This window comes from Nannobrachium achirus (genome assembly GCF_963921795.1).
Source record: "Nannobrachium achirus genome assembly, chromosome: 6".
Lineage (NCBI taxonomy): Eukaryota > Metazoa > Chordata > Actinopteri > Myctophiformes > Myctophidae > Nannobrachium > Nannobrachium achirus.
This window is the reverse complement of record NC_137815.1, coordinates 49,816,392-49,941,322: the sequence shown is the minus strand read 5'-3', so window position 1 is coordinate 49,941,322 and position 124,931 is coordinate 49,816,392. Positions and strand designations below refer to the sequence as shown.

At 42.8% G+C, this 124,931-nt stretch overlaps 4 protein-coding genes across 4 annotated transcripts; 3 read left to right on the top strand and 1 right to left on the bottom strand.

Moving 5' to 3' along the window:
- Positions 1-9,505: 9,505 nt before the first annotated feature.
- Positions 9,506-26,426, bottom strand: LOC308287147 (protein unc-119 homolog B-like; the record flags this gene model as incomplete). Its single annotated transcript, XM_080728267.1, has 5 exons — positions 9,506-9,618; positions 10,727-10,899; positions 11,275-11,374; positions 12,192-12,305; positions 26,183-26,426. 5 exons carry the CDS (start codon positions 26,424-26,426, stop codon positions 9,506-9,508), a joined length of 744 nt encoding a protein of 247 aa, XP_080584393.1.
- A 2,318-nt stretch (positions 26,427-28,744) lies between these two features.
- On the top strand, positions 28,745-55,353 carry LOC308287854 (uncharacterized protein). Its single transcript, XM_080729160.1, has 10 exons — positions 28,745-28,895; positions 32,160-33,352; positions 33,526-35,677; positions 47,379-47,500; positions 48,543-48,639; positions 50,197-50,377; positions 51,453-51,589; positions 52,341-52,525; positions 53,805-53,904; positions 54,276-55,353. The coding sequence occupies exons 2-9, from the start codon at positions 32,175-32,177 to the stop codon at positions 53,878-53,880; spliced, it is 4,128 nt and encodes a 1,375-aa protein (XP_080585286.1). The 5' UTR covers positions 28,745-28,895; positions 32,160-32,174; the 3' UTR covers positions 53,881-53,904; positions 54,276-55,353.
- A 1,742-nt stretch (positions 55,354-57,095) lies between these two features.
- crybb3 (crystallin, beta B3) lies at positions 57,096-59,544 on the top strand (the record flags this gene model as incomplete). The annotated part of the gene is made up of 5 exons (XM_080729169.1): positions 57,096-57,170; positions 57,325-57,440; positions 57,567-57,699; positions 58,399-58,541; positions 59,244-59,544. The coding sequence occupies 5 exons, from the start codon at positions 57,096-57,098 to the stop codon at positions 59,542-59,544; spliced, it is 768 nt and encodes a 255-aa protein (XP_080585295.1).
- A 2,899-nt stretch (positions 59,545-62,443) lies between these two features.
- On the top strand, positions 62,444-122,195 carry cita (citron rho-interacting serine/threonine kinase a). Its single transcript, XM_080729158.1, has 50 exons — positions 62,444-62,559; positions 62,940-63,071; positions 64,283-64,424; positions 65,427-65,602; positions 67,444-67,545; positions 69,336-69,478; positions 69,701-69,794; positions 69,902-70,108; positions 70,648-70,801; positions 72,405-72,597; positions 76,436-76,541; positions 77,433-77,576; positions 78,882-79,001; positions 80,333-80,503; positions 80,814-80,867; positions 81,381-81,434; positions 83,682-83,822; positions 84,210-84,335; positions 85,015-85,110; positions 85,427-85,543; positions 88,889-88,998; positions 90,276-90,450; positions 91,050-91,247; positions 94,618-94,671; positions 96,282-96,479; positions 96,976-97,169; positions 98,605-98,740; positions 99,484-99,588; positions 99,834-99,974; positions 101,314-101,421; positions 101,646-101,841; positions 102,475-102,645; positions 102,989-103,012; positions 104,280-104,417; positions 105,083-105,263; positions 106,050-106,141; positions 106,896-106,997; positions 108,022-108,185; positions 108,618-108,662; positions 109,901-109,981; positions 111,394-111,529; positions 112,673-112,812; positions 113,184-113,276; positions 113,986-114,094; positions 114,858-114,986; positions 115,976-116,056; positions 116,190-116,268; positions 117,594-117,776; positions 120,984-121,374; positions 122,082-122,195. Exons 2-50 carry the CDS (start codon positions 62,961-62,963, stop codon positions 122,103-122,105), a joined length of 6,429 nt encoding a protein of 2,142 aa, XP_080585284.1. The 5' UTR covers positions 62,444-62,559; positions 62,940-62,960; the 3' UTR covers positions 122,106-122,195.
- Positions 122,196-124,931: the final 2,736 nt, after the last annotated feature.

Sequence of the window (124,931 nt, the reverse complement as noted above, 5' to 3'; positions counted from 1 at the left end):
CGTTGCGACCGCCTAGAGCTCAATCTCAAGGGGGGCGCCGCCGACAGTTAATGAGCCACGGTAGCCACCCAAACCGACCCAAAACCGACTAAAAACACCCCAATACCCGCAAAAATCGTGTGCACGGGAGTGGAGAGAGACGCATTCGAGAGAGCTCAGCTGGTAGAGAGCGCTGATTAGGCTGACATGCAGGTCTGCGTCCTGGCCTGTTCACTGTTCAGCGTGTAGGCCTACTTATGATTTTTTTTGTTTGTTTTTTTTACTTCCTCCTACGAAATGGATACAAGAAAAAAAGACGAAACATTTCTCCCTCTACTGCCCCCACGGTTGACACAAGTTCGCCACGGGTAGTTCATGTGTACGTACGTTTTTATCGGTTTTAGTCCGTCAGGTTGAGTGTTGTCCGTAAGGTTACGGAGAGAGACAATTATGTCCGGAGCTACGGAGAGACCGGATTAAATTACTCTCCCCCTCTGTTTCTTGTGTATTCCTGTGGTCCTTAAGTACTACTATGCATGGTACTTAAGTTGTGTCTCATGTATCGTTACGTTTTGATGTATTGTTAAGTTGTGTCTCTGTGTGTGTGTGTGTGTGTGTGTGTGTGTGTGTGTGTGTGTGTGTGTGTGTGTGTGTGTGTGTGTGTGTGTGTGTGTGTGTGTGTGTGTGTGTGTGTGTGTGTGTGTGTGTGCGCGCGCACACACGCTCACGCTTACAAGAGCCATACTGCTCTGGCGCTTACTTGTGAGGATCAGATGTCTCCTCAAGTATAGCAAAATCTGGGGTTGATTCCCGCCGGGGGACGCTGTGGGCGCTGATGCCATATTTCCTCCTCCGCGTCATCAGCGCCCACACCCTAGGTGGGGTTGGCGAAAGGGCCTTTCTGTGTGGAGTTTGCATGTTCTCCCCGTGTCTCCTAGGGTAGATACCCTCACAAAAAACATGCAGTAATCCTGGTCTCTATACTGCCTCCCCCTGGCCAGCCGGGGCTTCCCAGACATGGCAGAGGGAGAGCAGAGCCCAGGATTACAGCTGAGGCAATTGGTACTGGGTGAAAAATGGGTTATAAACTCGTGGGATAAAAATGATATAAAAAAAGTATAGCAAAAATCACAACCAGTGTGAAGTGAGCGGAGCTGTTTTGAATAAGTGTCCTGCGAAGCTTGGCCAATGTGACCCTGGAGTACTGCTCAAAAATGTGATAAACAGACTCTGTGAGGACTGTTGTGACACTCGTTCATGAGTGAACGAATCACAAGAAAGAACCATGAAAGATTTGTTCATTCCCTTCAAATATTACGTTCACGCTTTTGGTTCACCAGGGGCGGAAAATGGTACCAAAATGTTTTACTTAAGTAAAAGTATCAATACTGTAATGTAGAAATACTGTTACAAGTAAAAGTCTGGAATTCAAAATGTACATTGAGTAAAAGTACAAAGGCATTGGTATCAAAATGTACTTAAAAGTAGGCTACCAAAAGTGCAAAGTACTCGTTATGCAGAAGTCCTATTTGAAGTTTTCAAATAAATCATTTGAAAATAGCTGATCTACAAGCTCACAATGTGTCGCATCGCAACGCATTGTGAGCTTGTAGATCGTCTATTTTCAAATGGTCAAAATATAGGGCTGAAGTGCATGGTCATAGCGCAAGAACGGTGAACAAATCATTTGGACTGATCATTGCCGTGAGCGTGAACGAAATGATTCGTTCACTGAAATGAACGGTTTTGCCCACCACTAGAGGAATGGTTGGGTGGCTTACAATTAGGAAAAGATCCAGTTTAGGGTTAAGGTTAGGGTTTGGATTATGCATTTAGAGGTCAGGTTTAGAGGTTAGGTTTATAATTATACCTGATTTATTTTCAGCTCTAGGTACAAAAACTAAAATGTTGATGACTCTGCAAGTACAGTAATGCAAACGTGTGTGTGCGCATGTGCGTGCGCATGTGCGCGCGCGTGTGTGTGTGTGTGTGTGTGTGTGTGTGTGTGTGTGTGTGTGTGTGTGTGTGTGTGTGTATGTGTGTGTGTGTGTGTGTGTGTGTGTGTGCGCGCGTGTGCGTGCGTGCGTGCGTGCGTGCGTGCGTGCGTGCGTGCGTGCGTGCGTGCGTGTGTGTGTGTGTGTGTGTGTGTGTGCAAGTCCTTGTGGGCATTTTTATGGTTTATTTTGATGGTTTATCTTTTGATGTTCCCATGAAGATAGTAAGACTAATGTATTGTGTGTACATGCATGTGTGTACATGCATGCCATACCATGCTCACAAAAGTGTCATCACACTCCACAACCCTCATAAACACTCAGTCAATTACTAACAAACTTTTTTTTCTTCTTTTTTTTTCTCTCACTGTTCTGCTAATATTAGACTACATTATAATCTGTGTGTTTTTGTGCATTTTGTGCAAGACAGGCCACGGGGCATTTGTGTGCATGGCAGTGGGGATAGAGAGAGAGAGGGGGAGGGTGTGGTGTGAGTGTGTGTGTGTGTGTGTGTGTGTGTGTGTGTGTGTGTGTGTGTGTGTGTGTGTGTGTGTGTGTGCGTGTGTGTGTGCGCCTGTGGCCTGGCGAACCATAGCGAGAGAACAGTATGTAGGACAGGGCCCGGCACTAGCTACTAGCTAGCCTATCCTGGCTGGAGCCATGGTTGGGCGTGCTGAATTTCTGCATGCATGATCAATGGCACTGAATAAAAAGAGGGAGAACGAGCGAGGCTTGGGGGAGGGGAAGGAATGAGTTGTGAGACATGTGGAAGAAGAAAAAGGGCAAGGTGAAGTAGAGCAAAAAAAAAAAGGAGAAATAATAGGACAGTCATAGCACCCACAACCAGACCATCAATCAAATCACGATTGATACATGAGAGAAATGTCAACGCAAAATGAACCATAAAGGAGACAATATTCTTTGTAGAACTGGATAAACTTTGCCTGTGTGGAAAGGAAGAGTAACAACTCTCTCTCTGTATGTGTGTGTGTATGAGAGAGAGAAAGAGAGAAGGAGAGAGATGAGAGAGAGAGAGAGAGAGTAGTTTTCGCTATGCTCACAACCCCCTTCCCTGTCTTGTTGTCCAGAGTTTGTCCAATCCGGGTCTTCACTGCTTTTGTTTCCTTGACCACAGATGACCCAAAGTGGGGACGTATTGTCTATCAGTGACCTCTGGCCTCTCCAGGGCCTGGGACCTGATCTCTACCGCCCTCCAGGCTGTTTGAAAGAGGGTGAGAAGGGGACCGGGGGGAAAAAGACTTAGGAAAACTATCTGAAAAACAAGCAGCACTGGCTGTGTCTTCCAATGCGTCAGTAGTGCGCTCCCACAGCAGCCCATCATTTGCATGTAATACATATATGTAAACACCGAGCAAGCGAATCCGGAAATACCTCACTGAGTTAAAGGCAGCCAGACAGTGGTTAATGGAAAAGGATTAAAAATGGAATGTTTGCGAATGGATGAAAGAAAAAGGCAACAAGAGAAGAAAATCTTTTTAAGTGGGAGCCAGGCGGCCATGGTTGAACCCTGCGTTTGCGGTGGGTGTTTTTTCCACCTGGCAGGTGGCGAGCCAAAGAAATCATTACATGAGAGAGGCAACGGGAGGAAACGAGCACACCTGTGCTTGCGCCAGGAGCCCCACCTCCGTTCTCCAATCACAATCCTCCATCCCCCAGGGGAAGGTGTGGCAAAGACAGGGAGACAAAGGGAGGAGAGAAAGGTAGAGGAAGGAAGAGATTGTTGGGGGAGATTTCCAGGCCTTCAACAGTTGTCTGAGGCTGAGTTAAGCTTTTATTAATCTTTCAAGTAGCAACCACACACACACAAACTGGACTGATGATACTGATAGCTAGGCAATAAAAGACTGCCATGGGTGGCCGTAGGCTTACCGGGAACACATAAAGAGTGCAGCCTATTTACCCTGATGACACAAAAGCCTATTTCTGTCTACCAGTTGTATGAGAATTATGAAGCAGCAGATATATATATTATACATACAGGACAGTATACAGGCCCGGACAGATGGGTGGACAAGCTGTGGACAGAGCACACAGACAAAGCCTTCCGGAAACAAGCAGAGGACAACTAATACTTACAGACAGATTATCAATATTATAGTTGCCACCAAGGAAATTGCTGTGTGAAGCACAGTCCATTAAAGCTCTGTCTGTCTAATTATCTCACTTGTGCTGTGTTATAGACAGCAAGATTTGTCGTCTATTAAATAATCTTATGTCATATTTATGCATTATGCTGTATGAACCTTTCTTTAACATTCTGTATCTTTTAAGGATTACACTCTAAAACTATACATTAATTTTAATCAGTGGGTATCTCAATGATACATGTAGAAAATGATTGATGATACCGTAAATCAAATATCAAATAAGATGCTAATAGGTTCACCACCCCAGACTACATTATCACTCAAAGCCCACAGCTGGATATTGGATGAAAGATATGTGAGGACTAGTGCAAGACATCAGCACGGTATGATCTCCTTAGGGGCACGATGATGTCACCAAGCCATTGCTGGAGATGACATCATGATATAGAGTAGACCCAGTCACGACTCTGAGGTCATCATCACGCCTGCCCATGGAGATTTGTTGTACACAGTAGTTAGTTGACTCATCGTCATTTGTCCAGATTAGAAATGTGTTGTTGGGCTTAATATACTGTACCATGAACCATTCATCCAGAAGTGCGTTGTTTCGTTCAAATTATGGAACACTTTGATTCAAAACACTGGCTATGGTTACATGGACAATATTTATTCATTCAGAATGAACTCGTTCCAAACAGAGATTCATACCCCTTTGACATTAACTCAGGGGGAGCCCAGATTCTAAATGGGAACCCTTCTGGAACTCTAATGACGGTTTCTCTACCCCTGAGCTATGTCATCCCTGAATAAAAGTATATTCCCATTCAAACCACCCCTCCAAACCCGAATGAAAATTAATTCGGAATGGAATGGAATTCTTAGGTGTTTACATGAGCATTTTTATTCTGAATGAGCCGTCATTCAGACACTGAAGGTTTCACTGTGGAGGGTGGAACATCTGCTGTAGTTTCCGTTGTGTTTTCATACCAATACCATGGAGCCAGAGGGCGAGAGAAAGAAATAGAACAAGGGAGAGTGGCAAAGGAGGACGAGACTAGGTGACGGGTTATAGAGTGTGGTTTTGGTCAGTGGTAGAAATCCACACCGTTGCTCTCCAAAGCACTTCGGCCTGAGACACACACACACACACACTCACACACACACACATACGCAAGTCAAGTTGTAATACGTCCCTGTATCTCTTTTAATCCTTTTTCCACTCCCCCCCCCTCTACTTGTGTTCACAGAGCCTATCAACGCCATTCCCAGCTGCTATTTATAGGAGACCACTGTCCCCCGTCCCCCTGGTTGAGTGTGGATGTCTGTATACGAGTGTCTTGTGTGTGTGTGTGTGTGTGTGTGTGTGTGTGTGTGTGTGTGTGTGTGTGTGTGTGTGTGTGTGTTCAGAAAATCCCTCTTACTCCTCATCTGTGTTGCAGCTTAATTGTTTGAGTCAATGAAAATAATATCTGTCACAGTGGTATGCAAGTGTGTGCCCATATGTACATACATGTGTGTGTGTGTGTGTGTGTGTGTGTGTGTGTGTGTGTGTGTGTGTATGTGTGTGTGTTTCGGGGGAGGGGTGAATGGGCTTAATTTATCCCACCTGTCCAGTTGTTTCCGGTGTGTGTGTGTGTGTGTGTGTGTGTGTGTGTGTGTGTGTGTGTGTGTGTGTGTGTGTGTGTGTGTGTGTCAGTGTGTGCGTGCGTGTGCATGTGTGTGTGTGTGTGTGTGTGTGTGTGTGCAGTGACTTCTGAAATGTATTCCACGAAGGCTTGGGGACATACAGTGTATCTCTGGATAGTTGTAGAGTGTGTGTGCGTGTTTGGGTGTACTTTTACTTGTCATATTTGCATACAGTCAAATGTGATAAGCTATGTGTATTGTAGCCTCATGTGGCTGCTTTGCCAGCAAGCAGGAACAGAACAGCCATACAGCCCAGTGGAAGCCTATGGCTATTGATTTATGGCCTAACAGTTAGATTGTGCCCTGTTTTGCTGTCTGATTGATTAGCAATGGACACATTAGCCTTGCAGGGTAATTCTTTACCCATGTGTTTGAGTGAACATAGAGCAATAGACAAATTAGGTAATTACACACTTGGGTGACAAGTAAGCATAACTCAAGTCTTTTTTTAAATGTTTTAAAAATCTATTTACCTCTTTAGACAGCAGGAGACACACACATAAAATACCTTTTATTTTCTGCCAATAACATCTAAGCTGTTTGATAGTATACGAACAAAGATGTGAAGGTTTATGTTAATTTAACCTTGTATCTTTGTACTTAAATATGTATTAGAAATATTGTTAATGTGGTATTCATACCAAGGCAGCACAGAGTGGAGGCAGAGGGAGAAGTCTCAAGGCAAGGTCTCTCTATCTCTGTTACCTTGATTCTAACCCCATCGGTCATCCCAGCCCAGGTGCACTGTGATGTCACCAGTGAGGAAATGATGCAACAGAGGAAACCATGGGATGCATGTGACTAGCAGGGATACACAGTGGAATTTACATTGAAAATACCTTGCTGTTGTAGTTCTTGTGGGGTAAAGGTGTAGCATCTGAACAGCAGCAGGAGCGTGTGGTTTCAACTTGACTGATAATATTTGACTTTACTTTATACAAGTATTTAGTCAGCATAATACAGCACTGTAACCAAAGCAGAGGAATTTATCAGGAGAAAAGACATAAAAATAAAATAAACACAAAAGCATGAAAGTGAGAACTTTGCTAGGATGTTTCTGTGTGTACAAACTTCCATGAATGGTGTTGGTGGTGGCATATGTGCATTAACATCCTTAGTGTTAACTTCACTCTAAGATTGTAGACATTGACCTAAATGGACCCTTCCTAGTCCTTTCTTGGTCCATTTGTACTCTCTCAGAGTTAAATTAACACTGTGGGCTATACTGTGTATCATGTGAATGGCACCGACAGAGAGAAAAGGGGAGAGGCAGAGAGAGAGAAAGAGAGAGAGCAGAGGGGGTCCATTGTGACTCTTTGTGTGGCTCAGATTGTCCTGTTCTCTGGGAAAGTGGAAATTCAACACTCCTCTCCAGAGATCTGGTTACCAGGTGAGAGAGGAGGAAAAGAAAGGAAGAGAAAACAGAGTGAGAGAAGCAAGGGAGGGAGGGATGCATAGGTGCACCGGGAAAACACTCAGTGTTAATTTAACCCAGAGGGCTTAAAAAACGGACACTGCGGGTCCATCTGGGTCCACAGTTTTTTATTTATTTAAATGAACACTGAGGATTTTACTGTGTGTGTGGACAGAGCGGAACAGAAGGGGAGTCCATGGAGAGAGCATGAGATTTTGGGAACAAGAGTTGGAAACGGAGATGGAAATGGAGAGTGGCTGGTGGAGATGGAGAGAGTTGAACATGGAGATAAGAGAGCTGCTAGGACAGAGAGAGAGAGAGAGGGGAGGGAATTGGTTTAAAAGCCCACAGGACTCTATTTGGCTGCTATAGTGACAGAGGAAATGGATGAGTCTGAACACAGTCCGTCACAGGGTTTTTTTAAGCCACTGAAACCCAGTGTCCCTATTCTGGGGTGAATTGTCGACAAAAAAAAGAAAAACTGCAGATCTACATGCTCACAAAGCACCATAACAGTCATACAAGACTGTCGCACAAGACTAGTGAAAATAGCAGATCTACAAGCACACAACGCCTCGCACCGCAAAGCCTTTTTCCCCCCACAATTTCGATAAATACAAAACGAACGGTTTTGGACATACAGGGTTTCCACCCGACAATGACGATTATGTTATATGTTTTATGCAGTCAATGTGAAGGATTTTCTTTGATGTGTTTATGTTTTTTGAGCTTGTAGACTGACTGGCTATTTTCGGCAAAGAGATTTGTTATAGAGGGTATGCGCATGCATAAAATGGCAAATAAGTGGCAAAGTGAGTTGCAAAGTGAGTTTAACATTGTTTAACGTCATTTAATGCAATCAGATAGGACTTTTCTGTTTGGATGTATGGGCTGACAAGGCCAGAAAGTCAGTTTTTTTTTGCCACTCAGTAGGCGGTCCCGCATAACTTCCGGGGATGATGATGATGTCACGCGCATACCCTCTATAGAGGGGGAATGAGGGAGGGGCTGGTGTAGGACCCCTGGACGGCTCCAGTCACAGAAGTGTATCAGGGTTTAACCACTTAAACCCTCAAGGCCATTAGTAAACGTAGTAGTACCAAGCATAGAAACTTAATTAATCTATTTGCTTGTAGATCTATTTTTGACTAATGCCCCCCACCCCCCCCAAGAATATGGATGCTGGGGTTCAAGTTGGTACACATCAGATCCAAAACACATTACATGGTGGCTATCCTGTATGCAGCAATAGGCCATCCATTACAAATAAAAGGAAATAATTAAAATCTCAAATTGAATATAGGACTTCAGATGGACAATAGGAATATGCACTAGCCACATTTCTTTTGTAATACTGTAAACAATAAACAAGCACAAAGCCATTAAAAACAAGAAATGGAACTACCGGTATTTCTTCATGACCAAGTTATGATATAGCTCCCCCTACTGGCCACATACGACCAATCACACCCATGCAACCTCTTGACATTCTCACACCTTGGAATGATTTGATACAGTAAATGTGGTACATTTATTTGTTCTTTCACGTTTCTTTTTACAAAGATGTTTTATTATTATTTTTGTTTTGTTTTACCTCAACCTCAAACAGCATATTTTACCAAGTACATTATAGGGGTCAAGCTGCAGGGGTCAAGCTATAACAATGACAGACAGAAAGATGGATGGGAGAGAACATGTGTGTTTGGCAGCATGTTTTCTCCTCCCTTCATTTCAGCGTCAGAGTGGGTTGTGTAGAGACGGTAGCTCTAGGAAACAGCTGCTGATGACACACTGAGAAAACCACTCTCTCTGTTTGTGTGTGTGTGTGTGTGTGTGTGTGTGTGTGTGTGTGTGTGTGTGTGTGTGTGTGTGTGTGTGTGTGTGTTTAAAGTGCATACTGAGGACAGACTACTTTGGTTTGTTTGAAACATGTCCTGTTGGAAGTGGAATGGATGAATTGTCTTATGACTTTAAAAAAAATGTTCTTATTAAAACAAACAAAGAGTTTAATTCGGCTAAACAAGCTGTGCTTCTACCTGTTTGTGAGACCAGAGGCTGATATTGCAGTCTTATTGTCTCCTGCAGTATCGGAAATGGAAATGAACGCATGTTTATAAATATCAGATGTAACTCCTGTGAATGTGTCCGAGCCCTGTGCATGTATTATGTGTATATTATACAGTATGTGCATGTGTGCGTGTGCGTGTGTGTGTGTGTGTGTGTGTGTGTGTGTGTGTGTGTGTGTGTGTGTGTGTGTGTGTGCATGTGCACACCCGCGCGCGGGTGAGCCACTTCTTACACACTATCAAGCAAACCAACAGGCATCACTGTCCTCCATTATAAGCATATTCTGCTTTGTTGTGCATGACCAGTCTGTTCTCAACAAAATAAAAGCTGTCTGATCGGGTCTCGTAAGGACACTCCACCATCTGACGAACTGTAAAACACAAAAACAGAGATACTGTACATTAATGATTATCTGTGCACTCTGGGAAGAAATGTGACAGTATTACATTTACTGACCATCGTGTGCCTCTGCTTAGCTCAATGGGTAAAGCTTGACAATAACACTGCCTGGGTTTGAGGACTGATTCCCACTGGATTCACCTACAGAGTAATATCTGCAGTGTTAAGGTCTTTGCACACTGCGGGGCTTTTTCGGCCGAATATCGGGTTGAATTTCGGATCACATAAATAAAAAGTCATGAGCTGGCGGGCCAGAACATATAATGAAAGGCTAATTTAGGAAATTGATAGTTAAACATTAATGTTACTGGAACTCCAAGACAGACTGCCTTACAAGACATAGGCATCTGTGATTTAAAAAAAGAAAGATAAAAAGAATACAAGCGCATCACATACTGTATGTAATATTAACAGGCTTTTTTTCCTCCATTGATTGTGCGTTGTCATCTTGTCTTGTGAGCACTCAGTAGCTTGAGGTAGCACCCAATGCTACAAGAACAACCATCCTACCATATTGAAAATTCAACTTTGTAAAAAAGCAACAACAGTCTGTGACAACAGCACTGTGCTGCGTTTTCTTGTTTGGCTCATCGCTGTTCGCCTACTGCTGCGGGCTGCCCGGCTGAGCCATCAAGCCACACTACTGTAGCTGGTACGTTCCGTGTGCTGCTATATGATGGGCTGTGCCTACCCCTGTGGATGATCCGTTGATTCTGAATCTGTTCACTCACTATTCAGTTAGTGCTCTGTGTCCCGCGACTAAGAATCGGATCCCATCGTTCATTTAAAAGAGCCGTTCAAAAGAGCCGATTCGTTCGCGAACGTCCCATCTCTGCACTGCCTGACTCCCGCTCCCGAGTCCCCTTGAACACAAGTGTTTCGAACGAAATCAGGGGGGCCAGAAATTATTTCGGGGGGGGGCCAGTTTTGGCCTGCGGGCCGCCTATTGCCGACCCCTGCCCTATATACCGGTACTAGTGAAATAAAGACGACATGGGTTCATGCGGTTAATGATGTATTTTATCATTTCCAAAATGATTTCTGAATTTCATGGATCCAGAAAGAAACGGAGAACTCACCGAGATTCTCAGACAACTGAGGGAACTCATAGATATGCTCGCACGTATTCCGGCTGTTTGGAATACAGAAGCCGAAGTCGAAGTCAAAGCTCTTCAAAAGGTGATCTCGGAAATAGTGCCTCTCAATCATGCGGAAGTTGCTTAGAGGTCGGCTTCCGACCGTAAATTCCACCCTGCTCCAAGAGACAGCCATGGACCGAAGGATAGGAAAAAAGAAGTAGTCAAAAGCAGTACAGTTTGTGACATAACGTATAAATAATCATTAGTATCTGTTGGATTAGGACTGATTATGTCCATGGTAGACATTATCAAGAAAGGCAATTTACATTTAGAATTGCTGATTTCCATGACCAACCAGCCATTATCTATTACAGGTTGAGTTCAGACTAAGGTGTTGGTGAATGTGTTCAAATCAGCACACATAATGCTGGTCCTATTTATTTATTTATTTATTCGTATTATGCCTGGAACTATCACCTTCAGAGGTGAGTGTATCTTTTATTTTGTCAAGATATGTGAATTGAGTTGGTGATGTGTGAGGTACTCACGTGGCTCCCACAGTGCTTAGCCTTAGGAAGGCTGGAGTGAACTGGTAACGTACGAATCGCCCAGCACTGGTGTCACCCTCTCCATTCTCATCATCCTCCTCTGAGACACACAGCACAGAGATCACTTAGCACTTCCAGAACTTATGATTATTATTATTAGCCAAGCATGCACCAAAAGAAGCCTCTAGCTTACAACTTGAGCAAACTGTTGTCACCTAGTATGTCAAAGGGCCCCCCCAATCCAACTCTTGATGCTGAGTGCCAAGCAGAGAGGCATTGGGTACCATTATAGCCTTCTCTTTGGTATGACTCGGCCTGGGATTGATCTCCGACCTCTCAATCTCAGGACGGACACTCTAACTACAAGGCCACAGAGTAGAGCTTAATGCAACTATTTTTCTTTTTTGGGGAGTAAGATTTGTTTTGGGGCTTTTATGCCTTTATTTATAGGACAGTAGACTGACAGGAAATGGGGAGAGAGATGGGGAGTGACACGCAGCAATGGTTGTCGGCATCAGAGCCTATGTGGTATGGGCCTGGACCGGTGGGCCAGCGGGGCACCACGTCACGAGCTTAATGCAACTCTTGCTTACTGCCTGAACAGTCTGTTAACTGTAGAGTACAATATACTATGAAGTAGCTAATATGCATTGGTGTGTTGAAAAATTAACGTAATGTATCCAAACTCCAAAGTCATTGACGTGCATCTATGTGGTTGACTAAGAATTTACATAATTTACATGTGTAGTACATTACACATATCAACCACACACAGCACACGCACGCACACACACGCACACGCACTCTCTCTCTCTCTCTCTCTCTCTCTCTCTCCCCTTCTGTCAAATACTGCCTGGTATAACAGTGAGACACAGTACAACAACACTGCATAAGAGAGACAGCATAAGGCAGCGTACCAGTGTGCGGAGGTTTTGCAACCTCAAAAAGAACAGTGTTTGACTCCAGGTCTCTGATCTTAAAGCGGATGAAGTCGATGTTAAAGACGTTGTCCTCAGGTTTACAGAGGTACCCTGCAAGAATGGCACATATTACTGTCAGTGGTTCTCAAAGTGGGGCCCCCAGGGGTCCTTGAGGGGGCTCCAGGGTGTCCCCAGCAAAATGTGTTAATATAGCATTAAAATAATTTTCAACAACTTGAAAACATACATTGGCTATTTGAAAATAGCCAATCTACAAGCTCACAACGCATCACATTGCAACACATAAAAAAATTATAACAATAACTAATTTTTAAACATGGTCAATTAAATTAAGTCACCTAATTTGCAGCAAATCACATCCTGCACGTAATTCATTACAATTCTGAACTTTGACTGGGGAGGGAGTCGAGGAGATGTATGTTATTGCTCTGAAACGAATGATCGTTATAACAATGTTCTGACCAGGACTAAAATTTCATCGTTTTAGGGGCACAGCCAATTGGCCTTTGGTGTTTTTTCTTTTGAGGGCACAAAGGCCAAATGCTAGGGCAGGAAGGCCATCAAATAGAACAAGGTTTAGTCCATTGAAAGAATGAATTGCATTTAATGGTGAAGGATGATTTTGAAATGTAGACCATCTGCGGTGAAAAGAATCTCAGCCCTGCACAAATCAAACTTACTGCATTGGTCAGGGGTCATCAACCCTTGGGCTTGTGATGGACATTTTCCTCAAAATATATTTTTTCCGGACATACAAAAGGAGTGGTCAATAATATTACCATGAATAAAATACTAAATGTATACTGTACTAGTCCAGTAGACATAATGGAGAACACATGCTGTGTTTTTAAAGAGGGAGAGTGGTTAGTCCTCATCCCTTAGATTTTGTTTTTTAAGATAGTAAGTAGGAAAGCTGAGAGGGAAGGCATAGGCCTAGATCACAGATGTCAAACTCAAGGCCCGGGGGCCAAATCAGGCCTGTGAATGAATTGTCTTCGGCCCGCGGGATGATATTTAATTACTATTAGAACTGGCCCACTGTTATAGTGCACGCGTGCAATGCCTGGGATTCAAACCAAGGTCTCCCGCATGAAAGTCCAACATCTTACCCATCAGACCAAAGGGCTATTCCTATGGACTGGGGGACATATTAGACTTTTGATGCCATCAGGCTGAGGCAGTGAGTCACTCTGTTACACATGCACCACCATAATACTACAATGCACTGCTAGTGCTTTGGCACGTATCGAGTGCCCGTGAGGTGAACAAGCCCGCGTTTAAATAAACATTGAACCAGTTCGGCCCTTGACTTTTTTTAAATTTTGGCCACCTGTCTATTTGAGTTTGTCTTCCCTGGCCTAGATGGAGCAATTTATAACCCATTTTCAAAAATTGCTTTAAAAGTCAAGTGTATTATTGTTATTATTTCCATGGCAATCTCTGAACTTTTGTTTACTTTCTTACCTTCTTCACTTTCTACTTTTTCCTAGGTGATGGCTTTGAACTTCAAAGCACTAAAGATAATTGTCAAATAACATGGTGCTTTGGTGTTTTCTTTTCAGGGCGGAGGGTTATTTATTGACGTCACGTGCACACGCCTCTAGAGGCTATTTAGAAAGAACGGATGTCAGCAGATCTAATGGTGGGAAAACAAAAAAAAAACAAAAAAAAGAAGCATTTTCTTAATTACCTTTGCATAGTTACTTAAGATTTTATTTTCTAGTTGAATTTAATTCAATTAGAAAATACAGCGCTGCAGTAGAGAAACAAATTTTGCTTTGAACAAACATTTTGATTCACACATCTCAAACAATAGCCTAAATACCACTAATGGAGCCATGTATGAGGACACACACACATGCACATGCAGTTACCGCTGGAAACCTACAGTAGGTGTTAAAGTATGCATATGAATAGAGTTAGGGTTAGGGTAGGCTACTTGGGCTTGTGGGGAGATGATGCGCTGCACACCACTCACTGGTAAACCTGGTAAACTTGTTTACCACTTGTGTGAACTGAGCGGTGGATGCTGCGCAACAACGCCTGCGTGCGTGCGTGCGGGTGAGTGTGTGTGTGTGGTGTGTGTGCGTGCGTGTGTGTGCGTGCGTGCGTGCGTGCGTGTGTTTGTGTCTATGTGTGTGTGTGTGTGTGTGTGTGTGTGTGTGCGTGCGTGCGTGCGTGCGTGCGTGCGTGCGTGCGTGTGTGCGTGTGTGTGTGACTCAACAGTGCCACTGTGGTTTTTTGATTAATTGAGTATTTTATTAGAGTCACTCTGAGGAGCGATTGACCACCGCTCAAAAACATGAGAACAAATGGTCAGGGTAAGTCTGCATGGTGGTCAAAACTAAGTACTACGGGGTAAGGTTGAGTCTGAAGCGATGAGTCTTCAAAGATGGCCAAACGGTAACATTCTCCATGTTAATGCATGAACCCTATAGCGTCCCACCTGTTCTGGGCTGAACATACAACGAAAACAACTGATCTATAATTAAGCCCTCAACACGGCACCTTGCGATTGTGAGCAACGCTTTGTGAGCTTATAGATCAGCTTTTTTGTGGCGTGTTGTGATCTTGTAGATCAGCTGTAATCGACAATGACATTTGATGCAAAGGGAAATACTAGTACCGCTATTATAGAGCCCGGGACTCCGGCTAACTGAGTATATAGTAGGGTTTAAATGGTTTTAATTCAGAGAGTGTAGAAATAATCAAATGGTAATCAAATGGACCCACCTGTGTATTGTACACTCTCCGTCTTCGAGTTAAGTTACTATTCACCATTTGACCAATGACACCTAGCTGATCTCAGAAAATAAGTCAGTGAAACTTTTATTCAAACAGTTTTTCATTAGTGTAATGAGCACGTTTCCTCTTATCTAATATCCTCAGTTGATGCAGAGGAGATTGACACTGGAGCAGGGTGCTAGTACAAAATATTATGACTTCATTATGTAATAGTGGCCCGACTCACATTAACAGCCAGTATAAACTACTGGTACTCTTGTCAACACCTTATTTCTTGGATTTGCAAATAAATAATTATGTTACACCCTTTTGGATTCAAGTGTATTATTTAAGTATTATCATTAGCATTTCCATATATATATATATAAGACTTCCGACAACGCCACCTCTATAAAAGAGGAAAAGGAGATATATAGTAATAACCCTTCTTAGACACACAGGTACGTTTTTCAGGTAACCAGAGCAATATAAACCCAGGAGAGAATGAGACCGGACACAGTATTTGGAAAAAGTATAACAAAGTTTATTATCTAAAATACAGGGGCTTCTATACGCCAGTAAAAACAATGCAAAAACAAAATAAAAGAACCCTATCACTCCTATGGCGCCTCTAACTAAAAACTACAAAACAACCAACAATAAAACCAACAACCCGGGTAACTTTCTCCCTTATCAAACCCCCCCGCACAAATAAAGTGCGGGTGCAATATTTGCCGTTAGCAATTAGGGCTGGTTATATAATAATAATAATATTGCACTTAATGCGATTCAGTAGGGACGTGTGGTAGATATCTACGTTATACACAGGAATAGGTGAAGGCAGGTATAATAATAATAGTAATAACAATGATAATGGAAATCAAAGTGAGTGCAAGGTGTGGAGGGACACAGCAACTCTTCGGTAACGTCTACTTCATAGGCCCACGCATCTGCGAACAAGGAAAATAGGCCAGTATCCTCGTATACTTCAATTCATTGGCACAACTTCAGGTCAGTGGCTCGAATAGACAATGGTGCTCAGATGGGATACTCACAACCAGGCAGCCAAGTGGCTGCCAGTGCGGGTAGTACGCACGACACCACTGTCACCACTCCGACCCCTCTCGTCAGCTCAGATAGAGCGGCTCGTCTCGGCTCGTCTGGATCCGGGTAGATGGTCCGCGGGAACACTGCTGGTTCTGCTGGGCCACCGTGTTGCTGGATCACTGCGTCGCACTGTAGAGCTCACTCATTGCCGTCATCAAGGTTTCTTAGTTAAGGTTTACTCATGCTTCTCATCAGTCTCTCATATCGCCAGTTCCTCCTCCCGTTCACCTGCCTCTGCCTTCACACACACGTCCGTCTCCTTCCTCGTTCTCCGACAGAGTGACTGAGTCCCACTTATAAAGGCCGCCCCCTTTCCTGCGCCAGTCTCTCATTGGCCAGGACGGACGTCAGTCCCTTCACATTGGTCTAGTCCGGGCCACTAGTTAGCCTATCAGCCCCGCTCGCACACACACATACTAGAAGTGGAGTTTCATTCAGGGAGAAATAGCATTATTACAACATAACAAATAAAAATGTATTAGGGGAAACATATAAAACAAGCATTAGAATAAAGAAAGAATAATAAAATACAAGAGTTTCCAAAGAAAATACATTTTAACGAAAAAAAAGAAATAACGCTGTCGTCCACCCCCTCACACTCCCCCCTACTTGATCGTTAGCAGTCCCTGCAACTAGTTCAACCAGGGCTATACCGCTGTGGTGGCTGCCCCAAATTAACCCGCCCCGAACGGCGCGGAGCCGTGGGAAAGAACCCATAACACTGCCTCCACATCGGTCCAGGCACTGGGGCCGGAGACGCCGGCTCGGCGCCCACAACCACCTCACGAGGCGCTACACATACTTTTAGAGCGTTCCGGTGTACTGTTCGATCCCGCCCGCCTTTCTCTGGACGAATCCTATACACCACCCCAGCATCTCCTACTGTTTCTAACACCACAAACGGCTCCGGGTCCCACCAAGAAGCCAGTTTCCCTTGGCCTTGTCTGTTGCGGTTCCTCACCCACACTCGCTCACCCGGCACCAACGGTGGGATACCCGCCCGTTTGTCATACATACGTTTCCTCTGCTCAGCCATGCCTTTCATCCTCTGCCCTGTAGTACGATAAGCATCAGTTAGTTTACGTCGATGATCATGGACCCAGTCTCCCACGGTAAGCCTATTTTGTTGAGCTTGTACTCCTAGTTCGACATCTACGGGGCGGCGCAGGTGACGACCAAACATCAAAAACGTTGGGGCATAGCCAGTGGCACTGTGAGGAGTGTTGTTATAAGCGTGCACTAGTTCGGGGAGATGCTCAGGCCATCGCCCGTGTTTGTCAGCATCCAGAGAACGCAACAGATTGAGTAGGGTTTGATTAAATCGTTCCGCGCCACCATTTCCGGCCGGCCAATAAGGCGTCGTACGGCTCTTAGTAATACCATAATTATTACATAATTGCTGCATAAGAGCAGACTCGAAATTGGCCCCCCTGTCCGAGTGAAAACGAGCCGGACATCCGAACGGCTGTATTACATGGGTCCATAACGCACGAACAGTGGTCTGAGCAGTTTGGTCACGTGTCGGAATAGCCCAACTATATTTAGTGAATAAGTCAGTGGCTACCAGGATATTCTGACAAGGGTCGGCCGGCCGCCCTAACGTAAGGAAATCGATAGCCACCACCTCTAGAGGATAGGAGACTTCAAACGGCTGTAAAGGGGCCCTGGGCTCAATCCTAGTTTTCTGCAAGCCACAATTAACGCACCCCTGATGGAAGCGGCGTACCTCCCCCTCCATGCCGTGCCAGTAGAGCCGTCGTCGGAGCTGCACTAGAGTCCTATCCACCCCAGCGTGCGCAGCGGCCACATGCATCTCTCTCCATGCCTCCTCTTTCCTGGAATTGGGACAGACAATCTGTAAGTATTCTTCTTGTGTATAAGGGTCAGTCACCTGACGATACAATACCCCCCCTTCCGCTCGCAGCTTCGTCCACTGCCGTAATAACTGGGCCGCCCCTCTCGTCCAACTCCTCTTCTCAGATAGGGTGGGGTGCACGCCCCTCTGTACACACCGCATCACCGTTTGGATATCCTCATCCTGCTCCTGTGCTCTCTGCCACTCACCACCCCAGGCGCTATTTGTCGCTGCAGGCGTTAGCTCCACCGTCGCAACTGTCCCAGTGTGGACGGGAAACCTGGACAAAGCGTCAGCGTTAGCATTATTCTTGCCTGGGCGGTACTTGATATCAAACGTGAACGACGCCAGTTGCGCCGCCCACCGCTGTTCTATGGCTCCCAACCGAGCTGTCTGGAGATGCGCCACCGGGTTATTGTCTGTGAAGATAGTGAAATGAGCTCCAGCCAAGTAATCTTTAAACTTTTCAGTTACAGCCCATTTAAGAGCCAACAATTCCAATTTAACTAGTTCACAGCCAAATCGCCTTCCATCGCCATTTTGAGGAGGGTGAGGCAGCCAGATCGCCAAACGTCGCCTTGGGGATCATTTTCTGATCATTTTGGTATTTTTTTGACATTTTTTGAGCTATAAATGACCTTTCTAGCTTAATTTTAGTCTAAAGTTACATATTCGAAGGAAGTGACATCATCGATGACGTAACCCGGAAGTCGTTCGGCCATAACATAGAATGGGCCTTTTTACAGCATTGAATGTTGACGTTTTTCTTATCAAACTTTACCATTTTTAGACCGATTTTCATTCGGAAAAAAATGGCTGGACTGACAGATTGGTCACTCAAGAGCAAAAACGAGTGTAAATGGCATGCGCACGACGTTCGGATCGTGTTTTATAGCTCCCGTTCGGCGGACCGGGAGACATAATGGCCGCCAATGGGCGCCGCCATTATGGGTCTACTGCTGTCCACTCGCTAGTCCAGACTCTAGGAGATTATCGTTGGGCACACTCTAGTGGATAGTACTAGTACTACATTCTACAACAATATGATCCCTGTTGGGTTAGATTAAAGCTAACTTGGAAATTAATAAAATTCCTGGCAGTATAGGCGCACAAGCCTATTGTAAATGGCTGGGAGAGAGTTAAAGGAACTATAATTAGCATCATTTTGTTCAGTCGGGTGCAGACTGCGGCTTGCATAGGCGATAACTCGCTCTTTTCCATCTTGTACTTGAGCTAGCACGGCGCCTAACCCTTGGTTACTTGCATCGGTATACACCACGAAAGGCTTGTCATAGTCCGCATATGCCAGCACAGGAGCCTGAGTGAGGGCACCTTTTAACGCATCGAATGAAGCCTGACATTCGGTGGTCCATATAATCGGCTGCTGTGAGGACTTATTTTCAACTGGGATTCCAATTAATAAATTATTTAATGGCCGTGCAAGGGCAGCGAAGCCCTCCACGAAGCGGCGGTAATAACCCGCGAGGCCCAGGAACGCACGAACCTCCCGTACAGTCGTCGGAATGGGCCAGCCCCGGACCGCCACTAACTTGTCTGGGTCCGGCCGCACTCCTGCTCGGTCCACAACGTGGCCCAGAAACTTCACCTCACGTTGCAGCAGCTTGCACTTGTCCAGGCGTAGTTTTAGCCCGTGTTTCCATAACCGCTGGAACACTCGATCCAGATGCTGTAGATGAGAGCAGAAATCAGGGGAGTATATAATAATATCATCTAAATAGACTAATAATGACTCGGCCACTTGGCCACTTAAACAGTGCTGCATAAGTCTCTGGAATGTGGCTGGTGCATTACACAGCCCAAAGGGCATTCGTTTAAACTCAAACAACCCCAAAGGGGTAGTAAAGGCAGTCTTTTCTTGATCCTTTGGATCCATGCTCACCTGCCAATATCCGCTGGCTAAATCAAGAGTCGAGAACCACTGGGCCTTAGTCAGGCTCGTCAACGTCTCTTCAATGCGCGGCAGGGGAAACGCATCTTTATGCGTCACTGCATTCAGCTTACGGTAGTCGACACAGAACCTCCAGCTGCCATCCTTCTTCTTCACCAGGACGATCGGCGCGGCCCACGGGCTACAGCTCTCAGTGATCACTCCCTTGTCCATCATGTCACTTAACAAGATCTTCATTTCTTTATACATGGCGGGCGGCAGCGGGCGGTGTCGCTCACGAATGGGCGCAGCGTCACCGGTATGGATCTGGTGTTGGACCGCCTCCGTCTGTCCGAAATCTTCATCGTGTACAGCAAACACCTTCTCCCACTTCGTCAGCATGGACTGCAGTTCCTCTTGGTACCCCTCGGGCAAATCGGCTCGATCAGCTAGCCCTTGGAGTTCCTGGGACAGAGTGCGCACGGGCCCGTCCTCTGCGGCACTCACCAAGGCGACCTCCACCAGGCCATCAGCGGACATGGACAGACTCAGGTCTCGGTCCCCCCTGACATCAGCATCTTGGACCGGATACAATTTTCCCAATTTCTGATATCGGCCCACGGTGACACTATAAGGGAAGGGATTACAGAGGCGAATAGGAACCCGCCCACCCCTTACAGTGACTAAAGCGCGCGCCACCCCCAGCTGGTTCGTATCCGGCAAGGCCTCAACTAGGGCCTCATAGTCAGTTCCTCTTGGGCCCTGGCGCGTGCGCCCCCATACGACCACTTCACTTCTGGCAGGGACTCGTATCTTCTGACGGCGAACAGGCCACACATAACCCAGGGACCCATCAGCATTCGTCACCGTTTCGATTCGTTGACAGGCAGCGAATGCATCTCTCCACACGGAATTTGCTTGGCTTGGGGGAAAAGCAGCCCTCCCAGGCCATTTAAACAGAGTACGCCAGCATGCACTTATTACATTCATGCCAACAATGAGTGTTCATCTTTAACAATCACGACCCCCCTCCCCGGGACTTGTACCCCCTCTAATTCCAGGTCAAATACCGCGTAACTAGTGTAGGGTATGTCGAGGCCGTTCGCTGCTCTTAATTTAAAAACGAGCGGACTCGTTCCTAAATTAGTTTGAGAAAAGTGCTCGTCAAATAAACTTTGTTGCATCAAAGTGACTTGTGACCCCGTATCGAGCAACCCTCGTAATCGAACGCTCCCCATCGTCACATGAACCGTGGGACATTGCCCAATAAACACATCATTGGCCCGGGTTCGTGGTACAGATAAACCGGCTCCTGTCGCCTGGACCTCTGCGACAGGATAATTTAGTTTAACGGCGGCTGGCCATTCGCACACCATCTAGCTATATGGCCGGGCTGCTTACACTGTCGGCAAATGGGCCTCCCCTCTCCATCCCACTCGTTTCTCTGCGGTGGCCCATAGCGGCGTGCCGGCGGCCCGTAAGCTGGCTGTGGTGGCGCGTAGGACGGCTGCGGTGGCGGCGGTGTGGGACGTACAGCTGGAGCGGCGGCTTGCATGAGCGGTCGGATTTCGTTCATCAATTCCTTCGTAAACCCCTTCATCTGTGTTTTGACATCCTCCATTATCTCTCGCTTCAGTTCCTCTCTCCAAGCAGAGGTCTGTGGTGGCACAGGGACAGTTACTGGGTTAATAGCATGACAAGCAATTTCAGTAGATGGCGTACCTCCATGTTCCATATCCAAGGTCAAGGCCTCCTGTCGTAATGCGGTGAAGTCCTCATCGGGGTGACGGCGAGCATATATGCGCAGGGCTTGGCCAAGTGGGCCCTCAGCCAACCCCTGGAGAAACTGATCTCGGAGAACGGCTTCAGAGGGGGCTGTAGTGGCATCGTATCGTCGTAACCCACAAAACAGTTCTCTAAGCCTTAAAATAAATGCATTAACATTTTCCCCCGGCCGCTGTGTACAACTATAAAACTGCGAGCGTACCTTTGAGACAGGAACCGTTTCTTTATACACACTGTCTAAATAAGTAAAGAGTTTTTCTACAGTGTCTCGCTCTCCGTCCTCCAACACATTAACCTGCCGCTTAGCCTCGTCTGTCAAGGTTTGTAATAAGATAGCAACTTTTTTAACTTCGGTGACATCTTGGGTGCTCAATAGCCCCTTAATCTGTACTCTCCATTCTCTATATTTAGTTTCGCCCTCCGTACCTCCAAACGTTGGCAGCCATGGGGCGCCTGGATATACCGGCATCATCATCATTACGAACCACAAGTTTAAGTCACACACAATTGTTCAGTCTCTCCTTTATATTGCTCTGTACCCGATCCTGCCGACCCACGTCAAATGTAATAGTGGCCCGACTCACATTAACAGCCAGTATAAACTGGTACTCTTGTCAACACCTTATTTCTTGGATTTGCAAATAAATAATTATGTTACACCCTTTTGGATTCAAGTGTATTATTTAAGTATTATCATTAGCATTTCCATATATATATATATAAGACTTCCGACAACGCCACCTCTATAAAAGAGGAAAAGGAGATATATAGTAATAACCCTTCTTAGACACACAGGTACGTTTTTCAGGTAACCAGAGCAATATAAACCCAGGAGAGAATGAGACCGGACACAGTATTTGGAAAAAGTATAACAAAGTTTATTATCTAAAATACAGGGGCTTCTATACGCCAGTAAAAACAATGCAAAAACAAAATAAAAGAACCCTATCACTCCTATGGCGCCTCTAACTAAAAACTACAAAACAACCAACAATAAAACCAACAACCCGGGTAACTTTCTCCCTTATCAAACCCCCCCGCACAAATAAAGTGCGGGTGCAATATTTGCCGTTAGCAATTAGGGCTGGTTATATAATAATAATAATATTGCACTTAATGCGATTCAGTAGGGACGTGTGGTAGATATCTACGTTATACACAGGAATAGGTGAAGGCAGGTATAATAATAATAGTAATAACAATGATAATGGAAATCAAAGTGAGTGCAAGGTGTGGAGGGACACAGCAACTCTTCGGTAACGTCTACTTCATAGGCCCACGCATCTGCGAACAAGGAAAATAGGCCAGTATCCTCGTATACTTCAATTCATTGGCACAACTTCAGGTCAGTGGCTCGAATAGACAATGGTGCTCAGATGGGATACTCACAACCAGGCAGCCAAGTGGCTGCCAGTGCGGGTAGTACGCACGACACCACTGTCACCACTCCGACCCCTCTCGTCAGCTCAGATAGAGCGGCTCGTCTCGGCTCGTCTGGATCCGGGTAGATGGTCCGCGGGAACACTGCTGGTTCTGCTGGGCCACCGTGTTGCTGGATCACTGCGTCGCACTGTAGAGCTCACTCATTGCCGTCATCAAGGTTTCTTAGTTAAGGTTTACTCATGCTTCTCATCAGTCTCTCATATCGCCAGTTCCTCCTCCCGTTCACCTGCCTCTGCCTTCACACACACGTCTGTCTCCTTCCTCGTTCTCCGACAGAGTGACTGAGTCCCACTTATAAAGGCCGCCCCCTTTCCTGCGCCAGTCTCTCATTGGCCAGGAAGGACGTATTGGTCTAGTCCGGGCCACTAGTTAGCCTATCAGCCCCGCTCGCACACACACATACTAGAAGTGGAGTTTCATTCAGGGAGAAATAGCATTATTACAACATAACAAATAAAAATGTATTAGGGGAAACATATAAAACAAGCATTAGAATAAAGAAAGAATAATAAAATACAAGAGTTTCCAAAGAAAATACATTTAAACGAAAAAAAAGAAATAACGCTGTCGTCCACCCCCTCACAATTATGTTTTGAAGTCATTCAAAAGCTGCTCCAGTGTCAATCTCCTCTGTTGTCCCTGTGAAGCATCAAACTGAGATACTCCATTCTAACAGACCGAAACGTTGTTATTCCCATTAAAACTTTTTTAATTGCATTTGAAGACAGTGTGCGGGAGTTTTCTTCTCTTACGCACCTGTTACCTTCGTAGGTGTACAAATAAAAAGACTTGCTTTGTATTAGTCCTCTACAAATAAAAAAATATGTTATGAAATACATTAAATACAGTGGAAAGATTCTGCAATCGAATCAAACTTGAGCGACAATGGCGAAGTGTCCACCTTGACATTTCTATATAACAGACATAGACTGCTGTCACAAGGTCACTTGAAACATACATTATTCAGACAAGAGAGCAAGGTCATAACCATACTCAAAAAGCTGTCCAACCAGAAGAGGACAGGTGATGACTTATGTTGATCCTCAATCAAATGCTACCACTGAATGTTTCCCCCTGCCAACAAAGACCAAAGATGATAGTAGAATCCAGGTAGTGTTTTGACCGCCATGATCTCCCATCTTCCATGAAGGAGGCCACATGGAAGAGATGCCAGGGTGGCAAGCCCTCAACTACTTATCATGTGGAGAAGACAGGACACCAATGGGAAAGTGTCAGTAAAATACGTTTCTGTCAAGTACCAGCACTAAAGATGAGCAGAATATTTGCAGCAAACCCTCCAACACTTTCAGGGGAAACCCCAGGTTTTCATGGTAACGAAAGGCAGGATATCCACTCAAATTGTATTTCAACAGCTTGCAAGAAGAGATTTACGTGGATATTACAGCACAGTCTGCATGCTGTGGGAAGTGGTTCTCTGCAATCTGGCGTGGGAAACAAGAAATGCATAATCCCACTGGAAACAATAGTGCAGGTATAGTTGGTACAGGGAAACCTGCAGCAATCAGAGGGAGGAGGAGGAGTTTGTATACGTTGAAGGGAAACTGGATGTTCATTCATTAATTAACAACTTCCTTTGTTGAGTCCCCGTTCTATACGTGGTCAGATACTTTTTCACTCTACACCAAATCTCTTCACTAAAAATAGCTGATCCACAAATTCACATCGTGTCACAACGTGAGGTGTTGCGAGCTTGTAGATTATGCAATTTGCTGAATGTTTACCCAAGAATAGGCATGCGGTTCATGTGGTTAAATAAGTGAATGAAAGAGAATGAATAATTGCCACCTTGAGTGTCACCGATTTAGCGAAAATTCTGGCCTGGGCCCATTGACTAATTAATTTGGTGGTCCTTGACACGAAAACGTTTGAGAACCACTGCTGTTGGCTGTGTAGTCAAGAGTTTCAGTGATTCACAAGACTTTCTATTAGTGCCCATATTATATGGGCACTAATAGAAAGTCTATATGGGCCATATAATGTTAATATCAGTGTGAGGTGTGACAAAACCATAGCATATATCAAGGTAGACTATAGAGCATCGCAGCGGAAGTCGATGCCTGGGGTCACTTTCACTTTCACCATTCATTTTCGCCATAGACTTTTACAAAAATATGTATAACAATTATGTTAAGCCTCGAACCAAGCCATCCAGGATAGAGGTGAATCATGACCATATAACCTTTGATCCTATGTGAAAACATATTTTAATATTACATTATTTGATATACTACATTTAATAACTACCCTTTGTTTAGCGATTTTCAAAATGTTCTTTTCATAGAAAAAAAGGTTATATGATCATGATTCACCTCCATCCTGGATGGCTTGGTTCGAGGCTTAACATAATTGTTATAAATATTTTTGTAAAAGTCTATGGCGAAAATGAATGGTGAAAGTGAAAGTGACCCCAGGCATCCACTTCCGCTGCGATGCTCTATTATGACCTTTTAATCTAGAGTTAGTTTATCAAACAGTATTGTTTTATTATTTGTTGTTGCTAAATGCCTAAATTGTAAATTCTAAAGTCAAATGCTGTAGGCCAGGGGTTCTCAAACTTTTTTAGGCCGTGACCCACAAAATAAACATAAATTAACTGGGGACCCCCACCCTGACAAGCACTTGGAATATTACATATTTAATGTGACTCGGTTCCACAGATAAATATTGTGGAAATAGCAGATTTTGTGAGCATGAAGAATAGATCTTCTATTTTCACAATGTTCGCCTCTTGCTTAGGCTACTTAATATTTGCCAGTTTGACCAGTTATTAAAAGGTATTAAAAACGCTCTTGAAAATCCTTAAATTGTCACTTTATAAATGTGCAGATACCCTGGTGTATACACTTATGTTGGTTTGTTTACCGTTGAGTGAGACATTTTTTTTTAATATTAAAGCTAGCTAATCATCTGGGGACCCAACAAAATAATTTGGGGACCCCTTGGGGTCCCGACCTCAAGTTTGAGAACCAATCCTGTAGGCAACATATTAGGCTACTTCATAGCATAGGCTATTCTAGATTGGGCGCCACAACCCACAACACTTCAATAACTTTAATCTTCTGTTATTAGCTAAGGGCCAATCAGAATGAAAAGAAAAAAATAGCCCCTATTAAAGTGAAAACATTAATTGTATCATCATCCTACCTCTTGTAGCTACCCTTAATCCTAAAACATCTTCGGGCGTGATGATGTGTCCACTCTGTGCACGAAGGTCTTCTTCTGTAACAGGCTTGATGTCCACCTTGCTCCTTCTGGACCTTTTCAGCACACCTCCTCCTCCGCTGGGCTTTCTGTCCCTCGGGGGAGTCGCCGTGCTGTGCCCACCGCTGGGGACGTTCATGTCAGCAGCAACAGGTGCGTCACTGCAGGCCTTGGCTCCTCCGCTCATGATAATAACACCTTTAACTCTATGGACAGCCTAACACGCACCTGTCGCTCTTTATCTGTGGCGTAGGCTATCCGCTCTTGTCTTTCGATTAAATAATGCCAGAAAATGGCGTCGCACATGTCGATCGCTGTCAGTGGACGGTCAAGCAAGCTCTTGTTTTTGTAAGCGCATGCTGAACAGTTGCCATGACAACAACTCGTCCAGGCCACAGAGCCACAGAGCGAGCGAGCTAGGAGAGTCCTTGCTTAAAACCTCCACTAGAGGGCGGGGAGGCCTTTCTTTTGTCCATCTGTGGTCCAAAATGGACTTTTCCATATTATATGGCCCTCCTCCTCCACCCTCTCACTCTGTCCTGTGATGGAAGAAGGACTCGCATGTTTTACTGCAATGTAGATATATACTCTGTTACAAACTTACAAGTAGAAGTCCTGTATTCAAAGTTTACTTGAGTAAAAGTAGGCTACAAAAGTATTCACAAGTTTTCAACTGCATAAATTGTATAAAAAATCTTTTGAAAATAGGCTTAGCTACTTCAAATGGCCTAAACCTAGGGTTGAAGTGGCACTGGTTAATGTATGTTTTGTAATGATAATAAAAATCTACAAAGTAACTAGTAACTAAAGTTTTCAAATAGGCCTAATTATAGTGGAGTGAAAGTAGGCGTACAATATTTACCTAAAAGTACTGAAAATTGGGAATACTCCACTAAAGTAAAAGTACCTCAAAATTGTACTTAAGTACTGTAGGCTACTTAAGTAAATGTACTTAGTTACTTCTTTCCACCACTGCATATGGCCCTCCACCGGCCCTCTCACTCTGTCACTGTTTCCAGAGTTTACAATCACATAAGGCTATTAAAACTATTCTGAGACTGCTCTATTTTGAGCCTATATTGTCTTCTGATCTTGTAAATACCATTTATTCTTGCATTGTGTTTTATTTTATGACTGTTTTCCTGATGATATATTCTGCATAGTAGGCCTACTGTGTTCTATCTATCCTTTTTAGTTGACCTTGCAGTGTAGGCCTACTGTCACTGTAGTGCAAACTTCTAATAACTTCTTCAATCAATCAACCAATCAATCAATCAATCAATCAATCAATCAATCAATCATCATTATCAGATTTAAATTTATCTTCCAACTTCTTGTTTAGGCAGGCCTGTGCCAAAATGAAGCTACAGGTTTTGTAATTAATTAACAATTAATGTATAATATTTTATAAATATTAGACCTTAATTGTCGAATGTCTAAGCATCTTCTAATTATGTTTAGCCTTCTTTACTTTATACTGAAAAACATATAGGCCTAGGCTATATTTACCCCAAGTCAAATTAATTGTGTGTTTCTTTTTTTCTTTTTTTACAGAAATATCCCAAAGCTAAAACTGGCACACACAATTCACATTTGTATTGTAAATAATTAGTTTGCAACGCAAATTCTTGGGCCAAAAATACAGGTGCTATTCAAATATGAGGATGAACTTTTATGAATGGCAGGCAGCAGGACATGCATCCGGCTGTCAAGCTGCAAGCACAGGCCAGGTAAGTAACCTGACTAACCTCTAACTATTATTAAAATGCAACGAGCAGTGAAATTGATTTCCTTCCTGATCACTGTCCGTAAACTGATTGTGCGTGTGTCTCAAGAAGAACTCGTTTGTCAACTCAGTGAGCAGCAGCAGCAACAGCAGCAACAGCAGCATGGCTCAACTAGGAGGAGGAGCCCTGAAATCTGGATCGACCTCAACTTGGCTCGACCTTAACTGGGTGTTGAGCAGTTTAGCCAATTTACTCACGTATGTCTACACAAACGTTCAAATTTCAAAAATAGAGTGCTTACTGAAGGCTCACGGATGTCACAATGTGGTTCGCTTAAGCAGAATTACCCTTATGTTCCGTATTGTTTTAATAAAAAGCATTTTAATCCGATCGGCGGGCATTTTCTCAGACTTTTCTCAACGTGACCCTATCGGTTGAGAGGTGTACTACTGCAGTCTCTGATACATTAAAACACCTTTTAAATAATTTGGCGACAGATCGGATTAAAACGCTTCTTATTAAACAATGGGGGTAATTTTGCTTGAGCGTACCATATTGTGACATCTGTAAGCCTTCAGTAAGCACGTTATGTTTTAAATTTCAACGTTTTTGTAGACGTACGTGGCAAATTGGCTACTTTGCTTAGCAAGAGGTTGAGGTCGATCCATGACGGTCGTGAGATACGACCGTCATGTTTCAGGGCTAGAGTAGAGGAGGAGGAGGGAGTGTCTCTCAGTGATCTCAGAGGGACTGACTGGCGCTTGTTGTGGCACAACGCTGCCTGCCCGGGGTAGAATGACGTCTGTCTAGCGACTTGGGAAACCTTGGACAAAACGCGGAAAGACTGAGGCAATTCCAGTTTGGATCTGTCTACTCTATTCCGTCCTGGCTTCCAGGTCCCTTCCTGGATGACTGCCTGAAGATAGAAGGTAAGAAAAACCATAAAACCAAACCAAACTGTGAATCAACTGTTGTCTGTTTGTGTTTAAGTTAACAGGTGAGCGTCATGTTCTCACTATAATTTATGTTTAACCCTGGCTTGTCGATATTTTGCTAATTCTGGTTATCATTGAGGTGTGAGATTTAATAGAATATTATAACCTTAAATTAGCCTATTTAATCTAATATTTCTATGAACTGATCCTGGACATTTGACAATATTCAGACTGAGGACTCTAGTCAAAAGACAGGGAGTCCAGTGTTGACTGTTGACATGAGTTTATTGGTAACTTATTAACAACTGAATGAAATGTGGATACTTCAGGGGTTAATTGCATTTTGTAAGCATTTGTTACAAAAACAACATTGATAGGCTGCATGGATGTTCTAAGACCAGTTTAAATCTAGAGTCGTTTAAATGTTTAAAATCAGGCTAATACAGCATCAATGACATTTGTAAAGAAACAAATATTCTGAGCATACAAAAGGCACAGTGTGCAGCCTTGGCAGGTTAACAAACTAAAGGCAAACAAAGATAAAGAGACCTACCAACTACTGCAGCTGCACTTTATAACTGTTGATCGTAATGGACCTTTGCAGTCCCTAAGCATTAGCCTTCCAGAAAATAAAGATCATCATCAATCAATTTAGGGGCGAAACTGTGGCTTGATTTCAGCTGTTCACCTGCTGTTTTTTTCCTGTATTTTTGTGCAATCTAAACTGAAACCTGAGGAGACAGAGCTATTTAAAAACAGAAATTGAGGCTTATCGACAATCTCAATATTTCATTGAATCAGAATGTCAACCAGTATACTAATTGCTAATCACCACATACATTTATGCAATGCCATAAAAATGCATGCAAAACAAGTGTCATCTTAGGCCACTGTCTTAAATGGACATAGTGATAGAGTTTTACTGGCACTGCATGTTGATTTATTGCAGCTGTGGAATCTAAGGGCATTCCATAAACTAATCATACCTGTATAAACTGAGAGGGCCACAGTGTGTAAAGCCCCAGGGCTGCTGGCACTGAGTGGTACACATTATTGAACTGTGTGGTGTGGATTTACCGGTTTTTACTAAAGTCCTACAGGAAAAACCAGATGACATGTGAAGCATGCAATCTCTGTTTCATTATGTCATAATGGTACTTCGGATACATGACTATACTCTTGGTTTCATTGAAAGTAGGGCTACACACTGACACAAAAATCATCCTTACCACAAGTGTCTTCAACAGGGGGTCCGGGACCCCTAAGGCCTAGGGGATCCTCAGAGTTACTTCAGGGGGTCCTTCAAATCTTTGTGTGATAGAAACCTTTTTTTCTCCTTTTTAACCACTTGAACCCTAGCATCCATATTCTGAGAACATTAGCCAAAAATAGCAGATCGGCTATTTTCAGCAAGAGGTTTGGTGTAAGGGGGGGGAAAAGAGCAGACTAAGTACAGAGTGAAAGGTTTCGTGTTTTAAGTATTGACGGTTCAAGTGGTTAAATATCTGAAAACACCTAAATACACCGATGATTTTGCTGTCAAACGATGAAACTATATGGAATCTATGAAAAGGTTGTGGGGGTCCCTGCTTCATCTCTTGCTCAACTAAGGGGTCCTTGGCCTGAAAATGTTGAAGACCCCTGCTTTACCAGCACATTTACAGTAGCTTGATAACATTGATCCACCTGTATAGAATCCTTAAATGATTCCACTTAATAATGAATAGATTTTTTGTTTTGTTTTGTTGTTTTGGAGAACATCACAAGTGTTGGGTCCACTTGGGTGGTCCGAAGCCTTTTGAATTTTAATGTAACGGTTTTTGGTAATACCCCAAAACTCCTTTCACACGCATGCGCGCGCGCGCGCGCGCACACGCACACACACACACACACACACACACACACACACACACACACACACACACACACACACACACACACACACACACACACTCACACACTCACACACTCACACACTCACACACTCACTTTGTACTCTGCTATTGCACCTTCCACAATGGCAAAGCTCACTTTGTACTCTGATGTTGCACCTTTCACAATGGCACTGGGGATTTAGAGCTGCCAACTGTGCCAAGTCAGGTTGTGTTGACATTTCACTTTAAGGATGAATCCACACTGGCATTGAAGTTTTGTGTAAAAATGTCCACCCCCAGTGTCACGTCTAAGTTGCATGTTTTTTCATTCCTTATATAATTCTTTATCTATTTCTTTATAGACACATCTTATAGATTTGTGTGTTAATCTTGACTTGCCCTCCTTCCTGTGCATGCTTCTGTGGTCATCTAGATGTAATCCGTATGGCTGATATAACAGTCGGTCATTATGTAACTGTAAGTGAAATATAACACAATCCAATGCTCCTGTAGTAAAAAATATCTTCACTGCTCATCGAGGTGTAAATTGGAGTGTATTTTCTTTTTCCCTTCTCCCAACCAAGAGCACTTCACATACTGTACACTCGACACTGAGCATGGCAGTCTTTTTCATTTTTAAATTAATACTTGTTTATAAAATATTGTAAACACTGACCATGATCTTAAAAAAAGCTTTTCAGCCCTACCCCCTTTCTTTTCTTCTGGTTTTTCTGGTTGTGGTTAAGAATGATGCATGGCTTTCACTGTTTCCCTTTCAGTGTGTTTAAAATCCTGACCAACCAGACTCTAGACTTTCTTGTCTTTGACAAGGTAACCACCACCTCGCTTTCTCTGCTGGAAGTGATAATGGTGTTTCACTGAAAACATAGTAGAAATAACCCAGCCCAGGGGTCTTCAACAGGGCGTCCGGGACAGTTACTACAGGGGGTCCTCCAAATCGTTGTGTGATAGAAGCTTTTTTTTTCTCCTTTAACCACTTGAACCCTAGCGTCCATATTCTGAGCGCTTTAGCCAAAAATAGCAGATCTACAAGCTCACAACGCCTCCTGCGAGGCGTTGTGAGCTTGTAGATCGGATATTTTCGGCAAATAGGTTTGGTGTAGAGGGGAAAAAGTGCAAGTACAGAGTGAAAGGTCAAGTGTATTAAGTATTGACGGTTCAAGTGGATAAATATCTGAAAATACAAATTGACATGAATCCAAAATACCGTACACTGATGATTGTGCTGTCAAACGATGAAACTATATGGTATCTATGGGTTGTGGGGGTCCCTGCTTCATCTCTCTCGACTAAGGGGTCCTTGGCCTGAAAACGTTGAAGACCCCTGACCCAGCCAATTCTCCTCTTCTCTCCTCTCTTCCAGAAACCCAGTAAGAACATGGCTACTCGTGTAGATGGGAGCTCCGGCGAGGGTCTCGCTGCCTCCACCAAGCCAGCAGCGCTTGGAACCAAACCTCGGCTCGCTCCCAAGCCCTTCTCCACCCAGAGGAACGTCATCCGCTCCATCCATGCTCCAAAGACTGTTACCCCAGTGTCACCAGCATCTAAGAATGTAGGCCCCATAGCTGAATCACCCACAGGCCCTAAACCAAATTTGAACACTTTCTCAAAACCAATTGACACTGGCAACCCAACTGCAAAAACACCAGACAAGTCAGAGTCACATGTGATTGGCAAATATGTGGACACAAAAGTAGTCAAACCTATGTCAGAAACCCCGATCCAGCACTCCTCTCAACCGAACACCATCTCAGATTCTAAGCTCATCTCTGTAGACGCCCACACCCAGGGACAAACTAAAGCAATGAAAGAAGAAAAAAATAATTTGGAAAAGCAGCATAGTTCTGATCCTAAATCTGTTCCAAATAATTCAAATAATAACTCCAGCTCAGCTTCACAAAACGCTGAGTCAAAATCAGACCATCCAGATTTTCTTAAGCCAACAGTAACAGCCAAACCAGTTAACACTCAAATAACTAAGCCTTCCATCTTGATCACAGCAGAGCAAAAGGGAGAAGAGAAGGGAAACGAAACTCAAAAGTCAGACTTTTCTCCTCTTAGTCCAAAGCCTCAAGTCTCTCTGAGAAAAACGAACTCTATCGCCAGTCCATCAGCCAATGAAACCTCTCGTAGGGGGACATCCAGGAATCGCCTTTCTATGGAACTTACCTCAAAGTTTGAGTCGAGTGGTCTGTCTCTGACCTCCCCGCTTGGTACAGTTCCTACAATTAACACCAGAGATGGAGAAAACAAGACAACACCTTCAGAGCGTAGACACACAACTCCAGCTCAACCAAACAGAATAGGGGAAGGAGAGCTGACAGAGGGCGGGAAGGAGGATAGGTCAGGGGGAAGCAGTATAAAACGCAGAATTAGTCTACTGCTGGACTCACGACCAGAGGTTATTATGAAGAGGGAGGAGCCGCAGGTACTCCTCAGTCCGACAAAAGGCACAGGAGGAGTCAGAGAGCGAATCAAAAGCTGGACAGCAGACACATCTGAGTCTCCAAGGGCTGAGAACAAACCGCCTTCTCTACCCCGAGGCCGTAATAAGAGGTAGGTTCTGTCTTTTATTTTATTTTTTCAATTTGTCTGAAAACAATCATTCAAATTTTGTAATAAAATAACAGATTTCATGACTGCATTTTTCTTTTTTATTATTCTTTGGAAGCACACAGAATGAGATGCAGTTCCTATTTCAACTAGCATGAGTTTTACCTGTTTCACAGCTCAGAGTCAGAAAAAACACTACTGGAAGATGTTCCAGAGTCAGACCTCCTGTCTACAGTGGATACAACACCCAAGAATGTGCCATCTGAAGTTCCCCAGAGAGAGCCTCTGTCCATACAGGCCGTGGATCCACCTCCAGAGGTCTCATCAGCCGAACAACCAGCCCAGAGATCACTAGAAAGACCTGAAGATGCTGCTGCTAATGAACAACTGGAATGCTCAGCAGTTCCAGCAGAGAGTCCCCAGTCATCTGAAAGCACTGATCTCCTAACTGACTCCAGCCCAGGCATTGTCCAGCCTGCGGCTGATGTTAATGTTATTGGGGACTCCTCAGCTGTGAATGATAGTGTTCAGCCAGCTTCGCCCAAAGTCCGCCGCCGCTCAGTTCGCTTTGGGGTAGTAGAGCGATTTGACGGTGGTCCACCGGTGGTGCTGGGGTCAGAGTCTGAGTCCAGCGCAGAGGAGGAGGAGCTTTCTGAGGATGAGCCAGAGGTTGAAGAGCCAGTCTCAGTGCCACTGCCAGTTTATAATAGAGTAGGACTGCAGAGGAACAATGACACGGAAAAGCTGAGCGTTGAAGAGGAGACAAAAAGAGAACAAGGGGACGAAGTGCAAAAAATACAACTGCAAGCAGCATTGCAAAAAGATAGAGACGATGAGACAGAAAGGCAGAAAGAGAAAAGACTCAAGGAAGAGGAGAAAAAGAGAGAAGAGAAAGAAAGGGAGATATTGGAAGAGAATCTGAGGAAAGCGTTCAATGAGAGAGAAAGACAGAGAGAGGAGGAGAGATTACAAGAGGAGGAAAAGGAAAGAGATAGACTGAAAGAGAAAGAGAAGGAAAGGGAGAGACTGAGAGAAGAGGAGCGGGAGAGAGAAAGACAGCTGGAGATTAGATGGCAGAAACAGAGAGAGGAGGAGATTGAGATGGCAAGACAGAAAGAGGAGAGACTTAAAGAAGAGGAGAGACAGAGAGAAGAAGAGAGGGAAAGGGAGAGAGAAAAGGAGAGATTGCGAGAAGAGAGATTGAGGGAGGAGGAGAGGGAAAAGGAGAGATTGAGGGAGGAGAGAGAAAGGGAGAGACTTAGAGAAGAGGAGACAGAAAGGGAGAGATTGAGGGAAGAGGAGAATGAAAAAGAGAGACGGAGAGAAGAGAGAGAACGGGAGAGATTGAGAGAAGAGAAGGAAAAAGAGAGGCTGAGGGAGGAGGAGATGGTGAGAGAACGACTAAGAGAGGAAGAGAAAGTGAGGCTGAGAGTTGAGAGAGAGGAGCAAGAGAATGAAAAAGAAAGGCAGCGACTGTGTAAAAAGGAAGAGATGGAGAGAGAGCGACTGAGGCAAATAGAATCTGAGAGACTAATGGAGGAGGAAAAAGTGAAAGAGCAGGAGAGAGAGAGACAAACACAAGATGAAATTGAAAGAAGAAAAGCCAAAGAATTAGAGGAAAGTCTAAGAGAGGCGGTGAGACGGAGTGAAGAAGAGGAGAGCAAGTTACTTGATGAAGAAACAAACGAGGGGGAGAGACGGGAGGAGGTGAAGGAAATGCTGACAATAGAATCAGAAGACAGACAGACAGAAGAAACTGAAGAGGAACAGAAAGAAGAAAAGAGGGAAGCAGAGAGTCTGAGAGAGGGAGCAGATCAGGACAGAGAAAGGGAAGATAAGAAGCTGGCTGACTCAAAGGAAAGGGAAGACAAAGCTGAGACCGCAACATGTGATGCACAAATTATGAATTTGATCAGCTTTGATTCCGAAGACGTGCTTCCCAAGTCAGAATCACTCTCGAGGAACGAGGGAACCGAGAGCCAAATCCACACGTACAGTGACTTTTCGGTCGGGATGCCTCTGACTGAGATTACTTATGAAGACTTTTCTGTCAAACCTCGGAGATGGGGCTCAAAGCCCAGGTCCGACACTAGTTCTACCCAGAAGGAGGTGGTTTACCCAGAGGTGGAAGCAGTTGATGTGCTGGTAACCCTGGATGTCAACCCTCAGAACGATGAAGCACCAGAGTCTGAGCAGGTAGAGACATCAGATAGCCCCAAACCCTCCCCAGACCCAGAGAGACCAGGGGAGGCAGAGCAGAGCCCAGGGGAGATCGAGACTGAGGAAGAGGTGTCGAAGAAGTGTGAGGGAGAAGATTACAAGCAAGAGGTAAATGTGTTTGTTCTAACATATTCAACCCATCCTCTCAGATTGTAATATGATGCTGTGGTATACAGGTTTTCTATATACATAGGTTCTGGCTGATACATGAACAGACACTTCAATACTTCTACATATAGCAAAGTAGTCAGGACTGCCTAAAGCTCAGAAACCATATCTTCTTGGTAAAGGGGATTCTCCTTTGACCGAGCACTAGATGTTTGGTTTCCCAATTCAAATCCAGGTGGTTACATGTACTGTAGAGTCTCTGTAAAAAAGAAAATCACACCCAGTGTGAAGTGAGCAGTGCTTTTTATGAGTTAATTTCATTAAGTGTCCTGCAAAGCTTGGCCAATGATCCATGTGTTGAACGTATGTATAGACAAACAGAAAACCCCAGATGTAGGCGCGGTTAGCACCACCCAAAAAACAGTATGGTAAATAATATGTTGCTAGGGTGGAGGAGGGAGAGGGCTAGGCATTAGGCAAAGGAGCAGAGTTTGTGTAGGTGATTGTTTCAGCACAACTAACTCAGCCAGCCAGCCAGCCAAACACACTGCCAGCCCTGTAACAATAAGAAAAAATATCTTAAGACTTGTTATACTTGCTGTAACTAGATGAAGTCACACCTGAAGAACTTTGTGTGTGTGTGTGTGTGTGTGTGTGTGTGTGTGTGTGTGTGTGTGTGTGTGTGTGTGTGTGTGTGTGTGCGTGTGCGTGTGCGTGTGCGTGTGCGCGTGCGTGCGTGCGTGCGTGCGTGTGTGACACTGCATGTGTAGGTGCGACATTGAGTAATCATGCAGGCATGACATGAAATCCACATCTATTCACTGTGTGCCAGTATTGTATCTGCTTGCCGTGGCAGCAGCAGCTCATTGCTTCTGATTGTTAAAAGCTATCAGAACATGGAATGTTAGAGAAAGATATGTGTTGACTTAGGAGGTGTGACGATAAGAAACTACACTATACTCAGTTAAGCCTTTTTCTTTAAATCGTTAGCCTTGTTTTGCTGCTACATTTCTAGGCTGTATAGATTATCCGCTTTATAAGCTGTATGTGGTTCAAAATGCCATTCTTTGCACGCACACATGACAAAAGTGCGAAATAGGCATTTTTCTGCCACTTTTCTTTGTAAGGAAATATTAGGCTCCGGTGTGCAGTCAGCCAATTAAGTTGATGTCCATTTCCCCGTTGTGCTCCTGCATACATAACCATGTGTGCACATGCATATATGCATAAGCGTTTGTTCAGCTATTTAAAGTGTATTTTTGTCTTTCAGTTGACTGGTTTGACTTTCAGTTATATTCTATGTTGATTCCCATTTTTAGCAGCATGTGACTGTAGAATCTCTCTCTTGTGTGTGTGTGTGTGTGTGTGTGTGTGTGTGTGTGTGTGTGTGTGTGTGTGTGTGTGTGTGTGTGTGTGTGTGTGTGTGTGTGTGTGTGTGTGTGTGTGTGTGTGTGTGTGTGTGTGTGTGTGTGTGTGTGTGTGTGTGTGTGTGTGTGCGCGCGCGAAAAAGGAAGTGAACATACTTTCAGTTAGACATTGTGACTGTAGTTAACATTATTTCACCATATCTGTACTCTTTGGACAAGAAAACGTGGACAAAAACAAAACAAAAGGTGTTCTGACCTAGAAGCAGTCACAGAGGAAGGAAGTAAAGGGAAAAGCGATACATACATGAGAAAAGGTGATGGACAATTCATGGCCATCTTGGCTGGGGTATCTCCAACAGCTATGGGTGAGTTTTAGTTTGTTTATTTACACAGACGTGCTTCCAAAAAACTACCCATACACATCTTCGTGACTTTAGTGGTGCAAAACCTTCACATAGTCAGAAGAGAAGCCATTGTGCAATGACCATAATGTCGAGTGATGAGTAAGACGTGTATTACTGAAAGGCTCGGACTCTGAAAACGGCAGGTAAATAAATATAGAATAGATTTCTCCCAACATGAGAAACAGAAACAGGAAGCGGCAATAACAATGCTTTGTGGTGTTGAGTGAAATGTAATTTTATCTTGACTAGACTGACCGTAATAGAGGAAACAAAAAAAGACCATTCTCTGCTGTTGGGACATAGGATATGCATTTTTGTTGCGTTAATTAGTGTGGTGTGGTTGCCCCTGCAGTGCAACCAGACTATGTAGTACTTGTCCGACTTTATTTCATCTTTCCCTTCCTAGATAAACTTTATTTTGCCGCGCTACTCCTCCTACAGTTTTGGTGGCATGCACGCTTCAACGGGAACCCTTTCCTTGCATTTTGCTAAGAGATACGTTATATAGTTTAATTTATATAAATGTATTCGTGAATACATTTTCTCCATTGACTTTAATTACATTTTTTACTTTTCCCAAATATGAGATGACGGCCGTCATAGATGTCTGACATCATAGACCACATGAGACTGGCACAGTATGTCCATATTTGGGCCTTCCAAGATATGGAAGGCCCAAATATAGATATATATTATTATTTATTTTTTTAAGTTAACAAAATTAGCCATTAAAAACACTATCCTTAAAAACATAGATTTAAATGTAATTTTTTGGGGGTACACACAAAGTATGTGTTGCTATTGTGGCAAAGTAGATGGATAACGTTATTGATCCTGCAGGGGAAATTCAGATACCAGAGACAGCGCAGCAGCACAGTACAGTTACAGGACATAGAAGTACACGTACCAAGTATACAGACGTACACACACACACACACACACACACACACACACACACACACACACACACACACACACACACACACACACACACACACATACAATCATCCTGCCTGATGCAGGACAAGAAGGAGTAGCATGGTAAGCCTATAATAGTTATGACATCAGCACCAACCACAGGTAAAATTGCAGTACTTCATTACAGTAGTCAGCTGACTGACTCAGCTGTTGCGTTAGATGTAAGGTATAAGGGGAATAATTCACCCTGAGCTACCATAAGTATGTACTACATGCTGCTGATACATACTGCCAACACAATTTCATTGGAACTGCATGTTGAGACATGGGTTGGGGAAGTCATTATAGTCTGACTTTAATTGTACTTTAACCACCAGGAGGCACCATTGTACTCAATAATAATACCACTACCTACCTTCTGCCTGCCCTACACTATGGACATCGGACAAATGTTTTGCAATAGAGACTGTTGCAACAAAGCCACAACAGCGGAGGTGGATGTTGCTTACTAATGACAACGCATTAAGCATATAAGCTGAAGTTTTATTGTGACAAAACTAAAAACCTTTGACTGTCTGACTACGGCGAATCGGGAGAGAGGGCGAAGAGCTATTCAGTTTGGCATGGCAGAGTGAGTTAGATGTTTGCTGTGCAAACACAGGCTGTGCAGCCAACCGTCAGACCTCATTCAGGCTGAGTGGCTGACGAACCCAGGGATGCATAGACAGATAGATGGGCCTTTTAGCAAGGATGTGCTATATGTGGTCACTGGGCCTCAATTAGATGCAGACAACACCTTTCACTCTCCTCTCTCATGATAGCATATCAGAATGACCATAAATGGTCCCTCAATTGGTTGGCCCCCCCTCTCCTCTTACTTCCTCCACTCTCCGCCCCTAAGAGAGGCCTCCATCCTCTCTCTCTCTCTCTCTCTCTCTCTCTCTCTCTCTCTCTCTCTCTCTATCTCTCTCTCTCTCTCTCTCTCATACACGGACACTGAGAAAAGGGTGGGCTCACCCACAGACAAGAAAGTTTGCATATCCCCTATCTGCTTTCTCGCTCCTCTCTCTCTCTCATCCATAAACACCAGTACTTCCTGACTCTTGCACTCTCTTGTTCTCTCTCTCGCGCTGTCTTTATCTTTCTCTCTCTACAAAAGCGGAAGAAGGGCAGTGCCTTGGGTCTTTCAGGTACCCTCGTTCACCTACTACGTAGGAGGGAGGCCATGGAGGAAGGTACAGAAAGCACCTTGGCCCAGCCTGCCCTCCCTTGGGAATTTCCACCCCTGAGCAGCACAGACCTTAGCTTTGTTTCACACCCTCTGGAGTCAAAGAGTGAGAGAAAGGGGTGATCCAGCTCTCTGTACCTGGCCTGGGATATTTAGTGCAGCAGACATTTCCCACGCTGCTTTTTTTTCCTCAACAGAAAATGGATAAGTGACGAGAGCTGGGATAGTTAGAGGCACGTTGGCAGACGAGCTTGAGGATGTTTTAAGGCGGAACACATTTTAACAAAAGAGAAAAGGCGAGAGCTGAAGAACCAGAGGTAACATTGGAATTGCTCTGAGTAGAGTAAGAGAGACCCTTCTATCATTTCTTCATTATTTAAAGGTGAGAAAAAAGGATTAACTTGAGTGTTGTGTTGGTTTCCACGGTTCGTCATTCTGTGATGACGAGGTAACTTTGGGAATGTTGTCTTTTGGCATGTCTGTCTGTCGTGAGGAATACCATAGAGGAATTGCAGAAGGACTGTTTTTATTGCGCCAACATTTTTCGGCCAGACTTCGTTAACCCTTTAATGATGGAGACTGATTAAGGAGGCTGTTCTAAGAAAGCTGTCCTGCCCTGAACGCATCAAAGGATGGGGATAGAAGACACACCCCACCCACATAGAAGTTGGACTTATGCTTGTTTAATCTAAAGACACTCTAGTCTAGACGGCATTCATTTGACTTTCTACAACATATTTCCTTCAACGCTGCCCCAGATTAGAGACATGACCTGTCAACTGTAAAGACTCAAAGACACTTGTCTTGAGCCCCATGAAAGCAGGGCTTGAGCATCCCCTGGTTACCTCGTTTCCATGTTGTTGATCTTTGTACGTCGACGGCCAGGCGTGTGAGGCCATCACCAGCTATGCAGTACCTGGGAGGAAAGCTATCGTCCGCGCAGCTGCAGGTGGTGGGCTGGGTGGGCAGCGTGCGGCGGTCCGTGCAGGGGGCTCTAGAGCTGGTCTGGGGCCCAGTGGGAGAAGGGAAGGAAGAAGAGGAGGAGGAGGATGAGGAAGAGGGCGAGCGAGTAGAAGAGGATGCGGGGGGAAGGTTTCAGAGGGCCTTGTCTCCACTTCGTAGCTTTGCCAGACGAAGCAGGAGATCCCTGCGCAGCATCTCCCTCCGAAGCCGCCAGCAGGCTCTGCAGAGGAGAACCACGGAAACCTGCCCTGTAAGAGATGATGTAATATCTCTGCAAGTCCTACTGACGTGATGATTTCCATGCTCTCTTCCTCTGAATATTCTTTCATGAAGCCTAACCTTGTGAAATCTGATTAATAGTTAAGTTTCAACTGTCAAATGGCTTTTTTTTAGCAGTGCTAACGGCTTCTACATCTGGCTTTGTGTGTATGTCCGTATGTCCCACAAAGCTCGACAGTGAATTATTTAGCCCTGGACAATTAACATATTTTGACTAATCTGTGTGTGTGTATTTTATTTGTATATTTTAATACATTTACCCATGGACCACTAGGGATATGTGGGCTACACAGGTTGAGAAACAGTGGCTTAGATAATTTAAACAACCAACCAACCTAAGCATAGAAAATGTTTCAGCTTCACTCTCAACGAACAACTCTGTTCACTGTATTAAGTCCTGAGGGGTTTATGTACATTAAGTCTTCACCACAATAAGTTAGAATACAACTATTCACACTCTAATAAAGAACATGATGGGTGCTCTTCAGCTCCTGGGAGGACATAATGTGATAGTGTTGACCTGCATGGTTCACTGCAAAGCATGTGTCTTATCAGTAAACATGCATCATCACTCTCTGTGGTGCATGTCAGAGACTGGGGGAAGCCTGACATACTTAGATAAGGTTCTGTGTGTGTGTGTGTGTGCAGTGCTGTGTTCTACCTGTAACGCACATATACGGCGACTGCTAAAATATGAATAGCGTCTGCCCTCGTGAACCTTTCAAAGTAGCGTATTTGATAGGCATTATGCACTGGCGTATGCCCTGGCCACACGAATAGCCGTGGATCATAGATTATACTATGCCCTCAAAAAAAGTCTAGAACACACCACTCTGTGTGTGTGTGCGTGCGTGTGTGTGTGTGTGTGTGTGTGTGTGTGTGTGTGTGTGTGTGTGTGTGTGTGTGTGTGTGTGTGTGTGTGTGTGTGTGTGTGTGTGTGTGTGTGTGTGTGTGTGTGTGTGTGTGTGTGTGTGTGTGTGTGTGTGTTAGGGTGGATCTTAAATTACCTTTTTTTGATTTTCTTGAGTCTCACCCCCCAATTATGTTCCAATGTACAAAAAAATGCTTTGGTTAAAATTTGGTTGAATTTCAAGCATATTTAGAGGTAGCTCAATCAAGTCAAAGATTGTACATTTTATTGGTCAAAATCGAATTTTTTTAATGTGTTATACATTACACATTATTCTTATACTAAGCACAGAAATTATATTTTTTAAGCTTACAAATCTAAACACAAATCTGATTACATGTTTGTCATATGTCAAACCAGAATTAATGTATTGTAGGAAATAGCAAAGCAAAGAATTACATTTTCATTTAACGTGCACAATGACATGTCTTTATTGCACACTCTTCAATCATACTCACAACACACAACAAGCACACAGCCCCACTTCCTTGATTACCCCAAAAAACCCTGAAAGTCACTGCAGTATAGTAATTCAGTAGTTACTGATCAATTAAAGTTTGTTTACGGCTATCGGGATACTTGTGCCGATGGTTCTGCACAATTTGCAGCAAGTATTGGAGTTGGGACTCATCTTTAGTAATGAGACCACAATATTCTTGTATTAGGGCAACCCCACGCTCTGCATGATCATTGACAACATTCATCGCCTTCACTACAGCCAGAGCTTCTTGGTAGTCCACCCTGGGCTCCCACTCATCGGGCTCAACGTCAAGGAAGTCACCTGGGAGATCCATCATTTTGAAAAGCACTTCAATGTTCTTCCTTGCAATTGTTCCAAGGTCAACAGTAATTATCTTCATATGTTCATGATCTTCATTTCCATCTTTCATGGCTCTCACCATCAGCCTCTTCGTTTGCGCGCTCACTTGACTGTCAAACAATGCAAGTCCGACGATCTCTGGAGCCAAATACCATAAGTGATTGGAAAACTTTTGAGAAGCAGCTTTAGACACCTCAGCATTTATTGATGAATATTCCAGCAACGATTTTAACAGCTGCCAAGTCATTTAGTGGAGCGCTGACAGCAACAGGTGCCATCATCCATGCCTATGATGCCTTCACATAATTGCAAACTGCAAAAATGCACAAATCCATGCATGCTTTTTCTTCCCTGAAGGTCAGTTTGAATTGGCCATGAAACATCCAGATCTTCATACAATAAATAACCTTTGCCATCCAACGGGCATGATGGGTAGCTCCTGGAGCTCTGAACCGGATACCTCGAGCAGCGAGGTATCCGGTTCATCAATAAATGCTGAGGTGTCTAAAGCTGCTTCTCAAAGGTTTTCCAATCACTTATGGTGAACAGGGGCATATGAAGATAATTACTGTTGACCTTGGAACAATTGCAAGGAAGAACATTGAAGATTTTTTCCAAGGTGCTTTGAGTGGGAGCCCAGGGAGGACTACCAAGAAGCTCTGGCTGTAGTGAAGGCGATGAATGTTGTCAATGATCATGCTGAGCGTGGGGTTGCCCTAATACAAGAATATTGTGGTCTCATTACTAAAGATGAGTCCCAACTCCAATACTTGCTGCAAATTGTGCAGGACTAACGGCACAAGTATCCGGATATCGGATAGCCGTAAACAAACTTTAATTGATCTGTACTGTAACTACTGAATTACTATACTGCAGTGACTTTCAGGGGTTTTGGGGGTAAACAAGGAAGTGGGGCTGTGTGCTTGTTGTGTGTTGAAGAGTATGATTGAAGAGTGTGCAATAAAGACATGTCATTGTGCACGTTAAATGAAAAAATGTCATTCTTTGCTTTGCTATTTCCTACAATACATTAATTCTGGTTTGACATATGACAAACATGTAATCAGATTTGTGTTTAGATTTGTAAGCTTAAAAAATATAATTTCTGTGCTTAGTATAAGAATAATGTGTAATGTATAACTTAAATGTGCCTGCAGTGCAATTCGATTTTGACCAATAAAATGTACAATCTTTGACTTGATTGAGCTACCTCTAAATATGCTTGAAATTCAACCAAATTTTAACCCAAGCATTTTTTTGTACATTGGAACATAATTGGGGGGTGAGACTCAAGAAAATCAAAAAAAGGTAATTTAAGATCCACCCTAGTGTGTGTGTGTGTGTGTGTGTGTGTGTGTGTGTGTGTGTGTGTGTGTGTGTGTGTGTGTGTGTGTGTGTGTGTGTGTGTGTGTGTGTGTGTGTGTGTGTGTGTGTGTGTGTGTGTGTGTGTGTGTGTGTGTGTGTGTGTGTGTGTGTGTGTGTGTGTGCGTGCGTGCGTGTGTGCGCGCGCGCGTGCGTGCGTGCGTGGTCTGTTTTCTAAACTTGTGTATTTTTATTAGGCCTATGTCAAATGTCTAACTTAAGAAGCTGAGTTGAGACATGAATCTATTTTAGTGACAAACTGTACTGTTGGTGGCAAATGTGTGTGTGTAGCGTCCGGGATTCGAGCCCGGTGCGGGAAATCCAACATCTTAACACCACTAGCCTAAAGGGGAATTCCCCCTTGGCCTGGGGAGATATTAGGCTTTTGGTCATCAGGTAGACTGAGGCTCTGAGCCATTTCTGCTACACATGCGCGCCGCGCATAAGTGAGTGAGCAAGCGCTTGTCTTTATACATGGTTTAAGAGACAGGAACATGCAGGCTTGGTTTCTTTTAATTAAAGGATCCATCGTTCTGTTTTATAGGAGGTGAATTTTTTATTGACATTGTCTCCAACTCTCCAACCATTCATCTAGTTCCGTTTTAGACCATAAGGTTCTCAGCATCGGTTTCCATATATTTTCGGTTAATTTCCCAGTACTAGTGCAGACCCAAACCCATGTGTCCTGAGACCAATGGAATTACAAAAAGTTTTTTCTTTTTCAGTTTTGTAAATTCAAATAAGCAAAATATTTCATATTTTAATTTAAATGGGGTAGGCAATATAAGCTACGGCTTCCGCCTATACCTTTTTGGACCTTTTGGACTGTTTGGAATGTGCTTAATAACCACTGTATGCATTGTATCCATTGTCTGAAATGGTACCAAAATAAACTAACCTAAACCTAAACATGGGATTATTTTATAATAATAATCTTTAATTATACAGAGGTGAATTCTATCAACTCTGACTGTCTTTTGGTCCCTAACATTTAGGCAAAAACTTGAGGGATAATTTATTTTTAATCACACAGCGCATCACAATGCACTGTGAGTGTGTATATCTGCTGTTTTCACTAGGAATACAGGTGTGCCTTGAGGTTTTGACTTGTCCATTGGTGGTCCTTGAGCACAAAAATGAAAACCACTGCATAGAGCATGACAAAAACATAGCGGAAGAGAACTATAAAGAATCTGTCCCTGTCTCAACTTGCACAGTACATCCTCCTTTAAGGACACAGGCCTACTTACATGTAAACACACGTGTGCACTCACGCAGAAACACAGTGTTGTTTTATTGATGGTATGTAAGTATAGTTTAGGTGCAGTATATTGGAATTCCAAACATAATTAATGCGGGATGGTGTCAAGAGTAGGTATAGAGTAGTAAGTAATAGACATGTATGAGCTGATTGCCTTACATAATGTTCTGGAATATGTTTGTATGAATGTGGTGATATATCATCCATTTATAGCTGAAATATCGTATGCCCTACTTTGTCTTACGATGGTAGGATACAAAAGTATCAGAAATAGCTGATCTATAGCGACGCATCACAACGCATTGTGAACCTGTAGATAGGCTATTTCTGCCAGATGTTTGCCTGTTGTGACATGTCCAGGAACACTACGGTTCATGTTGTTGATGGAAACTGCCCCATTCCAGGTTTATAGACTGAAGTAGCTGCTCTATGAAATGACGTAGACTTTAATAAAAATTGCATGACTAAAGTTGAAGGAGTTACAGACACTCCCATGTATTGATGTGCTTAGACAACAACATTATCACCATCATCATTGTAGAAGTTTCGCTTCCTGTTGTTTGTCATTGATCACACTGTATAGTATCACAGGTCTTCCACAAGTGGCAAATTATGGACAAACTGAAAACGTTTGAGGCAAGAAATATGCATTTCTGGATCTTGATTCGTACATCACATGCAATGCCTACTGCAGACGGTACTATCTGTCTTTGGAGAGCCAGACGAGTCACAGGAAAAACATTGCAGCCATGTTTGCAGTTGCGAGGGCAATATGTGAAGCAGCTTTGGATTCAGTTTTGTTTTTGATGGTGTAAAAGCATTCACAAACCAAGCAAAACAAATAAGCAAGACTTTTAATGCGTAAAGTTGATACATTAAAAGCTTTGCTTATTGGTTTTCATAACTAAGTTACCGGTAGGCATACTAATTGTACCCCATCTGATAACATCGGAGGACGCACGCACGCACGCACGCACGCACGCACGCACACACACACACACACACACACACACACACACACACACACACACACACACACACACACACACACTATACGCATAGGTTTATAGTCCAATTAAACAATGTATGAGTATTTGTTAATTGTGTTGGTCTGCCCTAATGGATGTCTTTATTCTTGTGGAGAAAAGCAATCATTTGGTCAAATAGATTTTATGCTCATTCCAGTCAAATGCACTTGCTCTTTTTTTTTTTTTTTCTGCACAAAGACGTCAGTGCACCATTTCTGGGGTTGAGGACACATGCTTACTATTTGCTTGTTTTTTTGCTTTTCTCCTGTCGGACTGTATGGGGAATGTTTAGTGTTAGAGGTACAATATGGCTATTCAACTTTACTTCATAACATAAAAAATTATTGGTTGCACCCGGTACTGTTATGATGAAGCAGGATAGGTGGAGGTTAATTGCATAGACTTGCATGGATGATTACTTCTCTTGATGTATGGACATCAGGTAGATACAGGAGGTTGCACTTGGCTCTGCACATCTACACCCACCCTTTTTGAGGCCATAGGCAAATCCTCTCAGTAGACCATTCATCCACACCACGATGCAGCCAGATAAGAGACTTTGTGCAAATGAAGCCGCATGTTGTGTGACTCCCAGCACCCTATCAGTTTCACACAATACTTGGACTTATGAACCAGATGTAGTCTATGTGAAATGACCAAGGCCAGTGCTGTGCAGTCCGCAGCTGTTTAGTATCCAGGTAACATGCAGGGAGCTTAACGGAATGTTTTTGTAAATCTGTGTACAGTAGTTAAGTGTGCGTGTGTGTGCACACGCGCATGCAGTTGCACGTTTGATGTTTACTGAGGACAGGCTACCCTCTGTGACCAACTCATTAAAAGATCCATGCTTGGCTGCTTGTTGGAGCTCTTTCTCTGTAGTTTGCACTTTGCATCCCACACAGCCCATTCTCTCCCTCTGCCTTCATTCTATACAAGTATACAGTATACACTGTTTAGATGAGACGATAAGGAAGCATTTAAGGCAGTATGTGAAATCTGTAGATTGTTCTTATATGATTCAAATGCAAGTTATTTCTCTTTTTCATTTTCTTCTTTTGAATGTTTTATTACATTCCTGTCCATTTTACACCATCTCTCCTATATTACCTATACAGTATATCTAACCATGGTATTATCTATCTCTCCTTTCTGCAAACCCAGGAGCAGATAAAAGATTACAGTACAGGGGGAGGCGGTTCAGACACGGACGCTTTGATTAATAATGAACCAGGAGAGCAACAGTATGGGTCCTGTGAAGAACAGGCATCTCCTGCAATGGACAGGTAAGAAACAAACCGAACTATTCTACCCTACTCGCCCAGACTCTGTGTGTGGACTACAACATGACATCGGCTGTCAGTAGCGTCCTTTTATGTGCACTGCTGGAAAAACTGGTCAAGACATGTTCAAGTGCACATCTGTGTATCACGCACTAAAGGAGTGGTTTCAAATTATGTTCGAAGAGAGGTTACGATTCAAACTGCAGCCCTATTGGCTATAGGTACCACATCAAATTAAAGTCGTAAAGTAAGTAGCCTACAGGTACATTTTTAGAGCTAGGCTTAGCTCACAAGGCAAGATCTTTGACACACAAACAAGAATCATGTTTAATGTGTTTTCCTAGACCAAAATAACTTTTTCCCCCCACACCATAACGTTTAGAAATGTATTTACCTTTGCCTGCTTAGTCCACTTAACAATACACAACACAAACAGGTGAAACATATTTTTACATTTCTCTCCACATGAAAACTAAAACAAATGGCTTTATACCTGCTTCCTACTTTCCATAATTAATTTTACAGATTTAAGCTTACTCTGCCACCTAGTGTTTTGTAGAAGCAAAAATGTGTAATTTCATGTGTGAGGAGCTTGTTAAAATGTTAACCAAACTCATACTTACTGAAATAGAATGGCAATCCTGTAACATTCTTCTTCTCACTATTTCTAAGCTCACAGCGCAGCACCGAGCTTGTAGATCTGCTATTTCAGAAACATCGTGAAGATTTGCGCAAGTCTGATTTTTTTTACTTGTAAATGTCTTCTAAATCCTTCTAAGGTTTTTGATAAACGGATGTTTCTATGTCAGTGGTTCTGAAACTTTTTAATGTCAAGGACCCCTAGAATTATATGTAATTGGCCGCTGATCCCCATCTCAAAATATTATGTATCAGGGACCCCCCAGTAGCAAATATTTGAGTTACAAATGTTCACTTGCACAAATGTTCATGATTTTTCAAAAATAGCGGCTAGTGCGCGCTTTGAGCTTCTATATCTGCTATTTTTCAATAGCTTAATGGCTTAACTGGTTTTCATCCTCTTTAGTCCAAAGCCTGAATGCGACCAGGAACCTGAAATGCCACCTGATGAACCTGACACTGGAATTCTCGACACAGAGACGGAGCTACCTGCCCTTCCTGAGGTTAGTACTGTAGTACGTTATTGTTTGACCTCCACCCCCCTGGGGGGTAGACCAAAGAGGAAAGACTCCACCAAAAATATGTTTCTGTTGGACTACACAGGCGAGTCACAGGAAACAAGACCAGGTCAACCTGGTTGTGCCAGACCCCCTGTCTGTCATCATCATTTATGACATCATGCCTTTTGTAGGCATGTCATCATCATGTCATCATCATATATACCCTTTATATAGAAAACCCGGACAGACCGACATTTGCTTATGTAGGTCTACCCATTTCATGGGTCTGGCAAAAACATGATAGCCATGTTTGTAGTTGTTTGGGCAACAGGAGAAGCAGCAATTTGCCTCAAGACTTTTCAGGAAGCCCTTACACACACCACAGCATTAAAAGCTCTGCTGATGTTTTCCACCTAGGATAGGAGTGAACTAATCGTACTGCACCCAATGACATCATCGTGACACCACATGCATGGCACGCGCTCACACACTATGAGCTATAAATCTAGACTTATAGTTGTTTCAAGCTTATCGTGTTCTGTTAAGTGAGAAATAAACACATATTATTTTTTATTGTGTTGGTCTCTTAGACTTTGTTTTCAACGCCAGCGCATCATCACTGGTCAACAGTGAACATGTTTACTATTTGCTTGTTAATCTCTATATTTCTCTTGTGCATGTGAATGGTAGCAATATCTTCATTGATATGCTGCTTTGCATAATCCACAGGTTTGGAATGTGTGTATTTGCTTTGTGTTGGGGTGTGTGTGTGTGTGTGTGTGTGTGTGTGTGTGTGTGTGTGTGTGTGTGTGTGTGTGTGTGTGTGTGTGTGTGTGTGTGTGTGTGTGTGTGTGTGTGTGTGTGTGTGTGTGTGTGTGTGTGTGGTTAGCACATTACAATAACTATTAATGTGGATGAATTGCTTTATGGCAATGGCAATGCAAGTCTGCAGAATATAGCTCTCCTTTGCTGATTTAAATCCAACACCATTAGTGACATTTCAAAGCATTGCTGGATTCAAATACACACAGGGGAGCAACAGTGTGCAGAATTTCATTTCCTGTCTATGGGTCTGGCACCTGCCTAGTACAAGGGTCTTCAACAGGGGTTCCGGGACCCCGCGGGGGTCCTCAGAGTTACTACAGGGGGTCCTCCAATTCTTTGTGCAATAGAAAGGCTTTTCTCCTTTTTTATATTAACCACTTGAACCCATAAATTGGAGAACTTTAGCCAAAAATAGCAGATCTACAAGCTCTGCGAGGCGTTGTAGATCGGCCATTTCCGGCAAAGAGGTTTAGTGTAGAGGGAGAAAAGAGCAGACTATGTCCAGATGAAAGGTCAAGTATTGAAGGTTCAAGTGGTTAAATATCAGAAAAAAACACATTGACGTGAATCCAAAATACACTGATGCTTGTGCTGTCAAACAATAAAACGATGTGGAATCTATGAAAAGGTTGTGGGGGTCCCTGCTTAATCTCTCTCTCAATTACAGGCCTGAAAATGTTGAAGACCCCTGGCCTAGAAGTGTCTGGTCATTCTTTTGTTGTCTTTTTTGTGCAGAGCACCACGCCGCTCCTGGACAACCAGGTCCAGAGGTCACGGGCACAGCTGGGTAAGAGGAGGAGTCAGCGAACACGTCTGCCAACATCTGTCCGAAATGCCCCAGCAGCAGCTTTACCCACGCATACTGAGAGCACCACTCCTACCACCACTCCTGACTGGAGGACGTGTGACTCTACAGGTTGGCTACACCCCGCCCTATTACATCAATCCATTTGTAATTATTATAATAATAAATATTATAATTTATTTATTATAGATGAATGACTTTATTTGTAATCAATTGAAGTAATGTTAAAATGGTGTGCATATATGTCAGGATTGTGCATCAACCTCATAATTGCAACATCCCTGGATTTATGTCCTTCCCTCTACCCTGCCCTAGTTTCCTATCTCTCCTATCTAAATAAAGGGGACATTTAGATAGGAGATTTTAAATCATCTTATTAATCTAATAACAATGTGTATTATCATTATTATTATTAAACAATCAAAGTGTCACGAACCCCTAGACAAGTTTTGAAGTTTGTTTTCATGTACAGGTTAAAATATACACAAGGGTAAAAATACAAAATGAAACATGGCAAGCTGGTAAGCAGCTAATAAAGACTAAAGCCCTTTGCACACAGGCGCGTTTATCCGCACGGATAAAACAGACAATTTCATTTTTTTAAAAGAAAACAATGATTCCGTACGACCGCATGCACACCGGATCCGAATTAGCCGTGTGACGAGTGGCTGCGGCCGTGCGTTTTTTTCTCGATCGAACCCAGTTCGATTCGTGCGTCTTGTCGCATGCGGTAAAAAACTCATCACTCCTTTTATGACTCCTTTTGGGATCCGCAGCGCCGATTCCGCACAGCCTTGCACACCAAATCCAATGCGTTTTATTCATGCAGCAAACGGAAGAAACGCAACTGTCCTGTGTGCAAAGGGCTTAACAATGGGCATGTTAGATTTAGGTGTGCCCTGAGCCATGGATATGCCAATATGCAAGCATAGTAGTCAACAGTCTTGTCAATGCATGCACATTCTCACTCCTAGATAAAAATAATAATAATAAAAAAGCTGTTAGTAAATACATTTTATTATCTTCAGTTATGTTTCTTACCAGCGCCACAACAGGCAGCGCCGCCCTTTCTCATTGAATTGAATGGAACTTTATGGTGAAGCCCAGGGTTTCATGCCCATAGCCAGGGGGAAACATTAATGTATACTATGTTTGTACTGATCGGTCCATTGGCTGTTTTACCAAGATGGAGAGGCGGTATCTTCCAAGAGGCAGGCATCAGAGTGTGAGGAAGAGCAGCCCAGACCGAAGGAGACCGTTCCTCCGCCTGCTACCTCTCAGAGGGTTTCCATGTTCCCTGGAATGAATCCCTCCGCCCTCATGGTAGGTGCTGTCAAAAGAATGTATCAAATCAATGATTTTCCAAGTTTGCTAAGGCCTGATAAACAGTAGGCTGACATTTGAAAACAAACACTGGGGAGCTGTGTGTACAGTACTTGTCTGTGTCAGGCTCACCTCACCGCTAATCACTTTTCAAGCGTGGTGTGGCTCACAGTAGATGACAGAGTACAGCATCTTGCAATGGGCTTGGAGTACAAGATACACTACACCACTAAGATACCCATGTACCTGAGAAAATACTTCCAAAATGTCAAGGATGTCCACAATTACAACACCAGAGGGAGCCCCACAGATCATGTTCAACCCAGATTCGGCTCAAACAAAGGGTCAAATTTGTTCTCCTGCTATACCGCTAAAATGTGGAATGCCCTACCAAAGGCCTTAAAGGAGTGTAAATCCCTACCTTCCTTTAAAACTGCTCTGAAAAGCCACTTACAGACGGCTGCTTCTCGAAACTGGTAACAGTAAACTTAGCCTAACCTTACCCCCCCCTGACCCTTATATTGGAAATACCATTTATTTTTGCATTGTGTTTTTCTTATTTTCCTGCATAGTACTGTGTTCTATCTGTCTGTCATTCATTGTTAAAACGTTATCTCAATTTAAATAAGCCATGTGCTTTCTTGAGCGTATCCTTTTGGTTGACCGTGTACCAGCGAACTGTACTGTCATGAAACTGTACCTTTTTCCTAAGCAAACTTCTAATACATCCTTCAATCAATCCTGCCTTAAGGCTCAGCTGAAGAAGAGAACAGGAGGAGGCGTAGAGGAAAGCTCCGAGAAGGGAGTGGAGGAGGAGAGTCCAGGCGAGGAGCTACTAGCGCCATCTGCCTCTCAGCTCTCACGCTCCCCTCGCTCTCCTGCTCTGCTGGCTGGGGCTGCTCGAGTGCTGCCCCCTATAGGAGGCACGGACAGAGGGTAAGCACCAAGCCTTACAGCAGAGTCATTACACCAGTGGTTCTCAACCTGTGTAGGCAGGTTGAGACAGAACCAAGGACGGGTGTTTTTGATGAATCTAAAATGGTTAAAATGGAGTTTGAAGTTACAATGGTAGAAAGGTTTGTTTAGGAAATGGGGCGTGTCTGATGAAATCTAAAATCAAATATCGAAATACTGAATCAGGCAACTTAAAAACTGTCCGGGGTGCTCCCAAAAGCCTTTTTGAAAGTGAAATATCCCTTTAAGTTCATAACTATATTAGAGCCAATAGTGGCGTTTCCATAAACTTATTCGAATTAGGGAAACGAATTATCAGAAATACGCAGACAAAGCGAATTTAGCATGTTTCCATTTGCGGGTGTCATTCGAATTAGCGACGGTCGCAAGAGTTGATCGGGCTGATTTTTTTCAGACCGAACCTGAGCACTGCACCGTCTGCACGTCTGACTGCTGTGACTCGGTCGCTGTCTAGTAGTGGGAAGAAGGGATTATCAGTCATCATCATGGCCCCAAATAACTTTTAAATTATATTACAATTGGCGACGAGTCTCTTACGAAATTGGCGAGTTCCTCTCAATACATAAAGCTACCGGTTCACCGGGAAAACCGCGGTCGCGTCGCTGCACAGTGCAAGTTTCAGCGTCCTCTGGAAGGTCAGGTGGCCGATCTGCAAGCTCACAACGCGGCGCGGAGACGTGGATGCGAGCTGCTGTGCCTGTGATCTTGTAGATTGGGCACTTCAGGCACGCAACACCGCGGGATGAGGAAGGGTTCGCTCGCCACCGGTGAAAACGGGAGGAATTTACACATGGTCCGTGTCACTCCGTGTGTAACAAACAACAGGTTTGTTTTGTGGGCTAACGCTATACCATGGACAAAGCGGCAGGGGAAATGGACCTAGAACGTCATAATCTATTCGCATTTATTGTCTGACCCGTTTCCATTCACTTAAGCGCATTTAGTTTATTCGATAAAGGCTCAAAATCCTCCTCCTCCAAGCGGATAACTTTTTTTGCGGATAATGAAAGTTTATTCGCATTTTGAAGTGTTTCCATAAAAACATTTTGCGAATAAGCCGTTAATGCGCAAAAAGTGCCTTTATGGAAACGCCACTATTGAAACACAGGTAATCTTTTTCCATTTCCTTAAAAAGTATATCATAATAAATCATAATAATAGTATCATAATAAATCTGTGCCACACAAGTTATGATTGCATGTTGTGGACATTATGACATCTGTGACTGTCTCTCTCCTAGGACAAACTCTGCCCCCTCCTGGTTGAAAGAACTGAAGTCAAAGAAACGTTTGAGTCAGTGCGACAGTGAGACCTAACCAGACACAAATGAGTCAACATGGGTAAGGAGTAATGTTTGAATACCTTGGCACTGCATAAAATCTAGATAACATTAAGACTTGAGGCCCATTCAACAGTTTTCTGAAAAACCTACTGTATGTTGCTATACCAGTGGTGCTCAAACCTTTTAATGTCAAGGACCCCGGGCCCCAAAATTACATGTATTTGGCCACCAACCCCCATCTGAAAATATTTTGTTCCGGGCCCGGACGGCTGGTGTAGCGGTCCGGGTACCTACATCAAACTACCGTACTATCAATAATAAAGGCATGAAAAAAAATCTTAAAAATGGGTATATATATTGTTCCTCTTGTGTGTATAATTATTTTTATAGTGATGCTAAAATGCACTTTATGGTTTGATTATCTTTCAGGAGACGCCTGAAGTGGAGCAGGAAACATCTTCTCATGGGATTGCTCTGTTGTCTTTTATGCAGATATGAACTGAAAATATGCAAGGAAAGAGGAAATGTATGCTTTTGTGAGGCACGTTGGCCTTTGAGCACTTTTTGTTGACAATTTGTGGAATAAATCAGGTTTTTGAGATGAGATGATCCAAGTGCCTTCCAAGTGCCAAGAACGATCTGTTATGGTCAAGCACACAATTTATCTTCTGTCATAGCAAATGGATTAAGAATGGAGCGCTGTAATTTGGAACAGGGTCATTGTGCTTTTTATTGTTTTTGCCTTTTGTTTTGATGTGCAAGAAGAGCACTGTAAACTGTATCTACTGGGGTTGAAGGTACATATTAGACCCTAAGGTGATCGATCACGCTTAATAATGGAAAAACTTGAGCTGTGTGTAAAGCACACAAAAACAAATGCAAAAGAAAGTGTACAGAAAATATTACAACTGAATGTACCATTTGATTTAGCTGAACAATAATGGATTAAAATATAAAATGCTCAAAATGACTTGTTGTTCGGCAACACACACAGATTGACCCAAAACCACATAACACTTTAAAGACTTTCCATCCATAAATTACAATGTAAACAAAGACAATAGAAAGGGCAACTACGGTACTACGGTACACATTTACTGTATACGGTACATGGTCATGGGAATTATATCCTTTGCAATCAGTTAAAAAATAGCATCTATTAACTTTGTGTCTGTCTGTCTGTTTAAAATGAATATTTTCATAACTAATCATTGTTGATTGAAATCTGTATGATAATAAATTGTGGGAATATAAAGTTTTTCTATGCAATGTACTTTTTTTTTATGTGAAATGTGTTCTCAAATTGGTTAGAGGCCTGGCTCGCTGGCTTGGAGCCTGGTGTGGAATGTGAGTGCCCAGTGGGCCACAGACACTTTTGGTGAGCAGAACTGGCACTGCTGGCGTTTTTATGCGAGCAGCGTCAGTGTAGCATGACCATGTATGCGACCTAATGGGTCAGTAAGTAATCATTTAGGAATAAAATGGAAATAAAATTGTCTTTGTGAAACTTGTGTGCTGCTGGCTTTTGTCAGGGTCAGAGGACCCATGGGTCTCTCAGCCCTAAGTTGCTCTGTGTACTAAAGGTCAGGCATGTGCACACATAGACATTAAAGGGGGCTTGAGCCCCTGTCCTTTTATCCGTCCGTAAAAAGTGCCCTCTCCAGACCATGAATGCAGTTTTTACTATGGTGAAAGAAATGCAAATGCCCCTTTTCCATGCCATACCTGAAGGCAGCATTCAAGAGAATTGCTTTGTCCAAACTCTCCTGAACTTGAATGCAGCGTCTTGTGTAGAACGAATTGCCCTCTCTGTGTAGAAATTCATGCCCTTACTCCACATCTCCTGTATTCACTTGATTATGATTAGTTCAGTGGTATCAAGTTCCGAAAATAGCAGACTATAATTGCGCTATTTCACTATTCTAAAAGGCCCTTTTGGAAATTTCAGTCCCTGCCTCTCTAACATTATCTGCACGTCCCTGCTAAAGGTGCAGAGACAACTCAACAGTTTATTACAGCAAAATTAAAATGAAAGTCTCAAAAAGTAAAGCCCAGAAGATTAAAAGAAAACATGCAATGCTCAGAAGATCCAATCAAAGGTTATAAGAACAAAACAAAACAAGTAAACAAACTGAAAAGCAATGTGCCAAATAAGGTCAGTGCGGAAAAAGCCTTATTTTCTCAACACAAAACATTGTCAGTGCTATGCAGCGAAAGGATGGAGAAGTGAGTTGGCCAAAGAGGACATTGACGAAAACAGAGGAAACAGAACATTTGACGATACTAAGTAGTAGTAATACTGTAAGTAAGTAGGGATACTAAGAGGGATAACGAGAAAGTTGAGAAAGTGGTATAAGATAGGCGTCTGGGCAGCCAAATAGTTGGGTGGGGCCAATAGTGCTGAGTTGGGTTGATCTCTGTGAATCCTCCTGGCTGGCAGTGTGTTTTGCCCAGTAGGGCTGTGAGCAGGATGGCAGCATGGGCAGTGCAGGGCAGCGAGTGCCAGTGTGCCAGGGGCAGAGGGCATGGCTATTGAGAGGCAGTGTGATGGACACAATGGAAGCGACAGACTTGCTGCATCAACAGGGTTTTTGCTGCTGTGGCCAGAAATAAACCATAAATACCCCCCACTGGCCTCCACTGACCACTCACCAGGCCTCCACACTCACACGCCCTCACACTGAGCGAGACAGAAAAGAGAGAAAGAAAGAGAAAAGACGGAGGGAGTGTGGCTCGTACGTGGTGCAGTGAAGCACAAGCCATTCAGGTAAAAGAAAAATAGGGGAAAAAAATATTACCCCTCTCCCTCAACAGGTCTTCCTGTTTAGTACTTTCCCAAGTTTCTTTTCGCTGACTCCATACACAATCTACAGTTTAATTCTGAGTTGTGAGTATGAGAAATTGCCAGAAGAAATTAGGTTTTGGGGCTGCTGAATTTGCACATCAAAATGTGTCAATGTTTTGCTTTCAGGCTTAGGCATGGTTAGGGGAAATATTGCATGATGTCCTCTCTATTTTATATTGACAACTTTTAATTACATTTTTGCAATCCAATTCTGATTACATCAGTGAAGTATTTTACTGCATTTTACTTTTCAAGCATAGTGAAACTTGCTGGGGTGCAATATAGCCTACTGTATGTCATCACATCTTTCCATCTGTAGCACAGGATAGTGCTAAACACTTGCTGGTCCTCATGTTTGTCCCTGCTTGGATCTTGAATCTGCAATTGTGCATTGCAGAGGGAAAATGTCAGAACAGCAGGGAGCCCCAGACCAGCTGGCTGCTGGGAAGAGCCAAGGAGGGGCCGGAGCCACCTTTAAGGTACAGTTTCTAGCTCTAACAAGTGTGAATGTATGTGTTATACTGTTACTGTATGTTTAGACAGGTTTGCCATGGCATCGTGTAAATGCAGCCTGTAGAGAATCCACATTATGTTCCAAGATGTGATTATATTCTGTCTTCTCCTGGCTTGCAGTTGGCGGTTTTTGAGTTTGAGAACTTCTGTGGAAAGAAGGCGGAGTTGTCTGCTGAGTGTAAGGATGTGATGGAGAAGATAGAGAGGGTGGGCTCGGTCATTGTGGAGTCGGGGCCGTGAGTAATCCAGTTTTGCAATCAAACACCAAACACCCATAGTACCATCACCACATTCAACAGAACTGTTTGGGTTAGAAGCACATACATGTGATCGTCTAACGCCATGTCCCTTCATGTCCTCAGCTGGGTGGGGTTCGAGCGTACCGGCTTTGAGGGGGAGCAGTTTGTGCTGGAGAAAGGAGAATATCCCCGTTGGAGCACGTGGACTAACAGTCAGAGTAGCTATTGTCTGGGCTCCTTCAGGCCCCTCAGAATGGTTAGTAGGCCTACAGTACTCACCAGTATTCAGGGTTTGATTTGCTGGAGGGGTGGGGGTAATCCATGCTTCTGCTTTTGATACCCCGCCTTCTGGTCATTCATTTTGATCACCGGTGGCCGTGCATGGGGATATTTTTTATTCCTGATTTTGGTCAGACTGAATTAGATACATACATTATATTTTGGGAAATGTAGACTGACTGATATATTTGATGTTTGCTTGATAATATCACAATTGAACTAAAAATGTATGTTAACCACATTAATCCTGGCATCCCTATTCTGAAAAAACTTTCTAAATTTGTCAAGATTTATCAAAATGTTTCATTATTTAAAATGTAGAAGATTGCAGATCTACAGGCTCAAAACACATTGCAATTCAACGTGTTGTGAGCTTGTAGCCTTCTATTTGTTAGCAGACTATCTATCTCAATTATGGTGAGGTATAAGGGGCCTAAGACTTGGGGCCCTAATGTGTTTTTACACAATGGAACCCTAAAGGTACTAAGATAAGCTTGGATAAGATAATTATTTATTGGTATTATTAGAAAATGTTCATTTCACAGACAGGAGATGTCATGTTCCATGGCCATTCATATGCGTTGTGTGAGATAATGAATTGCAGAGGAAATTCAAATATATGACGCAATATACTTAGCAATTGAATTCACCTGTTTAACCTGTTGTCTCTCTTTAGGACAGCGCAGAACACAAGCTGCATCTGTTTGAAAATCCAGGCTATGCAGGAAGAAAGATGGAGATTGTGGATGATGACGTCCCCAGTCTATGGGCTCATGGCTTCCAAGACCGGGTGGCCAGTGTCAAAGCTTTGAATGGAACGTAAGCCTTTCCAAGGCCCCATTGGGGCTCCTTGGTGTCTTTGCATTTCCATGAAAAGCAGGATGCTAAATCTGATGTTTGTTTGCAGCTGTGTGGGCTTCTAGGGTAGGCACATTGAAGCCAGTGGGAAATCCCGGGTAAAGCATGCAAAGTTTAGGTTCCTGCCGTCAGGACATCTCCTCTCCAGTGTTGGGCAATATTACTCAGGAGAGTCATACGTTTTTAAGGAGTAATGTAATGAGTAATATATTACAAATGATATTCTATTATTACTTTTGCTTCCCGACCAGCAAAAATACAATCTGTTTAGCCAGCTCCTTTTAGAACTGAATCATTTTTTTAAATAATAATCATAAGAGTCACCAGTCAACTAAAATATAGCTGTAATCTCTCTTGACCTTTTAAACTAAACATTTTCAAGAGGCATATATACATATAAATATATATACTATGCTATAATATTACTGTTGTTATTGTTATTACTTACACTACTCGTTACTGGGTAAAGTATTAATATGACACTAATATATTGCTATTTGCTAGTAACGAGTTACTGCCCAACACTGCTCCTCTCCTTGGACACTTACCACTACCATTAATAGGAAGTAGCATACTCAATTGTATTGTAACATTTAACACAGTTGTAATCCATTGGTACTACTGTATTACTGTGTGGTGTCCTCTCTTCTCTTCTCTCCTAAGGTGGATAGGGTACATGTATCCAGGCTACAGAGGGCGTCAGTATGTGTTCGAGCATGGTGACTACAAGCACTGGAACGACTGGGGAGCCACTGCGCCTCAGATCCAGTCCGTCCGACGCGTGCGGGACATGCAGTGGCACAAGAGGGGCTGCTTCACTGCTCCTGCACCTGCCCCAACGCCTGTTCCCAACCCCGTCCCCAACCCCAACCCAAACCCCAACCCCACTCCCAACCCAAATCCCACCCCCACCCCCAACCCCGCACCCCCCGCACCTCCATCTGCTCCAGCTGGGACAAACTGAAGTCAGTCGGTTCCTCCTGTGTAGTCCAGGCCCTTGCAATCCTGCCTTCTCCTCTCAAAGGCCCACCATAAAACAACACAATTGGAAGTGACAATATTATGAACCATATATTGTATATCGGTTGGAAATAAAGGTCTCACTTATTTGGCTTATGAGAAAATTGACAATGTGTTATTTATTTTATGCAATGTCCATGAGTGTGTTCTTCTAATGTTGAATTGGCATTTTATGGATATTACCGGTATATGTCATAAAAACAGCACAGTAAGAAAAAATAGATCTGCCCTGGAAATCAGCAGCAAAAAGAATGTGCTGCAGGTTGTAAACTCAGCATATACAGTAAAATAACCTAATGAATTGGACAGCAGTGGTTCTCAAAGTGGAGTCCCAAAGGGGTCCTTGAGGGGTTTCCAGGGGTCCCCAGCAAATTGAGGAACAATGTAAACAGATATTACAGGTATTTTATAATTCGGCTATTCAAAAATAGCAACGACTGAAAACTTTGGAAGCCAATCTTATAGCCAATCAGGATGGAATATTAAAAATTGGAAAGACCTGTTTTGTTTAATGACTATCAGAGATAGGCCTACTGTGTACCGATGTATGTGATTTTTGGACAAAATCTGTAGGTGTACTGTCAAAAGATTTGTTTTTCACAAATCTGCATCCTGGTGGCGCTACAACAGGCCCATGTGTAAAATTCGGGGCAGAGGTTTTGCTCTGGCACCCAAGGAGTGTTCGTGCACAGTTTCGCTGCCATCGTGGCTGTTCACAGACAGAATGACAGGACACACAGACGGACGGACAGGGGCGAGACAATAATCTTAAAAAACTGTTATTATTTTTGGTTTTAACTATTAAACAAAAGCTTCTCTCTCGTGGGTGGTCCCTGGCACAAAATATTTTCAAGTGGGGTCCGTGGGTATACAGCCAAAACCAACAGCAATGTTTTATTCCGAATATCATTTAATGTATTTGAAACTATACTATATTATTAGGTTTATTATAACTAAATATATATTGCATCTATATGCAAGTATGTTTTCCAAATAGCAAAGGATTCTTCAGGCTATTACAGTGTATCTGGCCGAATAGAGTGGAAACTAGAAGCAGTGCTCTTCCGAGCACAGGTCTCCGCCAGGTCAGGTAGGTTATTGTGGCCTCCTAGTGTGAAAAAGGTGCCATGTCTTCTTCGCCAATCTTCGGCCTTTCACGGCAATCGGACGCTGAATGCATGATTTAAGCCATTGTGTTCCAAAAATCTGTTTTGCAAAAGTCTACCTGCTGGTGGCGCTATTAAAGGCCAATGTGAAAAGGGTTGCATTTGTTCATTGACCAAGTGGGAATATGTGTGCCAAATCTCACAGAAATCGCAAGCTATGTTAATGATTTGAGGCATTTTGTTCAAAACAGACTATGTTCATGCATACAGTAGGCTATATCATTTAAGCTGTTCTGAGAGCAGCATTGACAAAGCGCCCCCAGGGCAGAAATGTAACATTGTTCTATGCATATAATTTAAGCTGCTCTGAGAGCAGAATTGACAAAACCAATCCTGCAAACTTTGGAAGTCAGTATTATCCAATTTGGATGGAAAATGTAGAGATACTGTCTATCAATTTACATGATTTATGGACAAAATATGTAGGAGTAGTGTTGTGTTTTGCAAACACTGGCCTTATGGTGGCGCTAGAACAGGCCCATGTGAGAAATCCTAGTCTGGGATCACTTCACTTTTCGGGGTTGTAACCGGTCTGGAGTGGAAACCACAACACGTCATGTTGTGGAAATAAGCTTAAGCCTCGATCAGAGTCGGGTCCGCGGTGGAAGGCTGGGTGTAGTGCGGTGTAGTCTTTTTGAGGGTTAACGTTGTAGTTTTATGACTCAAAAATACTACACCGCGGTGGATAGCCTTCCACCGCGAACCCGACTCTGATCGAGGCTTTAGTCTTTTCTAGGATCTCCTTTTAGTAGACCTTGTACCAGTGAACTGTACCGTCATGAAACTGTACCTTTTCCTATGCAAACTTCTAATAAAGTCTTCAATCAATCAATCAATGTAGTACTCAAAGGACTACAATTTGCCGGAAAGATCAAACCGGATTCAGTTCAGTTTTAACCCAAAATATTCCCCTGTGCTCAGCGAGGTTAGAGTAACCTCGCATCACCAGGCTTTCCGCTGGGGGAAAGCCTGGTCTTCATTTACTAAACAGGTCGTTTGATCCGGTCGGGAGCGGATGGTATCCTACGTCTATTCAAAACGGACTACAGTTTGGCAGGAAACACCAAACCGGAAACAGTTTCAACCCAGTTAGCGCATGTGCAAGTAGTTAGCGCATGCGCAAGTAGGGGTTAAAACTGTTTCCGGTTTGGTGTTTCCTGCCAAACTGTAGTCCATTTTGAATACAAAATGACGTAGGATACCATCCGCTCCCGACCGGATCAAAGGCCCGAAATTGGAAGCCGTCCTAGGCTAGGTTAGAGAAATCCAGGCATTCAGGGAGTGTGTGTGCACAGTTTGGCCTGGCGTGACCGGGCCAACAACGGCGCCAAAGATTAGGGGACGGACGGACAGGGGCGAAAACATACTCTCGCCATGCCTTTCTGCCTGGCGGAGACAAAATTCCACACAACACAACACAGCACTAAGCACTTTACTGAGCACTTTACTGAATTTCCCCCTTGGGATAATAAAGGTATCTATCTATCTATCTACTAAGCAAAGAGCAGCATTGCCATTGAGCACACTGTTTCCTTGAATAAAAGGCAGGCAGATGGCGTCCGTTATTGGTTGTTATCTCCAACTGGAACCGCCCTGAACAAGCTCCATCATCCACTCATATCTCCTTCTCACCGTGCAGTCTGGACACATGGGCGGGGAACGCGCACAAATTTGAAAGTCCGGAAGCGTTAGGGAAAAGAATAGCCTGTGTATGTTGACGTACGTGTGTCAATGTTGTTTCACTTCACGATTTTAACTTGAAAAGGAGAGTTTAAAAGCTGCATGGCGTCCTGGTAAGTGTTTTAATTCCTTCTGTTGAATATCCTGAGCGAGAGATGTGTTAACGGTCAAGCTAGCTAACGTTACGTTACCCAAGCTGTGGTGTGGCGTTAGGAAAGTTGTTGATGTTTATTCACCAAGTCGTCCTGGGCTGGCTGTCAACTCCAAAGTCCAAACACAATAATCAGCAAACTGACGAAGCTGTCAAATAATTGTAGTGGAGTAAAAAAAATACAATATTTTCCCTTGGGATAGTGGAGTAGAAGTAAAAGTATTTAAACTTGGAAATACTCCAGTATAGTAAAAGTCCTCAAATGTGTACTGTACTTGAGTAAATCCACGTAGTTACTTTACACCAGTGAGCTGATGTATGTTGTCAATGTTCTTTGTTCAGGTTGCCTGTAATACAGAAGTCATGTTAAAGTTCAAGTACGTGAGTCAGGGGAACTTGGGTTCCCCAAGGGTCCCGTGTTCCTCTGCGGACCCCCTGACAGCTCGCATCTCCAGACTCAACCTGCTGTTTCAGGTAAACCTTGATCTTACCACCAGTGGTGGAAAATAAATCTTTTTTACTTGAGTAAAAAGTATCAATACTGCAATGTAGAAATACTCTGCTACAAGTAAAAGTCTGGAATTCAAAATGTACTTAAGCAAAAGTAGGCCTATAAAAGTATTGGTGGCAAAATGTACTTAAAAAGCACCCAAAAGTAAAACATGTTTGAAAATGGCAGATTTACAAGCCCAAGCAGATCGTCTAGTTTCAAATAGCCTAGGTATAAGATAGGGCTAAAGGTGTTTTGTAATATCATTTATATCTGCAAAGTAACTAAAGTTTTCAAATAATTGCAGTGGAGTAAAAGTATAATATTTGTATCCAAGATGCAGTGGAATAGAAGTAAAGCTATTGGAAATTGGAAATACTCAAGTAAAGTACAAATACCTCAGAATTGTACAGTTCTTGAGTAAATGTACTTTACACCACTGGATCTTACATCACATTATGTGACCCATCTCTGATATTCTTATAAAATATTGTTGTACATTGTCTAATAATTGTCTAATAATGAACATCTATGTACCATGTAATAATGAACACATGCTGTATAATAATGTACATCTACTATCAACCGTGGATCAAGACATATCGAGTCTGACATTTGTTTATAGAAAATGTCAGACTCGATAAAATGCATCTACGATAGTCTTTTTTGACCCAAGGATAATCTGCTGTATATAATAATAATAATAAACATGTTATTATGCTATACTGTAGGTATAACTCAGATCATTGATTCTCAATTTTTTGAATTTCATGGACTCATGATATTAATTAGGACACAGACCATCATCATTTGATACTGATTTTATCTATTTTTATCTCCGGAACCCCAACCTCAGTGTTATTAACAAAACAAACCAAATCCATTTGGTTGAGACCCTACGTCACTCTGTAACAGGGTGCTGTTAGAGACTGAACGACTGTAACTGTAACTGCCTTCGATAAATGACCGTTATGTCTCAATGGAAATATAAAATGGAGTCCAATCAGCCCATCCTTCTTGCACAATTATGCCAGAGGATATTGCATTTAACGTTCAGTCTTGAAAATGTTTTCTTACTTGGTGTTTTTTTTGTGTACAGTATATGCACATTGTTGAAAACCGTTGGAGACTATTTAAATTGTTGCTTGCAGTTAGTGACTTCCTCATCCTGTGTTTGTGTGCTGTGTGTCCCCAGGGACGGGTCAGTCTCTGTGGCCAGGAGGGAGGAGGTAATCTGGGCAGGGAGGAGTTCCTGGATGCTCTGGTCCTTCTCTACCAGGAGTGTAGCTCCCCGCAGCTCATGAAGATAGAACATGTCGCCAAGTTTGTTAACAAATGTAAGTGTACATGATTGTAATGTAAATAGTATAACACATGTTAATATAGGCCTATTGTATTAAAGGGGTATTTCACTTTAACCCATTTAGACCCGGTAGCGGTACCCCCGTTTATAGACCGATTTCTCAGAGCGGCAACCATAACTGCGGTGTCAAGCGGCACCGCTTTGCACAGCAACAGCGCAGCTACACGGCAGCGCAAAGGAAAAAGGTCTATATAGTAGGGATGTTAATCGACGCATTATTTGCGAATCGACGCGTCAAGGCCGAAAATCGACGCGTCGATCGACTTTTTTCACTTTTTTTTGCTAAGCAGCAGCTGAGAGGAGAGCACAACGGCACATTACTTTAAGCAACACAACTTATGCAGCTGCACCCATCAGAACTTGCATCAAAGCCCTAATCATAATTACAATAAATAATTGCTCTTCCTTGCGTTAGCATGGAGTCTGTTCTCAATTTTTCGACTCATACTTTTTGAGTCGCGGTGAGCATGAGTCGATTTTCGAGACGATTTTCGATCGGTACAGTACAGTACATACAGTACATGTTTTTTAATATTTTAACAAATATTTGAAGTTTTTCAGAAAACTTAAGTCTGGATTTAGAAGGTGTTTTTAGAATCGCCCTCAGATCTAAATGGTTTGAAACACTTTTTGGGTAATTCTAACATCTGGCTTTTGAGTGTATACCAGACATTAAAGGATGCTTCAGTCAATATTTAGATGATTGATATACATTTGAACTCCATTCGGAACATGTTACTGAAAACACATATCCTTGGTTCTGGTGACAGATATTGTCTTTCGAATGTTTTTCTTTTTGAAAAATGAATAAAAACAAATTTGAAGTATGAAGTTACAAACTGTTTCAAAGTGAAAATACCTGTTCAAGTTTATTTTATAGCTATTCAGTAATCTGCAGCAGTGGTCAATTTGCTAATTATAACACCTTTTGAATGAATCTTTTCAATAGTAAGCCCTGTTTGTTTGTGTGTGTCAGTTTCTGAGGTATTCTCAGAACTACAGGACCTGCAGCCTGGTCCTAGTGATTTTGAGGAGTGTGCAGTGGTGGGCCGTGGCCGCTTCGCTGAGGTGAAGGTGGTCCGGGAGAAGGCCACCGGGGACGTATGTGCCCTCAAAATCATGGAAAAGACAGTTTTACGTACACAGGAAAATGTAAGTTGTATTTTTGTACATGATATAATAATAGCACTACTACTATAATGTACAAATGGGGTTCCATTTGTTCGCTCCACCCATTTGTACACTTTGTACACTCCAGGCACAAACGGTCAAGTATGAATAGTAAAAATGGAGTATTAAGTATGCAGATTATGTAAGTTGTAATTAAATCCAGGACAACTTTGTTGGGGTTCATATTTTAGATGTAATTAGATAAAATAAAGGATAAGTGTTAAAATGTTTTCATTTTTTACATTCTAGCACGTTTAGCGACACTGAAATCAAAGTCGATAAACGTGCTTGAACGATAGAACAAAGTAAATAAAAACATTTTAACACTCACCCTTTTCTCTCATTACAATCTAAAATATGAACCCTTGTAAAAAAACAAAGTTGTCCTTTAAATTAATACGCATTTGACAGCCTAATATTATATAATAGGTAGGTACTAATTACATTTTTACAACCTAATATTATTAGGAGATCTGACTAGAAGACAGACTGACCCGCACAGATCTCCTAATGTTTTGTAACCCACGCACCTGCTAAGAGAGGAACTGGGTGTGCGTAAGCCTTCCCTTCAAGCACAACCTAATATTATAAAAGTACTAATTAAACACCAAACTACTCAGTGTACATGCATCAAATTGGCCAACTGGGATTGCATTTTGATTAACTGAGCTTTCTTTTGATTCCTTTGAATTTTCTGTCTTTAAGTTTTATTAATTTTGCTCGATACTGATAGGCAAGCACTGTACCATTGAAATATATCAGCTTGGCTTTTTAAAGAATTGTGTTCTCCATGAGGGACAGAAGACTGCAGTGTATTGTAGGCTTGGGTAAAATTCCCTGCTTTGAGTGTTTACTGTTTATGGCAGTGTATTCTTCAATGTCTTAAATACAAATAAACAGTAGGGGGTGCTATAGGCTTATGGAGCCCAACAAAAATGTCTCAATGCATACTGTAGTTTACAGGCATGTGATGAATGGAACATGTCAGAATAGTACATGAGTTGCTGCTGCAACATGAGATCTAAAGACCGTGATACAACAAACAAACAACTTGTATGGAGAAGAATAGCCTTCATTGATTACTCACGCCATAGAGACTTGAGTTCAATAATATTTGTTTTTAATTGGATGTGTATTTGTAAAATAGGGTCACTTTCCGGAATCAATGGGGGTAAATTTACTATAAAAATGTTGTCTAGGAATTCGACAAAAAACTAAAAATATTATTGAACTCAAGTCTCCATGGCGTGAGTAATCATTAATCAATAGAAGAAAAGTCATTTTCGGGGTGAACTACTCCTTTAAGTGAAAAGTGAAAATGTCTAAATTTGCTTTGAAGCGAGGATATGTTCAGGGCCAAGCTGTACAGTAGGTAGTCTAGTACTAGGGGCATGGTCTTATATATCTTAAATGAACTGTTGAAGCTATGCCTTGTGGTAACAAACATCACTTAATCTCAGAGAACAAACACAGAGTCGTTTAAAGCCCTTTGGAGGTCCCCAAATGGTTTCTAAATGCTATACGCCTAGAAAAGTGTCATGCATTATCCAGCATTAGGATGCTTGGCTGAACAAGGTTTCCCATAAAAGGAGGGGGGGGGGGGACTTTTTTTCTTATTTCCACACAACAACTCCAAGGTATATTAATGACATAGTTCAATGTTGAAAATGGGTGGTTCACTCCCCTTTAAGTCTTGGGGACTATTTAAATTACTATCAATTCAAGGTACTTCATTGTTAACATCTTGTGTATTGGTACATGGGAGTAAAATCTATTTTTGTTCTTCTGTCAACTGATTGTTTATCTGGTTCTTCTCATATCAGGTTGTGTTCCACGAAGAGGAGCGGAGGATCCTCACGCTCAACAGCAGCCCCTGGATCCCACATCTTCTGTATGCCTTCCAGGACAAACAGCATGTCTATCTGGTACGCCCAATACTGTCCCTGAAGACATGGGATACAATTGTTATACAGACTGTTATCTTTAGCTTTGACCAGTCCAGAGGCATTTTATAGGTTACTGTACTTGTGTGGAAGATGGCGTTTAAATAACAAACTATATATGCATGTTGAAGTGGTATGAAATGTATCAAGGCATAGCGAAGGAGTGTAAAATAATTGTTTGCATTTATGCCACTTCTTGGTACTTGGACTGTCTTGGCTGCAATTTATTGAACAAACTTCTCAGACTAGCCAAACCCAGACTTTGGTGTGGACAGCCTGATCCCAATAACAAAACAAAAAAAATTGTTTAGAAATCGGTAGATTTGGAAGATAATAATATAGACATAGAGATTGATATAGAGTAGTTCCTTGTGGATGGAAATTGCATACTGGAGAGAGAAACCACGTCTAAATCCACCCTAGTGTGACATGCCTCCTGTCAACTGGAATGACCCTGTGCTTGTATGTCATAAGTGAGCATGACATGCAGTGTCCATCCTTTCCCACAGACATCCAGCACAAACACCAGCTTATCTAGCAGAAGAGAATAACAAAGGAAAATAATTGACGTAAATCGCACATGTCATTTGGCCAAATCATGATGACGGGAAACATTATTTTAATGCCTGTTTAAGCCACAGTCTTCACATTGCCCCGATTTCCCCCCAGAGCTAAACCCATCTGTACATCTGTATTTCCCTCTGCCCCCTTGCATTTCTCTTTCCCCTCTCCCTCCATTTCTCTTCACATCCTCCTCCCCTTCCATTCCCCCCCAGCCTCTCTTCTTCCTTACTGGGCAATGGTGAAAAAAATAAAGAATCCATCTCTATCTAAGTGTCAGAGAGGCGCCCGGTTGCTCTGTTGCTAGGTAACACTGGAGAATGCTGCTGTTCATTCACACTCCTCGACCATTCATGCACCAGGGGCTTGCCTGCATGGCTGCGGCCGTACAACTCCAATCTGCCGTTCAGGTTCCTCTCTCTCTAGCGCAGTGTGTTGTGAGCATGTAGATCGGCTATTTTCACAATTTCTGCCTCTAATATTTGACGATTTGGCCAATGTTTAATTTGTCATTTTAGATGTCTTAAAAGGTCCTTAAATTGTCACTTTAGAAATGTGCAGATACCTTCCATAGTTACATATAAACATTATGTTGGTTTGTTTACTGTTGATTGAGAAAACAATGTTGCACATCAAGTTAATCATCAGGGACCCCCCAAAATGACCCACATGTTGAGAACCACTGCTCTAGTGTACATTCAGAATGCAGATGGCAATGCTAAAATGCATGTCCAACAAGAGCAAGTTTAATGGTTGACTATTTGTGACTACAATCTTCAAAGGGAATAAGGTCTAATTTTAGTTGGTGAATGAAAGCAGCACAGGCTTATGTGTAAGCTATATAGACACGGATAAAGATAGGAAATGATTTCGTGCCCATTTGTCTGCATAATTGTGAAAGCGTTTGACTGCAGAATCACAGATAAATCTATGATAACAGTGTTACGTAACTGAATAATTTGGATTTGGAGAGCAGCCCTATCTATTCAGCAGTTCTAAAGTTTGAATGCAACAAAAGGTGCAATAACATTTATGTCCAGAAGATCATATTATTCACACATTTCCAAGTGTTCAGCCCACACACACACACACACACACACACACACACACACACACACACACACACACACACACACACACACACACACACACACACACACACACACACACACACACACTGTATATCTTCAAAGTTTGTTTCTCTTTACTAGGCAATGGAGTACTTGCCAGGTGGTGATCTGATGTCCTTACTGAACCGATATGAGGATCAGTTTGATGAATCTATGGCTCAGTTCTACCTGGCTGAGCTGGTAGAGGCTATACACGCTGTTCACCAACTGGGCTACGTTCACAGGTAGCAACACCGTTCAGATCCTCTTATAAAGGCTGAAAGAAGTGAACAGTAACTTGATAGGAAAACACATTAAAAATGTACAGAGTATTGTATTACAATTTGTAGCTCAGACGCACAGATGAGTTCTCTTCATTTCATTGCGGTAGACATTTTGTGATACTTTGTAAACAAAGCGCAGTGTGAAAACCAGTATGATGTTTCCTCTAATCTATCCACTTGCAGAGATGTCAAACCAGAAAACGTTCTCATCGATCGGACTGGCCACATTAAGCTGACAGACTTTGGCTCAGCTGCCAGACTGACTGCCAACAAAACAGTGAGAAGATTTATGTGGAATCTGTTATCCTTGTATAAACCTAAATAAACTTGACCATGTGTGTCGGCATGAAAATGATTTTTTGATTCTGTGTGTGTGTCTCTCAGGTGATGGCTGCCACAGTACCAGTGGGAACCCGGGATTTCCTTTCCCCTGAGGTTCTGGCAGCCATGAACGGGGGCCCACACAATACGTATGGGGCTGAGTGTGACTGGTGGTCCTTGGGCATTATAGCCTACGAGATGATCTATGCCAGATCTCCCTTTTCTGATGGCACCTCTACCAAGACCATTCAGAACATCCTCAACTTCCAGGTACACAGTTGCTCATACTGTAATACTGCTGTTGATATACTAGTCACTGTCTGTTAACACATCTGATTTAGGTGTGGATGGGCACATGAGTGAAGAAATGATAAATTGGCTGCGATAAACCGCTACAGCTGACTGACTACAGCTGGTTGATATGACTTAATATCTGTTGTCTCTAAAATATCTTTAGTTATACAACTGAACACAGTATCTCCATGTTTTAATCTATTAACTGAAATCAGAGAACAATAAGAACAGGTCTAAAAGGGCAAGCTGAGAGAACAAGTATGATTGTGGTGAATTATGTTCCTTTTCAACACAGAAAGATGGAATGAAAGTCAAAATATTTTGAATATCTTGCTATCGAATTCAAACTACTATATGTTTATGATAATTAAATGTTTCCCAGCAATACTGACACTGGGCAGTTCCCAGTTTATTAATTCGAAATATTAATAATTATGCTCTACTTTACCGCAATGAGTGCCTGTTATTAAGGCCCGTCTGCTCTAATCAGTCGCTATCCACATTGTTTCCCTCAGCGTTTCCTTAAGTTTCCTGCAGAGCCGCAGAGCAGTAAGCAGTTTGTGGACCTGGTGCAGAGCTTACTGTGCGGAGCCAAAGAGCGCTTGGGCTTCCAGGGGCTGCGCTGTCACGCCTTTTTCTCGAGCGTGGACTGGAACAACCTGAGACAAGGTGAGGAGGGTAATCCTGTGCTCCTCTGAAGTAGTGTATTCTCCTGCCTTTGTGGTGGTCATGTGGCTGTGACAGTGATCATGCTGGAAGAGGACGGATCATATCATGCCATTGGTTGACAGAATTGAATGTACAATCTAATCATTGGGGAGAAAATGTACACAGCGTGAGACACACACACACACACACACACACACACACACACACACACACACACACACACACACACACACACACACACACACACACACACTAAGCAACAGCTTTGCCAGTGGTGGTTGTGTGCATTAGTAAAATAATGAGATGCTCTGGCAACAGGCCAGTTCTCTCCAGAGGGGAGAGAAAGAGAGAGAGGGAGAGGGGGGGGGAGAGAGAGCGAGAGAGGGAGACCGAGGTAAAGATCTGCAGCTCATCTCTCCCTCAGTAGACGCAGCAGAAATCTTTTACGCTAGCGACAGACACGCTTGCTGTAGAGGAAATACACGTGCGTTTGTTGAATCCCATTGTCACCCACCCACCCACCTACCCAAACCTCAGACTGCACCGAATGAGATTGTTTTGAATTGTGGCATCATGAATCACATCTGCAGCATCTACTTACAGCCACTGTTAGTCATGCACTGATTAATTATGGTAACGCAGATATTTATTTACAGAAAAGGCATAGTGTTATTTTTTGTTTATAGGATTGAAATTGCCATTACATACCACAATTCTTGTAATGAAAATAAATAGATTAATATTCTTTATGAAAAATACTTTTAATACATTATTTTAAAAAGCTTTGCTTGGTGGTTCTTCTGTACCAACAGTAGAAGTTTATTTACGCCTATCAAAACAAGCTTGTCTTAGGCGCTGTACAGACATTTGCGTGAAACATCTTCTCCGTATCGTCTGAGAATGGCCACTGGGGGCGCCGTACTAATGCATTGTCAATGGAAGGTTGTTTGGTGTTTTGTCGTTGCCGTGTCTCTTGGCCAAAAGACAGGCTGCGGTTGAGCATATGTGTGAGTCCAGCCTTATTATTAACCTATTCATAAATTCACCTGTTTTCCTTAGGGTCCTCGTGTTTACCAACAGACTACAGTATATTGATATGTTTGGTCCTTTTTTTGCGTTGGTTCGTCTGTGCGTGTATGGGTGGGGTGGACGATGGGTCAATTGATTTATTGATTTCTTATGTGTCATAAATAAAATAAAAACTACAACCATCCAAAAGAATAAATAATAACAAATAAACGTGTGTGTGTTGGGTATTCTAGGCATGCCATGGTTTGTTGACATTTTGAATGTAGATGGAGCATTATGATTCTGGTTTGGCTCCTGCTGATTAGCTTGTGCTGCTGCAGTGAGGGAGAGAGAGCGAGCACATGTGTGTGTGTGAGAGAGAGAGCGAGAGAGAGAGAGAGGGAGGGACAGACCGAGGCAGCATGTGCATGAGCGCGCGACTTACCGCACTCTAGGCTCACCACCGCTCTGCTCCGTTACCTCTCTCGGCTCCCTTTCTCTTTCCTTATCCCCCCCTCGTTTTTCTATTGCTTCATTCATACCCCTCTGGACTCTCCTTTTTCCTCTCCCTCCTTTTAACTGTCCTCTCCTGCAGTCCTCCCCCCTTTTGTTCCTGCGCTACGCTCCGAAGATGACACCTCTAATTTTGAGGAGCCGGAGCAGGCTGCAGCCCCCCGGCCGACCCCAGCAGCCCAGCGAGGAGCTCTGCCAGCGGGCTTCCAGGGCCAGGATCTGCCCTTTCTAGGCTGGTTCTACAGCAGGGTCTTGACAGCATTGACTAAGGCTGAGTAAGTACTATCTGTTTAATATAAGCAGCTTTACTTCATTCAAAGACACCCTCCATCCATCCATAATCCCTTTCTGCTGGTCAGCCCCCCCCCCCTCTCCCCTTTTGACAATTGGTTGGAAGACCTCCCGTTACAGGTGGCAACATCCTTGCTCCTATAGACTCATCGCCACGGCAACGATATCCAGGCAGTTTTGTTCCAGAGTACCTACAGTACTAACCCGGGCCATTTGGTGTTGCGTCAGAGTCACATTGGTGGTGGTGGTGTCTGTGTCTGGTGGAACTCCAGTGGGCTTGGCCGTATGGCTGCTGTGTCAGACCGGGAGGGAGGGAAGGGGAGGGGGGTGTCCCCTTCCCGTGTTATGTGGCTCTCCATTGAATTAAACATCGAAAGCCGTTATTGTGGTGTTGTTTTCTTTTCCCTTGATGTACTATACGGGATCAGACGTGGCATCTCTCAGTGATATCTGTGTGAGAGGGATCCCATAGATCAGTTGAATGAGCTGAAGGATGTGAGGCAGTGTTATCTTCTTCTGCCATCGGTGCTGATTGGTATTCGGCTGAGTGTGTCAAAGAGGCTCTCTGTGAGGTGGAGAACCCCACCACCACATACATTCATGCGCACAGCACACCCTCCCTGCTGTTAATGCCGTTATTGTGCTCTGCCTGCTACTGTGCAGTATAATGGGGCTTGTGAGTTTTATTGCGCTGGCTTTCGGAGCCATCATTTTACCAGGCAGACTTTGGCGTCTCAATATATATAATAATAATGCGTGAGGAGGATGGAGCTTCATCTCCCTAGCCCTTGGCACGGCTCCCGCAGGTTAATTAAGCCATAGACTACGTACGCACCATAGCCAGACAGGAGGAGGAATGGAGGAAAAAAAAGCATGAGCACATTAGACGGTGAAAAGGATGATCATAGATTGGGGGGAGAGAATCTATTTCTAAACCAAGATGGGTTTTTTCGTCTGTTCTTCCCCCACCCCCATCTTCACCCATCTCCACTCCTCTCCTCTATTTTCTTTCAATGTTCTCCTTCTTCCCATGTTTATCTCCCATGTTTCTCTCTCTCTCTCTCTGTTCACCCCAGCATCATTGTTTTTAACTGAAGCCAGTCGTTTCCTTTTGTGCACTTAATGAAATGGAGCTCCAAGCTAATGGCTTGTGTACAGTGTTAATGTGTTTGTGTGTGCGGGTGTGCGACTGCGTGTTTGTGTGTTTTCCTCATTGAAAAGCCAAAGAGAAATGCACTCTGGCCGAGCCATGAAATCCTAATCATGTGTTTTGGGTTTCATGGCATTCTTTCTTCACTGTGCATGTATACATTTCTCTGTCTCTCTCTCTATTTGTAAATGGAAACAACCCATCATTCTTTTTTTTTTTTAGATTTGTTTTGGGGCTTTTGTGCCTTTATTGGATAGGACAGGAAATGGGGGGAGAGATGGGGAGAGACACGTGGCAAATGTCATCCGGATCGGGAATTGAACCGGCGCCGCCGCCAGGTATCCATGTGGCAATGCCTATGTGGTTTGCGCCTGGACCAGTAGGCCTGTGGGTGCCCCTGGAAACAAACCATCTTAAAGCACCAAAACATCTACTAGGGGGGTGTTGTGTTCTTAACGGTTGTTTTCATATCAGAAAGTGTTTACTGAAGGTGTGCATAGCATGTCCCAACTAGCGCCACCATCAGGCTGATTTTTGTAAAACACATTTTTGGACACTGCTCCTACAGATCCTAAAGTCATGTCATCATCAACATGGATCTGTCCCATTTCCCATATTCCCTCCTGATTGGCTAGAATGGCTACCATTGCCTTCTAAAGTGTATGTATGCGACCTGGCGGTCGCTTATCCCCCGATTTAGGGAGTCTTACTGGTTTTCATATCAGAAACAAGTGTTTACTGAAGGTGTGCATAGACTCTATATTGTGCGTGTGTGTGTCCACTCCATGCGTGTGTTGATTGCGCCATGTTTTTTCTTCCGTTGTCTGTGTGTGAGTGTACCGTATATACAGTATGTGCTAGTCTCTGAAGTCTTGCGCAGCTCTTCAGCACAGCCAGCTCTTTAACTCTCTTATCAATTATATCTCACAATAAAGTTGTATTGTAATACCCTTACTGACTCTCGGATAACCAATGAATCTACGCCTAGTAACATTTATTTGACCAAGTCTCCTATGTCACTACTATATATTTATTGGGGCATTGGCTCTGATGTTAGACTCTGTGTTTCGGTTGTGATATTCATTAAGATTCTTGGGTTGTTTAAACACCATGCCAATGACAGTTCGATGTGTAAACCAGTTCTAATGGCACAGTATTCACCCTAATGATTTCATTGCCCAAGCTTTGTATCGTTAAATTGATTAATAGTAAGCGTTTCAGTCTTTACCTGAATACTTAACCTGGGACTGCAGTGCATGCTGTAAGTAGGCGTACTGCAGTAAAAAATCAAATTGCCACCAGAATTGAGGAGACATTTTTCATTGTTTTATTTATTTTCCTGAGCTCTGCAGACTTTGCAAGTCTGCTTCTAAGTAAAAAGGCAGTTAGGATAGCAGTGTGTTTGGAATTGTGAATATTTTCTAAGTTTCTGCGCAGGTTTCTCTGCACTGTTTGCCAAATGATCTGTGTGTGCGCCAACATGTGATGTCACCGTTGTGAATTTGAAATGTCAACATGGCACATTTCCAGTGAGTCATTCAGTCACCAAACAAAGCCTTTGGTGGAAAAGTCATTAAATATCAACTGCAGCAGCAACACTTGGTTCAGTCAGTAACATTATTTTTAACTTAGTGACTCAAGAGTCAGACTGACTCATCTGTGTATTTGTAGACTCATTCATACAAAGCAGATTCATGTCTCTTACAGCCTCCATTCAGAAGCACCTTTTTGCCCAAGAACACAAAAAATGACTATCTTGTGTACTCTAAACAGATTGAATATGCCCGATGGATGTAAACAACATCACAGCACATAACATCCTACTAATAGACCTCTGGAGGCAGACTCCTTGCAAAAGTACAAAGAAATGGTCAAAAACCTCATGTTGTTTCCTACACTATTTAGCAGACACACCTAAACCAGCGCGACTCACAGTAAGCAAGGCAAACACGAGGTAATGCATCAAATGCATAGAAATGGTAATCTAGGATCATGGGGAAAACCAAGAACCTATCATCATGACAGTCTAAACAACAGTATAATATCATAACAATTATAATTTATTATTAATGGTTTTATGTTTGTTTGTCTCTGTTACCCCCCACCCCCCTCCCCAACACATGGCACTCGATTTACAGTATACACACATAATTATTTGCACTCAAAGGACCTCAATGGAAATAAGCTCAAGCTTTTTTTGTGATTTATCCTAATCCTTTTGACAGATTATGTACAATACATGTTCATGTTTATGTACTATACTCATCCTCTGCTAATGCCTCGTGTTTGAACATTCCCTTAGCATCCGTAACTTTTTTCGTTTGTCTGTATGAGCTAGTGCATCCATTATGACTGCATCAGGACATATTGATTCATTATGTAGACTAGAGGGTGTCGAATATTTAAAAAAGTGAAAATTGCTGATTTACAAGCTCACAAAGTGTCAAAAGAGTTCCTCGATTCGAAAAGAATCGATCGTTGTAGTCCTAGACCTTTGTCATGTTGTCAGATGGTCTGTTTGTTGTGCGTATACCTTTGCCACATTTGTTGTGCTTACCTTTGCCCCATTCATTTTTTCCCCCCAGACTATATCTGTCGTGGTTTAACTGGTAATCCTTCATTACGTAGTACGTACAATTATAAATACCAATATCTTATGTTGTTGCTCCTAGGTCAGTGTCTGCAGGCCTCAATTCTCCTGCCAAGACCAACTCCATGGAAAAGAAGCTGCACCTTAAAAGCAAAGAACTACAAGAAACTCAAGACAAATGTCACAAGGTGAGGGCCGTGCATTTGCCTCCGGTTCTGTTTTCAGGGATCACGTTTACAGCATACTTATGGGAATACATTTGTAGTTCTATATTCATAAATCATTCATAAACTCTTCTCTGCTGAGCTGACTCAACCAAAGCTCAGCTTAAACCAGTGGTTTTCACGATGGCGCAGTCGGTAGCGCTGTCGCCTCACAGCTAGAAGGTCCTGGATTCGGGACACTGTGGGCGCTGGGAGAGTGTTCTCTCATCTGTATCATCATCGCCCACTCCATAGGTGGGGTTGGTGAAAGGGCCTTTCTGTGTGGAGTTTGCATGTTCTCCCCGTGTCTCCTAGGGTAGGTATACCCTCCCAAAAAACATGTGGTAATCCTGGTCTCTATAATGCCTCCCCCTGGCCAGCCGGGGCACCTGATGGAGGGGAAAGGAACTGGTTTGAATAACGTGTTCCTTCCACGTGCTAAGTCCAACTGGTGAAGCTCCCCCCTGTCAGGTGATAAGAAGCGGCTTGTTCACTCCTTATGCACTGAAGGAAGCATGAGGTCAGTTCGGGGCCCTCCCCAGGTTGGCAGAGGGAGAGCAGCGTCCAGGATTACAGCTTGGGTAATTGGCACTGGATGAAAAATGGGTTACGAAATCGTGGGATAAAAATGTAAATGAAAAAAAAAAAGAAAAAAAGAAAGTGGTTCTCAAAGTGGATTCCATGGACTCTGTGGGTTCCTTTAGGGGGATCTAAATTGATATATAAGTCCCATATAAGTCTGTAACGGGTTCATTTGAAAGTTTGAGAAACCCTGGCTTAAACAACAACAGCAACAGGAGCACAGAGAAACGGTAGCCCGGTCAGCTAGTAGGAGATCTCCATCTGATCAGCTGGTCTTGTTGTTGTGTTGATCAGATGGAGCAGGAGATCTCCAGGTTCCAGCGTAAGATGACTGACCTGGAGTCGGTGCTCCACCAGAAAGATGTGGAGCTCAAGGCCTCGGAGACCCAGAGGACCATCCTGGAGCAAGACCTGGCCACCTACATCACTGAATGCAGCGTGAGTCTCTTACAGTACTGCTGTGTGTGTGTGTGTGTGTGTGTGTGTGTGTGTGTGTGTGTGTGTGTGTGTGTGTGTGTGTGTGTGTGTGTGTGTGTGTGTGTGTGTGTGTGTGTGTGTGTGTGTGTGTGTGTGTGTGTGTGTGTGTGTGTGTGTGTGTGTTGTAACAATACATTTAATAGCGATAGGATACGCATCACGATACATGGTTGACAATATGATACATGGACGATATTGGTAATGGCGATCCGATTAGATTCAATGATTTAAAATCAATATAGTAACTATTTAGCAAAGAAATGAAATCTATATGAAATCTGTCAATAGTGCACGTTTTCTAATGGAAAAATGTATTATTATGGATATAAATAACTAAACACTGACATATGACCTCTAGTTTTAGAGCAGTGTTCATTTTTATCAACATGATGGGTTCAAAGGTTTGGCACAGCTGTGAAATTGGTGCCGTGGCATAAGTGTGAGCATTGCCCTGAACTTTTTCTGTGGTGAAATTCCGGTCCAATAGCAAGCAGAAGTCAAGTAAGAGGGACGCGTGGAAAACCGCAGTATAAATTACTTTTGGCTGCTTCTTTGAAGTGAAAATCTGTCTCATGAAACCAGGTAGCAAGTCATACCCTGTTGATTTGGGTTGCCTAACAATATAACCCAGGGGTCTTCAACGTTTTCAGGCCAAGGACCCCTTAGTTGAGAGAGAGATGAAGCAGGGACCCCCACAACCTTATCCATATAGTTTCATTGACAGCACGATCATCAGTATATTTTGGAGTCATGTTAATGTGGGCTTTCAGATATTTAACCACTTGAACCGTCAAACTTGACCTTTCACAGTACTTAGTCAGTACTTAGTCTGCTCTTTCCCCCTCCCCCTCACAATGCCTCGCAGTGCGAGGCGTTGTGAGCTTGTAGATTCTCAGAATATGGATGCTAGGGTTCAAGTGGTTAATATAAAATAGAGGGGAAAAAACAAGTTTCTATCACACAAAGATTTGGAGGACCCCCTGTAGTAACTCTGAGGACTCCCTAGGACCCCCTGTTGAATACCCCTGATATAACCAAAACGTTACTAGGCCAACTGTCACCTCAACTTCCCCAGTGTTTTGGCAAGCACTGCACACACTGTACTACTGTGCTGTGCTGACGGGGTATTTCATTCTTAGCCAGTGTGAAACTTGGAGAAAGCACTACGCTTGGTAGTTTGTTTTTTGCCCTGGAACTATAACTCCAGTGTTGCTCTCAGCAGCAGCTTTATATTATGGTATATTTTTTTATGTATGTTTTTGGCAGAGCTTAAAGCGTAGCTTGGAGCAGGCCCGCGTGGAAGTCTCCCAGGAGGATGACAAGGCCTTGCAGCTTCTGCACGACATCCGTGAACAGAGCAACAAGCTGCAAGAGATCAAGGAACAGGTACAGTTCTTGTTATACCTAGGGGAGTCACCATTTTGACATTTTATGGCGATTAATTGTTAATTGTTTTATCATTGACGATTTACGATTCGTGTTTTTGTCGTTGACAATTACATTTCTGTTAAGCCTGTAGGCTTTGAAGTTGCACATGGCAGATATGACACAAACTAAATATACAAAATGACATTTGATAACATATTTGATAACTTTATACTTAAAAAAAAAAAGAAAGAACATTGATAGTGGAAATAGACGATCTACAAGGTCACATATATGGAAAATATACGAGCATTTTTCAACATGGAAACGATTATGACAATTATGACAACATAATTGCGATTATGTCAAATTTTAGACGATTATGTAATAATTGTGACAGCCCTAGTTATACCACCACCACCACAGGTAAAAGCTCAGATACCAAATCAGTGCACAAGCATGCAGGGCTTCCCTCTGAGGATACCCTCTCTGCAGTCCTTAAAATGCCAAGGTCATCCCTCCAGATGGCACGCATTCAGATGGCTTCCCCACAGGGCACCCCTTCTGAAGCCAGACAGAGACATGGCTGGGTAGAAGACGGTTTTGCTTGTTTCCTATGATTGTTTTTGGAAGACGTCCTTGACTATTTAAAATCTTTACTTACTGTTCGTACGTAGGTAAAGCTTACTTACTTATACATACCTTAATCTAGAAGAAATTGTTGTAGACCATCCGATATGGTTAAAAATGTGCGGAAATGTCTTTTCACATTTTCTCTCTGGCCAACACATTCTCACTCCCAAACTCATCATATACTTGACTGACACCAAGGGGGTCCTTGGTGGTCGGGACCCCTTTGGATTTGGGGTCAACGCACTGTTGCCATTAAAAACATTGAAAACGAATGTTCAAATAAGTGTTAGTGAGTGCCCGCATTGAGTGATGCAATGTCTGCTTCTTCTGACTCTACACCATCTTATTATCTTAAAGAATTTAAGTTATATAGTTATGATTGGTTATCATAGAATTGGTTATGATCCGTCCGTGTCATCATGGTACGTGAAAAGCGGTCCTCTGCTTCAGCGTCGCACACAAAACACACTTGACCAAGTGACGACTTGTGTGAGAATGCGTTGCTCTAGCCAAGTGGATGTATGGTGTCACACATACCTGCACCCACCATTTCTTGTTGCTTTCTGAAACGTGATCCAGACCCTGATTTTGCATTGTTATTTTTGCCAAATGTGAACCAATATGACATGCCCAGAATAGGGACGCTAGGGTTTGTGTCTCTACAATTGGATCTCTGCTGTGCTTGGCATGACGACTGTGTGCCGTGTCTGTGACCTCAGGAATACCATGCGCAGCTGGAGGAGATGCAGGTGACCATCAGGCAGCTGGAGGAGGACCTGTCAGCTGCCCGCCGCCGCAGCGACCTGTACGAGTCCGAGCTCAGAGATTCCAGGCAGACCAGCGAGGATCTGAAGAGGAAGGCTGTAGAATACCAACAGAGAATCCAGAAGGTATGTGGGAACAGATGGAGAAAGCTGCCACTGTCATTTGAAGATAGATATTTTAAAAAGATTTGACAGCCATGTGGGATTTGACATGGGAAATGGTTTGCAAAGCATTAATATTTCTTCCTCTCTATTGGACAATGATTTGCATGTCTGTTTTTACTATTCAATGCAACCTCAACCTCAAGAAGTGATGAGATGTTTAAGTCGAGACAATTTCTCTCCAGCCATTTTGATGCCAGTGCATAATACATGAAAAGATAGGTTTAGAGATTTTGTGTATTGATGTCTCCTTGTTGCACTGTTTATTTCTTAGGCCAGAGAGCAGGGCAAATCCGAAGTAGAGGAGCTACTCACCAAACTGGAGAAGGTAAGTTAAGAATCAGCTGATTTTCCATTCCCGAGCTACAGGTACATTAAGTGTCTTGTGATTTCAACCCTTTTCATATCAAGGTCCAACATTTATTCTGCATTTGAGCAGTGGACCAACAGATGTAGGCTCTGACGATAACAAAACTATTTTGATTTTGTCCACAATTCCATGCTGATATTGATGTTGGTACCATAGGAGAGATAACAGTCAAACGTTAACCTAAATAAAAAAAATCTACTCTCTCTAATTGTGTAGACTTCTTGTAAATTAATGAATGCAGATGTTTAACCATAATGTAACTCCTAAATGGACACGTAAGGGTATTTGATTTCATTTTACACTCAAGAGTTAAAAATCTATAAGGTCTCCATTTGTTTACCAACTCTTCATCATTTAGCTGGTTAACACCTGGAACCCCCTCAAGGACCCCTGGTGGTCCCCCGACCACTGGTTGAAAACCACTGGTCTAGTAAACTCGCCTGTCATTCACTCGGCTTGTTTTATTTTTAGACCAACTCTGAACAGCAGCTGAAAATCGAAGAGCTCCAGGACAAACTCTCCAAGGTAAGTGCCTTCTGACTTTATGACCTCCATTTCTGGTAAAACATTTCCCTCAATGGTTTTAGAAGATAATTATTATGTAATTTATGTCTGTCTATTGCTATACATGTCTGATTAATCATTTTAACAGGCATTTTTACAAATGCAAATCTTTGTCTATTATTTGTCATTGCTAATTCTGCTTCCGGCTTATATGCATTAACGTGTCATTTAGTCACAAAGAACGTTACGTCTATGCCACTGAAGCACCCACAGAACCAATATTTTAAAGTTTCTATACTTATGTTCCGCGTCCAACATAACGTTTCTAAACTGGTTAGATCAAAATATTTTTAGTTTTTAAAATACATTTTTCAGATATCTTTTAAACTTTCAGTAAATGAACAGTTATTGAATGCAATGTGCTCAAAAACTAGGGCTGTGCCCAATTCAGAATTTTCTCAGTCAAATTGCTTCCGGCAGTTCAATATGATTGTTTTATACTGTATATAAAGGTCTGACATATAATGAGCAGTCCTCTACCTACCACCCACTTGTTATTGGTGAGGATAAAGCCAAGCGTTTCCTCGCCTGGACTGCTGCCTTCAGTCTGCATGACAGACGAGACAGATAGCCTTCTTTAGAAAAGATTACATAATATTTGAAACATGCTGCACTAAAAGATAATTTGGTGCAGAAAATAATTATAATTATAATAATAGCAGCTTGTATTCATACATCGCCTTTCAAGAGACCCAAAGATGCTTTACATCAAGGCAGAGGCAGAAAGACAATGAACAACCAACAAACAAATAAACTAAACAAGTGGATGGATCATGTCTGTCTTTTCAAGGAAGCCTTAATTGAGTCCAGAGTTCAAGCATGGTGACTCTCCATTGGGAGAGAGTTCCACGGGGTGGGGGCTGCCACACTGAAGGCTCTCTCCCCAAAGGTTCACAGAGTAAAAAAAATGGCACAAAGTACCTTACTGCACTTACACTTACAGTATGTGTAGCAAACCAATCCATTTTACTAGTTAATCAGTGGAAGTATAATTCGAACTAGCTAGTTACTCTAAAAGAATGATTATATCAGGTTCCTCATCCATGATACTCTGTTGCAGTGCTTCTCAAAGTGGGGTCCAGGGACCCTCACGGTTCCGGCTTGAGGGGTTCTAAATGGAACCCTAATAGGTCTGTAACTTTTGACAGTATCTCAGAGTTATGGGGGTCCTTTAAATTAAAAGGTTTGAGAACCACCGCTCTATTGATGTAAGTAACTACAGAGCCAGTATACGAGTTGTCTCAGATTTTAAGTCTGTGGCCTATATTATAATTTAAGACAGAGGTGGAAGAGAAGGCAGAGACAGAGGAGAGAGAGAAGGAAGGAATGCAAAGACTGGAGATGCAAGAGCCAAAGACATGGATGAAGGAGAAGGTGCAGTAAGGGCAGATTGTTCAAGGTTGAAAGAAAAGGTTATGAGGGAAAAAACTAAAAGTCAAATGATGGAAAGCCAGTTATTAAGAAGAGAAAGACAGATGGAAGCAGTGAGAATGGAGAGACAAGAAAAGTAGTGGGTAAACACCAGAGAAGAGTGGATACGTAACACTATGTTACGTAGAGGGATACAGTATGTATAGTATAGATACATTACAGTGCAAAGTAGAGATCATTATGATGAGAATTACAAAGTTCTAAAGTCGTTTACATTTAAAGTCATACTGTGTTTTTGGCAACGCTTCTTGCAGCTCGGTTGTCATTACAACGTTTGTGTACGGAACTGTTGCTCAAAAAGGACTGCTGCACGGTCCCATTGCCCGAGGATATTTAATTCAGAAACGGTATTTATTAACTTTAAAATGCAGTACACAAATTAATACATTCCTGCCTTCCTGGTACTCTTCTGGTGCCAACTTCAGGGACAAACACTCATTAATAAAAATGATTAATAGTGTTTAGAGAAGTTGTCAAAAAGACATTAATGTGAAATTGTTACTGTGAAAAATATACCGGTGAAAGATTGTAATAACGAACTGTAGTTTATGTCAAAAAAAGTTACACCTTATGACTTTAACTTACTTTTAAATGCTGTACGTTTCATTTTCAGAATAACATAATAGTTGTTTTGTCTCAAACATGTGTCTCCCATACTGTGTACTGAGATGGTTTAGCTTTACCCCACCACTCCCTGTCAAATCAACAAGCTTGCCTTGTTTGTACTGAGATCTACTGTAAGTAACAGGTCTTTGACCTGATCCTGACCTCCCCTAGGCAGTGAAAGCCAGCACAGAAGCCACCGAGCTGCTGCAGAACATCCGTCAGGCCAAAGAAAGGCTGGAGCGAGATCTGGAGCGTCTAAAAGGCAAGACCGACCCCAGCGACACGCTCAAACGCCGCCTGAGAGAGACCGAGGTATGAGCCTGGTCTACCTGATCCACATGGCTTAATGTCACACTGTCTGGTTGTAAGATGTGCAGTAACAGTACTAGTAACATTTTTATCAGTCCACCCCTCTTATTTTAATATTTAACTTAACTAGACTTCACTCTGCCGAGGTGCCAACTTGCATCTTGTGCGCTCTTGGCCATGTATGGCCTACTTGTGCGCCAGCAGAGCGTTCCTTGTTATTTATATCAGGTCGCAATTGTTGATGGTGACATCACCAATAATGCTGGTCCCTCATTGGCTGTTGATGGTGACGTCACCAGGAATGCTGGTCCCTGATTGGCTACAGGCGTAAACACAGACAGATACGTGAGTCTGTTTATCTGTGCGTGTGAATGTGTGTGTGTTCTGTAGGAGGGCAGGAAAACCCTAGAGAACCAGGTGAAAAGACTGGAGATGGTGGAGCGAAGAGAGAACAAGCTGAAAGACGACATCCAGACCAAATCCGGACAGATCCAGCAGATGGCTGAGAAGATTCTGGTGAGAGAGCCACAGAGAATAAGGCCGTCTAATGCTTTGTGCCCCTCTTCTCGTACCCCCACCCACGCACCAACTCATTCCAGCGTCTGGCTGGTGAATCCGTCCTTGTGTAGCCTCTGTTCTCCGTCCCTGTTTATCCTTGAACACATTCCCCAAGCAGGGCTTTAGGGAGCTGCTTGTAGGCTGAGTCCTTACAAGAAGCTATGCAGTCCGTCCAGAAAGACTCAGCACATGCATAGACTTAAACACAAACATGCTCCTCAGAGCCCGGTTTATTTTACAGAATTATGTGGTTATATTTAGCCTAAGAAACTCCTAAAAGACAAAGACTAAAAGTCTAAGACTAATCCCAAAAGTCTAAGACTAAAATGTTTTAATATTTAGTCGACTAAGGCTAGACTAGACAAAAACAATTTCAGAAGACTAAGACAGGATTAAGACTAAATGGTGCGTTATTCAAAAGACTAAGACTAAATCAAAATTTGCCGGAAAAAAATAATAACACTGATGGCAACAATGTCTGAACTATGTACAATAAAAATGGCGGCACATCTACTCCCGGACTTTTTACATGGATATAGTGATTGTTTGTGTGAACTATCATGTGTATCATCAATGTGTATTATGACAGCACAGCAGTCATGTTAAATACTCCCTTGTGTAATATCGTCCCGTCTAGGAACTGGAAGAGAACCTGAGGGAAACGCAGTCAACAGCCCAAAGAATGGAAACCCACCTGGCTCAAAAAGAACGGCTTTATGAAGACAAGATCAAGGTAAGGCAGTCTAATGTCCACCTGCTGTTGTCAGAGTGGGACATAGTACATTATACTGATATATACTGAACTAATGGAGATTAACTCAAATATAGACATTAAATAAATCAGTGCATCCATCGCATTGCTGTAAATATCATGTACAGTAAATATGAATTTCAGAAGGCAGTCCAAGTCCAAGATTGATCCCTGTTATTTAATGAGTTCTTCTTTAATCTTAGACAATCTCACAGTATTCCTTTATGTGACGTAATACTTTGCCTGACAAATGTCCACAAATGCTGTGTTGGCTAAATTGTCCCTGTTATGTGTGAAGGTTCTGGAGGCCCAGATGAAGGCGGACCTGGCTGACAAGGACAGTCTGGAAGCCAAGCGCACCGAGCAGGAGGAGGAGGCCAGAGAGAAATGCAAGCTCATCAGCGAGCAGAAAGCCGTAAGCATGGTTTTGTTGATGTATTAGGGTTAGTTAAAAAAAATTAGGGTTATTAAAAAAAATCACACCCAATGTGAAGTGAGCGGTGGTTGTGCTTGCATAACGTCTTCAGACTAGGATTTGAGTCTAGGATGTACAGGCTATGCTACACACACACGTTTTGCTATGGCAAAACGCTGAGGAAAAAGGCTACAGACACACGCACAGCCACTCTGTGGAGCGGTTTACCACCGCTCAAATATACAAATAAAGTAGTCCTCCAGTGCTGGTCGTGGTGTGCTGTGCTGCTGCTGCTGTTGCTGTTGCCATTGATCTGCCTGTGGCTGAGTGGAACACATACTGTAGCACATACTGTAGATCAGTGGTTCTCAAATGGGTGTACGTGTACCCGTAGTGGTACGCAGAGGTACTACAGGGGGTACGTGAGAAATTGGAAAAAAATGTATACAGTTTAAAGTAAATATGCTCTCAGGATGCTCTAATTTCAAGTCTTTCACTACTTTTATTTGAAAATGTATATTCTTCAATATATTCTTCAAAGAGTGGGTTATTCATTCATAGTCCATCATGTCCAAAACGTCTACTTTTCAGAATTCAAATTCAAAAGTAACGAAAATGGCAAAATGCTCTGCCTGACAGCAACAATCGCTAGATAGTTTTCTAAGCAACATGTTGTAGTCTCATAAAGGGGTTGCTTTGATCCAGAAATCAGGAGAAGGGGGTACTGAAGCCAAAACAGTTTGAGAATTGAGAACCTCTGCTCTAGATGCTGCTGCTGTGGTTTTATAGGCCAGATGGACCAGAGATTTGAACTCATATCCGTTTTACATGATGAAAAGTGACATGATGTGACTTACGAGAACGTTGGTAATCCCTAACCCCCGGGGGGTTAGGGATTACGGGCGTCGAGCGCCGCGTCAACGTCAACGCAGGGAACGCTCCCGTTTTAATCAATGAAGGGTGCTCCACTGCCGACGTCAACGTCCGCGTCGGATGCTCAAATTCGCCCCGGTTCATTTTTTGACGGCGTCCGACGCCGGCACGACGCCGTCATTTTGGTGGAGCCCTAGCCTTACATGCCTCCAGTAGAACACCAGACGTAGAACTCAGGGACGTGCTGGCCATTGGGAAAAGCGGGACAACTCCCGAACGGCCGGTTCATTCCCGGCCGGACCGGCCGGGAATGTCGGGAAAGGCCGAATGTCGGCCTTCGTTCCATTTTGGGGGCTGGGAGGCCAACAAAGTAAATCGTCACTGTCGGGCAGAAACCAAGGTTTCTACCCGACAACAACTAAATATAACTCATGTAATTGGCCCACTGGCTTGTCACTTGTCATGATCTGAAATGGCAAATCTTTGAGTAGCAGCAGCGCTATAGAGAGAGATCTCTCTCTATTGCGCGCAATGAGAGCCTCTCCAACTCTTTTTCCCGGGCTGAATCAGGGGCCCAGCATGTCCCTGGTACTAGAACTAATTATAAGTAATCACTGTATTTAGTGTCCAAGCACCTCTACAAGCACCTTGTGCAGTGTTTCTGCAGATGCTCACACAGACAATGCGCGATTGCACAGTGATATTCATCCACAAATACATCCCACATCTTTTTGTTCTGCCAAAAAATATCAGGGAAAATTAACAAGCTTTTTTTTTTTTTTTCTGTTTAGATAAACAAACGTGGCTTAGCCTTGTTCCCGAGCTGATCCTCATTACATAACAGCTCAATGCTGCACTTTGCTATATTAAATGTATTTGTTACCAAAATAATGATTAAGATTCACATTTTGACCATTTTACTTGATCTGGATTCAAATACAAATTTTGAGAGAATTGACAGCCCTGGCCTCTATTAGATATAATTTAACAAACAGACACACAGCACAATGAAGGATTCACGTAAATTAAGACTGACGGTTCATACAGTCTTGTGCTAAAAGAAATAACAGAGGTGTGTGGTGCCTGTTCCTCTGGGAATGTCTTAATGGATTACAGTGCTTATTGATCTACATTGTGCCTTTATCCAAAGCACTACAGTGTATTACCTTATAGTCACCCATTCAGACACCAACTGTGGTGGCAGCAAATTTATATAAAACACCAACCTGCTAACGCAAATCTTTGTTTCTGGGGGTCCCTGGAACAAAATATCTTGAGATGGGGGGTCTGCGGCCAAATACATATCATTTTGGGTGTCCTTGACATGACATGAAGTTTGAGAACCGCTGATATACAGTAGGCCGATTCTACAAATGTCTTCTAAATCCTAACAGTATAATGAAAAACAAATGTTGCTATATCAGTGGTTCTCAAACTTTGTCATGTCAAGGACCCCCAAAATGAAATGTATTTGGCCGCGGACCCCCATCTCAAAATATTTTGTTCCAGGGACACCCAGAAGCGAAGATAGTTAAAAATGTTCACTCTGAATTTGGGTCTTGCCTCATGCACGCTTCCCAGGCAGTCACGCTACCACCTGCTCATTCTTCTCTGGGAGTTATAGTTCATTGTGTGATTATACACTAATTTAAGGCAAAGGGTCAGAGTTGCATCAGAGCAACTGATTAAGTTAAACTATAGGGTTCAAGTAGGATCTAGGATCTTCACTCCCACTCCACCAGACGCCCACAAGCTGAGGCTCCCCCAACACCCTTCCTCTCCTCTGTCATTTTAATTTGTAATAGAATGCTCATGAATGATACCTCTATTTATATCTACTCATCATTATGCATTAGGCACACCTGACAAACCCATGTGCAGAGGGCCAGTTCAGATGTTATCTTAAAGTTGTCTTTTATACAGCCTATTCTAGTTTGTGTTGCCCCACTACTTATTCTGTACGTGCCCTTTACCCTTTCCTGTATCTTTGTCTCATCTCATATTGTGCTGCTATGACAACTACATTTCCTTCAGGATCAGGTCTAACTAACCGTCTGTCTGTGGGCAAGCCCGTGTGTGTGTGTGTGTGTGTGTGTGTGTGTGTGTGTGTGTGTGTGTGTGTGTGTGTGTGTGTGTGTGTGTGTGTGTGTGTGTGTGTGTGTGTGTGTGTGTGTGTGTGTGTGTGTGTGTGTGTGTGTGTGTGTGTGTGTGTGTGTGTGTGTGTGTGTGTGTGTGTGTGTCTCTCTCTCTCCCTCTCTCTCTCTTTCTCGTGGTAGACTTGAGGTATGTTCAATCCAAACGCGGTGATCTGACATTAACAGAAGGAGATTTAGATCCAACACCTTTAATGAACCTCTGTTTAATGGCCATTCTGATTCAAATCTAGTTATTTATTTATACACAGACTCTTGCATCTTTAAAGTCATTTCACATGGAGGTGGTTTCCACCACGTTGTCTCCCTCCCCCTTCAGACCATTAATGCCATGGATTCCAAGATGAAGAACCTGGAACAGCGCATTGCGGAGCTGTCGGAGGCTAACAAGCTGGCCGCCAACAGCAGCATCTACACCCAGAAGAACATGTAAGTTAGCTGATAGATCTTCAGCCTACGGCCCTACGCCATCCTCTCATCCAAGCCCCCGCCCGATCTTCCAAAGCCTCCAGCATGTTCATTAGTCCCTTATTAGTCTCTTATGTTAAAGTTGAAACACTTCGGGCTGTTATGAAATTTTATTTGACTATTGATTGTCATACAACTATTTAATTTTGTTTTGGCATAGAAAGATTACATTTCTGTTTGGATTTTAGGCTTCATAAACAAAATTTCACAAGGCAGGAATGAGAATTAATATACAAAGAAACGACTGACATATTTAATAACGTTATACTTTCAAAATAAATAAATAATGGCGTCATAATGTGGTGCTTTGTAAGCTTGTGCATTGGCTATTTCCACTATTATTTTTTACATGGAAGTGACTATTATGAAAGATGATCTCAAAATGAATTGTGATAGGCTTTGATCAGTGTCTCCCTTGTGAACAAACTTCCAGGCAACATCAAAGCAACTTAAATCAAAAGGCAGAACGTGTAGTTAGCGGAGGTCCTTTTCAAATTCTGCCTTTGCTCTCATCAGCTGGCAGCCATAAACCTGTGCCAATAATTAATAATGCACTGTTGTGCTCACTGCTCATATGGAAGCTGATTCTACTGCAGCACATTAGATTAAAATATATTCTATTTTGTCTTTTCAGAGGTCAGTAAGAGCTTCTGCTCATAACATCATTTTTGATATTTTCTGGTTGACACTAAGGTCTCAGAGGCACTTGCCCAAGTACAGGTCATGTTCTACTTGCCCAAAAGTCATGCCCCCTTGCCCGAAAAGTAAATTATCCATTATAAAATAATGGGCAAGATTTTAATTACAGCTCAATTTAACACTTATTTCTTACTTTCTGGGGCTGTGTGATAAAAATAATTCATACCTTAATACCTCCAAATCCAAATACCTACATAGCTATGATTGTATGTGGTTTCACACATTATTTTATATTCTTGTAGCAACAGTAAAAACAGCACATTAAAGGTAAACACTGCTCTTATTTTATATTCCACAGACCAGAAGACAGTGCCCTCTAGCCACGTGTAGGTGTTTAGACAGATATCTGGTGTTGTGTTTATAGACAGTTGCGTCCCTTCTCAAATAAGCACTTGCCGGGTCGGGCAACCTGAAAGCAAACTTCACCTGCCTGAAAGTTTTATTTACCTGCCGGGGGCAGGTGGGCAAGCCTTAGTGTCAGTGCTTGACTTTTCAGGCTATGACATCTCTTTTTCGTTTTGTTTAAATTTTCCTGTCAGGAAAGCCCAGGAGGAGATGATCTCAGAGCTCCGGCAGCAGAAATTCTACCTGGAGTCTCAGGCGGGGAAACTGGAAGCCCAGAATGCCAAGCTGGAGGAACATCTGGAGAAAATGAGTCAACAGGAACAAAGCAAGAGGAGTCGGCTAATGGAGCTGGAGACCAGGATACGGGAGGTGAGCTGACAAGTGGGGCGGCAGGGGGCTCAGGGGTAGAGTTGAGATCTTAGAACACGGAGGGTTCCCAGTTCAATCCCGGGCTCCCCCAGAGTTGGTTTCGATGAGTCCTTGAGCAAGACTCTGAACCCCAAGTGGCTCCTGGTGAGCAGGTTGATGCCTTGCATGGTTTCCTCCGCCATCAGTGTACGAATGTGTGTGTGTGAATGGGTGAATGTAATGCACAATCTCTGTAAAGCGCCTTGGATAAAGGTGCCATATAAATCCACCATTTACCATTTAAGTGGGTTTATTTATTTTATACATTGGCCTAATCTGTTTCGTTTGGATTCATTCCTTCCTCATTTTCTATTATGATTCTTACTCATTTGTTTTTCTAGCTGCATGTCATTCCCCCACTCGCTTACAAAGTGTCATGTCTCTTTCTCACTACTGACCATCACTAAAGGTCCCCCAAAATATCTTTACAAATATATCCATGAATAAAGTCGCAATGCACGGGAAAATCGCATGCATTAATGCTGTCTTACTTGGGCTGCCACTCTGTGTACACTGCTGTATAAAAGGCATGAATCACTGTAGTTTTGTTTGACCGGCAGATGGGCCTGGAACACGAGGAGCAAAAGCTGGAGATCAAGAGGCAGGTGTCGGAGCTGAACCTGTCCCTGCAGGAGCGGGAGTCCCAGATCAGTGGACTGCAGGCTGCACGCCACGCCCTGGAGAGCCAGCTGCAGCAGGCCAAGACTGAGCTGGAGGACACCACCGCCGAGGCCGAGGAGGAGATCACTGCTCTCAGGGTGAGACCAGAGAGAGCATTGTGGGGCACGGTGGCGCTGGCGCAGTCTGTAGTGCTGTCGCCTCACAGCTAGATAGATAGATGGATACCTTTTATTATCCCAAGGGGGAAAATCAGTTGCCCAGAGAAGGTCCTGCGTTCGATTCCCGCCGGGGGCGCTGTGGCCGTGTTCTCTCCTCCGTGTCATCAGTGCCCACCCCCTAGGTGGGGTTGGCGCAATGGCCTGTCTGTGTGGAGTTTGCATTTTCTCCCCGTGTCTCCTAGGGTAGATACCCTCACAAAAACATGCAGTAATCCTGGTCTCTATAATACGTCCCCCTGGCCAGGTGGGGCGCTTGATGGAGGGGAAAGGAACTGGTTTGAATAACGTGTTCCTTCCACACGCTACATCCAACCGGGGAAGGAAGCATGAGCTCTGTTCGGGGCCCTCCCCAGGTTGGCAGAGGGAGAGCAGTGCCCAGGATTACAGCTTAGGCAATAGACCGTTTGTCAGCCTTCTGATTGGTCCCTGAGACTCCCTGACTGGCCAACCAGAAAAAAACATTCACTTTTTGCTATCGGGGGTGGAGTTTGTGCAGTGGAGAATGTTGCTTCAGCCTTTCAAAAACTGTCCGCAGTGCGCGACACGGAGATCGGCCGGTACGGTGATAGCGACGGCAAGCGTCAAGCGATCTCGCTCATCATAACGAATAAGCTTCAACAAACTAGTTCACATGTACCTTATCAATGGTCTAAGAGTCACGATTGGGTACATATAATTTAAATGGGCAGAATTACGAAAAGCCAGCCTATTATGTGAGGAGAAACATTCTCTCTGTCCTCTTCCTAGTACCCAAGATGCAATGCGCTTCTCTTTCTATCTCTGATCCAGAGGATTAAACTAATTAAAACATTTATTTTTCGGGGGAAAACTACTGTTTTGCTATGTAATTACTGTACCTTTTTCTTCCCTTTTTATTAATATCACGTAGATGTGTTTTTTGTGGTACTTTATATAGCTGTAATGAGGCTATGAAGGGAAAAAAAATCGCATCCACTACCACTATAAAAGAATCTGCAAAGAGGATTCTGTCCCACTGGGATTAAACAAATTAAAACATATATTTTCGGGTAAATCCCCTGTTTTGCAATGTAACTACTGTACCTTTGTCTTCCCTTTTTATTAATATCACCTAGGTGTTTTTCCTTTGGTACTTTATATAGCTGTAATGAGGCTATGAAGGGAAAAAAAATCCCATCCACTTCCACTATAAAAACAATCTGCCCAGGGTTAATGTCCCATCATAGTAACAGGGCAGAATGGGGCGGGATTTGCAAAAGGGTTTATTGGCACTGGGTGAACAATGGGTTACAAAATCGTGGGACAAATTTAGAAAAATTGTTGCAAACCACTGTTGTCGGGTGAAAACCTTGTATGTCCCATAACCATTAGTTTTGTATTTATCATTTATTAAAATAGTGAAAATAGCCGATCTACAAGCACACAACGCCTTGCGTGCTTATATTTTTATTATAGTATTTTTATTATAATAAAAATAATATCCTTTAAGTACTTTAAGTACATGCATACAGTATGAGCCTAAAAGCCCCTAAATAAGAATGAGAATCTATTTGCCTTAAGGCTGCAGAATACTTAAACTAAAAAAGGACTTTGTTCAGAGTCAGCAGGGTTGGCTGAGCTCTGCAAGCCAAGGACAAATTTATTTTATACGTCCTAACATCAACATCAAGAGTTCTGAAAGCTAGACCGCAGACCCACCCACCCTGTAATCACCCTAGCAACACTGCAGCTCCAGCCACTGAAGCATTGTATACCATGTTGGAGCATTTTTACCACCTGGATCTCAGCTGTTTATTTTCATCAACCTCCGACATGCCTTGACGTTATTTGTCTGTCTCGGAGATGTCAACCATTTCTGGTGACAGATGCGTGGAGAAAGTGTTTGCTATCTCACTCCATTAATTCATTGCCATCTGGCAAAAAAAGACATTCGTCCAAAATAATCTTTATTGCGACCGTATGTCGCACTTACTACAGAAAGCTCCACCAGGTGTCCGTGCGTCAGTCAGTCCGTCCGTCACACGTCAGACGTCACACTTTTGCCCTGCTCATATCTCCGCAACCGTTGCCCCGATCCATGCCAGATTTTGCACACACACTCCTTACCTGCCAAACTACAACCTCCAAGGACCCCCGGAGCTCCAGGGACCCCCAGCTCCCTCGGGGACCCCCAAGTGTAAAAAATGAGCACATGTGCAAAAATTACCAAATGACCACCCCAACGGGGCTGCTCACGGGGAATTCCTGGGGACCACCCACTCCTGGTGCTCCAGAACGGATGCAAAAGTGGTGACGCCCCCAGTGGAGGACCCCCTCCACTGCAGCTCACATAAAATGCCGTAACTCGGCCTAGGAGCGTCCGGGAGAGCCGGGGCCGGTACCTATTCGTCCGCCAAGGCAACGCGGAGACCCCACCCCTCATTTCTCACATGGCCCTCTTCTAGCGCCACCTTCAGGCCGATTTTTACAACACATTTTTGCCCACTACTCCTACAGTTTTGGCCCTAAAATCACGCAAATTGCTACACAATATGTCTACACTCATCCCATCAACATGAATCTGTCCCATATAGCGCCACCTTCAGGCCCATTTTTAAAAACACATTTTTGGACACTGCTCCTACAGATGTTGCCCTAAAATCACGAAAATCACTACACAGTATGTCTACACTCATGTCATCAACATGGCTCAGGCAGATTTTGGAAAAACAAATTTTTGCCCTATTTGTGGAGATAAGTGACCTACGGTCGCTTATCTCCCGATTAGGGAGTCTTACTGGTATTTATATATATATATGTATGTTTAGAGCCATTCAGTGACCATGTGCGCGTGGCCGCGTGCCGTGCGTGTGGGAGGAATAATTGTGGTGTACCCTCCGAAAGAATCTAGAACACCATTGAGCCAAATTGGGCTGTCACGAGTATGACATTTTACATAACTATAATTTGTCACTCAAATAATTGCAATTAACGATTTAATTGTGTTTTTGTTGTTGACAATTACATTTCTGTTTGGCTTGTAGGCTTTGAGGTTGCATATGGCAGATATGACACATATGACATATTTGACAACTTTATACTTAAAAAATAACATTTATAGTGGAAATAGCAGATGTGAGCTTGTAGATCTGCTATTTCCACTATTTTTTAAATATTTGAAAATATTTCTACATGGAAACGATTGACAAAATAATTGCAAAATAATTGCAATTACTGGTATGTCAAATAATTGCGATTAGACTATTATGTATTAATTGTAGGTTAGGGTTTTATTTGAATTTAAAGCTATTTTCCCCCCTTCCTCTAACAGAGTCACAGAGATGAAATTCAGCGCAAATTTGATGCCCTGCGAGACAGCTGCTCTGTAAGTACTGCTGCTACTTATTTTTTTTGTCTCTTCTCTCTGTGGCAGGACAGTTTTCACTGTAACTCATTGTGTATTTATGGCAATCAAGTTGTTTGCCAGTATACTAACAACATGCCAAGACAACAGAACAGATTTGACAGAATCTAAACCGTGGCATGGAGGCACAGTTTGCATACTTGATCCACTCACAAAGATATCTTGCGCTCTGTGTTGGCTTGCCACAGCTAATGTTGATGTCACACTGTCACCCCATGTGTCACATCTAGCCGTTGTGCATCCTTTCCCCCCTAGAGAGATTGTATCCACATGCCACAGTCACTGTTTAGACAAGTTCATCTGGCCCCCGCCATGGCCTGGGTTTATACCGGGTCATCATGCTCTGTTGCAGTGTTGATTTTGACTGCAAATGTTGATTTAGTTTTAGTCCTAGTCTTTTGAATAACATTTAATTTAATTTTAGTCATCTGAAATGTTTTAGTTTTAATCTAGTTGAAGTCGACTAAATATATAAACTATAAATTAAGATTTTAGTTGACTGAATCTACAGTTGATTAGTCGACTAACATGTATTTTGGCGGTGCCTTGATGGCGCCATAATGCCTGATTTTATATTTGGTTGCGCTCTGAAAATAGCAGATCTACAAGCTCACAACGTGTCTATAGTGCAACACCCTAGTGCAACCAAACATAAAATGACTTGTATTTTAGTTCTGCTGGATCTCTTCACCAGTCCCTCCCTCTAGTTTTTATTTGTTGACAAAAATGTCCACATATTTACAGCATATTTAGTCATAGTTTTAGTCATCATAGCTTAGTTTTTATTTCGTTTTTGTCTGAGAAAAAAGTTTTGTTTTGTCATAGTTTTATTAGACGAAATCAACACTACTCTGTTCGTCTGTTGGCACGCTGTTGTGATGTTCTGATGACATGCTTTGGTCTTTTACGTATACATGACTGACTGCATGGTTTTAGTATGAAAAGGCATTGTAGCTGTTTTGATAAAATAGTCAGATGAAGCTGCATATTTTTGGTTTTCCATCGAGCAAAGAAAACTGATATTGAAAACATTATGTAGCCTTGAGCTCAATACCTCTACAACAGTGTATAACATTTAGCAATATCATTATACATCTGTTATTTAAAAAAGATATATTCAAAGATTTGTAAAACATTTCGTGATTTTTCAAAAATAGCAGTTCTACAAGCTCGCACTCTGTGCCCCGCTGTGAGCTTGTATATCTGCTATTTTGTAATAGTTGAAGGAGTAGTTCACCCCCAAAATGACTTGTTCACTATTGATTACTCAGGCCATGGTGACTTGAGTTTTTTTTTCATTTTTTTTTCACATTCTTAAGACAAAAAAAGTAAGTTTACCCCCATTGATTCCGGATGGAATCACTGGGGGTACATTTATTGTCATCAAATTATTGTCTTGTAGGAATTCGACAAAAACCAAAAAATATTTTTGAACTCAAGTCTCCATGGCATGAGTAATCAATAGTAAACAAGTCATTTTGGGGGTGAACTACTCCTTTAAAGCATAAAATAATGGTTAAATCTAAACGGGTTATGCAATGGTAACAGCTCTACTATCTGTGTGGCCTCAGGTGATCACAGACCTGGAAGAGCAGCTCACACAGCTGAGCCAGGAGAATGCTGAGCTCAACCGTCAGAACTTCTACCTGTCCAAGCAGCTGGACGAGGCCTCGGACGACAGGGAGGACCGGCTGCAGCTCAGCCAGGATGTAGACCGCCTGAGGAGAGAGGTCGCCGACCGCGAGATGCACCTCAATAACCAAAAACAGGTGATAAATACACACACACACACACACACACACACACACACACACACACACACACACTAGTGCAACTACATAACAATCTGAACATTACCTTTCACACACAGATTGGCATAAAGGCTAAGAGTTATTATAGTTTGAAATATTCATTCGTTCCAATTCGGTTGTTCAGTGTGGTGCTTGATTTTCACACTGACTGATCGACTTCAAACTCGCCACACCTACTGTATACAGTATACATATACTGATGACATCCGTATCCATATATGGGCATAAAAGGAACACAGGAAGACAGACAGACAGAGATCTCCATACAGTATATGGGCATAAAAGTGATACAGACAGATGAATAAAACGGCTTATTTTATTAAATTATCAACAAAAAAAAATCGATAATGCCCGTTCAGGGCACTAGTATAGGTTTGTTCAATTATCGATAATTCTTTATTATCAATTCAATGGATTAGTTTCCTCACTGTAAGTGTGGTGGTGCTCCACGCAGACCATCGAGACGCTGAAGACCAGCTGCAGCATGCTGGAGGAGCAGGTGGTGGAGCTGGATGCCCTGAATGATGAGCTCCTGGAGAAGGAGAGGCAGTGGGAGGCCTGGAGGTCAGCGCTGGAGGATGAGAAGAGCCAGGCCGAGAGACGCACCAGGGACATGCAGAGACTGTTCGACAACGAGAAGCAGAATAGGTAGACACTCACACTGACATAGCCCAACACCACACCACTCCACACCGCCCACTTATGCCAGGTTTTCCTCTACATGGACCTGGGTAGTGTGGTGTGAAAGTGGTACTAAAAGTGGTACTAAAAAGTATCCACTCCAGAGTATGTTTGAGCTAGGCCAAACAGGGCCAAACACTTCATAATGACTGATCACTCACTGACTTTTCATTTAGACCACCAGGATATAGTTGTAGTACATGATGATAATAATCAATGTTATAATCTATTATAGTGTATTATAATGATCATATTGTCAAATGTACACGCACACAAACTAAACTGTTAATTACATCGTACAGACAAAACTAGGGATGGGGCGATAATCGTTATTACCGTTTATCATGATTAAAAAAACACTCACAATAATCGTATCATGGCGATTTTAATCGTATCATGGAAATTTTAATCTATCGTGAAATTATCATTGCAATCGTCATGCACTGGGATGAATTCACCTTTTATTTGCCGAGCTGCATATGAGGTACAATTTAAACCCTCTGTAATGGTAAAACAGACCTGGAAAGAACGTACTGTACTTGCTAGTCTTTTTTATTCTCTACCAAATCTCGTTGCCAAAAAATAGATGATCTGTTGTGAGCTTGTAGATCTGCTATATTTTGGCAAATGTTCCGCCCCAGGATATAAACGATTATCGTTATAATATCGTAAAATCACAATTTCTTTGTTCACAATAATCGTGGCATGAAATTTTCATTTCGTCCCATCCCTAGGGTGGGGCAAGAACCTTGTTTTGATAAAATTGTTATTTGAAGGCACTTGGTTATATCTCCACAGTGTTGTACACCTGATATAGAGCTGTTATGACATTTGCTTAATCTTGTTGTGCTTCTTCAGAACGTTAGTTGACAGAGAGACACATTGGATTAACATTTGCCTTAATTTGTGAAACATTTAGATTTAATTACCGGCAGAGACTTTGGCCTCTAGTTTTAGGGTGGTAAACTGCCGCCCTCTGCTGCCAACTCCCCAGTGCAGCGCTGTCACTGAGTTCCATGCAGATGATAACAGTCTCCCGTGAGCAAGGTTGACGAATGACAGCCATGTCGAAACAAATATTGTGTGTCTCTTCCCCTTTATTTGGACTGAATAGAGCACACAGACTTGAAGTAAAATGATGAAATATAATAATCCAGTGCTCTTGTGTTGGGTTTATTCATTTTGTTCCTGTCAAAACAAAAGCAAAGTGGTTTAATTTTGAAAGGGAACCACTCTCAAATTGTGACAACACAACACATCACAAATATGTACTAAATGCACCTACAAATAGGAGCTGTGAACATACTGTAAGTCAAAATTTTGAACACAGGAAAAACGTCAGAGCCTCAGAAACATCTTTGGCCATTACAGTAAAACAGAGTTGTTCTGGTTCTATGTGAAGGCTCCGTGCGGACCAGCGCAGCAGCGAGTCTCGGCAGGCAGTAGAGCTGGCAGTCAAAGAGCACAAGGCTGAGATCATGGCGTTGCAGCAGGCCCTGAAGGAGCAGAGACTCAAGGCCGAAAGCCTCTCTGATACTGTAAGTAACACATCTTCAATTTGGTCAATTTAACTCCCATTCTTCTAGCCCGCAAAGCACTTTGTAATACTGGTATCTGATATTGCCATTAGCATTAAAAAAAATGGTTGCCTTACATGGGAGAGTAAAACCATTTAATACACTGCAGGGCGTGACATTAAGGCTTGTCCTGTTGTCCGGGACAAGTAATAAACCCTTCCGGACAAGCTCCATTAAAAATGTACTTGTCCGTTAGACAAGTGGCTCTTGGTTTCACTTTTTCTGTGACGCTCCTGGTGACTTTGTGCTGTATGCAGACTCTCAACTGCCCATAATATGGAGTGGAGGGAGCAAGGGGTCTTTTGTTATTCATTCTATTTCAATGTCTGACTCCTATGCATGCATTTAAGAAAGAATTGACTGCGACATTTTTGGAGCTGTGTGGAGCTCCCTATACGTGGCCGTGTGTGTGGGTCTGTCTGTCTGTCTGTTTGTCTGTTTGTCTGTCTGTCTGTCTCCGGGTATGTAGCCTGCAGTAACCTTTTCTGGCCACACATGTTAAGGGAGGGGCGCTGTTGCACACACACACACACACACACACACACACACACACACACACACACACACACACAGCTCCACTTCGAACAGAGGTTCGATTTTTAACTGGACAAGTGACTTTTGTCGGACAAGTGAATGTGCCTCAAAAAGTTAATGTCAAGCCCTGCACTGAAGGTGTTTTAAATATTTAAAATGTTTTTGAACAGCTCAATGATCTGGAAAAGAAACATGCCATGCTGGAGATGAATGCCCGCAGCCTACAGCAGAAACTAGAGACGGAGAGAGAGTTGAAGCAAAGGCTGATGGATGAGGTAGAAAAAGTGAAATACAATCACACACAAAACACATTTAATTTCAGAAGTGTTAACATACATAATGGCCTCAAAACCCTCTTAATGCACAGTGGTCCCCCATAGTGAGACACCAAAACAAACATTTGAAAGGGAACCAAAGAGGCCATCTGTGTTTTTAGTTAATTAACAACCTCTTTTAGTAAAATGAGATGTATTTGGAATACATTAATCAAACTGTCCATGTTTGATGGGTTGTTCTTCAGCAAGGGAAGCTGCAGCAGCAGATGGACCTCCAGAAGAGTCATATCTTCCGTCTGACCCAGGGTCTGCAGGAGGCCCTGGACCAGACGGACATGCTGAAGACGGAGAGGACAGACCTGGAGTACCAGCTGGAGAACATACAGGTAGTACAGTACCTTCACTACCAGCTGGAGTAATCGGTTCCATCTCATTTTGGATCCGTTCCTGGAACCCGTTTTTATCACTATCAGAGCTGGTATGTGGACTTCTCGTCCTCTGCTTTACAATTGCGATACCGGTGGTTCTCAAACGTAACACCATAACATTCCAAGGATCCTTTTGGAACCCCCTATAGGAATCGTTAAGGAATCGTTAAAATCCTTAAAGACCCCAACCCTATGCTGGAGAACATTCAGGTAGTATCAGGACTAGATGTACAGGTTGTACATTCAGTACGTAATCCCATAAGGATTTTGAAGTGTATTTTGCCTAAAAATAGGTTGTGATTGGTGGACAATCACAATCTATGACATGTCTATGAAAAGGGTCCATCAACTTTCATTAATACACCGCCATCCTGTGGCGGTTGAGGTAAAACAGTTCACAGTCACACACATGACTGCTCCTGGGCTGAATTTTGACTCTGCCACTCACACACGATTCTGCTTACTGCAACTCATCAGTGAATACAGTCATCATAGGTTTTTACGTCTTGAGACTCCCGTCCAGCCAGGACAGGCTCCAGGCACGTGTCCTCAGGAGGCTTGGCTCAGATCTGAAACCATTTGATTTGGTGTCAGAACCGCATTCCCTTGCTGGCATGTGCTCTAACCACACTTGTCTAGACTACACTAGACTATCAGAGTGAAGACAATACATGACCATTTCCATAACAGACATGTATTGGACTTTGGGTGTGGAAGATAAGGCTAGGGCTCCACCAGGATCGTTGCGTTGTGTCGTGACGGCGGCAAAAATGAACCGGGGCGAATTTGGCGTCAGACGTTGACGTCGGCAGTGGAGCACCCTTCATTGATTAAAAAGGGAGCGTTCCCAGCGCTGACACGATGCTCGCAGTGAGGCCGGGGGGGTAATAAGGATTGTTCTCAGTCATGCCATCTTCAAATATTCAGTGCATGGATACTGGCTCCATAAGACAAAAACATTTTTTCATTTCTGTTGAATCTGATGAAGGTTTTTGTGTTTTTGTAGTTGAATGACGCAATAAAAATGTTCAATGTAACAACTGTTTTTTTGTTATGTGTTATATTTTTTGTAACTGATTTTGTTATGTTAATCATTCATGTGCCAGTGCATAAATCCACTAGTCTGCATGTGATGCAACACAATCAGAACATTGTCTAGAATGGTGCTGCCAGCACCATTCTCACGAGGATCAATGGGATCAAATAAATCCTGACGTTACCATGGCGATCTCAAATCTCATGAGTTCAAATTAGAAGTGAGTGTTTCTCTGAGGTTGTGTTTTCTTCCTGCTCTCAGGCTGTGTACTCCCATGAGAAGGTGAAGATGGAAGGCACCATCTCACAGCAGACCAAACTTATCGACTTCCTCCAAGCCAAAATGGACCAGCCCACCAAGAAGAAAAAGGCAATTGTAAACAAGATTCCCATAAATTATTCAAAATACACCATAACAATTTCCACAACCATGTTATTATTTTGACTCGTGGTGTGTTTCTGAATGACCCGTATATTATTCTATTCTGCTGCCTAAAGTTTGTGTTTGCGACGTAACGGTCGCTTATCTCCCGATTAGGGAGTCTTACTGGTTGTTAATTAATTCAGTGGCTTCCTCTGTGTCCGGGTGGTCAGGGGGGTATATTCGGACGCCGTAGGGAGGACGTGGGCACCACGACGAACGGAGCGCTGGGTCCTCCGCTCCAGGCAGTCGTGCCTGTGCAGTACAGTGACATGAAGCTGGCACTGGAGAAGGAGCGCTCTCGTTGCTCTGAACTGGAGGAGACCCTTCAGAAGATGAAGATCGAGCTACGGTCCCTCAGAGAAGAGGGTGGGTGTTCACAATGACTAGACTACCTATATTGTCCTTTTTTTATTATCCAATGCCTTTTCTCAGTGGAGCCCAGGAGGCTAACTGCTATAATGGAGCGTATGCGTGTGTCATCATCATCATACCTGGAAGTTATGCGGGAACGCCTACTGAGTGGCAAAAAACGACTTTCTGGCCTTGACAGCCCATACATCCGAAAAGAAAAGTCCTATCTGATTGCATTAAACGACTTTAAACAACGTTTAACTCACTTTGCCACTTTATGCATGCGCATACCCTCTAATGAGAATATGCAACTCCACCCCTTGTTTTTGATAGGCTCGTATTGACAGTTTGAGGTTCATCAATTTAGGCTCCTTTACACAGATACGATGTAGACTCATTCTAATTTCCGTTTGAGAGCTCCTAGAGCACCTCACTTTGGAGTGTGAGTACTTTGAAGCTCATACGGCACAAGCAATCTTGTTGCATGCCTTATTTCATTCATTTGAGGAAATCAGAGTTATCAGAAACAACATGTTTGTCCAAGCTTTTTTGTAAATTTAACGTCGATAGTAACAAATAAGATCATTCCATATTGAGCTATTTTTCGTGAACTAAATTGTGGTATTATTTTCTTCCTAAATGGTACAGCAGCACATTTTAAAGCTCAGGAGCATCAGCAGCATGCTGCCCCGTCCACGCCTGCCATGGCCCGCCAGCAGATACTGATGTCGGCCATCGTCAAATCCCCAGAACATCAACCCAGCCCCAGCAGCCTTCTCAACCCCTCCACACGCTGCAAAGAGACCGCCACTCCAGAAGGTCAGTCATGCGTGGGAACACTGGCAAGTACTGTAGACAAATGCACATGTAGGTGATGTACTGCTGTGTCACTCAAACACCTCACCTTTTCAGTAGTTAATATGGGTTTCCCACTCGATCAAAAGTTGTGACGCATGGCATTGCAAATCGTTGACATGCCTCAACATGAAAATGTTGGAGAACCACTGGTCTATGTTGTGTCTGCTGTGTTTATTCATTCTTGCCCAGTGATCCTAGTACTTCAGGTTCTTTTCTAGCCTTCACTCTACTAGGTATGTCTGCTTTCACCCAGCTGCTGCTAGACCTCTTTCTTCTCTCTCTCCCTTTCCACTGCCCTTCGCAGAAAAGAGGAGGGTCACTTTTGAGAGTAAGTTATGGGTCTTCCAGGACTTCCACTGTATGGCTGCATCCTACCATGCTCATCTGCATGCACTGCCACACACGTACATGTGCACACGGCTCATCCGTCTGTCTTGTCCTGCTGACATGTTAACGGTTCAGATTTATATGGCAGTAACATGTCAGCACACCAGTTCAATACCTCCATGGCCAAGTGTCTGGGGCAGTAAGCTGTCTGCCATCAGTCTTGCTGCTTTTGTTTCCTCTGGTCGTCATTAAAGACCAGCTGAGATGGCTTTTCATGACCATATCGTGACGTATTTCCCAGTGAAACAGGGGCTGGGTGCTTCCTTAACCAATCACAGTGATAGAGGCAGTGGGGGCAGGTCGTTCACTGAATGAAACTCGTTCAGGCATCTTACCAAGGGGATCTAAACTCCTGCACGCTGTGTCACACGTTGCGCACTGCAACAAGGCAGTACTATGTTACTGCAATTCCAAATGGGGTTGCAGAAATAATAAATAAAATTAGTTTTTAAACAAATGTTTAGAAATGATTGTTTAGCTGCGTCGGGCATCTTTGACATTCAGAGTAGCACCTCTCTCTACCGTCTAGCAGACTGATTGACTGGTGCCTGTCATTATTATTGGTTGTAAGTAGATGATAATATGGACTTTTGATTTAGAATGCCCCATTATGACCACAGATATCCCATACAAGTGAAATCACAAACCTATTCTTTGAGCTAGTGTCACAATAGCCAGCTGATTAGATAGACACCATTGTCTGAATCTAAGGTAATAGCGCTCATTCACCTCTTATTGATCACTGTATCTTATAACTAAGTTAAGGATCAAACACACACAATGTGTGTCAGAAACAATATGAACAGACAAACCATGTATTTCCATTAGAGCCCAGTCAGTCAGAGGCTTCCCTGGACTTTATCTCTGGTAAATCCCAGACATGCTGACTTGAGATGTGATTGAGACTATCACAAGGCTACCTTGCATCTATGGACCAATCTACAGTATCATAGACAATGTAACGCATGCACAGCCCCACTCACTGTGATAAATAAGTAATGAGATTCTTCAGCATGGATACATACTGTACAACTTGAAAACAAGCGTTGACAATAATGTGGATCCTGTCAGCCCTCTTTGCAGTCGTTGGCTCTCATTCCTTCCTCACTTCAGCCTGAAAATAGACGATCTACAAGCTTGTAGAGATGCCTATTTTCGGCGTGCAATACTGTATAACTCAGACGTTCTTCTTCCTTGTGTACCTCCAGAGTTTGGTCGTCGCGTGAAGGAGAGGATGCACCACAACATCCCTCACCGTTTCACTGTGGGCCTCAACATGAGGGCTGCCAAGTGTGCCGTCTGCCTAGACACTGTGCACTTTGGACGGCAGGCAGCCACCTGTCTAGGTCTGTAGTCCACTGTTTCCTACATTTTGTTTTTAGTTATCATTTCAAAACATTTTGAAAAAACATTCCCCAAAAAGCTGAGATTTCAAAACATTTTCAAAAAAACGTTCCCCAAAAATCTAAGATTTCCATGATTTTTCCAAGTTCTTTCATTAATAAATAAAAGTTTAATTCCATAAATTACAAAACTTAATGTTTAAGAAGGGTTAAAATTGCCGATCTAGATACAAGCTCACAACGTGGCTCGAACGCTTGTGAGTTTGTAGATATGCTATTTTCACTAGTTTGAGTCCCCGGCATACGTCTAATTTCTCTTTTGGGTCACAGGCTAAAATGTTTGGGAACCACTACTGTAGACTGTACCCACCCAGCACTGGTTTGTGAAGTATAGCGGTACAGAAGCAGAAGTTTAGTTGTATTCCCTTTTTCTTTTTTGTTACGAATAACGTGAATGCATATTTAATATATATTGGACTTAGAAGTGCTTGCAGGTACAGTATATAGATAGATTAAAAAGACCCCATTATAGAGTATAACAAATAAAGTGTGAATTTATAGAAGACAAATGATTAAATAAAGATAATAATTTAACTAAGAGAAAACAATATATGAATAGAACTCTGTTGACTGTTTTTTTTCTCCCCACGATGTGTCTTTGTCTACAGAGTGCCACACCCTGTGCCACCCCAAATGTTCCCCGTGCCTCCCGGCCACGTGTGGCCTGCCAGCTGAGTATGCCACTCACTTCACAGAGGCTTTGTGTCGGGACAAGGCCAACTCCCCAGCCCTGCAGGTCAAAGAGGCCAGCGGGCATGTTCGCTTGGAGGGATGGATGAAACAACCAAGGTAGGTAACTTGTCCAGCACCTGTTTTTTGAGCGGTGGTCACACCGTCTCCTATACGTGGCCGTGTGTGTGGGTATCCGTCCGGCCGTCCGGCCGTCCGTGTATGTAGCCTCAAGCCTGCAGTACCTTTTCTGACCACACATGTTAAGGGAGGGGCGCTGTTGTTCTCACACACACACACACACACACACACACACACACACACACACACACACACACACACACACAGGGGGGAAGGGTGGGTCAGCATGTGTGGTCAAGTATTATTATTATTATTATTATTATTAACAAACTGAATGTTTTAGGGTCAAATAAATTAGAGTGTGTGAAGAAACTACAGCATTGTAAAGCACACTAACCCCGCTGCACCCACCCAGTAGTGCTGTTGCACAGCCTCCACGACCACCGCTCAGTTCACACGGGTGTGATTTTTTTTTACTTTTTGTATGAAAGATGTGCAAGCTTCTTTCTACCTTTGGTGTGTTGAGCTTGACCGATACATCAGTTTGGCCGATATATATTGGGCATTATTGGACTTTTTTTATGGTAGCTATAGAATAGCCAATCTACAAGTTCACAGTGTGTTGTCAGCTTTTTCTTTTTTCTTTTTTTTTGTCAAATAAATTGATAAAAAAAAAGAAAATGGATAAGAAAATGTTGCACTTAAAAAAGAAAGAAAAAAGAAATAAACAATAAAACATGGTTTATATAATAGGTGGTTGTAGAACTCTCCATCTGCTCGGTCAGACTCTACTTTGCTCATAATGATGTGCATATACTCACACAGGCATGGCAAGCGTGGCCAGCAGGGCTGGGAAAGGAAGTATGTTGTACTGGATGGAACCAAAGTCTCTGTCTTTGAGACTGAGCCCAGAGAAGGTATGTGCTTATTACTAAATATATTGTATTTACAATTGCATTGTATGAGTAACATTTTTAAGGAAAATCTGAGAATCACCATTCCATGTACAGTATGAGAATTGTTAAAGCTTCTAAAGAAATATGGGGATTATGTGTCCTTGTGTAAAATATAAAGTTGTTCATATATACGGTATATAATTAAGGTTTTTAACAGTTAATTGAACTGATGGATTTAATTTTTTTTTTGAAGGTTGGTTAATCAGACTTAAGTCGATAATTTAACACTTCCGCCGACTTACCCGACCACAGACGGGTTAGCGTTGCCATGGTTACCAAGGTAAACAGTCGCTTGCTGCAGGTGCTTGTGAAAGACGCTGGTCATGATGCGCACGGAAGCAAAACGGAGCGTCCATGCTCCATTGACTCCTATTCTATGCTGTAACATAAAAGGGTGAAAGCCGCCTTTTTTTCACGGCGACACTCAAGCGCGATGGTCGGTCCCGGTTACGAATTTTGTTTCGCGACCATTTGTAAACAAACAGATCTCTTTCCTGTATTCGTCAGATTACACACACGTGCACATGCACGCGGCTTCCAGGGCTCTTCCTAGCTCTTCAAAATAAAACAACGGCTATGGCGGCAGGAGATCTGTTAAATTATTTGGTATCCATTTGTTCGTATTCAAGAACAAGCTGAACAAAGAAATCGACAGAAAATCGGGAAGAAAATGATAAATAGTTGCATCCCTGGTTTACTGGTGTTTGTCCTGCAGACTGTGTGACTGAAGAGGAGTTTGAGCTGTGTCTGCCTGATGGTGAGGTGACGGTGCACGGAGCTGTGGGAGCCTCTGAGCTCATCAACACCGCCAAGTCAGGTACTGGATCAATCCTGCCTAAGCCTACTATACTCATCTTCTAGGAGTCTGCCTCCTCTCCAGGCTTGAAATTGAACCCACAAGGCCCCTCTCTGCTGTAAATCCCCACTACACTTGGTTGTGCAACGTATTGCGCACCAAAATGTGTGGATCTACAAGCTCAAAACGTGTCACATTGCAACGCATTGTGAGCCTGTAGATCCGCTATTTTCTGTGTGTGACACTGGTGTGAGACGAAGTACTAGAAAGATGCAATTGATAAGTGTGGTTGCTGTGACCTGAGTCACACTTGCATATCAATTCCCATATATTGAGATCCCTGATGTAATCAGTATTTATCCCATATCTGGGAATGCCCATATATGGACATATTGTGCCTCAATATGGAAATCCATGACATAGAGCATCGCAGCGGAAGTGGATTCCTGGGGTCACTTAATATTCCCCATTCACTTTCGCCATAGACTTTTACAAAAATATTTATAACAATTATGTTAAGCCTCGAACCAAGCCATCCAGGATGGAGGTGAATCATGGCCATATAACCTTTTTTTCTATGAAAATAACATTTTGAAAATCGCTAAACAAAGGGTAGTTATTAAATGTACCTGTAGTATATCAAATAATGTAATATTAAAATATGTTTTCACATAGGATCAAAGGTTATATTATCATGATTCACCTCCATCCTGGAAGGCTTGGTTCGAGGCTTAACATAATTGTTATAAATATATTTGTAAAAGTCTATGGCGAAAATGAATGGGGAATATTAAGTGACCCCAGGAATCCACTTCCGCTGCGATGCTCTATATGGCCCAATGTGTGCCACCAAAACTGTGGGAGGAATAGCGCGGCAAAATAACGTTTATCTAGGAAGGAACAGATGGATGGATGGAATAAAAGTCGGACAAGTACGGTATATTGTCTGGTTGTTAATAACAAATGTCAAATGTTGACAATTCAGTTTAGAACTGAGACTGGACTGTTAGGATAAGTGTGTGTATTTGTGTGTGTGTGTGCGCAGACATCCCTTACGTGCTGAAGCTAGAGTCCCACCCCCACACCAGCTGTTGGGTGGGCCAGTCCCTCTACTTCATGGCGCCCAGCTTCCCCGACAAGCAGCGCTGGGTGGCTGTACTGGAGTCTGTGGTGGCCGGCAGTCGAGGGTCTAAAGTGGACTCCGATGCTGTGAGTACGGTGTGTTGGGGGGCACGGGTCAGTCATTTATTCAAGCTTGCTTTAGGCTGCCTGAAGTGTAAGATGTACGGCCCTATTGGCTGTTTCATACCTGACAAGCTTAGTAATGACATCCATCTCAAAATAGCGATCTTAACCCTCAAGTGTGTTCCGTCTGTGAGCGCATGTGTACAACATGCAGTGTGTTTGTTATGAAAACGTAAACGAGACAAAATGAATCAAAGCAGCGAATGTCCGCTTTACAAGAATAGTCAGCCAGCACCTTCACTTCTTTTTCTCCCCCTCCCTCTTCTCTTTCCTTCTTTTTATCTGCATGTTTTCAATACACATGTCTTCTACCTGTGTTCTGTCATTGTTCTGTCTTGCTGTGGTTACATTGTGTGTGTATGTCCACCCAATGGGGTTGTGTGGATCATATTGTAGGCAGGTGTTGCTAAAAGACCGAAGAACCTATCCCCTCTGGTTCAGGTACAGTAAGTGGCTGCACGAACGCTTGGGCTTCAGTCGACCGACTGACTGAGCATGCAGTAGGCATATATTTATCCATAATACAATACTCACATTGTGCCGAGGAATTTCACACAATTTGGCAGCAGCACAAATGACTATTTTGTAATTTTGCAAGCTCACAACGCAACACGTTGTGAGCTTGTATAGCTGCCATTTTTGGGAGCGTGACACTGGTGTGCAACTAAGTATAAATCAGGCTCAACCTTTGATATGCAACTGCATTCAGTTTCAGGCACGCACATGCACACAGCACAGACGCGTGCACACACACACACACACACACACATACACACACACACACACACACACACACACACACACACACACACACACACACACACACACACAGTGCATGGATGTGAAGAGACACTGCTGTGCAGTATTGGCCTAGTGTCTCATATTATGTCATGCATGCTTCTCCAAAAGCCATGCTCTGCTTCAGCCCTCTTCATTGAAGCACTCTCTGTAGAGGCACATGTGCACACTGTTGTAGCATACCAAGCTTTTCCTGAGCTTGCACACTTCTGTTCTGGGTGTTTTCGTGTATTAATTGCTGGCAGCATTAATGCAGTCATTCTCCGCTTACTGAGCCTTGGTAATTGTATTATGTTTTTACTGAGATGTATACATCTGTTTCTGAAACGTGCCGTCATGTCTCCGGTTCTCCTTACTGAACTGGGTGACCGGTTGTAGATGTGTAATCTAGTGCTAGTACTGCAGTACAAAAATGTTTATGTAAATATGTTACGACTGGAACAAAAGACTTAACCACATGAATTCTAATGTTAGTGTCCCTATTCAGGGCACATCATAATAGGCGAACATTTGCAGGCGAACATTTGCCAAAAGATAAGGGAATATTAGTCGAAAATAGCAGCTTTACAAGCTCACGATGCATTGCCCTAAGACGCGTTGTGACTGAGCTTGTAGATGGGCTATTTTCAACAAGACATTTGGTTTATGGGGGGGGGAATTACGGGATCAAGTACGTACCTGGGTGACCCTAGTCAACAACAACAATAGAGTTCAAGTGCGTAACCACGGGAATTCGAACATGGATTGAAATTCTCAGACACTGGATAACCACTTTGTGGTTATGTTCCATAATGACTAACCTGTCTCTGCACTAAAGTGATTGCTGGCTAACCTGTCCCATGTGGTGCTCCTTTGCTCTCTCTGCCTTCATATCCTGATAGAAGCTGCTGGGCAATTCTCTGCTGAAGCTGGAGGGCGATGACCGTTTGGATATCAACTGCACTCTGCCTCTCACAGACCAGGTATCAGCGCCTTGAGAAAGGAACGCCATGAATAGTCCATGTTCATTGTAGATTCATTTGAAAGTTCGATTTTTGACATTGCATTACTTTTGGTACAGGCCTATAGCTGCTGTTCCTTCCCTGGAAGTCTTGTCATGAATTGGCAGTCATGGTTCAGTATGTTGTTCAAACCGAAGATCTTCTTGGAATATTTAGACAGGAAATTAGAAAGAGATGGGCAATTAACCAAATATATCGAAACCGACGTTTAGAACCTCTGAGCGATTTAATCTGCCTTTAAGCGAATAATTGAGTTTCAGTTTTTAATTTTCCTTGCTCAGCTGGGAATCAAACTTAGAGGACATGGTTATGTCACAGTAGCCATGTTTCCATAAACGTATTCGAATTAGGGAAGCGAATTATCAGAAATACGCATTAAGACGAAGCGAATTTAGCATGTTTCCATTTGCGGGTGTCATTCGAATTAGCGACAGTCGCATGAGTTGATCGGGCTGATTTTTTCAGACTGAACCTGAGCACTGCACGTCTGACTGCTGTGACTCGGTTGCTGTCTAGTGGGAAGAAGGGGTTATCAATCATCATGGCCTCAAATAACTTTTAAATATCTTACAATTGGCGACGAGTCTCTTACGAAATTGGCAAGAGTTCCTCTCAATACATGAAGCTATTTAACCTCTCCATCGGCAATAGTCAGTGGTGTGTGTTCCCCACACTCCCGCGTCCCCACCGCTGCGCTCAGGTTCACCGGGAAAACCGCTGTCGCGTCGCTGCACATTGCTCATCCTGCAAGTTTCAGCGTCCTCTGGAAGGTGGCCGATCTGCAAGCTCACGGCGCGGAGATGCGGATGCGAGCTGCTGTGAGCTTGTAGATCGGCCACTTTTGGCACACAACACTGTGTGATGAGGAAGGGTTAGCCACGGATGGCTTGACTCCGGGAGGTGAAAACGGGAGGAATTTACACACGGTCCGTGTCACTCCGTGTGTAACAAACAACTGGTTTGTTTTGTGGGCTAACGCTATACAATGGACGTTAAGCGGCAGGGGAAAGTGTTAAGTTGGAGGACGATATGGACCCAGAACTTCATAATTTATTCGCATTTATTGTCTGACCCGTTTCCATTCACAAATGCGCATTTAGTTTATTCGATAAAGCCTCAAAATCCACCTCCTCAAAGCGGATACATTTTTTTGCAGATAATGAAAGTTTATTCGCATTTTGAAGTGTTTCCATAAAAAGATTTTGCGAATAAGCCGTAAATGCGCATTAAGAGGCTTTATGGAAACGCCACTACTGACTGAACTTTCTTGAGCCAACTTTTATTTGATCTTCCGACTACCAGCCTGTCCAACTTTAAGGACGACTCTTGACATATTTCCCATCCATGTAATCTGTCACTCTCATCTCTCCTAGATTGTGCTGGTTGGTTCTGAAGAAGGTCTCTATGCTCTCAACGTCATAAAGAATTCTCTGACCCACATCCCGGGCCTGACCTCCGTTTTCCAGATCCAGATCCTTAAAGATCTTGAAAAGCTGCTGATGATCACTGGTCAGTATTACAAACCCATTACACACCAATACACAAGTGCTTTACTGGAACATCCCTAGTTCAATGGAAACATGTACTTAGAACTTAAACAGAATGTCAAGTGATCACGTGAAGGGGAAAATCATGAAGTTCTTTAACTGATTACAAATGAATGAACACCGGCATCTGGTCTATTTTCCCATAACATGGAAAAAACAGAATTCGCAAGGAAATTAGACTGTAGGAAAATGTTTTTTTAGTGAATAGCAAAGGTTCCAGAATAGCAAAGGACCAACATCGTGTTTGTTATCTAGAAAGAATTGAGAAAGAACAACCGTTATAATTACGTTATATAGTGCCGTTATAATTACGATGAATTAATGTTGGAATTAAATACACTTTTTACAAGTCATGCTGTATAACCTTTTCAACTAAACAAGTTATTTTTTATGTAATCTTGTCCACAATAACCATTCCATGTAAAAAAAAAAAGAAATCTTTTTTACAAATTCTCGAAAAACTATGAAATACTCTATAGTTGCGAGCGTCGGAAGGCGACTCACAGCAAAATGACGAACGCATTGGAAATATACAGGAAATCTGTTTGCTTGTGTATTTTAATGTTAATAAATCTGATGATGTGTTGTTGCGTTCCCCATATATCCTCGAGCACTAGCACCCCTGCAGCGTTCATTTTCAGCGTTCCTTCAGTACAGAAAGTACAAATCTTTGAATATAGTGTATATTATTTTAAAGCAAACATTTGTAACTCAAATTTTGCTTCTGGAGAGTCCCTGGAACAACATATTTTGAGATGGGGGGTCTGCGGCCAAATACTTTTGGGGGTCCTTGACAAGAAAAAGTTTGAGAACCACTGATTTAGAAGAAGGATTTAGAAGACATTTATAGAATCCGGTCATAAATATTCAAAGACTTAAACAGATTTTCGCTATTTTTCAAAAATGGCAGATCTACAAGCTTGCAGCGTGGCACTCGGTGCCGCGCTGTGAGCTTGCATATCTGCTATTTTTTAACAGTCAATGCATAAAATAATAGTTAAAGTAATAATGCGTGCCCGGTCTTAATGGCTTTAATCAGCTCCTTGAAGCACAGCTAAAACATGGATGGTGCGTGTGACTGATGTGATGGTACTCTGTGCTGTAGGAGAGGAGAGGAGCCTCTGTCTGGTGGACATAAAGAGGGTGAAACAGTCTCTGTCTCAGTCTCACCTCCCGGCCCAGCCTGACCTCAACGCCTTTGTCTTTGAGAACGTCAAGGGATGCCACCTCTTTTCCTCTGGCAAGGTACATTACACACACAGTGCAGAATCTGTCCATGCTAAACGTAATAAGCCACCAAGTTCAACACATCAGCATACTGTTTATATTTCCGACGTTAGTATACAGTAGCAAATAATCATTGTTATCTGGTGGAAACCTTGTATGTAAAACCGATCTTTTTGTAATTAAATTGTGAAAATAAACGATTTATAAGCTCACAACGTGTCGCAGTGCAAGCCTATAGAGCTGATATTTTCACTACTTTTGTGAGACACTTGTATGACACATTAATTGATGTAAATACATAAACATTTAAAAGAACAGATATACAAGGTTTCTGCCCGACGGCGACGACATGTGTATCGCTATCTGACAGCATTGTTCTCCCCATGCAGATTGATAACGGATTATGCATCTGTGCCGCCATGCCAAACAAGATCACCATTCTCCGCCACAATGAAAGCCTCAACAAGTTCTGCATCAGACAAGTGAGTTATGTTGACCCTATAGAGTAACAAAGTCATGACTTCACTCGCTCATCCCCTGGTTCGTGGAAGTAATTTCACTATGGAGAATAACATTGAGTCATCTTAAAATCGTCTCATAAGCATTGTGGCCCAAAAATAAGCAAACGGTCTCCGCAATATTGTCGGGGAGGTGGCTCTGTATGGTTTATGATAGTCAGTCACTAATATTTGATACAGTCTGTTTCTGGGGAAAATTCTACTAATTCGGCGACAGTAACATTAGCATTAGCACCATCAGTTGATTCTTCATATCCATATGAGTCAAACCGCTGAGATCATTTGTTTGTTTGGAACACAGTTCTTATATGACGCAATATGAAAAAAGTCTATGGGAATTCAGAATGGGGGGGAACGTCATTTACACATCGAGGTAGGATGTGTAAATGACGTCAAACTTCGCAGCTCTATGGATAATGCCAACACTACATGGGAAGGAAGGATACCTGGGTGACATCATGAGCCCAGAGATTGGCAGTTCTTCCACTCCAAGTGCAGATTTTCAAATGATGCACAGACTTGAGTGAAATAAACAGATATGTGATGAGGGTGGGCGGAAAGCAACTGTGTTGTTGGGACATTTCATTTCTCCCATATGCTTAACATGGTCTGCATCTGAAAGCCTGCCTCCCAGTAAATGATTTAATCTGTAATCTTGTGTTTATTTTTGCAGGAGATGGAGACATCAGAACCATGCAGCTGCATCCACTTCACAGGCTACAGCATCATCATCGGCACTAATAAATTCTATGAGATTGAGATGAAGCAGTATATACTTGAGGGTAGGTCAAGATTAACTATATACTGTATTGCTACAGTATACTGTATACTGGATAGTATAGCACACACTGATCCTCTCTGGACAAAGTTTGTCAATTTCAAAAATAATATTGTCGCAATGAAAATTACTTTACCATGTCAAACTAACTGGACATTTGCCGTCCTCAACAATGGTACGTTCTGTTGGAGGTTATACATTTCATAGAATATAGTAGAATAAGACAAAATCGTTTATCTTAACAAAACATCCAATGGTTTAAATTAAAATTATTATTGTATATGTAGTAATGACGACTTGATATAGCACATACTGTATAGTGGGAACCCTGGTCGGAATTTTCTAATATTGATAATATTGATATTGATCTGTGATTGGCCTTCCCCCTGATTCTTTGGAGATCACTATAGCCAAGCAAATAAGGACCAAATTGAACACTGTTCTTTCCTTCGAAGGCCATCTTCTGTACAATGTATTTGATGCTCTGCATAGCTCGTTTAGTAACAGGTTATTGATGCCTTGTTGCTCTACTGAGCGACTGAGGTGTCCTTTGTTCCTTCTGCTGTTAAATTCTTTAATGAACACCGCTAGCTCTTTTTTTTTCTCCTTTCTTTTTTTTTACTGTTATGTAATTCGTACTGTATGTTACCGTTTCTTGTTTGTGTATTTGTACTCGCTCTGGTGGCAAAAAATGTTTCCCCTCACGGGATTAAGAAATAAACCATACCATACCAACTGACGGAGGTCCTGTCCATTCCTCTCTTCAGAGTTCCTGGATAAGAATGACGTGACGCTAGCTTCGGCTGTGTTCGCTGCCTCCTCGCACAGCTTCCCCATCTCCATCATCCAGGTGACCACGGCGCCGCAGAAGGACGAGTACCTGCTCTGTTTCCACGGTGTGTATATCATCGTTGTTGTCGGGCAGAAACCTTGTATGGTCAAAACTGTTCGTTTTGTATGTCATTTTAAAAATGATTTAAACTAGTGAAAATAGCCGATCTACAAGCACACAACGCTTTGCACCGCGAAGTGTTATGTGCTTGTAGATCTGCTATTTTCACTTGTTTTGTGCGACAGTCTTTTATGATGAAGCAGGGCTTTTACTTTACGGAAAAAACGTACAAATTTGAAACTTGGAGATACAAGGTTTCTGCCCGACAGTGACGACTGATTGATTGAAGTATTTATTAGAAGTTTGCATAGTGAAAGAAAGGTACAGTTTCATTACAGTACAGTTCACAGGTCCAAGGTCAAATAAAAGGAAACTTGGATAAGTCTTGCAGCTTATTTCTAAGGAGATCCTTCTCTTTAACTCATATAGATATATGATTTAATGTGTATGTTAAGTACACAGGGAAGCAAGCATGTCTGAGTGTGCAAGTAGATATGAAGGATTTGTCACTGTATTTGTTTAATCCAGACTGCTGTTGTACTTTTTCTGTATTAAGCCTGATTTATACTCGATCACACATGTTTCACGTGCCGAAATTTGCTAATTTTGGCACAGAGCGGGAGTGGGATTGGACATAAAAAATCCAATTAACTTCTAATGTGGTATTAATGGGACATTATTTTCCTGTATATATCCATGATAGTGTTGTGTCACACTGATGACATTGGCTATTAAGCTGGTTGCACACGGTTGCGTTCTTTCATTGCGAAATGCGTTTTTCAAGGCAAGGAGCGGGAGATAGAGAGAGCAAGGGGACCCGTGGTTCGAAAATAATTACGAAACTGGCGGCAGTGTGCAAACGTGATTGACATAACGTGAGGTTGATTTCTTTTACATGCTCCTAAATTCGCTACTATATTCGGACGAAAAAACGCAGCAGTGTGCAACAACCTTTAAACTGTAACCTAATTGATGCCATTGTTATTTGTACAGAGTTTGGTGTGTTTGTGGACGCGTACGGCCGCAGGAGTAGAAGTGAGGATATCAAGTGGAGTCGACTGCCTCTGTCTTTTGGTCAGTGCCAAACCGTCATAATCCTCCTCACAATAGAACGTTAGGATTCAGGTTAAAAATAGGCAAAGTTGCACTTTAATGCATGGTGTGTGCCAGCATACGTTCAATAGAGCTTTTTTGTTGTTCTTCTCAGCCTACAGGGAACCATACCTGTTTGTGACTTACTTCAACTCACTGGATGTGATCGAGATCCATGGACATGCTGCTCTTGGGTATGACATGTACAGATAACAAGACATTTTTATTGTCTCCACCAGCCTGTCTGTCTGTCCGTGCGTGCGTCCGTCCATGTGTCCTCCAGTTTGTTACCAGCTAATCTCTACAGTCATGTGATCATCATGGATATGTCCGATTTTCCATATTCCATCCTGATTGGCTATAATTGGCTTCCAAAGTTTGCAGGATTGCTCCGTTTTGAACAAAATGCCTCACAGCGTGCAATCTTGGTGAAATTGGGCGTGCACGTTCCCACTAGGCAGAGGAAGAAATGCCACTTCAAATTTCTCAAATCAGCCTCATGGTGGTGCTATAACAGGGCAATTTGTGTTTTTGAGCGGTGGTCACACCGTCTCCATAGCGTGGCCGTGTGTGTATCCGTGTGTGTCACACGCACACACACACACACACACACACCACCGCTCACTTCAAACTTGGGTTTGATTTTTACCTTTAACTCCACCGATAAGTGGAAAACTTTGTATGCGCACTACCTAGAGGCTAAGGATAAACCTTTGCCCTGCTTTTTTCACATTCGCCTTTTATAGTGCCACCAGGAGGACAACAATGTAAAACACATTCTTTGCAATTACTCCATCAACTTTTCTCCAACACATTTTTGGAACACAATGCCTCAAATCATGCATGCAGCGTCCGACTGCCATGAAAGGTCTAAGATTGGCGAAGAACACATGCCACCCTTTTTACATTGGCCTATATAGCCCAGGCCAGGACGCCTGGCCTGGTGGAGACCTGTGCTCGGAAGAGCACTGCTTCTAGTTGGTTACCTTTGCATTGCCATTTTGGCCAATTGGGTAGCTCTCCAAAAATCACCAAATATGGCTCTACCAAGGGTGATCGCAATGCAGGCTTGTGGTGAACATTTTTGTCAGTAATTATTTTGCCACGGACATACAAAATGAGTGGACAATAATAGGTCTGAGAGTGTATAAATGGAACCAAATGGACCCTACCGGTTCCATTTGTACACTCTGAGTTATGGGGTTCCTTGCAAATAAAACGTTTAAGAACCACTAGAACTAGTGGACTAGTGGATGTGTCATAGTAAATAATTGTTATACATATTCTGAAGAAAACCTGGAGACTTGACATACAGTAATTGGGTCTTTATGGTCAAAATAAAATCAATAACATTATAATGGTGTGTAAAAAAAAAAAGAAAAATATTTCCTACGGACAAGGCCAAGTCTTTGCCACAGACACATTTGTCCTTGTACGAAAATATTGATGACCCCTGGGCTCTGTTATTTCAGTGGATCTTGGTGTCTAATCTACAGTTGTTGTTTTTCTTTCTCTGGAGTCCCCACTCGTATGCCCACCTGGACATCCCAAACCCTCGCCACCTGGGGCCAGCCATTTCCTCAGGTGCAATCTATCTGGCCTCCTCTTACCAGAACAAGCTTCGAGTCATCTGCTGCAAGGGCAACCTGGCCCAGAGCCAGGATGGCGGGGGAGACCTACAGCGGAACGGCTCTGGACGCAGGTAAGCTTAAACAAGACTATTATTTAACCACATGGACCCCAGCATCCTTATTCTCATCGAAAATGTCAGATTGTTAGCTTGCTATTTTCGATGAAAGGATTTGGTGTTGACCAGTAATCCTGGTCTCTATAATGCCTCACCCTGGCCAGCCGGGGCGCTTGATGGAGGGGAAAGGAACTGGTTGGAATAACATGTTCTTTTCACGAGCTACGTCCAGCCGGGAAAACTCTAGGGCTGACCCCAAAAAATCAAATATTCAAAGCTTTGTTCGATGGCACGGGCTTCGAACTTGAAAAAGAAAGTCGAATAATTGCCCGTTTATCCTTTGGGGGGGGGGGGGGGGGGGGCGCGGGCCTTACCTTGCACCTCGCTCCACTCCAGTGCAGCGTCAACTCCTCCTCACACACGTTAACATTAACAACAAGCCGACAACAACAAGAGCAAGCATGAAGCCATCCCAATGGTCACCGATAATAAAAAAAAAGAAAAGGCAGCGCGCTGTCACAGACACCAATGTCTGAGTAACATCACCCATGCAACTATATGCGATGCGGTCACACATTTCTGTGTCAGCCCCCGGCACCAATGTCGGTGTAACATCCATGCATGCAACTGTCCTCCACACGCTGACAGAGGAAAAAACATGTGTGTTTTCCCTTTTTTAACTCATTGAGTGCCAATCCCGAACTAGTTCGGCTTTATTAGCGTATCGTAGTGTGCCGATCCCGAACAAGTTCGGCTTTTAAAAAAAAAAAAAAAAAAAAAAAAAAAATTTTTTTTTTTTTTTTTTGAAAAATTTTTTTTTGAATTTTTTTTTTTTTTTTTGGGACCCCATCAAATCTGGTGAACATGATTTCAATCGCGATTTTGCATGTTCCACCCCCATACAACCCCATCTAACATACAGGGCAGCCATTTTTGTTTACATTACATGTAAAACATAATGGCGATTATCTCAAGAATGCCTGAACGGATTTCCAATCGGATTTTTTTGTTTGAAAGCTGTGAACAAACTGCACAAATCCACTCCAATGCAATCCAGGATTGCATTGGATTTTTTAGAGCTCATTCTTCTCTGTTTTTTTCCCATGCATGAGGTGTGCAAGGTTTAATCATGGCTAAGTTGACGAAAATAAGGCTTCTAAAATGCTTGGTAGCCAATAGCTAACTTCAAGCTAACTTCATCCTCTTCCTGTACATGCACAAAGGAAAGTGTCCTTTCCTTTGTAAAAAAAGTCCTGGCTCCAGGGCTTGGGCATGCATTACCAGCATATCTCTATTATTCTCTGGTCACTGGGCGCCCTCTAGTGGTGATAGGCTGGCACTCAATGAGTTAATTGAGTAAAATAGCGCATTTTTTAACACATTTCCTTAATTTTAACGGTTATCGGTTACGCTTTTTCTCCCTTTTTTTTGGCTTATAAACTTCGATTTAATAAATACAATCAAAGGTCAGCCCTAGAAAAAATCCCTGTCAGGTGAAAATAAATGGCGTGGACTCCTCATGCATAGGAGGCATGAGTTCAGTCCGTTGCTCTCCCCAGGTTGGCAGAGGGAGTGTAGCGCCCAGGATTACATTAGACAATTGACACTGTGTGAAAAAAATGCGTTACAAAAATCGTGAGATAAAAATTATTGGTAAAAAAGAGAAGATTTGGTGTAGAAGGAAACAAGGAGAGATTTTGGTCAATGACGTATGTAGGGTTTATGTGGTTAAATGTGCTGTATGTGTGACTATACTCACTTCCTGTTATTTCACACTATTATTCTGGTGAAGTTTTATTATTCTTCCCCAACACTTGCCATCCCTACATTTAAAGGAGTAGTTCACCCATAACATGACTTATTTTCTATCAATTACACACACCATCAAGCCTTGAATTCATGGAGATGTTTTTTCTTTTTTTTGCATGCCTAAGCCTAGCTGCAAATTGCAACACTAGATTTTTATTTTTTATATGTTGAATCTAGTGTTGCAATACCTCCCATTGGCAGCCAATGCATCCAAACAGTGACAAAAAGTAGCTCATAACATGTCTACGGTGGGTTTTTATGAAACAAACACTTTTTTCTTTGGTGAGTTTGACGTCATCTAATACAATCGGATAGCAAAAAAACTGTTTGGATTCAACATATTTAAAAAATCTAGTGTTGCAATTTGCGGCTAGCCTAAGCCAATAATTTGCCCGGTAGAGACTCAATTCACCTGCATTTGAGACTCCGGAGGTCATAAGAGTATTGGCTTAGGAATGCAACAAAACAACACAATCTCCATCCATGGGTGTGTAATTGATAGAAAATAAGTGATTATTTTGGGTGAACTACTCCTTTTAAAGCACTGTTTAGTAATGTGATGCATGCCATTCCTCCCTTGAGTTCTGCACTGCACCATTCTGTTTTACTTGCACGGTGAGTTGTGGTTTAAGCGGGCTAGCAGCAGCAGTGTTTTCATGGCCTAATCCAATCTACACTGGTGTTGTCAAAGGGCATTTGGATTTAGCTGGCACTGGAGTTCACAACAGTTGGGCTCCATAATTCTGTTCTAAAACAGAGGAGTAATGCTGACATTTTGTTCTTTTCAGGGAGAAGAGTGCATTTTAATATTTGTATATTTGTGACGAAGTTGAAACTTTTAAATAAAAAAAGGAAAGAAATAAAAAAAGAAAATGTATATACTGAGATATATTCATGTATTTTATTCGAATTGATTTTGCGTGTCAGAAGGACCTAACTGAATAAACAATAAACTTTCTTTTATTTTGTGACTCTTCTGTTACATGCAAACATTTATCAGTAACAGAAAACAAGCTACATTTGTGCTTTATTTTGATATTCCTTGCTAAATTTGGGATTGCCCACTGAGCACTAGTCTAAAATGTGTCTAAAAATTAGTTTTATTAGATGTCTAAGCTTAGATTAGACATTGAATAGACATCTAACCGTAGATGTCTAAAAAACTTTCACTTTTAGACCAATTTTAGACTAGTGCTCAGTGGGTGGCTTTGAAAGACACTCAAAACAGACTCAGGTAGCCTATATATATAAATGGTTAAAGAACCTTAGCCCGTCCCTGAACCTATCCTCTCCGCAACAGTAGACAAATGCTGCAGCTGTACCAAAAACCCCATGACCCATGAGACACATCCACTTTCTTTTGACAAATGGAACATGTTGGCCATGTTGATGCCACAACTTCCTCCCCCACAGCCCTAACAAACGTGGGCCTCCCACCTACAACGAGCACATCTCTAAGAGGCTGGCAGCCAGTCCTGTGGTTCACGGAGACCCTGGCACACCTCACCGCTACAGAGAGGCCCGCACCGAGTTCCGCAGAGACAAGTCCCCTAGTAGCCGTCCGATGGAGAGAGAGAAGTCTCCCGGCAGGATGCTGGAGGGCCACATCATGGGGTCACCCGGTCGGGCCTTAGCGGACCCTCGCATGGACCGCTCCCCGGGCAGGGCCATGGCGGACCCCCGCATGGACCGCTCCCCTGGCCGACTGATGGACGTACGGAGGGAGAGGTCCCCTGGGCGCTTTGAAGAGCGCCAGAGACTCCACACTGGCTCTGGACGCACACCCATCAACCCTGTTAACAAGGTGTGTTGAATTTATTACTGTCAGGGTTCCCAAGGTCATGAAATTCCTGGAAATATTTTGAAATTAGACAAATATTTTTCCAGTACTGGAAAGGTTTTGGAATTTATCAAGGGTCCTGGAAGGTCCTGGAAAAAATAGCTATGCGTTGTCTTTGGTTATTGATTTTGTTAATACCTCTGAAATGACAAATTAAACATGGGCCAAATTGTCAAATATTAGAGGCAGAAATTGTGAAAATAGCCGATCTACATGTAGATCGGCTATTTTCACAATAGAACCGTTTTATACAAAATTCCTCAACTATTAGTGCTCGTCAGGGTGCCGGGTCCCCAGTTAAAACATGATTATTTCGGGGTCACAGCCTGAAAAGGTTGAGAACCACTGCCATACACTACCTGTCTTTGGGCATTGTGCATAAGAGTAAGCGACCTGTTATTGAGCTGAATTATTGTTATATAGTCCTGGAAATTGGGTTAAATATTCAGGTAAAGTTTTGGAAATTAATTGGTAAAAATGTGTGAGAACCCTGTACTGTACTTGCGGTAAGGTCATTCTCTTTACTGATGAATCTGATGCACCGATATCGATTGCTATTATTGTGTGTTTTGTCCCTTGTTTATTTTCACTTTGCATACTAAATGTTCATCACCAATCCTTCCTTCTCATGCTCAAAATGTATCTGATAACATCCTTATGAATCTCAACAGGTATGGGACCAGTCATCTGTTTGAATCACAGCAAAACATCAATGGAGTACGTACCATACTCAGCACAACCATGAACAGAGCTGGTTATGTCTTGAGGGATGGGAGAGTGGGCGCAGGGTACCGAGAATGCCAACAACTACCAAGGAAACACTGCCACGCAAACTGTTCTATCTGACTTAAAATGACTAAACCCACCGAGAAATCAGCTGTAGCTGTCAGCAGAGAGGAGAGAAATACCATAAAATGTAGATGTCATTAAAATCAGGTTTATTATTTATTTTCCTGACTTATTTGACCTAGATCAACAGAATGCCATATGAGCAGCGTTTTAAGCAGGGTGATCTCACGTCTATTTGAATACTTGCTTTGTCCCCTGTGGGAAGAGATCAGGTATCTCATGCTCCATGAGGCGTCTTCAAAAGTTGTAGATCAGAATCTCTCAATTCAAGACCTGACTCAGCAGGTTTTGTAAGCCTTAGTTAAGTGAAATCAGAGATAACAGATAAGCACACCTGTAGCAGTTTTGTCTTGCAAGTCGACAGTAACCAGCCACATAAAGCAAATTAAGGAAAAGGTTATTTTAAAATGGGAAAGATGCACTCTGTAGTATCTTACTATTACAAAATGTCTTCGGCCCTTTGTTGGCTCCGTCCACAGTAGGTAGAGATCGAGGCATGGTAGTCTATTTAATGGTAATTTTTGCTCCAGCCTAGCATTAACATAGTCAACATTCAATCATCATCAGCTTGTCACAATCATTATATATACTAATCTGAGTCTTGTATCCAGACTGTGGTTAGGGCTATGATAAGACTTGGTTGGAGCGAAACACATAGTAGAGCCCTATTCACTCACCATTAGTTGTCTGCCCTTGAAAAGGTTGACAACAAAACTGCACTACCCACAATCCCCAGCAGCAATGAAACAGGTCCTTTCTAACTCTCCAGAATGCTATCTGATTGTAAATAGGCAGACTTAATTTTATATATACCAAGAAGGAATTTCAAGGCTGGATAAGCCATGTCTATTTTTGTTAAAGAGAAAGTGATTGTTATGTGTCCTCTTGAATGTCTATCCAGTATTCTTTCAAATATAGGTAACTGCCAAAATAAAGTAAGCTCTTCAGTAAATGAGAGACACAAAGGCTATTGAATGCAGTAAAGCTCCATTGTGCAATAAGACTCCTACCAATAATCAGTGGCAATTATATAATATATAATAAATATATTCTATATAACAAGCCTTTGTGTTTCAAAACAAGCCTGCTTTTCCCCTGACTTTTACACAGATACAGATTGTTGTTAACTGCCATTAAACCACGGTAAGGTTAAAGAGATGAGGAATTGCTAAGGTATTTCAACAAACCTGGCAGGAGCTGGGGGAGCCTGGAGTCATTGACCCCCTTTAATGCTCTCCACAAGGTGCACATGCACTAATGAAAGTATGGCATGTATAAACTCACTCTAACTGTGCGTTGATTGATTTCCTTGGGCACCGTCTGAGGTTATAAATCACTAATTCAGTTGGGGGGGACGCAAAGGCAATGTGACACTGTTGTAATATTTAAAAAATGGCCACCGTAGAGGAAGGGGTTCTTTCATTATATTCTCAGTCTTCCTGCATGCAGTGATGATGAGGTATCATGCCTGTAGACAAATGAAATCCCTGCCACACTCTGGCTGTCGCATTTGTTTACACAGGACATTATTTGTTCTTCATTGGTAGTTGCTTGTCGAGTAGTATTTTTCCTGTAGCACCCCTTTTAATTAGTGGAAACTGGAAACTCTTCTAAAAGAAGTCTTTGTGCAGGTCGGTGCATTATGCAGTGTGAATACAATAGTAAACAAAAAAGCCCAAATAGCCAAATGTAGCTCCCCAAAAATGCATGATATGGTAGCAGATGTGGGGAAATGTTGGACTGCACATTTTGCTATGCAACAACACATTGTGTAGCCCTTTGTGTGCATTGCTTGGGTAGAGTATGTAATGGTCCCTATGAGGAGCTTATTCTATCTGGCATGATTTGGCAACATGCAAAGGAGGCAAAAACAACATGGACGGCCGCATGTACTGTACACATACTGTATTGGTCGGTAGTGTTGAGTCTCAATGAAACCTACAGTATATTCATATTGCAGACTATTACAGTTTTGCACAATGCAGCTTTAAAGGTGTAGTGTGTATTCCTATGAACAATATGGCTTTCTTTACTTTGGCAGCAGCCTGTATATCCAAATGTCCTTGATCAAAGTGAGTGATTTCATCCAAGTATCAACTTGTGTATGCATTTCCATCTCTCAAAAAGAAAACTTATGCTGCTGGCTATGGGGAGGGAGGGGGAGGGGGGGGGGGGTGTCATGATTGAAGCTTTCATAGTACATAGTACTTGAACATTTCTTTTTGTACATTGTCCCTTGTATACAACCCAAACTGTTGTTCGGGTTGACGACGAGAATATTCTTTGTTTTTCTGATACATAAATGGCATGGATATGTATTATCTGAAATGAAATGGAGTGTTGTCTTATGCTTCTGCCTCATTTGTGTTATCGTTTAATTCCCAAGATTTAAACAGTGAAGCACGTGAATGATAAAACATCCTAAGACATCTTTCTTGTTATGGTATCCCTGTTCTTTTAATAGTTATCCATTTGTACAGTAGCTATCTTTCTTTTATAACTGCACACTTGGCAAGTTAAAGAGCTGCTGCAGTCTGTTTCACAAAAAGCACTATATCTGCCTCAATGGATCTTTGACTCATTGAATGTCCATTGATCAGTGTTGTATATTGTACTCATGCTCCTGCTTGACAAAAGTGGTTCTATTTCTGTATATCAAATTGTAATAGTAT

Excerpts from the sequence above, each read along its gene's own strand:
- LOC308287854 (XM_080729160.1), top strand. The coding sequence starts at position 32,175 with ATGGCTACTCGTGTAGATGGGAGCTCCGGCGAGGGTCTCGCTGCCTCC. Across the intron at positions 35,678-47,378 it reads GAGAAGATTACAAGCAAGAG|GAGCAGATAAAAGATTACAG; the intron begins GTAAATGTGTTT and ends CTGCAAACCCAG. Across the intron at positions 47,501-48,542 it reads GCATCTCCTGCAATGGACAG|TCCAAAGCCTGAATGCGACC; the intron begins GTAAGAAACAAA and ends CATCCTCTTTAG.
- cita (XM_080729158.1), top strand. The coding sequence starts at position 62,961 with ATGTTAAAGTTCAAGTACGTGAGTCAGGGGAACTTGGGTTCCCCAAGG. Across the intron at positions 79,002-80,332 it reads TGCAAGAGATCAAGGAACAG|GAATACCATGCGCAGCTGGA; the intron begins GTACAGTTCTTG and ends CTGTGACCTCAG. Across the intron at positions 108,663-109,900 it reads ACCTATCCCCTCTGGTTCAG|AAGCTGCTGGGCAATTCTCT; the intron begins GTACAGTAAGTG and ends ATATCCTGATAG.